This window comes from Neovison vison, chromosome 12 (genome assembly GCF_020171115.1).
Source record: "Neovison vison isolate M4711 chromosome 12, ASM_NN_V1, whole genome shotgun sequence".
NCBI lineage: Eukaryota > Metazoa > Chordata > Mammalia > Carnivora > Mustelidae > Neogale > Neogale vison.
In genome coordinates this window covers 142,388,850-142,533,028 of record NC_058102.1, presented here as the reverse complement: position 1 = coordinate 142,533,028, position 144,179 = coordinate 142,388,850, and positions in this window count along the sequence as shown.

Genomic DNA, 144,179 nt, shown 5'->3' with positions numbered 1-144,179 from the left:
TGCCAATAGCATCAATAACTGCTCCCTAACGCCATTCTGCAGAAACCTATGGTCTATGAAGGAGCAGTTGCCAAGTCTCCAGCCTCTGCTCCCAGCTAGACTCTGTTACCATAAGACCCCTTTACCTGAAAATTCTAGAGCATTCTGGAGTAAACCTGATCTACATAAAAAATGGATTTTAAATCAGCTAATAACGAAGAGTCTTTATTTGCTCTAGAAAAATGATTCATACTAAAGGCTTTCTTTAAAAAGAAAGCCCTTTCAAAGCATGTAAGGATGCAATAAGCGGCATGACTTCTCAGAAGCGTCGCAATGTGAACAGGAAGGGTACATCTGTATTTTATACACTAGTGACAAACGTCCTAAAATAGACCCAAAGCCTACCACGGCCGTCGCATTCCTTCCGCTTCCTGCAGAGAAGTGCTCATCACTTGGTACATTACTTAACACTGAAAATTGTTTTGAGACAGTGGTGTGGAAGACGAGAGGCAAAGAAGGCTTATTGCATTGTGTTGTATTGATTTAATCTTATTCTACAACACACTGAGATTGTTGCTTTTAAAGAAATAGATACATTTACTAAGAGTTTCAAGGGATTTGAGGTATGCTTTGTGAGCAGATCAAATTTTCAAATTCAGACTTTTCCTTCACTTGGATGGAGAAGAAATGGAGCAATTTATAGCACGAATAAAAGGGGAGATAAAGAAGGTAGAAGGCAGCATGCAGATCTTGGAATTGTCATTCCCAGTCTCTGACACAAGAGGGAAGCAGGAATTAACTCAAGATTCTTCCCTATTTGTTATCCAAGTTATCCATCGATAGACAATCTTTATATAGTAAAATGGACAGACATTCAAATGAAATGTTTAAAACTCCCATTATGAAAGATTTCGTTTTTATTTTCCTAGTGGAAAGAGAACCCACAGCATCTTTTTTTGCTGCCGGGGGAGGTTACAGAAAGCAATGCACACAGGACCTGAGAAAGTAGGACTGGAAATCAAACAAATTCAGGGTCAAAGCAGGGCTCAAGTTCATGCCAGCAGGGTGACCTTGGACAACTCCCTTAGCCTCACTGAAACCCAGTTTCTTCATCTGTACAAGTAGAATAATCATATCTTCGCATTTCCCAGAGTTGCTGTAAGAAGTCCATGAGATAATGTGTGCAGGGGGCACAGAGTCCCAAGCAAAATCCCAATAAATGGTAGAAGCTAGGATTTCTTTTCGAAAATTCTTGACATAAGCCTGGAGTGGTTTGCCACTCTTATGAGAAGTAAATACAAGCATTTCTCTAGAAAGTATTTTTTGTATTGTGTGCAGGACTCAGTTGCTACTTTGTGTCATTGTGTGTGCGTGCGTGCGTGTGTGTGTGTGTGTGTGTGTGTGTGTTGGGGTGGACATTTCCTGTGTCTGGGGGAATTAACTTTCAACTCTGACTTTATGATGCCCCTGTCATCTGTTCTCTGGCCTTGCCTTCTTGACTCCTGGTAAACAAAAAGAACTCTTTCATTTTCAGCTATTGGTGTTTACATATTATCTGAGTAGGGAAGTTTGGGGCAAATACCTCTTAAAAATATAAACAGTGATCTGCATCCCAAGGAGGGATTTGGGAAAATCTGGAGTTGGTGACTCGGAGTTACTTGGTGTAAAAGGAAGACAATTGAAATATTAATAGCTTAACTAAGTAGCAAATATATTTCACAATTAAATAAACTGACCAGGGCACCTGGGTGGCTCAGTGGGTTAAAGTCTCTGACTTTGGCTCAGGTCATGATCTTAGGGTGCTGGGATAGAGCCCCACGTGGGGCTCTCTGCTCAGCGGGGAGCCTGCTTCCCTTCCTCTGTCTCTGCCTGCCTCTCTGCCTGCTTGTGATCTCTCTCTGTCAAATAAATAAATAAAAATCTTAAAAAAAAAAAAAGACAAAAAAACACACAAAAAACCAAACTGACCAAACCATAAAGTTTTTTTTTTTAGATTTTATTTATTTATTTATTTGACAGAGAGAGATCACAAGTAGACAGAGAGGCACAAGTAGGCAGAGAGGCAGGCAGAGAGAGAGGGAAGCAGGCTTCCTGCTGAGCAGAGAGCCCGATGTGGGACTCGATTCCAGGACCCTGAGATCATGACCTGAGCCGAAGGCAGAGGCCCAACCCACTGAGCCACCCAGGTGCCCCCAAACCATAAAGTTTTTACTGCAACTTTTAAATATGAAAAACTTCATGCTAAAATAAAAGTTACTCAGGTTTATTACAATTATTCATGATAGTTCTCCCTTTTTAGAAAATTCTGATATATAAATATATAATGTTAACATATGTAATATATATTAATATAGTGATATAATATAATATAATATATATATAAAATCAAAAGTGCAAAGAAATCTCCAGAGGATAGGTTTCAAATATTAAGAATAGGAATTGTTTAAAAGTAAGTATAGTACAGTGTTACTCCCCCCAAAAGTTAACTGTTTAAGGGGAGCAGAATTTGCCCCCTACTGTGTCTCTTTGGTGTGGGGATTATTTTAAACTGGTTATTGTTAAGAAACAGTATACACAGAGGAAGCTCTGAAAACTGAACAGAAGTTACCCTTTTGTAAGAGACATTTACATTTATAAGGGGAAAATCTCCATTTGTAAGAGTGCCTCAGGGGCGGTACCAGCTGCGGAGGGGGAGGGTGGGTAGGTGGGCGTTGAGGGGAATGACTCCTAATCTCCAGAAACTCTTCCCAGTGGAGAAGATGGTAACTGACATCTGCACAGCAGCCTCGCCCTGTTTTCCCCCGGCTTTTCCTGGCCCCCTCCCATAAGTGACTCCCCACCCTCAACATCTCTGAGCTGAAGATGGTGTTGAAGGTGACGGTTTCAGCCATGTCAAGAAGTTACTCAGTTTTCTTGGGTCTCTCCAATGCCTAAAGGAGGTACACACGTTATTAAACTTTTGTTTGTTTTTCTCCTGTTAGTCTGCCTTATATCGATTTAATTATTAGACCAGCCAGTACCAAGAAGAGAAGAGAAAACTTTTCTGCCTCTACACTGTCAGTCATTGTTTTCTTAATCATTAGAAAAGATTCTAGAGAGCGCCTGTACTCTGCAAGTGTTGACTATGTATGCCTGCAAAGTAGTGCTGATTACTTTACATAATTGCAAAGAACTTACACTGAATTTTTTCTATAAGCTACCACATCTCCTTACATTCACCAAGAATTAGTGAGCTTTTACTCAACTGTATTTGTCCTATTCAGTCATAAATCATGTCATTTCTCCCCTTCAAAATGTGGTGGTATCCTTTTTTTTTTTTGTTCTACCAGAGTGAACCAAGCTACTGGTTCCCAATTTTTACCACCTCTTCTAGATAATGTACAACAGTCTCCTGATTCATACACCAAGTTACACTCTCTTTCATTCCCCAAATTTCCTCCATGTTTTGTCAAATTAATTCTGATTGGTTGGAGGTGGTAGGGTTCAGAGCCAATAGCCAAGAAAGAATTCTTCAGATGTCTTTGGAGCAAAATGGTGGTTTTATTAAAGCATGGGGACAGGACCTCTGGGGTTGTGAGGAGTGGGTGATTATTATACTTTCAAGCTGGGAGGGGGTTAGGGACAGCACAAGCCTCCAAGTATTTTGGAAACAAGGTTTCCAGGACCTTGAGGGAGTTAGCTATTGTTAGGCAATGTCATTTATGACTGTCTAGTAAAAACTCTGTCTTGAGACCCTTCAGATGTATATCAGTGGATCCTATGCTTGGCGAGAGATTGCTGATATATCCTGGGGGTAGAGATAAAAGAAGTTTCCAAAGGAATTTTTATATGTTAAAGTAGACTCACAGGATCCTGGGAGCTTGGGCTAAGCTTGGCCTCTTGCCTTAGCAAAGTATTAACATTGAGGAAACTGAATTCCTAGAGGAAGGTCACTCTGCCTCTTTCAAGGGCTTGTCAACGGACTGTAAGTAGTAAGGAATTACTACTTGTTCTTTTGCTTTGTTTCCCACATCAGTTCTTCAGCTCATATTCATTGTATCTTTCCGTTTTTAACATCTTCATAACCTATCTTATTTTAATATGACTGCTCTTAAGCAAAATATAGTGCCTAGCTAGAACATTTATGACCTTTGACTCTAATCTTACAATACTCCTTGAAAGGAATATACCCATTTTAGACATGAAAAAAATGGCCAGGGAGGTTAAATAACAACAGGTGAGTGATATGTTAAAACTAGGATTTACTTCGAAGCCCATTTTATTTCTAGGTATGCTACATACCATGGTAGATTAAATGGAGGTCATGCTTACACCTGTCTTTCAAGACCTTCCAAAGATGCCTCAGTGCTTACTACCAGTTCCACTCTTTCTTCTTTAAGAAAGATCTTTCTTTGTCCTTTCAGACTATTATCTATTGCTCAATAAACGAAACATGCTTATTTCCTGCTTAGATGGGTCAGCTTATAATAAATGATCATTTGATTTTCCTGAAGAATGCTTCCTTGCTTGTCCATGTTCGTTATGGTAGAAGATCTTCATAATTCTCATAAGCCAGCTGTCATACTTTTCAAATTTAAAATGGTACAAACACTTCAAATAAGATGGAGTAGACATACTTCTCCCTATTTCTCCTGCTAAGTACAGCTAAAACTCCTGAACGTTATGTATAAAACAAACATAAAAACACTGTTTAAGGTGGAGAGTAGGCAGACCAGTTCTGGAGCACTCAGGACACCGACATGGTTGTAAACTCTATTTTTCTTTCGCTTCATGTATCCCAGACTGGACCCTGGACAAGCCATCAATTTGGAAGTCTTAGTGTACATAGACAAAACAAGCTCCAGGAAAAATTTGCTCTCTAGTCAAAGGACCATGTAAAGTGCAGCTTACCAAGACAGAAAAGTTTTAGACAACCACCACCATAACTAGGCCGAGCACCGCAGGGAAAACTGTGGTCCAATTTCCATACCTACAAGCAAAAGTTGAGTAAGGAGTTAGTTTTCCATCCTGGCCAGGCTGTTAAGCAGGCCCTCTGTAGTCCCTCCTGGAGTAGAGAGAGAAAACGCCAAGTGAGGAATGGAGACATCCCTAGCAGAGGCCACCCAGAGAGTTTGAACTTCCATCCACAGTGGGAATGATGGACCCACCCCTTCCTCACTGGTGTTATTGCAGGAGGCCTACTGGAGAGTCAGGATTGATGTGGGGTGATGAACCTCCTCCTTCAACATGCACACACACACACACACACACACACACACACACCATGGTGTGGAGGCCATGTAGCAAGAGTTACCCCTATTTCTCCTGCCCAAATGGAGTCATTAGAGGCTTCATGGGGAACCTGAACTCCCACCCTTGCCCTGTAGTTATAAGATGGCCCCTCCCCCACCGCATCAACAAAGGCTGTGATGAGTCTGAATTTCTACTCCTATGCAGCAGTAATGAGGTAGTTCCTTCTTTCACCTGCTGGTACAAGGTCAGAGGAGGTCTGCTAAAAAGGGATTTAAATAAGATCCAGATTCTCATAATATAATATAAATGTCCAGGATATAATTGAAAATCACTTGCCATACCAAGAGCCAAGAAAATCTCAATTCAAATGAGAAAAGACAATCATCAGATACCAACCCCAAAGTGACAAGGGTACTGGAGTTATCTGACAAGGATTTTATCATCGTTATCATAAAAATGCTTCAAAAAGCACTTATGAACACACTGGAAATGAATTAAAAAAATAGAAAGTCTCAGCAACAATACAGAAAGTAAAAGCCAACTGGAAATTTTCAGTCTAAAAAAAATTAACTGAAATTAAAAAAAAAAAACCTCATCAGATGGGTACAACAGTAGAATAGAGAGGACAGAGAAAAAAAATCAGAAAATTGGAAGACAGAACAATCACAATCATTCAATCTGAAAAACAGAGGAAAAAACGACTTAAAAAAAAAAAAAAAAGAACAGAGGAAACCTTATGGCCATATAAAAGATCTAACACTCTTGTCGCCAAAGTCCCAGAAGGAAAGGAGAAAGAGAGTGGGCAGAAAAAGTATATAAAGAATTAATTGCTGAAAAATCTCCAACTTTGGCAAAAGACATAAACCTACAGATTAAAGAAGCATGTGACCCTAGACTGGATAGACCCAAGGAAATCCATATCAAGACATTATAACTGAACTTCTGAGAACTAAAAACAAAGTGAAAATCTTGAAAGCAGTGGGAGAGAAACAATACTTACATGTAGGGAAAAATAATTCAAATAACAGCAAATTTCTCACTGAAACCATGGAGGTCAGAAGGAAGAATGCATAATTAGTGAAGACAGCAATACTGCAGGACAAAAGAGCAGCATACAAAAATCAAGGGTCTTCCTTGTTCAAAAACACAATTTAAAGGACAATTTAAAATTAATCTAAAATGAAATGCTTGGACATAATCTAACAAAATATGTGAAGACTGTGTATACTGAAAATTCCAAAACCCTGAAGACATTAAGGATCTAAACAAATGGAGAGACACATGGAGTTCATGGATTGGAAGGCTCAACGTAGTGTAGAGGTCAAGTCCATGTCATTTAATCCAGTGCAGTCCATGTTGGTTTAATGTAAATCCTATCAAAATCCCAGAAAAATCTTTGTAGATGCAGTCAAGGTGATTCTGAAACTTACATTGAAAGGTAAAGGGACTAGAATAACTAAAACAATTTTGACAAAGAAGAATGAAGCAGGAGGAATCACTCTACTCAAGGTTCAGACTTGTTACATAGCTACAATAAACATGACTGTGTAATAGAGAACAGAACCAGAAGTAAATCCATACAGGTATAAGAGGGTAAAATAACTCAATGGAGAAAAGATAGTCTTTTCAGAATGGTGCTGGAACAATTGAATATTCATGGCAGGGGAGCCTTGACCTAAATCTTACTCCTTATACAAGAATTAAGACAAAATGGATTATAAATTCAAATGTAAAATGCAAAACTAGAGACTTCTAGAGAAAAATCTCTCAGACCTAGGGTCAAGTGAGGAATTTTTAGACACAACACACCAAATACATGATCCACAAAAGAATAAAATTGGAAAATTGGACTTTAACAGAATTAAAATCCTTAGCTCTGGAAATTCTTCTGGCGAGAGATTAAAAAGATGAACCACAGACTGAGAGAAAAGTTTTCCACATTCTCATATCCAACAGAGGTTTCATATCTAGAACTCTTAAAAGTCGACAGTAAAAACAACCCAAGCAATCCAACTGGAAACTGGATAAAAGATGCAAAGTGTCATTTCACTGGAAAGGAAATAAGGATGGCAAATATGAATATGAAAGGAATTCCAACATCATTAGCAATTAGGGGAATGGAAATTAAAGCCATGATGAGACATCACTACAAACCTAATAGAAGAGCTAAAAGAAAAGAAAGAATTCATGACAACAGAAAGAGCTGGGAAGAAGCAGAGAAACGAGATCCATCCTATGTTCATTGTTATAGCCACCTGGGAAATAGTTTGGAAGATAAGTATGTACTTACCAAAACCCCACACTTAAACTCCTGGGCATTGATTCCAGAGAGGAGAAAATTCACATCCATACAAAAACCTGTACACGATTACTCATAGCACCTTTACTTTTAGAAGCCAAAACTAGAAAAAAACTGAATGCCCTTTGATAGGTGAATCACTAAATAAACTGTGGTACATCCATACCAAAGGTACTATTCAACAATAAAAAGAAACTAATTATTGATGCACACAACAGCTTGGCTGGGTCTCAAGGGCACTGTGCCAAATTTAAAAAAAAAAAAAGCAATCTTAAAGGTCACATCCTATGTAATTTCACTTATATACTTATATAACACTCTCAAAATGACGAAAGTGTGAGGATGGAGACCAAATTTGTGGTTTCTGGGGATTAGGGATGGTGAGGATAAGGGGATGTGTCCTACTACAAAGAAGGAAAGTTGTGGTAGGCCGTCTAGGTGGTGGAGTCAGTTGGGCATCTAACCCTTGGTTTCATACAGGTTGTGATCTGGGTGTCATGAGATTCCCAGCTCTTTCTGTTGTCATGAATTCTTTCTTTTCTTTTAGCTCTTCTATTAGGTTTGTAGTGATGTCTCATCACAGGGCTCCTTGCTCAGTATAGAGTCTGCTTGAAGTTCTCTCTCTCCCTCTGCCCTTACGCACCCCCATGCTCATGCATGTGCTCTCTCGTTCTCTCTCAAATAAATAAATAAATCTTTAAAAAAACAGAGGAGCATTGTGGGAATGGAATAGTTTAGTCTCTTGACTGTGGTGGTTACATAAATCTATACATGTGGTAAAATAGCTTAGAATCATACACCCACCTTTGCTCCAATGTCAGTTTCCTTCCATTGATGTTGTACAATAGCTATATAAAATGTCACCATTGAGGGAACCCAGATAGAGTACAGATGACCTTCCCATACTATCTCTGCAACTTCTAAGGAATCTGAAGTTATTTTAAAAAAATTAATGATATAATATCTTTAATTTGGAAAGATGGGGAAGGAAGACCCAAGGAATGGCACCACCTACCAGAAGCTTATTACTCCATCCTAGTCTCTGGGGTGCTGAGACCCATCTGATGCAGTGTCCCACTAAGCCTCATCCTTTGCCCGGGTCTCTCTCCATCCAGAGTAGAACTGGGCTTACCTTCCAGAAGTTCAAATCTGCCTTTGTGCTCATATAGTTAAGAGAAAAAAAAAGGTCATGGTGGAAAGGGAGGGAGACCTTTCTCGGTTACTCTTTTCCTTGGGAAGCAGAGTCATGTCCTCTGCCAAAGTCACGGGACAGTGAGAATCTACACTTCTAACAGGTGGGAAATCAGTCTGGTTCCAGAGGGCAAGTGGAGTGGAATGAAGCTTTGGGGTATTGTCTTCCCTCGGCGACAGTGTCTCTGGGATCTTCTCTGGCACTTGGTCCCAGAGACAGTAGAAACTGGAGCCTCCTGGAATGTTCCAGCAGCAAGGAGTGGCTGTTCTTTGGGGGTGCCTTAAAAGGATCCCCATTGCTTTTTGGGTAAATGGATGAGGAGGGAGGGAAACAGGCCAGGCAAGACAGGTCCGGGTAGACTGGTCTAGCTGTAGACTGGGAAGACTGCTCAGGCCCACCTTAGGCAGGTTTGTATCAGAAAGATCCAGCCTAAAATGTGGGTGACATGTTGTCAACTGAAAGGCTGTCCTGTTAGCATTATAACCCCTGCATAGATGAGAGTTTGGAATCTAGCCAAGTGGGCTGCCCCCAGAGCACTGCTTTGCCCTGAACATGCATGGGATTGCTAGCTAGGGAAACGGAAGCCCGAGCCTGCTGCTATGGACTGGGTTAAAATAGCAGGGAGGGAGGTAAGCCCCATGGGCACTTTGAGGTTCTCTTAGACCCACTAGTTCTTTTTTTTTTTTTTTTTTTAAAGATTTTATTTGTTTATTTGACAGACAGAGATTACAAGTAGACAGAGAGGCAGGCAGAGAGAGAGAGAGAGGGAAGCAGGCTCCCTGCCGAGCAGAGAGCCCGATGTGGGACTCGATCCCAGGACCCTGAGATCATGACCTGAGCCGAAGGCAGCGGCTTAACCCACTGAGCCACCCAGGCGCACTAGTTCTTAAACAGATGAACAGCAAGATGTGGATTCCCCTCCCCTTCTTGCCGCTGTTGGGGTTGGCCCGGGAAACTGTAGGCAGATCCATGGGGAAGTAGCTGGAGGAAGCTAAGCCAGGAGAAGATGAAAGAGACCGACCTTTATGCCATGGTGATTACTCCCACCACAGAGATGGGTTCGCCCAATTTGTTTCCTTGCGGGATAATCGAAGAAGCTCTTATTTTTTACTCGTGAACATACACAGAATTCTATTCCTTTCATTAATGGTCAAAAGGGAAAATGAACAGAAAATCAGTCTTCACAGTTTCCATCAAGGATGTAAAGGGGTTCCCTGGCCTCGGATCTCGCGGGAAGAGTAGGCAATTTAATTTTGCGTGATCGGTGCTTTTCACTCAACGATGAACTCAAGGTACAGGTTGCACAAGGTATGGGATCCAAAGTTAAACTCCCAATGTCACCACCATGGTGTGTGAGAATGAAGTCAAAGATGGGGTGATTTGCACGATGCATTGACCTTTGCAGATTGGCTCATTCATAAGTGCCCTGAGTCCTGTCCTAGTTTTAAGGGCAACAGACATGACCCATGGCCTGTCCATGTGCTTACCCACTGTTTCTCTGTACATAACTTGAGTCCTCTTTGTTAAGGAAAATCCTGACTGCAGTCATGTGAATTATAAGCCACACTTTGCTCATTCACCGCAATATCTATGGGGTTAGGAACTTTCCAGCCAGTTTTGATTTTTTCTCTGGAAATGAGACACAGAAGAATTAATCAATCATTTCCCTGGAGATACCCAAAATGCTGGAAGGAAGACTGTTTTCAGAATCCAGATCTTCAGAGCCCTTAGACACTCTCAGGGGGAGAAACCCAGATTTGGGTGCCCATTTTTGCCTCTTTATAAAATATGGGAGCTCTTGCCTGTCTCAACTCGTTTAAGTCATGACTAATGCAGACACATCAGGACTGGGCAGGAAATACACCACAGGGTGTCAGAGTAGGAGAATTCAAATACCATCAGGTCAGCTTGGTACAAATACCTATAAAACATGGTTCCTGGGACACCCAGAAAGGAGATGATGGAGATGCCATGCCCTGCGGGAATCTCAAATCCTTCTAGCGCCGATCCCTGGACTTCAGGGTATCTTAGACCAAATGTAAATTTCTATGGCTTCAGTCTCTAGAAACCTAACACTTTCCCTTTTTTCTTGTTTGTTTTGTTTTTTTCTTTAGCTCCCCTCCCCCACCCCAGTTTTCAGGCATGTCTATTAACTAGCAGCTAGGACTGGTTTTGCCAGTCCTAGAAATTCTTCCTCTTTAACCCTTTTCTAAACAGTCTCCCTTCCCTGCCCCCACCATTCACTGGACTTTGAACCCCTTGAGTTCCCATCCCTGAAGATATAGAACACACAAAAACATCCATCTATCTAGTGAATGAGAAAGGAATGTTTTGCCAGAGGTAGCCATGTGAAACCAGTGGTGGTTGTCATTATATCCCTACCCTGGGAGGCCATTGGCCTTATTATCTACTAAAACTTACAGTACAATTCAGCCATCAAAAAAAATGAGATCTTGCCATTTGCAACGAAGTGGATGGAACTAGAGGGTGTTATTGTCAGAAAGACAATTATATGATCTCCCTGATATGTGAAATTAAGAAACAAAACAGAGGATCATAAGAAAAGAGAGGAAAAAAATAAAACAAGACGAAATCAGAAAGGGAGACAAACCATAAGAGACTCCTAAGCTCAGGAAATAAACTGAGGGTTGCTGGACAGGAGCGGGTGGTGAAAGGTTGGGGAAATTGGGTGATGGACATTAAGGAGGGGACATTAAGGATGTGATGGGCACTGAGTGTTCTATACCGCTGATGAATTACCGAACTCTACATCTGAAACTAATAATATACTATGTTAATTGGATTTAAATAAAAACTAAGAAAAAATAAAACAGTACATTTTCGTTCTTTTAAAAATAATTTGTTTTCCTTGGGGTGCCTGGGTGGCTCAGTCAGTTAAATGTCTACCTTTAGCTCAGGTCACAATCCTGGGTACTGGGGTCCTGGGATCCAGCCCCTCATTGGGATCCCTGCTCAGTGCGAGTCTGCTTCTCCCTCTCCTTCTGTGCTCTCTCTCTCTTAAGTAAGTAAATAAAAATTTTTTTTTAAGATTTTATTTATTTATTTGACAGAGAGAGAGAGATCACAACTAAGCAGAGCAGCTGGCAGAGAGAGAGGGGGAAGCAGGCTCACCACCGAGCAGAGAGGCTGACTCGGGGCTCGATCCCAGGACCCCGAGATCATGACCTGAGCCAAAAGGCAGAGGCTCAACTCACTGAGCCACCCAGGCACCCCTAAATAAATAAAATCTTTAAAAAATAATAACAAAATAATTTGCTTTCCACTGGACCACTCTCTGCATTTCTACTTCGAGTATGTGCTTCTGTCTAGTCCCCAGTTGGTGGGCAGAGCAAAAGACAACGGATTATCAGAGTCTGAGAAAAAAAATCAAGCCCTCACTGGCTTGGGTTACCACCATCAATTATCTTGGTTCTCACACTGTCATTATTCAGTTTCTCTCTCCCTCATGGGAGTGGTTTTATACAGTCTCAGAACACTTCAAATACATAGAAACATTAGCAGTCAAAATTTCCATCAAAGAGAGAAAACGAAGTTGCTTTTCCTTCACTCAGTTGGACTCAACATTGTCACCCAGTGTAGAAAATATGCTGTCCCTGCAGTTCTTGCTAATTACCTTTTACTGCGGCTGCCTCCTGCTCTAAAGAGGAGACGGGAACTATTCTGGAAACGATAATTGGATAGTAGGTTATTTCCAACTGAGGCCAGAGGTAATCATTAGTTGTAGCAACTAGTGGTTCAATAAAAACTCTGTAACTATGCACTGGGAAGCTATCTCTTTCAGTGAACACAATTATTTTTTATTCAATCCCTGTTCTCTCTCTAAATATCGTGTCAGTAGAAATAAAAGCACATTTCTGGAAGAAAAAAGATCCCCCCCCCACTTTGGTCCCACCTTGCTTCGTTAACATAAGCCCTATGGAGGCAAAGTGGAATTTGAGGTCCAAGGTGACAATGTGGGTCAAATCTCAAATGGCCTCCTGCCTGAGCCCCGCATCATTTAAAGGTTTGTTGCAAAAACAGCAGACATTGGAGAGAACAGATGCATTTACAACTCCCCCCTCTTCTGGGCAGACCCTCGAAACTCACAATTATTGTAGCCTAGATGCCTCCGGGAAAGTTAGGAAGGGTTTCGTGTTGTAGAATGAAACACAGCACAGAATTGGAAGCATGGCAGGACAGGGCGCTGCTGACCTTTGAAGCAGGTTTAAGACACAAACCAAGCAAAAAACTGTAAACATTTAGCAGGAAATGTTACCGATTTTTAGAAGGGAAATAGAATAAAGTCATTAAATGGTCATTTGCTTGGGGACAGTGATGACCTTCAGAACCCAGCTCCATCAACCCAGCTGTCCCTTGGGTTAAGTCCCTACAGGGTGCCTCTATGTGCCCAGACCAGCTCGAGGTCAATTTTACCCTATTGTGGGTATTCTATAGTTTGTTTCTGGCTTTAAAAAGTGACTTTAAAAACAAAAGCGAAACAAGCAGCCTGCCTTTCTTCTTCCTACTCCTTATTCCTGAACAGCGGCCCCCTCCCTTTCTGCTCCTGTCTACCTTTACAATTTCTGGCACATATGTCCTATGCTGGATGCCAGTTGCAGGTCAACAGATGTTGTCATGAAAAATAAGGAGGAAATTAGAAAATCTCACTGCTTTGCAATGCTTATTAGCACAAACCTGCAGCGATATGCTCTATATTTTTTTTTAGCAGAGGGGACCTCATCTTGGGGACTTAATTCTTACCAAGAAATGGGTTGCTCTGTGTAGATCTGTTTAATTAGTTAAGAATTGTGCTTTTGTGACTTAAAAAAAAAAAGAAAAGAGGCTGAGACACTGGGATGTGATTCCTGAGTTGACTGTCAAAACACTAAGAATTTAAAGAGTAGTAAGATCAGAGTCATCTGGAACATAGTCCAGTGTCTTCCGATGTAGAGACCCTTGGGGCAGTATCAGGTATCCCTGAGTCAGGGAGCAGAAGGCAGGTTAGAGACACGACAGTATAACCCCTTAGAATGTACGACCAGTGTTGGAATTCGCTTTAGAACATTCTGGTGAGACGGTTGCTTAGCAACTGCTTATTAAACTTTCCAGGATGGAAGCATGGACAAGGTATACCATGACGTTTGGGAAAATCTCAATATTCAGAAACAAATTAATTTTAGGGAGTTGATTTCTAGCCTTTGACGAATCCACATACTGGGTTCTGGAGTCCCAGAGAGCAAAGCTGACACTGCTTTCGCACGCCCGCCTGTCGGAGGGTGAAGTCTACGGGTGCAGCTCTTGAGAGCGCCCTCTACTTCGAGATCAAGGACCTTCACTCGTTTATCCACAGTCACTCTATCGTCCTGGCCACTAGGCTCTCTCCGGGGGTAAGCCACAGACCGGTAGGGCTCTTCTGAAGGAAGCTCGCGGGGTGTGACCTCATTTGCAAAATGTATCCTTTCCATAGGATAAAAATGTACACCAAATCGCTACATTGCATTGACAACATCCTTCTCACAGACAGTTACCGTTCTGCTAAGAACATTTCCAGGGAAGAAATGGTTTTCCATGAATTCACACATCTTCGTTGGCTGTGGCTGTGCTGCTTTCTGATTCTCATTTTCCTTCGAACCCACTCCTTCCTTGCTAGATGGCTGTTTGGTTTCCTTTGAGGGAGGGACAGGTTTGTGAAGTGGGACTCTGGTGCTTCAATACTCCAGTGATTGAAGACTCGGTATTAAAGAAGAGACAAGACAAAAGGCAGAGATTTTGTGGACAGAAACACATTTTAAAAGCCTGCTGCAAGGCGTTTGAGACAAACAGTAGTAAAACACCACAAGTATTAGGTAAACCAGTAGTAGTCCTTAAAGACACACTGAAGCAGGAAAAATTGAGATTTTTCCAGATAATCCAAACTAGGAACATCCTGTTCTACAGTTTCTTTTTAGATTCAATTTTATGACTATTGCAGACAAAAAATATGTGCATTGGTGAATTACCCTACAAGAAAACATAACTAAATGTTGACAATGATTAAGATATGAGTCAATTTTTTTTTCTAATTATATTTGTATTTTTTTGAACTTTCTCTTTTGAATATTTCTTATTTTTGTAATGAGAAAAATATTTACTTCGGAAAGCGTAATGGCCTTTTTATGGACTTCTCTCCAGCCTAGTATATGTGATAAAGTCTTATGTAATATACACAAGCGTATGGGAAAACCATGGGTACTAACAAAAAGACTTTCAGAGGAAAGATGTTTCTGAAAAATTTTTTAACTCTGCAGTTTTGAAAATATTTCCAGCCTTCCCTTTGCTAAACAGGAAAATTCTTTGAAAACTGACTAATGATCTCAAAAACAGTTCAGACAGATTCATAGGAAAAAATACTTGGATCCTATCATAAAACAGTTTCTTTGTAAATAAAGACCCTGAAACATTTTTGGCTCTAGACGCAAATAATTTCAAAAGCGTTTTAGATTAGTTTGCTCTGTAAAAGGGTGACTCGAGTTTTTAGAAAAAAGCTTGGTCCCAAACCTGATGCGATTGCCCCTCTGACACTGAATTTCCAAAAGCAAGATAGCTGCTGTGAAAGACGCGTGATTTTCAATTTGAAGCTGATGTTCCGGAGAGCAATACCACTCCACTTGCCGGGTCTGCAAAGATAATAGCTTGCTGAGCCAACACTGGCCTCACCCGCAGTCACCAACGCCCCCACCGTGAGCCTCATCGCATCACCGTAACCCTCATCTGTTCTCCTTGAATTGGAACGAAGGGAATAGATTTCTGGGTCTGGGAAAGCATTTGTTACTTTATCTGCATCCTGAGGGGTTTGAACTAAATCCTTTCCAAGACCCCTACCAGATATAAAATTCAGAGCTTCTTACTTTGCAACATGTAATTCTGGAACTGCTCACAGACACATGTGCCCAGGAACTTCCGGCAAAACGCCAGAACGGAAGGTCAGGGTGTGTGAGATCACGCAGTTCTTAATCTTTGGCATTTGTAATGCATATCCTCATCCGAATAACTTCTATTTCTTTAATTTTGTCTTATACGAACAGATTTGTGCCTGCTGATTTCTGAGGCAACTTTATCTTCACTCTTTTTTAAATTAAATTTATTTATTTTCAGCATAACAGTATTCATTATTTTTTCACCACACCCAGTGCTCCATGCAATCCGTGCCCTCTATAATACCCACCACCTGGTACCCCAACCTCCCACCCCCCCGCCACTTCAAACCCCTCAGACTGTTTTTCAGAGTCCATAGTCTCTCATGGTTCACCTCCCCTTCCAATTTACCCCAACGCCCTTCTCCTCTCTAACTCCCCATGTCCTCCATGCTATTTGTTATGCTCCACAAATAAGTGAAACCATATGATAATTGACTCTCTCTGCTTGACTTATTTCACTCAGCATAATCTCCTCCAGTCCCGTCCATGTTGCTACAAAAGTTGGGTATTCATCCTTTCTGATGGAGGCATAATACTCCATAGTGTATATGGACCACATCTTCCTTATCCATTCATCTGTTGAAGGGCATCTTGGTTCTTTCCATAGTTGGGCGACCGTGGCCATTGCTGCTATAAACATTGGGGTACAGATGGCCCTTCTTTTTACGACATCTGTGTCTTTGGGGTAAATACCCAGAAGATATGAACAGAGACTTCTCCAATGAAGACATACAAATGGCTATCAGACACATGAAAAAATGTTCATCATCACTAGCCATCAGGGAGATTCAAATTAAAAACCACATTGAGATACCACCTTACACCAGTTAGAATGGCCAAAATTAACAAGACAGGAAATAGCATGTGTTAGAGAGGATGTGGAGAAAGGGGAAACCTCTTACACTGTTGGTGGGAATGCAGGTTGGTGTAGCCTCTTTGGAGAACAGTGTGGAGATTTCTCAAGAAATTAAAAATAGAACTTCCCTATGACCCTGCAATTGCACTCCTGGGTATCTTCACTCTTTTTTATCCTTGCATTTCTTTCTCTTTGATTTATTTGGAGTTTGTACTTTTTAATCCTATTTCTTTCCTCTTCTCTCTCCTCTTTTTTTTATTTTTTATTTTTTAAAAGATTTTATTTATTAATTTGACAGAGAGAGAGAGATCACAAGTAGGCAGAGAGGCAGGCAGGGGTGGGGGGAAGCAGGATCCCCGCTAAGCAGAGAACCCAATGTGGGGCTCGATCCCAGGACCCTGAGATCATGACCTGAGCCAAAGGCAGAGGCTTTAATCCACTGAGCCACCCAGGCACCCCTTCTCTCTCCTCTAGTTTGCTCTCTGCTAGAGATTTTTTGAAATAAACACCAAGAGAATACTGGCATTCTTGGGTTTAAAAAAAGACCATTAATTTTCACAGCACTAAATGAAAATGTCTTAACTGGCGAATCTGTGCTGTCTCCTGTTAGTGCAATGAACGTGCCATCCTGACTGTCCTGGGTCACCTGGCTGTCTTCCCTCTTACTCTTCAAGGATGTCCCTTGTACCGTCACCTTTCCCTGAAACCTCCTTTCATGCGCAGACCTGGTGTTCTGTACGAGTTCCATGCTACTTAAGACCTGATATTTACACTACAAAACGTTGCTTGGAGAAAAGCTTCCTGGATTCCTAAATTATTTTGTTATTTATATGGTCAAACCAAAATAACGCAAAGGAAAGGAGCAAGGACAGTCCTGCGTTTGGAAAATGGAAGTCACAGTCCCCTCTCTCCCCAGCCCCACACATCTAGAGTCCGGAGGATGACTGGGCCATTGAATGGGTTTGTATAGAGGTTTAGAAATGTGGAAGTGGCTGAGGGTGTGGGAGAATCCAAAACGTCTTCTGAGCGACTTTGGAGAAAAGAACTTGAACTAAAAAGAAAATTGTGCTGAGCTAAATGTTCAATGGCTAGTTCTGTCAGACTAATGGAACAGGCCATCAGAAGACAATAAAAAACAAACAGACAAACAAACAGAAAAAGTCTGGAGAATGACTCACTTGTAATTTTGCAGTTCAATATTAAATACAGAGTAGCAATACATAGACTGATTTATTAGGATAGGGAACGAGAAAGCTTGAAATTCAGAAAAAAGTCATAAATACTTGCCTAGAGTAATCTAGGAATCAGGTCTCCAAACTTCTTTTCTTATAAAAGCCTCATCACCGAAAGGAATTTCTAAACTAGGAATTTTTAGGAATTTTTTTTTTTTTTCAGAAATACCCTTGGTAGAAGTATGGATAGATCGATGAGGAGGGCAACAGTGAAAGCTTGCTAAAAAAATATTTTTCAACTGGGAATTTCTTTTAAAGAACAACGAATCTTGGAACACTGAAAAAAAATTTAAAAAAAGGAAGATGTTAAATAAATAAATATATAAATGTGTATTTTTGCTGCCAAAAAAATAAAATAAAGAATAGGTCTGTACCTTTTCCCCACCTAGAAAATGTCTAATGCCCAGTAATTCAACAGCTACTTTTGGATTCAAGTGATGAATTGGGCATATGCTCCCCGGGCCACCTGTCGGAAGGCTGGTGTCACAAGCACAGCCAGAAAGGAAAATCTTGGCATAACACATTTGAAATGTCTTCCTCCCCATGCCCCCTCCCCAAACCCAGGCTTGCTTCAGAAAGCGGAGGCGGCTTCTGGGGAGAGGCACCCTCTTCAAGGGAGGAGTCGTCCTTCCACTCTAACCACAAGGACAAAGGGTGTTTTCACCGTTAATGGGTATGAATTACACACATTTAGTAGGTGCGGAGACTATTAGAAAATCTCCAAGTCAGTACTGACTCCCAAGGTGATTTGGAAACCCCTGGTGCTTTCAGGCTCCTCACGACGACGCAAATGATAGGAGGTTCTGGCTGTGGACACCTACGGCGTATGTGGTGAGGTGACAAGCCTGGAGGCCACGGTTTTCATTGAGACACCAAACCTTTACTTTATGGGTCTGAAAAGGCTAGCCTTCCCGTCCCATCATCCACTGAGGTGAATTGCTGTTTCAAGGTTGTGACACATGACAGAATGGCTGCTTTTCAATCTTCTCTGGCCTCCCAAGATGTTGGTCAGCTTGTGCCCCTTCCCTGTTCATCTGACACAGAAAGTTTCTAGAATGGGTCGTCTGCCGTCAGGCATTTTATCCTTGTGGACTCATCGTCATTCCTGAACCACCCCTTGCATCTCCTTTCCTTCTCCAAAGGAAGGTGGCATTCTGGGTCCCTGGAGTTTACAGCTCTATGGCGGTCAAGAGGATGAGAGGAAGTGGGGGACAGAAGTGCTTCTGGGGGATCCTCTTGTTCACATTCAATCTTGAATTGAGAGCAGTTGCCTGGGAAACGAAACCTAAAAGAATGTTTATATCATTTTTTATTTATTTTTTTGCATGTATCTACAAATCTTCCAATGGCAGGTTGTGCCTCTGGGTTGAGAGGAAGCCCTTCGGTTCTGAAGGCCCAATGAGGTGAGGCTTATTATCTGCCCAATCCAGCTCAGCATACCAGATACTTTCTGTCACCCTGCTAATCGACTAGAATATGTATATGTGAAAAACAGAAATGGAAAAGGTTAAACTACTCTTCTCTGCTCATCTGAGTTGAGAGGCATTAGGGAGCAGCAGCAGGATGCAGCGATGGAGTCAGAGGACTTGTTCTGGGAACATGACTCTAATCGGTTACTTAGGTTGTGCACTTGGGCTGTGTGTTGCAAATAAACCTCCCAAACTCTGCCACTACAGCTAATTACCTCAGCTTGTGTATCTTAAGACAGTGTATCTTAAGGCTGCTGGTCAGTGTCTTTCAGAAAACATTTATTGAGTTCTGATGTCACCAGGATTGGGGTGGAAAAAAATTTCCTTTATCCTCTTATGTTCTGTGATTGGGGCCTGTGAATTAAACTGACAAAAGACAGAGAAACAGGAGAAAAGGTTTACTTTGTTTGCGCATGGGACCTTCACAGAAAAGAGGGGAAAACTGAAAGAAACTGCCTGGCTTGAGAGTTTATAGGCCATTTTAACAAAGGATGATAAATTGTGGAGAAAAGACTAGACAAAGGAAAAAGGGATTTGGGCCTTTAGGGGCAGTAAATATATGGGGGAAACAATTGAAAGATAAACAGTTATTTAGTAATGTTTGTTATGCAGACTCAAGTTGGTGTGTCCTCTGTGGTGACAAAGACCCATTCTCTTCTTCCTACTACAGGAGAGGGAGACACTTCTACGTAAGGAAATGTTTGCCCTGCTCTCAGGCAGAAAAGGGAAGGGCAGTCTGTTCCTCCTGAATCTGCTGTTTCTAAGTTGCCTTCAGTTCAAAATAATCCTTATACCAAAGTGGCATATTTTGGGGTGGCATGTCCTGAACCCCTTCATTGCCATTTCATTAGCATACTGTTTTTATTTGTTTGCTTGTTTGTTTTTCTGTTCCTCTTATGCATAGGCTACCTTGTTGATTTGTTACTGACTAAACAAAGGCATTAATTACAAAAGCAGACACTTCTGCATTGAAAGCATCAAAGAAAGGTACTAATTTTTCAGACATCTTACCAGTTCAAGTCTATATATGTACTAGGACTTTTTTTTTCCCCGTTCAGAAATACATTCTGTAGAAATGTTGATTGTGCTAGAGATGATCATTGTAAAGAGTGTGCGTGTGTGCTTGTGTCTGCTACCAATTGTATGAACACAAATGTTTGGAGTGAAAGTGACACTTTCCTTCTAAGGGGTCATATTAGGTGTTTTATTCCTCAAACGCATAATCAAGTAACAAGAAAGCCTCAACAAGCCGGTGGGAGGGGAGAGCTGTTATTCTGCTGGTTTTAGTATTATATGAATTATGTAAACAAAAGACATTTATCTTGGGGATGGTCCCAGTAATTAAGTCATTATTAAATAAGTAACAATTTGCACTTTTGTGAGCAGTGCATTTTTTTCATGTTCCCAGTCTTTTTTTTTTTTTTCATTTTTACTTATTTATTTATTTGAAAGAGAGTCTTTTTAGAAAAACATATTATGTATTTGAGAGAGAGAGAGTGAGTGCATGAATAAGAGGGAGGGGTAGAGGGAGAAGGAGAAGCAGACGCCCCTGGAGGAAGAGGCCTGATGTAGAACTGGATCCCAAGACCCAGAGATCATGACCTGAGCCAAAGGCAGGTGCCTAACCCACTGAGCCACCCAGGCGCTCATGTTCCTGGAGTGTTAGGCACAGACTAGGAGTGTTCTCAGTGAGCACACTTTCTTCAGGAGCAGGTAACTTGCTTTCCGATGAACCCCACTTCCTCTGCCTGGTATTTATTTACTTCTTACCTCCCAACGTCCAAATCCAACCCACTGCTTCACACCTATTTCACATGCTGTCTCACGCATAACTTCCTTTGATGACTCTCTACCCTCTTTGAACTGCCGCAGCAGGCAATTTTTTCTCTGTCTCCCTCACAAAACTATCACTGTTTATCATGCTTGTCACTTAGTTGTGTGCCTTACATCTTCTACCAAAGTGTGCGCCCAGAGAACAGTCTCAGAGACTAGCACCGTGCCTTGACCAGGACAGTGCTCAGTAAATTTTTCACAAATAAGTGAAAAGGGGAGACAATATAGCAAGTTGTTGATTATTTTTGGTTGGATTAGCCACTCTGTTGATTATGTTGGAAAACCTTGCATTCACTTATTTTCAATTGGTAGATGCTTGAGGAACGTAATTTAAAATTAATAACAACCTAAGTGGGGGGGCAGGGGGAAGCGCAGTAAACCTTAGGCAACATCAAAACAATAAACCCAAACATTATTAGTGCAACGTGTAATATTAATAGTTTGGGGATTGTTCTCTGCTTTTGGATTCCTTATGGAATACAACTGAATCCAATCTGATGTCTTTCCATAGGCAGGAAGGCATACAAGTTGACTGTAGTTTATGGGTGAGTTGGGGGAAGGGAAAAATCATTCTGGAAATTAAAGAGATAAAACTCTTTTTGAAGGACTGCTTGCATTCAGTGGATAAGATGTTCTGACTTACCAACATCAATAGTATGACCAGGAATTACCTAAAGGGCACCTTTTTGCAGAGAGTTGGAGATGTCTGGGCATCTTGACAAGTAGACTTTTTCAATAACCAAAAGAAAAGAAAAGAAAAGAATTGCAGGGAGCATTTCTGATACACAGGGAAATAAAGCCTCCATATGAATCTGAATGCAAAGGGTAAATTTCCTAATCACGTCGCAGTTGCCAAGGGAAATAAGTCACTCAGATGGTATAACCTGCTTTAAAAGAAAGCTCCACCAAAAAAAAAAAAAAAAAAAAAAAAGAAAGAAAGAAAAAGAAAAAAAAAGAAAAAGAAAAGGGAAAGATCAACAAACCCGTTTTTAGGTAATAAAGAAGCCATCACAGAGATCCAAATGAAATCTAATAAAAATAATAACTGCTAAGCACAATCACAAGAAAGAAAACCGTGTAGAAGACATAACCCACTCCATAAAAAGATGTCTATTCTCTATTTCAATAGAATGACAGTTCACTTTGCACCGACAGTAAAGTTTCATTGCTCTGTCAGTCAAAGAAAGTAACCAAAATATTGACCTTTACCAGTTCCCTACAGATTAGGAAAGCTGTTTCTTGTAATAAAGATTCTGGCCATGAAAAGTTGAATTTGCAGCAAATCTGTGAACTTAAACTTGTCCTCATATTGGAGAACTGAAGAATTAAGGAGGGTATGCCCTTCAACCTAGCATCCTTTTTATTGTGGAACAGATAGGTCAACACAATACTCTCCTCCTATCAGTGAAAAATGATGTGAGTTACAAATTCTACCCCATGTAGGCTTCTGATAACTACAGAACTGACCCTTGAAACACACAGGTGTAAAGTTCATGGGCTCACATATGCAGAGATTTTAGATAAACACGGTACTGTAATACAGATGGATTTTCTGTTATGATTTTCTTAATAACATTTTCCTCTAGCTGACTTTATGGTAAGAATACAGCATATAACACATACAACAAACAACAGATGTGTTAATCAACTGTTTGTGTGATCGGCAAGTTTTCTGGTCAACAGTAAGCTATTATTAGTAGTTAAGATTTTGAAGAGTCAAAGGTTATTCATCATTTTTTTGACCTCATGGGGCATCAGCACCCCTAGTCCCCCACATTGTTCAAGGTTCAACTGTATATTAATATTATTAGTAGTTGCTGTATACATATACAAGATGATCTCTATGGTGGGTTCCATAATTCTACACATGAGTCCTGCTGCGTCCAAGCCTGACATTCTATTTTCAGAGGGCGTTTCCTTGGATCCAGGAAAAGCCCGGCTGAAGGCATCAGTCTGAACTATTTACTAGGAAGCCACTAGCTACATGTGGCTATTTAGCTCAGAAAAGTGGCTAGCCTGAACTGAAATGTGCTATCAGTGTAAAAATACAAGCCACATTTTGAAGACTGCGGCTAAAAAAAAAAAAAAAAAGTAAAATATCTCAATATTTTTAATGTTGATTGCATGCTGAAATGACAAACTTGGAATATATTTGATTACAGAAAATATATTATTCAAATTAGTTTCACCTGTTTCTTTCTACAGAAATGTGGCTTTCATATGTGTGGCTTAATTTACCGTGACTATTTGAATTGAAAATTACATCTGTGCCTTGCATTTGTAGTCACGTTCTATTTCCATTGGACAGGTCTGGTAAAGGGGAAGACCTTCTTTTTCAAAGAAAAGCCTGTGGCCACATACAGGCTCTAGCCCATGATCTTCACCATGCCCAGGGCTAGAACCAGGAGGCTCTGGGAGAGTCTTTTGGCATTTGGGAATGTGCATGAGTTGCTAAGCCAGAGATAAAATAGTAATATCTGGTCTTGAGATATATGCTCCTCCTATTTCTCCTCCTAAATCATGGACTCTTTAAAACAACACAGTATGAAGATATTTCTATAAACAACCCCTGTCCTTCAAAACAGTTCCTTTAGGCTGGGGTCTTTGGGGCTTGGGATCTGGTCTTCCACCCTATGCCACAGATATACTGTCCTAAGGAATGAGGCTTGAATGTTGTGTATTCATTAGAATAAAACTGGTACCCTTGATGTCAAACATTATGAAGTTGTTACTAAATCCAGGGATGACTCACAACCCCAGTAAGGAAACTACTCTAAGGGTCATTAGAGATTCCCTCATTAGCTTTCTTTCATTATATTTTTTCCTATGAATAAACCTCCCTGTGAGAAACCAAATATATTTAGTAGGCAATAATATTATTTAGGGGCTGTCTTAAGCCTGTTGGGGCTCCCATAACAAGTATCAAAGACTGGGTGATTTATGAACAGCAGACATCTATTTCTTACCATGTCCAAGGTCAGGGCGCCAGAGTGCTCTGGTCATGCATGCTGACGCTCCTCTTGTGGGCTGCAAACAGCCAGCTTCTCTCTCTGTCCTCCCACAGTGGAGACAGAATGCAAGCTCCCTGGCCTCTGTTGCAAGGGCACAGATTCCCATCATGCGGCCCCTCTCTCATGACCTCCCAGAGGCCCCACCTCCAAATACCATCACACCGGGGATTAGGTTCCAACCAATGAGCTTTGGAGGGACCCAAACATTCAGTCCATAATAACTGCCTACTTTTAAAGAGCAATTTGTAATCTGTATTTTCGTAAAGATTGTCCTATTTGAATCGTACGAGAAAGTCCTAAGAAGTCTTTAGGATGGATATTATGGGTCCTATTTAATGGATAGGGTCACTCGAGCTTTGATCCATTTCCCCTAATTAGTAAAGGTAAATGTGGAAGTAGGACTTTGGCCTCGGCACCCAGATGCTCAGTTTGGGGGGTGGGTGGGCGGAGCTGCCATATTGCAGTGGTTAAGGATAAGGCCATAGGTTAGAACTGGATCCCAATAGCCCACTTCCCCGCTACCCTGGGAGATGAACCATACTGAACCTCTCTGCACCTCAACCTCCTTATCCATATCTTCTTCCTGAGAAAAATCTGGGGAATAAATAACCCAACACCTGTCTGAGAGATGACAGAAACCGAAGCCCAGGGACATCAAGCGACTGGCCCAGGCCACACAGCTCAGCAGGAGGAGATCCAGGTTTGAAGGGAAGTCCAATTCCAGAACCTGTACTCTTTTATGTATTTCTATTTTCCTAAGTGGGGCTAAGTTTTGCTGTATTCTCCACTTTTGGCAAACATCATGAATTTGCTGATTGAGGTGGACTTCCTGGAGCACAATGAGAAAGTCACCTTCAAATCCAAGTTTGGGCCGATTCTCGTTCTGTCCCGACAGAGAGAGAATCTATAGCCTTCTGATCCCTTTTTTTATAAGCCTTATTGCTACATAATTGACAAATAAAATGGTAAGATATTTAAAGTGTATCATAATGATATATACTGTGAAAGGTTTCCTCCCATCTGGTTAACACATACTTTACTTGTTCTGTTTTTTTCAGGGAGAACATTTTCTACTCTCCTAGCAAATTTCAGCTGTATGATACAGTGTTACCAACTACAGTCACTATGTTAGACATTGGATCCTCACACCTGTTCATCTCACAGATAAAGTATAAGACTGTATGGGAAGTTTGACCAAGCTTCCCCTCTATCCCTTACCCCTCGCCCCCAACTCCCGGCAACCACTTTTCTATTCCATGCTTTTACGAGTTGGATTTTTTTTTTTTAAGATACCACATTATTGGGGCGCCTGGGTGGCTCAGTGGATTAAGCCTCTGCCTTCAGCTCAGGTCATGATCTCAGGGTCCTGGGATCGAGTCCCGCATCGGGCTCTCTGCTCAGCGGGGAGCCTGCTTCCCTCTCTCTCTCTCTCTCTGTCTGCCTCTCTGCCTACTTGTGATCTCTCTCTGTCAAATAAATAAATAAAATCTTTAAAAAAAAAAAAGATACCACATTATCCGTGATATCATGCAGTATTTGTCTGTTTCTGTCTGGCTTATTTCAGTTTACATGATACCCTCAAGATCCATCCATATTGTTGCAAATGGCCAAATTTCCTTCTTTCTCGTGGCTGGCTAATATTCTATTATAAAGATAAAGATCTATAGAGAGATGTATAAATCTATATCTATATTTCTATTTATCACATTGTCCTTATCTCTCCGTCCGCTGACAGACAATTAGATTGTTTCCATGTCTTGGTTACTGTGAATAACGCTGCCACGAACGTGGGATGACAAATCCCTCTTTGAGGTCCGGTTTCCATTTCCTTTGTGTCTATACCTCAAATTGGGATTGCTGGGTCATATGGAAGTTCTATTTTAACTTTCTGAGGAACCCCTCATCCTGTTTTCCAATTCACCTTCCCATCTGATTCGTTTTAGTCTGGAACGAGACAAGAATGTTCCAGTTTCAACAATTAAAACGTCCAGCTCAGCCTACGGACACATCTTCAGAGCTCTTACTCCATTGGGAGCATCTCCTTCCCTTGGTGTTATTCAGACTGGGAAGCCTGAGATGGAGCAGAGTGCAATGTCCTATTTGCTTGGGTAGTCTCCTCCTGCTCCATCCCCACACTCATCCCTGGCCCAATTGGGGAAGGGGAGAGGATGAGGAGTGAAGTGGTTGGTACCATCTCGATCCAGCATCCATGCTCTCTGGCTCGCAGCTGTCCCCAGCCGACTGCCACCAGGATGTTGTGTGGGTGTTGGAGAACCTCGTTCAGCTGGGACTGTGCTCCACTTTTCCCTTGTCTTGGGTGTCTGCCAAGCACCTTTTTCTGGATCTCCTTCCCTAGGCACTCCTCTTGGACAGAATCCCCTGGCTCGTGGCCCCAGCTTCCTGATGTGACCGCCATCCCTGAGGAAGTACAGGGACCGCCTACTGCAGCTCTGCCTCTTTCTGCCCTTCCCTGCCTTGGACACTGCCATCACCTTCATATTCCACAGATGGACGTCAGATGCCCATATTCTCTACACCTCCTGGACTCCAGGAGATCCAGCTGAAGGCGACCTCTTGAAGTCCCTCTCAGTTGTAAGGTGGGGAATAGGTATCCGTCTGAAGAAATACCAACAATTTTCTCGAAGGATTACCTCCACTCTTCTCTTTGATTTCCAGGTTCCCATGTACTCCGGGAGATGCAGGGTAAGCAAACCATCCCAACACCTGCTTCAGACCCCACCTTGCAAGTCTTGTATAGATGGTGTGGATTCAACTTCACTCTGGAACAGAGGAAACTTGACACTTGTTTTCCTGAGCCTCTGGAGACCTGAGGCATGACTGACATGAAATGTCCCTTCTCTCCGGCCTGCCCAGTACCCTGCGTTAAGTACTTGTATCTGTGTGTGGCGCGTTGTACGTGCTCAGCTCATATTTGCTTTTATTGTATGCTGAGATCTGCCACTGTAACTTTGGACAAGTGCCTAAAGGTCAGTCTGCTTCAGTGTGTTAGGGTCCTGGTCAGGCGCTCACAGTGGAAAGCCTGGCCCTCGCCCAGCCCTTTTTAAAAGAGACCTGGGGTGCAGCCCCCTAGGAGTGCACCCAGGTGAAAAGGTAATTTCGGCACACAAAAGAAAAGCAGTGATTGCTGCCAAAAGCACGATGGGGGAGCATCAAAAAAGGATTCTCAGCCCACTCTTGTTGGGAGAGGACAGCATCCCCCTGCCCCGGGGGCAGGAAACCAGAAGAAGAGTCAGGGACCAGCCAGAAGAAGAGTCTTTAGAAATCCCAGCCAGTGGGACGCACGGTCATCTCCCAGCACGTAGGCTGCCGTCTCTGCATCAGATCATTTCCACACTAGATGGAGAGAAGTAATACAGTTTACTTGGCAGCATCTTTGTTTGTTAAACAAGTTGGGACGAAAGCTGGAGCCTAGATTATTTATCCTCATCTGAAATGTATGAAAACAACATTTAGAACATACTTTTTGGCGTAGACAGGGAGGAGTCCTTAATGAAGCATTTACTTGGGTCTGATTTTTATTTGTCTTTACCAGGTTCATTTAATCTGATAGATGGTCTAAGCCTCAGAGTAATGCTACTGGAATCTCGTGAAGATGTGTAATGCCAGGGCGCCTGGGGGGCTCCGTGGGTGAAGCGTCTGCCTTCGGCTCAGGTCATGATCGCAGGGTCCCAAGATCGAGTCCCATGTCAAGCTCTCTGTTCAACGGGACGTCTGCTTCTCCCTTTTCCTCTGCCCCTCCCCTTACTCTCTCTCTCTCGCTCACCCAAACAAATAAAATCTTTAAAAAAGAGATATCTAATCCTGAGATGCTTCTGGGAGTCACCAGAGCTTGTCAGTGTCAGCGAGGGCTGCTGTAACAAGACATCACGGAAAGGGGGCTTAAACTGAGACACTTACTCTCTGACAGTCTGGATACTGGAGTCTAAGATCAAGGTGCTGGCAGAGCAGGGTTAATATCTGTTGAGATTTCTCTGCTTGGCTTGCAGATGCCCACCTTTTAGCCCTATATCACACAGGCTGCCTTTTCTGTGTGAGCACACATTCCTTCAGTCTCGTCCTCGTATAGAGAAACCGGTCCGACTCACACAGGACCCCGCTCTGATGACCTTATTGAATCTTCATTACTTCCTTGAAAGGTCCTGTCTCTAAGAATAGTCACATGGGGGCTTAGCGCTTCCTCATATGAATTTGAGGGGAGCCTGATTCCATTTGTAACAGAGCTGTGCCTAAATGTTCCATTTCTTCTACCGGGCATTTGGGAAGACTGTGTGTCCTGCTTCCTTTGAATTCAGATGTGGCTCAAGGGTGAGAGAGGACAGCACCTGCTTTGTCACTTGCTTTGTCTGATGAAATGGCTGATGAAGTGAAATGCAAATAGGGAAGAGGCTTAGATTCTAATCTAAGGCATGAATTCCCAGATTCCCTTCCCCTCAAAACACCTGTTCTGGAGATGCTTCTGCTTCCAGTGGAGCCTGATGAGCAAAGTGCCCATGCAGACCAGTGTTGTCCACGTATGTGAAAGAGAAATTAAAAAAAAAAAAAAACTATATACACACACACACTTTTACATGCATTTTGCCATTGAGAGTTGGGGTTTGCTTGTTGCTTGTGCATGACCTAGCCTGTCCTGATTTATGCAAAGTTGCGTATTCATTTGTTATGACATTTGGGATGTATAAAACCCAACACATAGCTTTACATCTTCTCTTCCTAGGCTATTTCAGAGAACAGTGGTATAATGGTACTTATTCTGACAACTTATTTTTTGTTCCTCTTCTGAGCATACATCTGATATCTATAATGTATGTCATCTAGCCTGGTAATTCTCTTATACCAGCTTTTCTTCCAAGATACAAGCCAACATTCCCATCAACTCCCTGTCAGCGCCTTCAATTCAACATGCTCAAGAACAGATTTGTTCTACCCCAAACTCTAGGACTTCCTCCGGCTCACCATGTTTATGATCATCATGGCTGCAAACATCAGAGACACTTTGTGTATGCATCAGAGGTAGAGGAAATACGTCTTTGAAATCTTTCCATTTTTCTAAAAGTTGTTATGGAAAATTTCAAGTCTTTCCAGAGGGCGACAGAATTATGCCATGAACTTCTGTGTCCTTGTCATCTAGCAACGCATGATCAGCTCATGGCCAGCCTTGTTTTTCTGTTTCTGTATCTACCCCAATCAGATGAGTTTGAAGCTATAAATGTTTCAGTATGTATTTCTAAAAGATAGGGATTCTGTTAAAAAAAATAGTTACAGCACTTTATCACTGAAAATTAATTAACAGTCTATGATATTTTGAGTCAGTGTTCCACTTCTGCTATTTGTCAACTGTCTCGTAGTTTTGTTGTTGTGGTTGACATCTGTGTGGTTCAGGTTGATATAAAGTCCACATACCTCCATCAGCTTGTCTGTTTCCTTAGTCTGTAAATGCTCTGATTCCCCCTTCTCTCTCCCTTTTTCCTTACAATTCACTTGTTGAAGAGTCCACGGTGGTGGTCTTGTAGGGTTTCCTGCAGTTAGGATTTTGTTGACTGGATTCCCAGGGAAGTTTGTTTAGTGTGTTCTAGAGTCCCCTGCATTTCCTATAAATCCTGATAGTTTGATAGAGACACATGATACACTTTATTTGGCAAAGCTGCTGCATAGGTGATGTATTCTATTTCTATAAGGAAGTCCACCATACATGGTCTCTTTCTGTGGTATTAGCAACTACTGATGATCATTGTTGAGGTCAGTAGTTCTCAATCTTGAGCATGTACCAGAATCTCCTGGTGGGCTTGTTAACCTGAAGATTGCTGAGGTGCCACCTGAGTTTCTGATTCAGTAGGTCTGGGTCAGACTCAATATCCCACATTTTTAATAAGCTTCCAGGTGATACCGCTGGTCCAGTGACCATCTTCTGAAAACCATGGACCTGGAGCTGTTATTTTATTAGTGGTTGAAAGGTAGTGATATTCTAGTCTCTCTCTCCTTAGTTCATTAACTAGAATGCATTTATACAAAAATGTTCCAAATCATTTATTTGGTTACCTTGGGTTAGAGTCTGTGTGAGGAAGGCACTATAAATGTTTGATTCTTTCCCTTTATCTACCAGTTTCCTTACTGATCTTCAAACTGCCTCGTCTTTAGCCATGGGAACCTTGGAGACGTTTTGAGTCTGTGTTCTTCCTTGTCAAATACCTTGTGGTCAGTCCAGCAGTGACACCCTTGTACACCACTGTCTCCACCCGGTGCCCACCCTCTTCCCCCCTGAAGCTCATTTCACATACCTGCAGGTGTCCCATGAACCTGTCCTGTGAAATTCCAGTCACATCTTTACTCAAAAAATTCTCGGTGACTCATCAAATTCAATATAGACCTTCACATTGGCATTGGAGTCCTAGTTTTTCTCACTCCTGCCCTGAAATCGGGAAGTCCCACCTTGGAGCCTTTGCTCATCCTGCCTCTCCGCCTCAGCGTTCCCTACTCTCTCTCAGTACTTCATTCATCCTAAATGCCCCTTGTCTTATGGATCGCTTCCTGATGTCTTCAGTTAGGAAGCTGATCCCTTCTGAGGCATTTGCCTGCATTCTGTACTCCTCTTAAAGTATTTGCTTGGAGGCTTTGTATTGTCACCAGCAGGCTTGTCCATTACTCTCTGCAGTAGCAATGGTCTCTTGATGGTTCTGCTCAACTGCCTACTTCTGTGGCATCCTGTCCTACAACTTTCCTATTTGTAGGATTATGCTGAAAATGAAGTATTAGCCATGAACTCAACTAATAGTTACTGAAAGAGATAAAGATTTATACATATATTTATAGCTATAGAAATACTTATATGTATGTATATCTCATATCTATGAACTCCAAGGCACAAAAAATGCCTATTTTTTTCATCTGAATGTTCAAAGCAACAACATAAGAGAGACAATTCATGGAAAGTCAGTAATCTCCCCATTTCCATTTCAGTAAGCTGGGAGCACAAATAATTCTCTTCTTGCTCTATCTGCAACTTCCTCTTATTTGAAACCCTTAATCTCACTCCAGTCCACAAAGATCTGAACCTCCGTTCGTAAATTCGGGTGATCCAATTTATCTGACAGAGTATACACTGCTCTGTCTGGTTACATATCACTCAAATATGTCTATATTCTGACTGAGCCACCGGGCTAAATTTGGAAAGATGGGGTTTTTGAAAATCAGCTTTCAGGAATAATAGATGAGAAAACTGACCTACCTCTGTTGCAAGCAAATTGGAGAAAGGTTTCCCACACGTCATGGTGCTGTACCCTGAAAAGCCAGAAGGAAAAAATCAGGTGGATAATTTTTATGTCTGTTGCTATGACAACTCACCCAGCCACTTCCGCCAGGATATGGACAATTATGCCAAAGCAGGGATTCTCGGCCTGGAGTCCCCAAGCTACGCTGCCAAGTAAACCTTCCAAATCCCCCTCTGGCAACATGATAAATGAAATCGAGTGTACCAGAATTCACACCCTGTTCTGGGGAAACACCTGTAAGAGAGGCCATAAATGACTCACTAATTAATGCTAGAAACCAGAATAAATTGCCTTGGTGCATTATTATGGCATGAACCATCTGGAGGGACCGTCAGATTCACAAGTCATGCCTAACATCACGAGAGGGGATCTGCTGACACCCACGGAGAAAATGACCATTGTCTCTCATTCTCACAATGCAAGAGTTCTAGGAGGCATCCAGCATTTTACTGTGCCTGCTGAAGAGGGACTTTCATTTCAGGTGTTGAGCAAATGCAATTCTCCATTGTATTCTCAATATTATGATAAGCTGGAAGCCGAAAAATACTTCTGTTCAGGATTCTAATTGTGCCGTTATCTGAATTCTTAAAATGATTATGGAAGGATTTGAGATTACAGGTAGGGTTCTCTTAAGAATCCATTTGGGGTTGAAATTTAATTCCTCTGCTGTCTATTGGTCCTTCATGGGTTAAAAAAAGTCCACCTTCCCAAAATAAGGAAAATCCCATCTGTAGAAGGCCAAAAAAGTCAAATATACAATCTGCAAACAAAGGACTTTCACTTATTCTTTGAGAACAATACCAAGTGTGAAATGGAAAGGCAAATATTTTTCTGGAAATAATTTCCACATGTGTGCATGTGTGTGTTTGTGTGTGTCTAGGGACGGAAGGGCAGAATGGAAACCACCGGGAGGTGTAGGGTACGGGAATTTGGAATTGCTACTTCCTTCTGCCTTTTTTCCTGAGGTGTTAAATTTTAGCACAGTGCTTCTTGTTCCTTAATTAATGATTAAGCAAATTCGATTCATGATTTAACTTAATTAAACAACTAATGAATTTGTGTATACAGGAATCATTAATGCGGCGTGTGAGGCAGGGCCTCTAGGGCATGGTTAACTCGGTTCTTCACAGCTCAGTAAACAGTATCTAGAGCTGTACACATGTCTCTTTGCCTTAGAGGCCACACCCGTGCTGTAGAATCATCTCATCCTTTCCGGGTTAGTGACACACGTAGACACTATATGTGTAGATTGCCCTTTGCGTATGAGGATAATTTCTCTGGCGCATTTGCTAAGAGACACAGATTTGGAAATGTGTTTCCATCAGGGATGATCAGCTTAGTTATTCTTTAAAAGCTACTGAGACCTATTATAGAAATTCTCAGGGGCAACTCATTTTAGGAGGACAAAATGCAATCTTGTTATATTTTTAGAGATTCTCATTTCTTTTTGAAAGCACAATGGCATCTCAGAAATCCAATTGAAAGGCCACTTTGTGAAATAGAACATTTGAAAAAAAAATAGTTTTTGGAGGCCCTTACTTTGGGATGGCAATGGGCCTCTCTTTCCTGGGTTGAGGTACCATTTTGGAAAAAGGAAAGGGAAAGAAGATAACCATCACACCTCAACGCTTCACAACGGTCCTGGGTTGTCGACATGTTAGCTCATTTGGGATGTTTTCATCTTGATTTTCAAGGAGGGAATCAGGGCCTCGAGAGATGAGTTAACTTTCCCAAGGTGACCCAACTCATACGCAGTGGAGCTGGGGAATCTTCGACGTCTGTCTGTGTTTGTGCCATACCATCCATCGAAGAATGTCTAGCACGCACCTAACTGATTGCTTGAGGCTCGAATGTACATGACAACAGTTTGTTTTCTAAAGTAGGCAAACATTTCCCTCAGAATCTCATTGACACTCTTAATTTGCTTAGCAAACCATTTTATCCTGAGTCGTGCCAAGGAAAACTTCAGTGATCCCCTGTCTCAATTATCACTGACTTCAAATTAGGAAGTCCAATTTAATGAGGTTACACTGTAGATGACATAAAAGATATGGAGGCTTTCTACCTGGGTTATTCATATAGAGCAGCCCAGACTTAGAGCAAACCTCTGATGAGGAAAAACCGAGAGCAATTGGCAGCGTTGCCATGGGAAGCAAACCTGGGAGTTGTACAGTTGCCTTTTGAGTTTGTGAAATACATTTAAACAACCGACACTGCTTTAGGTCGCTCTCTGAAGATCTGTATTTTGGAGAGAGAGTTGTTTCAAGTCATTAGTCTTTTCATCCTGTGTAGACAAATTATAGGATCTCCTGGGGATGGCTCTTTCTGCTGACCCCAGCCTTTATCCACAAGCACAGGGGCTCTGTGAGAGTGAATGGATTAAAATTAGCCTATTTCAACAAACTCCTGAGTCCATATTTATTGATCGCTCCTGGACTTTACCTTTCTTCCTTCCTTCCTCTCTTTCTTTCATTTTAAGATTTTATTTATTTATTTGTGTGAGAGAGAGAGCATGAGAGGGGGGAGGGTCAGAGGGAGAAGGAGACTCCCCTCAGAGCAGGGAGCCTGATGTGGGGCTCTATCCAGGACCCTGAGATCATGACCTGAGCTGAAGGCAGACATTGAACCAATGGAGCCACCCAGGTTCCCCAGTCCTGGACTCTTCTGAACTGTGCCTTTTCATGGCACAAGCAATGTGAAACATTAGGCAACAGCTACTGAATTCACAAAACATGGAATCTGAGCAGTCCACATCTTTGTAAGGTTGGTGGGTGGCAGAAGAGGCATGGGTCATGTATGAGAAGTCTCAAAATGCTGAAGTCCTTAGCTCTTGGTAGAATCAGTAGGATGCCATAGAAGAGCCTGGATGATGCTTAAGAGCAGAGACTCCCAGGTGTAAGCTTCCAGAAAGTGATGTCTTGAGTGGATTAAATCTCATCAGGAGAAGACAGGGAAGGTCAGGATAGAGATAGACTTCAGCTGCTGTCTCCTTCTGTCTTCACCTTCCAAACTCCCTCAAGAAGGAAGAGAGGCAAACGTCAAGTGCTCCAAAGTAGTCCAGTTCTGGTTGAGGCTAAGAAAGGGACTTTCAGGAACACTGACTTGCTCTAGTTCTTCAACATGGACAATGGTTTGTTTTGCCTCCAAATGCATCCTCCTCGGAGTTTGCTAGCATTCAACTATTTCTTTCTGAACACCTACAGAGAAATTTCTCTCAGATCTTAGGACCAGAGATATCTGTATCCCTGAGGAACAACTGGCTTGTTTTGAGTTCACGTACACCATGACTCTGGAATCTGATCGTATTTCTCTGTTGCTTTGTCTTCTAAGGAGTTTGGAGCAGGGTTTCTGACTCATCGTGTTGGTGACAGCCCTTGAATCCTCATTCTTTTTCACCCATCTCTGATATACCAGATTTGTCCTTTTTATATCAACTCCTTTTCTCCAGTCCCTGTTCCAAAATTTTCAGGACATGTCAACAGAATGACCAAAGAACATTACAATCTCTTCATCCTTCCGTGTTTGCACACTGCATAATTCTAGGAAATGCCAGTCACATAGACTACAATGTAACCACAGTGTGAATGGTGCCTTCCAGAGTTGTGCAGTGCAGTGTGTAACTTGCACAACCATTCGTAGGCACCCTGGCAGAAGACAATCTCCCCCAGAGGCTCCATGCTGTTCTTAGATGGGATATACTTACATTTCACAGTCTGGGATTCTTCAAGAACAATGGGCCCAAATAATTTGAACCATGATTTAGCAACGCCCACCTATGCTTTTCTTCTTCTGTGATTTCCTTTTGAAACAGTGTAAACAGCTGGAAACAAACCCTAAGTGTTAAATGATACCATTGTATGTATTGTGTGTATTCTGACAGAACCCACAACTTGGATAATTCTGTCTTCATTCATCCAGTTAAATTCTTGGAAGAATGCTTGGCACCCCCTTTGCTATGGCGACTTTATAGGGTCAATTGCCCTATTTCTCCATTCATTATGTTTGTCTTTCATGGAGATGCCTGGGGTCAAATGCAGTTTCTGCTCAGCTTCCCTGAAAGAGATTACTGTGTCAGACAATCCCTTCCGCAATCCCTGAACCCGTCTTCTCCGACCTTTTCCTAAGCACAGGTGGGGGACCCTGACTAGCCTCTTCGTCCATAACAAGAAAGGAGGACAGACCTCTTCGAATTACCTGGAGGGACGCTATCTCCTGCTCCCTGATTAGCAGAATGCGTGTTACGTTCCCAACACCCAAGATGAGTTTGGTCCCAAGATAACTTCCCTCGTGTCATCTTGGAGCTTCTGAAGTTTTCTACATTTAGTAAACCAAAAGACACCCTTATCATTCATGTGCCCAGAAAGCATTTTAAAGTCCACACCAAATCCGTCTGCTTTTAGGATTCTTTCCTGCCCATACTAAACTGATAATCCAAACCCAAACACAAGAGGACACAACACGCAGAGACAAGTGGTAATTTAGCAGTAAATGTTGTTACAATACAGAGACTCAAGGTGAGCAGATTTAAGTATGGGGACTTAAGTGTAGTGTGTGATTTGCCTGCATCGTAGAGAGGGTAGCTATGAAAAATTTCATGTTTAGGCAGGGAATACAATGTTAGCAGTGGTTTCCTTCTCAGTCTGCATAGGTTTGGGATTGAAGGATAAAGGGAAACAGACTCCACTCCAGTAAGGGACCATCTCATTTCAGAACATACAAATGTTAGCAGCATAGTGCAGAGTCTGTTGGGACCGTGAAGGCAGCTTCGGTTAGAGTTCAGGGTCTGGGATGCTGTTTTCTCCCAGTATAACCGAGACCCCTGCTTTAGTAGATGGGCTGAAATGAGGGAAAATACATGACATGATCGTGTGGGACACTTCCAGGCAGAAGGACATTCTTCCGTGATGGGCGCTTTGGGCATCTCGATGATGATACTGGGATAAGGTCCTCCCAGGGATGAGAGAGGACCAGAGAGAACTGTTAATCATCAGCAGATACAGACGCCCGGTGTGAGAACTGTATCTACTTTTTCTTTGTAATTTATTGGAGCATAAATGAATATTGCTCTGTGAGATGCTATTACCTTTTTCCATTTCCACTTCGTTAAGAAACTGGTTCAAAAGAAGAGAAAAGGAAAGGAAAGAAGAGAAAGCTTTCACCAGATATGGCAAAGTCTGATCTCAATTCTGGTCTGGTTTTCTGTTCCTTTTGTATGGACCACCTTCTCCCGACCCTTTGGTGTCTGCCAATGCTATCCTTGGCCTTTCCTGTCTGGACGTGGGCACCATGTGCTAATATCAGACTTTCTACTCCCAGCTGATGCCCGAGGTGAACATCAGATGTAATCTTTATCGATCGTGTTTTCAAGGAGATTTGCCTCCCCCAGTATCCTCTGCAAAACACTACCTGCTGCTAATGACTGCTTCCAGGGAAAGCCTTGCTCTGGGCTGTGCCAAACTCCGACTCGATTCCACCGGTTCAGTCCGTTCTGTGTCCTGAGTCTGCTTTATAAGAACAGTCATGATCAGCCCGTGCGAATTAGTGTGCCGAGGGCTGGCTTGGAATCCCATTTAAGTGTCACAGCAACAGTATGAAACTGTCCTGCTATTACCCCATCGCAGACAGGCCCTGTGAGACAGAGGAAGACACGGACAGACACAAGTCAGAGCTGGGGCTTAGCCCCAAGGGACCGAGGACAGCTCCTGCCTTCTTCTTCATCACATTCTCTCCATCTCTGTACCGCACGCTAGATCTTTCTGTTGGGCAAGTGACTTCCTTTATAAACTTTGAATTGAAAACAGACCCTCCATCGGGAATGAACACGGGGCCCAGGTTCTCCTCTGAGACTTTGGCTGGTGAAGATCCTCCCACCGCTGGCGGCGAGGATGTCAGGAGCCCCCAGCACAGCGCCCGGCACCCCGACAGGACTCTAAATAAGGATCTCTCTTTCTCTTTGTTCGCTTTTGCCAGGGAGGAGAATGTCGAGTTCTGTGGGCTGCGTCTGCGAACACCTTCATTTGCTAGTCCCAAGGCTTTTCACTCATTCTGGGTGTCTGATAAGTAGTAATAGCAGTGAGCAAGACAGCGACACTGACAGTAGCCTTGATGACGACGCTGAGTCACTCCCTCGTAGCGCTCTGAGAGACGAGGCTGTCACGGGAGGTATGCGGCTATCCTAGCTCGGGAGAGCCACCGCCCTGTGTCTCCTGCACAGCCTCGCTCAGCGAGATGACAACGAGACATCTGTTAGTGTGAACCTCTAAACATCCAGGTTGATGCATAACATGAGTGCCTCCGAAGCTCACATCATTCCCGTGTCAGAGGGCAACATCCGGCAGTGAGGTCAGGCAACAGAGGCGGCAGGAAGAATGTGTGTTCCTGGTTGAGCTGGGAGCTCACGTCCCCTCCTCTGGCAAAGCCTCCCTCGTGTTATGAACGTATTCAGAGAAAACGGTGTCTTTCTCTGGCTGTGTTCGGCTCGAAATGAGCAACCCAGCCCGAGAAGACACAGGGGGTACATGTGCATTTTTTAAATTCTCTTTCAAACTCGCCTGAATCTGGAGTTCTTGGGAATTGATTCTGGTGGAGAAAATCTGCATCCATGTCGTGTGATAAAACCACGAAGCTGGAAAAGGTTGTCGATAGTTCTGTGACTCACCCAGCCTGTCTGGGATCCTTCCGTGACCTGCACTTATTTCATTGAAGGGTGAGTAAAGTCAGACGTTGTCGGTGTCAGACATTAGAGCAGGAATAGCAGCGGCTGCACCAGCCAGCCTCCCTTTCCCGGCAGAGCTCGGGGGATTTGTCCAAACCCAGGGAAGCATATATGATAGGTTCTGCCTCTAGCATTTCCAGCACGGCCAGCAGGTTTGCAGAAACAATATGTTTTAAAAACAGCTCAAAATTTCTTACTTAGTCTCAGAAGGTATTTAGACATGATGCTCTTCAATGTGATGGTGTAGTATAAAATTAAAGCCATGGATCTTAAAGTGAATAGAAAAATCCACATGCTGGTAGTGCATTCTCATGGCTATCTTTGGTGGTTAATATTAAGAAACTATACCATAAAGAACCATGCTCAAGTAAGAGCCACATAATAGTCATGATGTTCCCATAGTAATAATTCAGTAGTTCAAGATATTACAGAAAAGATATTTCTTTCCTGAAATATAGCTCTGGAGTTTTCTAACTGCTTTGAAGCCAAGTTCATAAATACCAGATTTTGAAGACGCAGTTTGTTTCCTGAGGACCTAACAAGAGATGCTCACCTATACCCTGATTTCTTCCAGTAGAAGAAAAGGACACAAAAATGCACTACACGCCAAGGGAAAAATTCAACAGTGCTCTAAATGGAGTGCAGCTTAATTAACTTAGGACAGCGAAGCCTACTGTATTTGGAAAAATTAAGTTGTAGCAGACAAAATGTTTATGTTTTTTCTTCTCTTCCTGTGGCACGGTTTCGAGTAGAAGCTTGAGAAGAAATGCTGATGAGCAGGGCAGAAGGAAAGGTGACTAGGTGACTAGGCGTGGGTGTGCCTCCTTTTTCCACAAAGACTCTCTTTGACATTGGATTATGTGAAATGCTTTGGCGTAGCGCCCTTGTTAGACATGCCATCCTCTGTTTATTTTATTTTAGAAAAATGAGCCTTCCATTGACCCACGAGGTCTTAGGAAGAAAAGTAAAAGCACATCCTTGGCTTGAGTTCCGCGAGTAGTAATTCCAGTGGGCATGTGCTGCTGCTTGTTGATATTTTCCTGCGCCTTCAGTCCCTTTATTTTAATGAAGGTTTTTCAAAAATATATTTTTAAAGATTTTGTTTACTTATTGAGAGAGAGAGAGAGAGAGAGAGAGAGGACACAAGCAGGGGGAGTGGCAGGCAGAAGAGAAGCAGACTCCCCACTGAGCTGGAAGCCCGATGTGGGACTCGATCCCAGGACCCTGAGATCATGACCTGAGCTAAAGGCAGAAGCTTAACTGACTGAGCTGCCCAGGCATCCCTGTTTTTTTTTTTTTTAATTAGGGCAAGAACTCTAATTTTTAAAGAAATTTCTAAGGCTCTTCTTTTTCTTTTCTTTTTTTCCTTTTCTTCCCCCTCCCCCTTCTCTCCCTCCCCCCCTTCTCCCCCCAGCCCCTTCCCCCACCCCCTCCTCCCCCTCCTTTTCCTCTTTTTCCTTCTTCTTTGATGGACGAGGCATAGGAGACATGATTAGGAGAATCTGTTGCCTACTTTTGATAACCCTGATTAATTTTTTGAGGGGGTCGTTGTCCTGTGTGTACTTTTCCATTTTCCAACAATGCAAGGAGGGAATGGGATGGTGATGCAGCCTGTGGCTTGGGAGTCAGACAGACAAAGGTCACAGCGTGGCTCAGATCCTCCTAGCTCTGTGACCTTGGGCAGGGAGGCCAATATTCGCACTCATCCCACAAAGCTGCCTGAAAACAGAAGGGTGAAAAGGTCAATGCATTTTTTTAGGGTTGACAGTTTGATAGTAAGCAAAAACAAGATCTGGTCAGTCTTGTCTTTTCCAGTATTTACGCTTTCTATTTAATCGTTCCCTGTTGCATCGGCTAGGACCGGTGGCACAATGCTGACAGCAATCATTCTAGCAAACAGATAACTTATCTTTTCCAATTTCAAAGGGCATATGTATTTCTAATACTTTGCTCTCATTCCTAGCTTGCCGAACATTTCGTCATGGATAGATACTGAATTTTATCTAATGCTTTTCATCATGGCTTGAAAGGATCACGTGAATGTCCTCTTTTAATTCATTATTTTGAGTCAATTGCTCGCATTCCTAGAATAAACCCAACTTGGTCACAAAGAAGAAAGACGTGGTCACTCTCTTAATATACTCTTAAATTTAATCAGTTAATAGTTTATTTAGAGTTTTAACATCTGTGTTCAGATAAAAGGCCCGTTGGGGCACCTGCGTGGCTCAGTTGTTAAATGTCTGCCTTCGGCTCAGGTCATGATCCCAGGGTCCTAGGATTGAGCCCTGCATCGAGCTCCCTGTTTGGCGGGAAGCCTATTTCTCCCTTTCCCACTCACCCCTGCTTGTGTTCTCTCTCCGACTGTGTCTCTCTTTGTCAAATAAAAAATATAACCTTCAAATAAGAGGCCTATTAAGTTTGCCAAAGACAGGTCAGCTAATAGTCCATCAGTGACCATACAAAATGTTAACAGGCCCAAGAAGAAATATCGAAAGGTTAAATGAAAGTCTCATGCTCAGAAGAGGTGGATGCAATGTTCTGCTGTCTAGAATCACCGGGGGAGCTGTGAGCATTCTTTGAATAAATCTTCGTGGTATTTTCTGAGCATGTTGCTGCCCATCAGCTCCAGAGAAGATCCAAAATGATTCAGGGGTGAAGAAATTGTCCTATGAATGAGGCAAATGAAAAGTTTTGTTTCAGGCTGGAAAAGAGAAAAGAGATGAGTCAGAATATCTTTTAAAAAAAGAGAAGGTAATATCCAAAGCATGCTGAAAAAGAAAACCAAAGCTGGTGGCAACACAATTCCAGACTTAAGCTCTATTACAAAGCTGTCATCATCAAGACAGTATGGTACTGGCACAAAAACAGATACCTAGGGATGCCCAGGTGGCTTAGGCAGTTAAGGGTCTGCTTTCAGTTTGGGTCATGATTTCAGGGTTCTGGGATCAAGTCCCGCATGGAACCCTTGCTCAGCAAGGAGTCTGCTTCTCTCTCTGCCTGCCGCTCCCCTTGCTTGTGCTCTCTCTCTCGCTCCCTCTCTGATAGATGAATAAAGTCCTTAAAAAACATACAAAAAAAAGATGCATAGATCAATGGAACAGAATAGAGAACTTGAAAATGGACACTCAACTCTATGGTCAACTAACCTTCATCAAAACAGGAAAGAATATTTAATGGAAAAAAGACAGTCTCTTCAACAAATGGTGTTGGGATAACTGGACAGCCACATGTGGAAGAATGAAACTGGACCACTTCTTTACACTGTGCACAAAAATAGACTCCAAATGGATGAAAGACCTCAATGTGAGATAGGAGTCCATCAAAATCCTTGAGGAGAACACAGGCAGCAACCTCTTCAACCTTGGCCACAGAAACTTCTTGCTAGACACATCTCTAAAGGCAAGGAAACAAAGGCAAAAATGAACTATTGGGATTTGATCAAGATAAAAACTTTTGAACAGTCAACAAACCAAAAGACAATGGACAGAATGCGAGAAGATATTTGCAAATGACATATCAGATAAAGGGCTAGTATCCAAAATCTATAAAGACCTTATCAAACTCAACAGGCAAAGAACAAATAATCCAGTCGAGAAATGGGCAGAAGACAGGAACAGATATTTCTGCAAAGAAGATAACCAAATGGCCAACATACACATGAAAAATTGCTCAACATCACTCAGCATCAGGGAAATACAAATCAAAACCACAATGAGATACCACCTCACACCAGTCAGAACGGCTAAAATTAAAAACACAGAAAACAAATGTTGGTGAGGATGCAGAGAAAGGGGAATCTTCTTACACTGCTGGTGGGAATGCAAGCTGGTGCAACCACTCTGGAAAACAGTATGGAGGTTCCTCAAAAAGTTGAAAATAGAGCTACTCTATGACCCAGCAATTGCACTACTGGGTATTTACCTGAAAGATACAAATGTAGGGATCTGAAGGGGCACGTGCACCTCAATGTTTATAGCAGCAATGTCCACAATAGCCAAACTATGGAAAGAGCCCAGTTGTCCATTGACAGATAAATGGATAAAGAAGATGCAGTCTATATACATAATGGAGTATTATGCAGCCATCAAAAATGAAATCTTGCCATTTGCAATGATGTGATTGGAACTAGCGAGTATTATGCTTAGTGAAATAAGTCAATCAGTGAAAGACAATTATCATATGATCTCACTGATAAGTGGAATTTAGGAAACAAGAGAGAGGATCATAGGGAAAGAAAGGAAAAAATCAAACAAGACAAAACCAGAGAGGGAGAGAAACCATAGGAGTCTCTTAATCTCAGGAAACAAACTGAGGGGTGCTGGAGGAGGGGTAGGTAGGGGGATGGGTGGCTGCGTGATGGACATTGGGGAGGTTGTGGTGTTGTGGTGAGCGCTGTGTATAGTGTAAGACTGATGAGTCACAGACCTGTACCCCTGAAGCAAATAATACATTATATGCTAATAATAAAAAATAAATAAGATAAAATACAAAAATAAAAATAATTTAAAAATTTAAAAAGGCTATAGACAGACATGGACCACACAAACATGAATTTCGATATTGGAGTGCCGTGGGGTGGGGGCGGGTATGCTGGACATGGTTCTGGAAGAACTAGATTAGATCCTGGGTCTTTCACTTACTACAGATCCTTAGGGCTTCTCTGAATGGGTCTGGGGGAAGCTAAATTCCAGAAGTAATAGGTAAAAGTTCTATGTCTGACATTTCCCTGGGAAAGATTCTAGCACTTTCATTAAAAAGCCAAGTATCCCTGATTTACTCATTTTTGGACTTGGGTGTGTGATGTCAGTTCCAGGAGCTTCTGGCTGCCTTTTCTCTAAAGAGGGGATGGTAAGTGCTACTTACTTTGAAGACTAGATGTGGACTCAAATGGTAAAAAGTCAAACCTAAGTGCGTATGTACCGAAGGAAAGGTTTTGAGAATAAGTAAATATGGTGGGAGATAAAATCTTTTGAGCCATTTATCTTAAAAACAGGCTTATGAAAACATTCAACAAATATTTAAATAAATTGGGAAAGCCCATTGCAGAAAGGGAGGATTCTGTCATAAAATTTACACACGTACACACATATTCTTACTCCCAAATCCCACTATTATCACCACAAAAGAAACTGTGCTGGGCTGAATTAACCTTATCCACCAAGCATAGCGTTAAGCTAAAGCAAACATTTCAGCAAGGCTTCCTGATTTGTTAAGAGCAGAATAAACACACGGCCTTCCTTTAATGGAACACATAAAGAGGCTACTGGAATTGTAGCAAGTAGAGCCAGGGGAAGATAAAGGGAGAATTTAAATTGCGGTCCTCCCTGCTCTGGCTTTCACATTCTCCATCATCTTTTCCATTTGATCCACATGGCTTGGTTGCTGGAGGCTCTTTGAACTCAGAACCCCCACATTTTGAAGGGCGAGCTTTGTTTCTGATCTAATTTTGGGGTTTCCTACTGGAGCATCTGAGGGTGTATCCTTCCAGCGTGGGACTTGGGGATATCAAATAAGGTGATCTCTGAGCGCATGACATGTTTTCCAACTGAACTGAGTTGCAAAATTCTGAACAATCAAAGGGATTGTTGGATAGTCTTGCTTTGCAATTGTCCACCCGAAATTCCATTTGATGCAATGGTTTCAATTCAACTCCCCAAATAAATTTTATCATAGATGTATCAATTGGAAGCATTTGGAACTACTGGGGGCCAACGTTTTCTGTGACTGTGTGACTGAACAATGGCCAAGTGGAGACTCTGAAAACTCTAAGTGCAGTGAATATCAAGACTTCAAGGGGAGGAAGTCACTTAGAAGTTAACAAGACAAGTAAAGCATAGAATTACAAAGAAGATGCTGATGAGATATCAAGCCAAAGGAAAACATTTTATTAGAAGGTGGGTGTATATGAACTATAAATACAATTAATATTGCCTTACTTTAAGGAGAAAGACTTAGACATTTTCCAAAAGAGGGAGGTCTGTGATCTTTATGTGTTTGAGTTATGAGGGTGTATGTGTGTGTCTATGTGTGGAGAGAAAGAAGTTATAATATTAATGTCTGTTAAGTGCTTTCTGTGTGGGGCATCTCTGTGGCTCAGTCGGTTAAATGTCTGCCTTCGGTTCAGGTCATAGTCCCGGGGTTCTAGGACCAAGCCCCACATTGGGCTCCTGGTTCAGCGGGGAGCCTGCTTCTCCCTCTCCCTCTGCCCCTCCCCCTGCTTGTGCATGCTCTCTCCCTGTCAAATAGATGAATTTTCAAGATATTTTAAAAAATAAATGCATTTCCATGTGCTCTGCACTAGCCCAAGGGTTTTATATATGCATGAAGTTCAATCATCTTTTATTATTGCTCTCACTTTACAGAAAAGGAAACTGAGCCTAAAAAGAGGGATTTCATTGTCTACACTTTCGACTGTAGGACCAACATTTGAAAAGCAAGGTAGTTTGATTCTTGAAATTTGTTTGTATGCAAATCTCTGGAGTACAAAATCAGAGACCCAAATAAAAAGGTTGATGTAACCCACCAGATGTCAGGGAGTTACTGCAAATGGGAACTTTCAGATCAGAAACCACAGACAACAATGAATCCTGGTCTTTAGTCTTGAAACTGAGCACTTTGTCTTCAGGGAACCAAGCTCCCATGTCCTTTCTTGCTCTTGTTTCCGGATGAGTGGATAAGTCAGCGCAGTCTCCACTGTGGTGAAGTTATAAAAAAATTAGAGAGCCAGATCTGAAGAAAGAATGGCTGGAAAGTCACCTGATCCATGGGAGGGTCCCCACATTCAGAAACATTGATGCCTGTAAGACACAAAGCCATCTGAACGCCAGTGGACATGCTTGTGCAATGTTCAAGTGCAAAAGAACACACCCTTGGACCCCATTTTATTATTTTTTTTTGGACCCCATTTTAAAAGAAGATTTGCATTATACTTAAGAAAATTTTGTTTGGAAAATATGTATGTAAAAATGTGATTTAATTGATAGCTAAGTGAGAATACAGATAAATCTTTTTTTTTCTATTCATATTTTCCTATTCTAAAATTTAAGTAATGCATGTAAGAAAACGGGCAGTTTTAAAAACCCATTAGATAAGCACATACAAAAACTAAGTGTCAGCTACGGGTCAGACACTTCGCTGAGAAATTCAAGATGCAGGGGGTTCACTCCGTTAGGGACCAGACCCTGATGGTCTTATTCCCATCTGTTGACTCACTGTCCTGGACAGACATAGAGTAGGGTCCCATAAATATTTGTTTGATAAATAAATGGAGAAAGACGGATCAACAACTGAGAAATTAATATTTTAATTTTTTCTATATTCTGTAGAGAAAGATACACAGGCAAGAGTGCAGAGTTAGAAGCATGGAAGCGAAAATTCAGTGGTGGGTGCTTGGGGTCAAGCATCGTGAACTGGAGACTCCTTCCAGGAGTTGATGCCTGAACCGGGTCTTAGAATAAAGAGGCCGGCGGGGTAGATGGCCGTGATGCCCAGAGAGTGAGGATGAAACAGGAGGGAGGAAGACTACCATAGACAAAGGAAGCCGCATGAAAACAGCAATGCACTGGCCAGTTCAGAGTCATTAGAAATAGCTGAAGAAGGAGAGAGAGAGAACCCTGCAGAGAAATGAAGCTTCTAGAATGACTTTTCGTGGATGAAAAGACCAAGGATTCCATGCAAAACAAATTAAGACTTTGAAATAAAATGCCATGACAGGGGAGGACATGATAGAATCAATGGGCACAAAAAAAAACCCACAAAAAACAAAAAACAAAAAACAAACCAAAAAAACCCACAAGAAGAAAGCAGTTATGGACCAAATCAGAACGTGTTCCTGCAGAAACTCTAATCACAGGCTATTCCATTCGCATAAAAATGGCATGAATCTTTCTTTTTGGGTGGTGGAAGTTTTGAATGGTTTCAATGGACTTTTGGCTTATCTTTTTTTTCCCCCTAAAATAATTATGCACATCATCATTTTGTCTTCAGTAAGAATATACTTAAGGAGGACATATCAGAAACTCATGAATGGGTTATAGAATTATATAAATATTTAGTAAAATGGTTTTAAAATGTCAGTCTGGGGATTCATGTCTCAATAAATACTGTTAATATTTGTCTAAAGCAGTAAGTACTTTAAAAAGATGAGGGAAAGCAAGAAAAAGAAGGATGGAAGAAAGGAAGGAAGGAAAAAGAAAGAAAGAAAGAAAGAAAGAGAAAAGAAAGAGAGAGAGAAGGGAAAGGAAAGGAAAGGAAAGAAAAGGAAAGAAAAAGGGACGGAGAAGGAAGGAAGGAAGGGAGAAAAGGAAGAATGGAAGGAGGGAGGCAGGGAAGGAAGCAGGAAAGGAGGATGTGAGGGAGAAGAAAGGGGGAAAGGGGGGGTGATAATAAATTCCCCCAAATCTTGCTATGTAGACAGTAGAATGACTTATGTAGCAAGAGCAAGTTCCACTATTCCTTCAAGAACTTTGTCTCAATAAACATTAGTTATGTCTGGGTATTCTATCCATTGTTGCCACTCATTGAGAAATAACCAAAAACTGTGTGTCAAAATGAGTCAGAAGAGGTATAAGGGACTGTCTAATGCCATAACTAAAAAAGAAAGGAACCCGGGGTCATTTGGGTCCTGCCAATAACCTGGAAACGGAGACTATTCCTGAAAACCCCCTTCCAAGATGGGGAACAGTGTTCTTACCTGGAATCAGTGTTCCAACAGCAAACATTTTTTTCCTCGAGGGACTTTACATACAGACTTCCAGAAACTCTGTGCTGTCACCTTCCCTTTTGATTATAGCAAAAATAATAATAAAGTGTTCAGAATTACGGTAATTTCACTCTCCGTACTTCTGCTCCAGTTTCTAACGTCATGTCCTTTTAACCTAAATGACTTTCATCCATCACTGTGCGTTCAGTGAGCGGTACCAGAGTCCCTTCCACAACTTTACACATACAGACTTTCTGACAAATACAGGGCACGTCATTTTCTGGGTGACTAATGGGCGCCGGGCCCACGGCGATGGATGATTTTATGCCGCTGCTCCTTGTTTAATCAAATCAGAGCAGATATGGTTGATTACATGGACAAAAAGCTTCTGAATAAACACGTTTGTTCAGGAGTAACTAAGCATTAGATAATATTATGTAATGTGGAAGGAAGTAACTGCCTGGCTTAATGTTATGGTTTCCATGGCAACCACATCAGTGAAGGGTAAGGGAGTTCAGATATAGTGGTTTCTTTCACGCAGAAATGGAATATCTCCATGTGCGTGATGGGTTTTTTTGGGTGCCTTTAAACAAGTATCGCACTCGGTAGAGAGTGATCTGAGTTATTAATGAGTAAAAATCTGGGGACTGTCATCTTAGAGAGAATGCGGTTGGCGTTGCCTGTCCTGAGTTCTTTAGGGATAGAAGGACGCTCAGACCAGCAGAGGGAGAGAGCCGCGTGCATTTTACATGGGATGGGGCGGGTGGATTCCACACGTAGCTGCCTTCACATGCAGGCTCTATGAGCCATGGGTGTTTCTTCCTTCTTTTCCCAAAACAAAGACAGCGATGGTGATAAGGAAAGGGGAAATCCCGGCCAAATGCTGAACCCTGCAGAGGGTGGTTCCTGTGGAAAGCACAGAAAGATTCATTATGGGTGGGTTGGGGGGAGGCGGAGAGGAGGCTTGGGTTCTGTACTCAGCGGGGCTCTGCAGGCTCTCCTGTCCCTTTGTCAGCCGCAGCAGCGCCGTCCAGCAGGGAGGGGAAGAAGATGCCCAGGGAACATCAGAGCCTGCTCCCGCCTTGTTGTTCCCGGATCATTTGGTTCATTTCCATCCCCCTGGGTCAGATGAGGAAGAACGTTGAATACACCAATTCTTCTGAATTGCACGTTATACCTCCGTAAGACTTGGAGAAATCCAATTATGTTTTATTCTGTGGTTGAAGGGGAAATTCAATTCCACGGTCAGGATGAAGGGCTGAGAGCCGGGAGAGCTGAATTCTGCACTTGTCTCCTTCACCTGCGTGCTTCATGCTGTTCCTCCTAAAGGCTCAGGTGGGGTTCCCTGCCCCCACCTTAACCCCCCAACACCCCCCAGGCTGGCTTTTTAATTACAGGAGCTTCGGAGGTTCCTTCCAACCTGAAGGTGTTCGTTAACCGCGGACCTCAACTTCTTAATTCCTCTTCAATGCTTCTTTGCTCCTCCTTCTGAGAAGGTTAGTAGAGAGAAGACCATGTTTCTGAGGTGTGCTGAGAGGACACAAGAAGGGGTTTCCACTTGGATTTGTTCCATATCTAGTGCCAGTCCTTGTGTCAAGTGTCCCACCTGTACTGTCATTGACAAGCGTGCATGTCCTCCTCTTCCTCTTATTCTAACAGGCAGCCTCGAGGAGGGCTGCTGCCCTGATTCCCCATGATCACACATTTACAAGGCCAGCTTTGCGGAAAAAAGGAAGAGGCAATCTCTATGCCCCTGCCCTAAAATTTGGTGTTCGACACAGGGATCAAGTTCTTTGAGCTGTCCCCCTCCCCCAGGGTTCTAACAAGTTGGATACGTCAAGCAGCAACTCTGTTCCAAATGGGGTGGAAGGTTAGCCCCACTGGGTCTCTAAGAGTCTCTTTGGCTCTGTCATGACATCCCCTTGACACACAAAAACAACAAGATGTGGCATCATTTTTTTTGCCAGTGTAGAAGCCACAGCAGGAAATCTGCCCTCTTTCTTTCATCTTCCTTATGATCATGAAAATAGGATATTGCCCAAGTGCTTGGTGTTACGAAGTACCTCCATTTATCCCTCAAAACAACCTTGCAAGATTGGTATTACCATCTCTTTTGGTCAGGGTTCTCTAGAGGAACAGAACAAATACTGTGTGTGTGTGTATATATGGTCCAAAATCTTATGAGGGAAGCTGGCAAGTTAGAGACACAGGAAAGAGCTGCAGTTTGAGTCCAAAGGTCATCTGCCAGATAGGGCCAGGAAGAGCTGATCTTGTAGATGAAGTTGGAAGGTTGTGTGCTGGAGAATTCCCTCTTGCTTAGAGGAGGTCAGTGTTTCACTCTAGCCAAGCATTCACCTGATTGGATGAGACCCACTCACATTATGGAGGGTAATCTGCTTTACTTAAACTCCATCATAAGTATAACCTCACTCATAACCACCCTCACCAAACACCAAGAATGTTTAACCACATATCTGAGCACCTTCACACAGCCAAGCTGGCACATAAAAGTCACTATCTTGCCACCCATGTTAGGTAAAGGGGAGAACAAAGTAATTAAGTAACTTGCCAAAACTACCTGAGTAGAAGCTGACATAACAGGGCCCCAAACCCAAGACTTTGGCTCCATGTGTTTCTGCACACATCGCCACATGTCAGAGTGACAGCTACTGATGATTCTGACTTAAATCACAGAGCTCCACCCGTGTTCCAGGCTTCCCCGGACAGGTAGATGTGTGGCCAGAGACCTTCTCTACAAACACCTTCCCCCTTTCTCTGAAGGCTTGGGGGTCTTTCTTTATTTTAAAGATTTATTTATTTATTTGAGAAGGGAGGAGAGGCAGAGGGAAAGAATCCCCAAGAAGGCTCCCCACTGAGCACAGAGTCCAACACGGGACTTGATCGCACAACCATGAGATCATGATCTGATCTGAAACCAAGAATCAGATGATCAACCAACAGAACACCCAGGGGCCCTTACTGTAGACTATTAAAGGGCTTTCCAGTGAAATGAAGTCTGTGAACTGAGATACTCTCACGCTGAATGCCGGGAACCTAGTCCTGTGGCCCTCTGCACCATTTTGGCCAGAATGTGGAAAGATGTAATAATCCCTTAGTTGTATTTCCACCACACGTTTGTTCTTACTGCAGCTCTAGTGGTAGATACTATGATGCTCATTTTCCTGTGTGAAAACTCAGGTCCATGTCAAGCTTAGCAATCCACCCACACTTAAAGGGATAGTGAATGAGTCATGATAGTGAATGAGACCATGGTCTGGAGTTTCTTTTCCTGCAGAATGACTCTCCTGGATCCCTGGCTCTCTAATGGCTTATCTGACCCCTGAACTCTAGAACTGAAGCAAAGACAACAACCTCTCCTGCCTCTCCTATCTCCCCCCGCCCAGGGTAAACAGAAAAGTTCTTTCCAGCACATCAGAGGTGAAAACTTAGCACTGGTCTGGTTTTTGAACAGAGTGGTCATTTACCAAGATGTTCTTCTGTGAGAACTTCACCAGAAAGTTCACGGACTTATCTGGCAAGCAAAGGCAGAGGCATTGTACCGATAAGAGTGTTTTAACCATAGTCGACTCCTGGGACTCCTTTGTCAATGGGACTTGCTTGGCTTTCCTGCAGGACCAGCTCCTCTGTATAGACTGAGTTGCTGAGGGAGATAGAGATGAACCAAACAACAACCTCGAAAACTGGCCACGAGGAGACTTGCTCAGTCCACAGACAGCCTACATGCAAAACCCAGCTGGCCTATCTTAGCTGCACGCTGTGATTTGTACCCCATTGGGGGTCTTTCTGGGGTTTCATAAACCACAGTCTATAACTCAATTACTCTCCCCGCCAGTGGTCCCCTTTCCCACCCTCCTCCCCAAAGAATGTAAAATGGCACAAAGATGCGTCATGACAGGATGGTGATTACCACTGGCATGTACTTGAAGGAAGCTAGCTTTTCAGCTAAGTGGGCGAGCCCTCAAGTGGGCGAGTATGTCATCCACATGGTTTGTGAAGGCAAGCCACTGATGTTCGCTGCTACGCGTGAGGTAACGAGACCCAGGTTCGAGTCTAGAAATCAATTAGAATCTTGTCTGATGACATGAGGGGTAGACCTTCAATGCTCTGTCAATAGCTTATTACTGTAAAGGTGAAGAGAGTGTGGTTTCTTTAGATACTATATATATATATGTAAAATATATATACTATATAAATATATAAAAATATTAAAAAAATATATAAATATATATATATATTTCAAATAGAACTTTCTCAAGAGATCAAGTTATATCAAAGATTTTTGTTTATGCATGTTTTTTCCTGGCAGTGTGTCTCGGTCAGTGTGGGCTGCTGTAACAAAATACCACAGACTGGGTGGTTCGAGCAAAGACATCAATTTCCTCACAGTTCTGGAAAAGGGAAGTCCAAGATGGAGGTGCCAGCAGCGTCTGTGTCTGGCTAGAGTTCTGCCCTTGGGTTGAAGAACCGTCACCTTCTCACGATGTCCTCACATGGCCTTTCCTGAATATGTGCATGCAAATGAAGCAAGATAGCAAGTTCTCCTGGGTCTCCTCCTATAAGAACACTTGTCCTATCATGGGAGCCCCACCTTCATGGCCTCATCTAACCCTATTCATCTCCCAAAGACTCCACATTCAAGTGCCATCACAGTGGGAGTTAGGGTTTCAGCATTTGAATTTGAGGGTGGGAGACTACTCAGGGGCTTTGGAGGTATTAAGCCCAATACCTTTAGCATCAGAATCCCTGCAATCATGTACCAGCTCGTAAGATCTCATCTACTTTTGTGTCTTGTTGATTAGCTGGGGCCATTGTTTATTTTCCATGAGTTGGCTTAGCTGACAGAGCTTCACAACCTCTTCTGAGTTTTGTCTTCGATACTTCTAGTTCTTTCTCATCAGTTCTTGGAAAGATGTTGTCAGGAGGCTCTTTCAGGAAGAAGTTGGTGGCTCATCTTTATAAAACTTCTCTTTTACTAAGTCCCCAGAGAAGTTTCTGATGAAAGACACGCAGGGGAATACAATGTCCTGGCCCTGTTAGAAAGGAGGAGAAAGAAGACATAGTTGGGCATCGGAGAGTTGACTTGCTTAAATATTTGAAACAGCAAGCTTTGGAGCAAGATGGACTCAGTTTTGCATTTTGGTGCTGCCATTTCACACCATTAAAATCTAATGACTTTAGGAAAGCTTCATAATGTCTGTGGATCAGATTCTCTTACATATAAAATGGGGATTTGTTTGCCTACCTGGTAAGGCTATGAAGATTTGTCATTTTACATAAAGTACAAAGCACAGTGTAGGTGCCAAATATTTGTTTGTTCTCATGGTCCTTCATCACAACTATAGGAATACTTCCTTTTCTGGGGACTCTAAAAGTTCTTCAAATTTTTATCTACCTTCTTTAGGCACTCCTGTAATATTTGACATACAGTCTCGATGGAGAAGACAATTAGCAAACTCACAACCTCTGATTCTGTTTTATCAACATGGCCAAAGACCAGGGTCAGAAAGCTATGGCTCTTGAGCCCAATCTGGCCCGCTGCTTGTCTTGGTAAATAAAGTTTTATTGGAACGTGGTCACACTCATTCAGTTACACTTTGTCTACTGCTGCTTTTGTGCCCCACAGCAGAGTTAACCACATGTGATCAAGCCTCAGATATTTACTCTTGCTCTTTTATAGAAAAAAAAAAACGTGACCTCTAGTCTAGGGTAATTATTTCCAAATCTGTCTGAAAGTATTGACCGATCTTGACTCCTTGAGTACAAGATTTGTATAATTCACATAGCCTCTTTCATATATGAATATCCCTAATAAAAGAAGAAGTTCTAGCTTCTACATACTTTGAACCATACATAAGTGTAGGGAGAAACCTTGTCACTATTCTGCCAAACTTTGGAGAAATTCTCTCTCTCTCTCTTTTTTTTTTTTTTTTTTGGTTGCAGAATAAACATTAGGCACTTAGTGTCCTGGCCCAATGGTCTTAGATCACTAGGAACAAACTGCTACATTCAGTTTATTGATCTAATGCAATGAGGAGGAGGCATTCTGGAGAATGTCCCACCAAGCAAATAAGATAAAAGGGGGCAGTGATCGAGTTCAGATGAAATTTGAATGAAGCAATGTTTTGATAGGCTCCAATCAAAGTAGCATAATGTACAGGTCAATATCAGGTCTGGACTGAAACGTGTTTCCGTGGAAACAATAAAGCTAAGATATATATGGAATGCTATGCCTTTATCTGAAGTTCTCCTGCACCTGGCTTGTGGATCATGGCCGCTTCTCCGTGTCAAAAAGCGATGAGGTCCTCTGGGTAAAAGGGGGGAGGTTTCACTCGTACTGATACAGTTTCAAACAGCAAAGGCTCTTCCAGCCTCTGATTTTAGAGAACAAAGTTTCTCCGCGACTGAAAAAGCAGTAGTCACTCAAAGAAGGAGCTGTTATGACTTGTTAGAGTTGCAGTATGTCCTTGGGAGAAATATCATTTCCTAGTAACTTTGCAGCTGGCTCTGTGATTCCAGCCTGAGGAGGGGTCGGGTGGGTTTTCACGTTCTCGGTGGGGACTAATTTTTACTTTTTCATCAGGAAGGTGATGATGGCAGGCGTGGAGGTTGCAGAGTCCAGAAAGGACAGCAAGATGGAGTGGTACAAAGACAGTGGAGGGGTAAATTTGAGACTGATTACAGACCTGAAGGGAGCTTTCCCACAGCCCAGTACAAACGCCCGATAAAACACACCAGTGGATGGGGGCTGGGGGGCTGTGAGGAGTCTCAATCATAAAGGAGTAATCACACTTTAATGACCCTCATACGATTAGTTATAGTCTCGCATAGAATTTCACGACACACTTCTTCTAACATTTAACCAGAAAAATGGAATGGAAGTACCACTAGCCAACGGTCAAACGTGTTATGAATTTTCTTCCTTAGACACTCACAGAATGAGGTCACTGTTCTTCTTCATAGTGAAAACCGTCGACAGAAACCACTGTTGGGGGTGAAAATGACCTCTCTTGTGGTTTTAGAAAAGAGATTAAAACCCAAGAATGGCCCAATTTCCTGGACGAGCGAGGTTTATTTCCCAACATGTTTGTAAGGGACAAGAGGTCCTAAGTACTGCATCCTAAATGGCTCAGAGAATGAACCTTGGGGCTCTAGGAATGGAAACAGAGCAGAACCCAGACATGCTGCCTCCATGACCCCCTTATCCCTCTGCATCCCCCCACCCCAGGGAACCGTGGGAGGCGTTCTGGGGAGGGGCAGCATCTCCGTCCCCCAAACTCCCAGGTGCAGTGATAACTGGGGTGTTCCCTGTCTCCTGTGGGCTCAGAGGGTAGGATCAGTGGAGAAAAAGAAACTCACCAAAAATACTCAAAATGCTTTCCCCTTTTAGGTCAGAGACTTCCTGTCACCTTCACAGATCTTTCTTAGCAAAAGTTTTCATTTCTCTGAAGCCCTCAAAGCTATACGTGCTCACCTTTATGCAAACTCTGTCTTTTTGTCTTATTCTTCCTCTCTCTTCCACAGATCATTACTAGTAAAAATTATCTTGAGTTTCGAATATTCTGTTTAGCCTCTGCTCTCTTTCCTTGCTCCTGCCTGGTTGTCAACCCCTTTTACCCCAAGAAATCTCTGAATCCCCAGGGGCAGCACCTCAAGAGCCTGAGGATTATTATAGAAATGAACTCCACCTCCGTGTGTCTTTCAATGGGTTGGGGGAGTAGGGAGACATCAGGGACAGCCCGGATTCTAGCGGAAGGGACCAAGTTTCTCGCTAACAGCAGCTCAAGGTCATCAGACATTCGATCAAGACCCTGGTCATGTACCATGGGAGATCAGCTAGGGAAGGTGAGCTTTCTCTCTAAACGGACTCAGCAGGGTTCATGCTAAAACTGGGCTCTGCAGGTAAGGCGAGGGGCAGGTAGGTCTATTTGGGAAAAGAGCTTAGGGGAGTCCGACTAACGTTTGCTTAGGGAGAGAGTCTCTGTCAGGTAAGGACCTGTCCCGTTCCAGAAGATAGAGGCGCACAGGGTTTGCAGAGAGATGGACCAAGGGGGTCCTGAGTTGTGTGGGAACATGGGAGGTCAGCCGTGAGCTGCGGCAAAGTGGAGGAAATGAAAATATGTTTTCCATGCACCAAGTCATCTTGTGCAACAGCGAAATCGGCGCCAGTGCCCGGAGCCGGGGGTAGCCTGTGCGACGGAGTTCACTCTGATTAGAATCAGCTGGGAGCAGAGAGTGAGCCCCTGAGTTCCTCCAATGAGGAAGAGGTGGCCTTGGGACACACAGTCCTCTATGCTCAGCTTCACGGATGAGCTAAAATAATTGTTTATAGTATAAGACAAATACGAGGAGGAGGGAAAATCCCAGCGGATGGAAACTAACTAGCACCAAACCAGGGAAGAATAACGAAATCCAGGACCCACAGCATCCTGGGTTTCTTCGGGACAAATACTGCCAGACACACTGAATAGCTTGCTTCTTGAAAGGAAAATGCATGCACACGCACCCGGGCGCGCACGCACACACACACACACACATCACCCCAGTGAATAGCTAAGAGCAACACAGCAGATGTTACTTATTCCGACTTTACTAAAGCACTTGATAAAAATGTCTCATGAAATTTTACTTGCAAAACAAGCTCAAATTGGCTGGAATAGGAGAATTCCAATGTAGATTGAAAACTGGCTCTAAAACCGTAGGCCAGAGGTAGTGGAACAGATACACTAATGGCAGCGGATCCAGCCGCTGGAAGGGGTTTAGAAGACTGTCCCAGGGGGTTCTGCAAGGACTGAGTTTATTAAAAATCTTTATCAATGAGTTGGAAGAATCAGTCAACAGGATGTACCTGGGCTTTGCCAGGAATGCTAAATTAGCAAGTGTTAGAAACGGTTCTGGAGATCGGGCCCCAGACAGGCGGATAAACAGAGAGGTTACAAGTGGATAGAAGGGGGAGGAACGAAGGAACAAGACTGAGATCCGCCTGGGGAAATTCTCAACGCGCTGCTCTGTACAAGAGGAGGTTCTGGAATTACGTGGAGACCGCAGAGGTATTAATATTAGAGAAAGGCCCAGGAGGATAACAAGACCACAGATTAGGCATAACGTGGCAAAGCTGTTCAGTGGCCCACAGGGAGGCCCCAGGTTTGTGAGGCCTGGAGTTTACAGTTTGGTGAATCCCCTCACCAAAAGACCAAAAAAAAAGTCATTAATGTAAAATTAGGTACACAGGAGCGCCTCAGTGGCTCAGATGGTTGAGCATCTGCCCTCAGCTCCCGTCACGATTGTGGGGTCCTGGGATCGAATCCCACATCAAGTTCCCTGCTCAGCCGGGAGTCTGCTTCTCCCTCTCCCTCTTCCCCAACCCCCCTTGTGCTCTCAGTCTCTCAAATCAGTAAATAAAACCTTTTAAAAGATAATAAAATTAGGTACAGGACTTTGAAAGTGACCGGAGCCCATGAGGCCCCAAAGTTCAAGCTCCCTGAGCTTCACGGTGAATAGGCCTGGTCCACACGCAGCTGGAGTCCCAGGGCTTTGGCGGGGAGGGCGAAGGGAGGGCAAAACTGACCTGGGCTCAGGGCATGGTAGGTGGAGACCGGACAGAGGAGAGGAGGGGGTGCTTTTGAGGAACTGGACGTTGTTCACAGTCCAGGTGGGAAAAGGCAAAATAGCAGGTGGCAGCAGAAAGCAAGGGACTGGGACAGCTCGGCTGAGGAGTGTTTACTTGATCCCAGCGCCAGCGGGACGGCTGGGAAGGCGCTCAGTGGGAGAATACCGTCACATGGACAGAGTGTTGCCGAGATGTCCAGGCGGCCAGATCCGAGGGAGGGGAGAGAGGCTCAGAGTGGCCGACTTCGACGTTCCAGGGACGCAGATGAGAGCTGAGAGGCGCCAGGGGCCAGCAGGAGAGACGGAGACAGAGCGGATTCACTGGGGAAACATTTCAAAGCAAGAGAAGATGGGATTCCATGTTCCATTAAATATAGGGTCAGCAACCAGAAGGAGTTCTTTAAAATGTCTATAGTTCTTGCATTTGGAACCAGGTGCCTTCGCTTAAAAGCTTACGGCCAACCTCAGCCCACAAACTCGGAGGCGTCTGTCGGGTGCTGTTTGGGAAAAGTCAAGAGCCTCAGGCACATGAAGCCACCCACATTTAGCTAAACAGCGAAGGCATTGTCACTTTTTTTCACCCTCAAAGATGTTTATTGCCCCGCTGTCTGCCGTTGGAAGGAATTAGGGCAGTGCATGGAGAAAGGAGACTAGGATCGTGCGACAGAAAGCTGCGGCTTTAATAAGCGGAAGGCATGCCTGCAACGGACGAGTTAGAATGTCGCCCATAACAGTCGTAAAGTAAGATAGCAAGTTGCAGAAAGTGGTGAAAAATATGATGCAACTTTTTTTTACAATAAGTGCTGGATGAGCATAGAAAGGTTCATGTGAAACCAGTAACCAGGGTGATAGGATTAGGAGGCAAAAGAGAAGGAGGAGGTGCCCTCTCTGTTTCTCACTTGATGAGTTAAAGGATGTTCTCTTTGGTGAAGACAGTTACAGACACACACATGCACATGAATATACATTAAATGGCCCTAGGAAGACTTGGGAAAATGGAAATGCCCTCCTTGGGAGAGGGTATTTTTTTTTTTTTTTTTTCAAGACAGCCCGGTGGTTTCTCCTAGGATTTCCAGGTGTCTCTCTATACAGCAGCAATCCAAAGAGCGGGCAACCCAGCATTAATAATTTAATGCTGGGTTGCCCGCTCTTTGGATTGCTGCTGTATAGAGAGACACCTGGAAATCCTAGGAGAAACCACCGGGCTGTCTTGAAGTGGTGAGCTGAGGCAGGCCGAGCCCCGGCGAGGTTCAGCTGGGTTTTCAGACGAACCCAGCAATCTGGGTGATCAGCTCTCTGGTGCACTTTTGCAAACTATTCAGAACGCTGTTGTGCGTCCAAACTATGAGCTCAGAAGTGCCCCGGGCTCGCAAGCGGCGAGCGTGGAGACACCAAGCAAGCAGAAATATTTAGTGAGGACCTTATCTGGGCTGATGAGCGGCGGCTTACTCAGAAATTCCACGTATTCCACTGAAATCACCCTTGGATGGTTCGCGACATTCAAATCTGCCAACTTACCTCTGACGTCACAGCTGGACACTCTCCTGGGCTGCGGTTACGATTTTGCTTCCACTGGAACTGGAAACACCCGAAGAAGGGCTTTGCTTTGCAACATCCTGATAATTTTATTCTGTTTGGATTTTCCATCTCCTGTAAAGAAAATAAATGGTTTTCTTGCGACTTACGTTTGGGGCAGTGAAACTATAATCAGTTTCTATTTCAAGTTGCTTCTGCTCATCATTTCAGTCTGGTCAGAGGTGCTGGATTCTGACAGTTGCTTTTCTTTGTGTATTGATCTTGGTCCATAGCAACTGGCCGATAAATGTAAAAATCTTGTGTTTATCATCTGCCAGATTTTTGTTGTGATGTTTAATTTTTTTTTTTCCTTTACAAGCTGTTCAAGTGTGCTTGCAATAGAAACCAGATGGTTTTTCTATCGCCTTGATGTTTCCTTCATGTGAATGATTGTCCAGAGATTTCTAAGGCTGTGCTGGGGCAGTGTAGTTTCTACAGTTATTCTGGTTAGCATCATTGCATTTATGCCTTTGCCAGCACAAAAGAATATCCGATCTATCAAAGTCTGGAAACCACTTAAAATAAATGGCCCTGTGTGTTTTGAAATTATGTGAGGAAACCCCAGTTTTCGAGAAACCATTAATAAATAATTACCCTTTTGTTAATGCATCCTGCCAATTCCTGGTAAGAAAGTGTTGATGGATGGCATAATAGGTCTATACGGTCTGTAGCGTAGAGTTTGTTCCAACGTGCCGGTCTTCTAGTCCCCACAGATGTAAGCTTCCAGAGGGTGTCTCCACACCACATGAATTACTCGGTGCAGAGTTAAAATAATGTGGAGGCAAAGCTATTTCCTCGCAAGCTGTAGCCTGGAGCGTAGCCTGGAGACGCTCAGTAAGTGTTCACCGGTTGGGATTTCTAACTGGTGGTTTGGCACCTCCCACTTGATACAGGTGGATGGGATGCCACAGTGAACGGAACACAGAGAGGAGTTTCTTGGGGAGTCTGACTGTGTGGGTGGCCCGAGATACCCAGGGGCTCTGGACAAAGAAAATGTTCAGTAGTCAGATGCAAAAAATAAGTAACCAAAGCCAAGATCTTAGGACTCAGCTCCATACTGAAGATGTGTCAAGGTCTCTCTGCCAAAGGCCACCAGGAACACGTCTGTGGATTTATCACTCACTTATCACGCAGTGGATTTATCACTCTTTTTTTTTTAAAAGATTTTATTTATTTATTTGGCAGACAGATCACAAGTAGGCAGAGAGGCAGGCAGAGAGAGGGGGTAGGGGAAGCAGGCTCCCTGCTGAGCAGAGAGCCCGATGCGGGACTCGATCCCAGGACCCTGAGATCATGACCTGAGCCGAAGGCAGAGGCTTTAACCCACTGAGCCACCAGGCGCCCCTGGAATTATCACTCTTGCAGTGAGAGGCAACGTGCAGCATGGGGAACCTGGGGTGTGTTTGTGTAAGAGGTTGTGGGAAAGAAACTGTTATAGGATCTGAGCTTTGGTTGGGCGATTTGGGGGAGGATCTAAGGAAACAGAGGTTTGCTCTAAGTAACTGCGTATTGTCAAAAGGCAGGAACGATCCTGGAAGAGGGTGTCTCAGTTAATCTCAACCAGAGGGAGGGCACATGAGAACCAGGATAAAGCAAGACTTGGCAAAGATGTAGGAGTCACTTATTTCCAAGGTTGGAGGGTTTTGGCATTTTGGGTGACCTGGCCTGGGTGAATGCTCTGAGACTATTTATGTCCCACGGGAGGACACATGGCTCAGCTGCAAGGGTCGGGCCAGATTGTGATAACATTGAGGATGCCATGGAAGTTCCCATTCATTCTGTACACCAGGGAAGCTTCTTTTCTTTCTCAGATGTCATTGACATAGTCAAGAAAAGGGATCGAGACCTCTGGTTTCCCATTTCACTGCTTTGCTTGCTTCATTGCTGTCTGGTTAACCTGGAGAGCCCCCAACTCAGACATTTTTGCTGGTGAGGTGGGCGAACCTCATGCCAGGACAGGTAGTTCCGTACACTGAAAAGTCATCCATCTAGGATGGTCCCTCCATAACAGACAAAAATATCACTTTTCTGAACGGGTTTACATGAGCTAGAAATAGGAGGATTTAAAGACTGAGGCAAGGGCATGCATGTATGTTGAACATCCCATTCAGAATAATTCATGGAGACAGGAAGTCTGTTTCCAACACAGCCACACGCACACACACTTATCTCTTACGATGTTGGATGACAAATAAGGTCTTACAGCGTTACAGCACACACATTTGAGCTCCAAAGTCAAGGGACACTTAAAGAAATGTTGGATGGCAATATATTTGGTTAAAATGCTTGAAGTACTTTAAATGCAAACCCAGGGGGCGCCTGGGTGGCTCAGTGGGTTAAGCCTCTGCCTTCAGCTCAGGTCATGATCTCAGGGTCCTGGGATCCAGCCCCACATCGGGCTCTCTGCTCAGCGGGGAGCCTGCTTCCCCCACCCCTGGCCCCTGGCCTGCCTCTCTGCCTACTTGTGGTCTCTGTCTGTCAAATAAATAAATGAAACCTTAAAAAAATAAATAAATGCGAACCCGGGTGGGGGAAGCAAACTTCCTCTACAGCAGCTCTGGAATCTGTGTTCTTATTTCTGTTTTGGAGGGAGTTGGGGAGGTCTTTTGGATGAAGATGCTCATCGTTAGCTCCTCCTTCCAGATGAAAGTTATCCCATTCGACCTCCATAGCATGGATAATTCCCGAACGGTATCGAAGGCCTTGACCTCCTATAGAGTTGTAAATTCTAAAGTGGCAGGAAATATTGACTTCATCATGTTGAGCACGTGGCATTTATTATTTACTAGGAAAATGAGGCTTTGAGAATTTAAATTAATTGGAAAGGTCCCCTAGTTAGTGGGCAACAGCTGGGATTTAGGACGAGAATCTTCTGATGTTCTTGCCAAAGCAATGTTCTTAACCAGAAGCTCTTTTCATCTCCCAACATGAAATGATATACATTAGAATGAATTTCTTGAATCCCAGATGGCCAACTTTACTAGGATAGTTCTAGGGAGACAGTGTGGAGGTCAAGAGCATGGAGGCCGTAGGTTGTGTACCTGCCTTAATTCTCCATCCTTCCTTATCTATAATCTGCCTAACAGGCTTCACCATTCCTCCCATGAAAGAAGTGACATGTATTTTCCGCCCTTGGGTCTGGGTTTGGCCATGTGTCCTTCTTTGCCCAATAGAATGGGAAGCCAGTGCTGGGCGTGCCAGTTCCAAGGCTAGACCAAGGGCTTGTGCATTTCTGTATGTGGTTTGCACATCATCTGATCAGCTGTCATAATCAGAAGAAGGTGCTCTGGCCGGTTCACGTGTCCCAGAGAAAAGACAAGGGTCACATGGACCAGACTCACCTCTAATGGCACTCATCCTCGCTCAGCTGACCTCCTGCCAACCTGCACATTCCCGAGAACAAGTTATTGCTTTAAACCATTATGTTTCAGGGTGTTTTGCTCTTCTGTATCTTTGTGGCAAATACAAGATACATTTGAATTCTACGATATGGGCTCAAAGCAACTTCTGCCATGAGTTTTGGCCGTTACTTAAACTTTCTAAGCCACAGTGTTTGCCATAAAAGATAGGAAAATAGAAATTCCAGTGCACAAAATGTTTTTGCATTTCTGTGCGCTGAATGCTTGAGATAATGCAGGTAAAATGTCTAGTGTTGTGCCTGGTATGAGCTACACTGTGTTCCCCATCATTGGGGTGGCCCTCTGCCTACTCAAGCCCCGCAGGCAGGAGGCCCTCTGTACTGGGTGCCAACACCCCGGCCGGCAGATCTGTGTCCACTTATTGGTTCTGGGATGTTCAGGTTTTACAATGTAAACGGCAGTGGCGGCGGCAGTGGGGAACTACAGGGATGTACCCGTTGAGCGGAATCAGCTTCTTGAGCACGGAGCATTCTCAGCCTGAAAGAGTGGTGTGTATGTGCGCACGCGCGTGTGTGTGCACCTGCGTGTGTGCCCATGGGTGTTTATTCTCACTGGAAAGGGAGCAGCGGTGGGGAAAGGTTCTGCTTCTCCAAGAATGTCCTCGCTTTATTATTATTCCCATCACTGCATGAAGTTGGATGCTCCATTTCTTGGAGTTCGTGAAGTTTCAAAGAGAAGAAGTTGTTCGCTAAACGGTGGCGTGTCACCCATTCTTTTGGTCGGGAAGCACGCCCTTCCTAAGCTTCTCAAGGCTTGCAGAAGGGCGGTTACCAGACCCTCCACCACTCCACGTCTGTCCCCTCCTGGCTGGTGTCCGTGCGACCTCCATGCAATCGAAGAACTGAGTGCCGGGTGTCCTCCGGGGCTGGTCTGCATTTTGTGATCCCTTTGGGCCACTCCTTTAAGGAGCCTCAGACGGGGACTCACAGGCAGCCTCTTTCCAGCCTTCCAGCCGCTGGGATGCAAACCACACAAAGGCAGGAGGAGGGAGCCATTGGCATTTACTGAGGCTTATAAAACTGTCAGCAAATCAGGCCCTTCGGCTTGGACTCCGGGCTGCTGTGTTTCACAATGCTGAAGTCAGCATCTTGATTCAGCTGCCCAAATAATCTTGTGGAGTCCTCCAGGGGGAGGGGGAAGGCGGGGGTGGGGTGGGGGAGATCTCTCAGGACCAGGGTAGAAAACCCGGGGAGAAGGGACGGACCAACAGGCTCTAAGCAACCGGAGGGATCGGGTCGTTTTATTTTGTTTTAAAATTTTCTGGGAGATTTCTAAATCCCATGTTGATTAGGTCACATATGTAATCAGTCCTTAGCAATTGGGGAAATGACTGAAGTATTTAGAAATCGGATGGACTTTGAGGCACTTTCTCTTTCTCTCTCTTTCCCTCCCTTCCTCCTTCCTTTCCTCACTGTTAATATTATTTCTGATTATTCTTTTTCTTTCCGTTTTTCATTTCCTCTAATCAGATCAGACACTTGACTTTGAAATCTAACAATCCCTTTGTATCTTTGGTCCGTCTTAAGAAATCCATCTCTATTGCTTTAACCTCAGCTGCTGGCAGACTAGTTGCCTGAAATAGGGTATGGGGGCCTCAGATCTACTCCACCTCCTCCGATCTCAGCGATAGTGAGAGTCGCCCAGGGGCTAACCCCTGCCTCCTCACCGTGCCCATTCTCAACCCAGCCAGACGAATGGCCGGAAGGCTCCCTCATACACAAAGGCAGTGGTCTCAGCTAGGTGCATGCCCTCCATCGGGGTGACGCTGAGGCCAGCCATGGGACGCTCTCCCAAGGAAACCCACAGGTAGGACTTGGTAGAGCATCAGATCAGGGCTCACCGGCCCCAAGTGCCTGCCTGCTGATGGGGCGCCCTGTCGGGCCTGCGTGGAGAGTTTTAACTCAGGTGTGGGGCCTGCGAGCCAACCGGGTCCCCTTGAACGGCACAGCTTTACAAACGCAATGTGGAACGTGCAAGAAGATTCTGTAGGAACACTGACATTTTGTCTCTGGGATTAATTCAAACCCCTGCTCTGCCGTGAATTGTTTTTCCAGGTTGGGTCCTGCCATGATTTCCTTTGGCTCCTCTTGGTCCGGTTTTGGCTTTGGACCGAATCACATCCCCTCTCAAACTCATATGCTGAAGACTTTACCCCTCGTGATGGTATTTGGAGATGGGCCTCTGGGAGACAATGCAGGTTAGATAAAGTCCCAGTGGTGGCGCCCTCGTGATGGCGTCAGAGAGAGAGAGAGATTTCCTCTCAGCCACGTGAGGCCACAGAGAGCAGGCGGGCATCCACTCATTAGAAAACGGACGGTCGGCACGAATAGAATCTGCCAGCACCTACCACGATCCTGGACTTCAGGCCTCCAGAATGTCGAGAAAGAAATGTCTGCGGTTTAAGGCATGGGTCTCTCATATTTTGCAACAACAGCCTGAACTAGGACAGTTTCCATTGTTTACTTAGCGTTCTGTTAACAGTAACCTTACCCCATGGACGACCTGACTTCTCCTGTTTCCTACCTATTCTTTCTAGGAGAATGTACATATAAAGCAGGACACCTGTGCCAGACAAGGGGATGTAGCGGCTAGGAGTCGGGAATAAGACAGACACCGTGAAGCAATAACAGAAAAACAATATATGATTTGTGCATAAACATTACTTAGAAATTCTTGAAAGCCACATAAAGACAAATAAAAAAAATCCAAAACAAAACAAAAAAACAAATACAAAAAACCCCAGTATAAACAGAGAACGGTAACTCGGGCTGTAATCAGAGAAGGTATTCTTAAATATACTCATGCTATAGGCTCAGAAAAATTGAGCCTCTTACAGTTGGAAAATGTAATAATTCTAGAGCTTTTATAAATTCAGTTCTGATCTCCCTGTTGTTTAGCAACGAGGAATATAAATAATCAAATGGATGTTTAAAAACTTTCCTATTATGAATTTCCATTTCCAAGGATAGTACCTTTTTGACTCAGGAGAATAAGGAACTACCCTAAATACACAACACCCAACAACATTTAAAAAGACCTGAATTCTTAATCCCCTCTGAAATTATGTGGCACGATTTAGTGAAGTTCATACCATACCACATTTTCAAAGAAATACATTCTGCATGTGGGAAATAGTCAAGCATCTAAGCTTGCATTCTGCCTTGAACTTTGAAAGATCAGGCTGGAAATTATATTAATGTTAGCTCCCAGCTGGGAGTAACTGGTGAGCGGTTTTCTAATTATTTAACAGAACTGGACAAAACACATTATTCTTGCTTTGCTTCGTGTTGTGCCAAAAAAGCCCCAGAGAACGTTGCCATAGGAAATTGGCTGTGGCCGTGGTTCTGCTGATGGCTTAAAACAAAGCAAAACAAAAAATCTTCCAAAACTTGGTATATTTTAAAGGTCCATGCCTTGAAATCGATTACTTCATTAATTGAACTCACTTTAGAGACCTGACGAGTAGTGAAAGTCTTCACATCTGGCATATTTCTGCAGAGGAACACCAAATAGTTTTGTTTTCCTTCTACCAGAATCGCAGGCTCTACAGCATTTCTAAATCACCGATTCTGTGTCAAACCGAGATTGCAAATCTTACGATTGATCCCCTTCCCCATGCCATTTTTCTATAATCATAAATCTTACATTTTGGGTAACATCTGGGCACAGAGATTGAATCAATGATGTATGTTAATGGCAACTAGAGAGACGGAAACGGTATTTTAGATACTAATCCTCCTTTCCTGTGAGCTCTCTCCGTAGCATTCTGCTTCAGGTACAGCTAGGCTTTAAAATGGTAATTCCCCTGGAAGTCACCCGAACTACAGATACATTATGAGACAAGTCAGAAAAAAAAATTTTTTTTTGCCTTTGCCTATGTATAGTTGGCTTGACTTTCGTAAGCAACAAGCTAATGTGTGCCACACTGGTTTCTGGGCTCTCCTGCTTTTAACCCCCGAACAGTTGGATTTTATTGAGCCTGGGAAGTAAGATTAGGCATTGTCTCCATACGGAATTCTGATGACCGGATTTCAGGGAGCAGCTCCAAAGCCTACTGTTATTATCTGCATTGGAACTCGTTTTGGGGCCGGACATGTTCTGCATGTGAATATCAGAAAGAAAGAAAAAATTCGGAAACTTCTTCCGCACTTTTGTAGTCTAAATATTGTTTTCACCGCCTGCATCTTGCATCGAGTTTTTAAGTCTCCTCCTTCAGAAGGTACAGAAGGCCAGCCAGTCAGCTGCGTTCCCGAACATAAATCTTGTGCTTGCGTCGGAAACTGGAGACATTCCGACGGTTCCCTGACAGCCAAGTGTATTGAACGCCGTTCATTTCAGCGAGGCAGACCGTGAGCTTGATGGAGCTGACATTTTCTGAGCTCCCCACGGGGCACCTGGGATGTTATATATTTTCATATGTTTTGCTTAATATGACTTTCCCGGCAACAAAGTAGGTGTCGTTGTATCTATTTTAAAGACAAAGACACTGAAGTCGAAGGTAGCACAAGATGCAAGCCCAGGGCTTCAGCCGGGAGACCAGTGCCCTTTCCAAGACATGTTCCTGGGTGACTCTGGTGTCACGGGTCACTCCCCTGGGCATCCGCACAGCCTTCCTCCAGCCTCTCCAGTCCAGACTCTTACTTGAACACACACGGCACACAGGCCCTCTATGAGAGCCTCAGCTTCTCCCGAAGGCATCTCCTCTGGGCTTTCCATTAGGCACCCCTCGAAATCCTTGCTTTGTATTTGATACACTTGTTGCATGGTGAGCTAACGGACCAGACTCTTCTCTGCCCACTTCCTCCATCTCCCCTCCCTTGTTTCTGGGCGCTTCTGTAGGCCTCCTTTCCTTGACTGTATCTCTTCTTACCCGTAGGCTTGTTCCGTGAAAAAACAAACAGGAGAACAGGAAATGATATTTCTCGGTACCCATACACGCTTGGCGTGAGCTTCCGTCTTCCTACGGCCGATTGCTCTCCCCAATGGCTGGTGTTAAGAAGAATTTTGGTCATGAATTTTCCAGTTGGTTAGATTCTGGATGAATGGCAGTTTGTGCTAAAATTCGGATTTCAGAGAGGGAGCTGGGGCACCAATGGGGTAAGTGTCCTCCCCGAGTTTGAATAAATCATCAGTATTGGCAGATAAAACTAGAAGGCGGGCTTCTCATGATCCAACGCTGGGGGAGAAAGGGCTTTGGGTTTTTTGGTACCCACACAGGTGGGGGAGGCAGGCAGGAGGAAGCGGGCAGGACCCAGGGCGGTTCCAAGTCTGGAGCGGGTATGAGAGATGGACGATGCTTGCAGGAAGCTTCCTTGCCACTGAGCCAGAAGGATGGCTCCTGCTCCTTTGTAGAAATCTCAGCAGACTTCTAAGGTGGCATGCGGTGGAAGGAACGGGGAGAACACGGTGTGGAGGAGGGGCGAAGCCTAGAGGGCTGGGTTGGGCTTCAGGGCACTGAGAAATGCCCATTCGGTGGTTGGAGACTCTGTTCCAGCTTCTGTCCCTTAGCTCACTGACACCTAAGCACTAGACCTCAAACGCAAGTGCAGGAACAGGGTTTGCCAATTCAACGAGTGCCTCCAGAGAACTCACCAGGTGCCCTCCCAGAGCTGATAGTCCACAAGGACACAGACATTGTTCCAGACAGAAATGATTGCCTTCAGGAGTGTAGGGCAGTACAGCGCAGAGGTGCCCAAGTTAAGGTTCTTCTTCTTCTTTTATTTTTTTTCTAAGTTAAGATTCTTGCCCAGCTCCCTCCCTCTCTGATACATCCTGAGGCAGTTTCCTTCTCTCTTGTTGGTACCTTTTGTTTGTTTGTTTGTTTAGATTCCACAGATAAGTGAAGTCAGATGGTATTTGTCTTCTCCTGACATCCCTTAGCGTAATGCCTTCTAGGTCCATCCACGTTGATTGCAAAAGATCTTGATTTTTCTTTCTTTCTTTCTTTCTTTCTTTCTTTCTTTCTTTCTTTTTTTAGTGTGGTAAAATATACATAACATAGAATTTAACATTTTAACCATTTTTAAATGCGCAGCTCAGTGACATTAAGTACAAACACACTGCTGTATGACCATCACCACCATCATGCCCAGAACACTGCCTCTTCCCAAGCTGAAACTCTGTCCCCATTCAACAACAGCTCCCCATCCCCCCCGCTACCGCTGCCCTCCACCCCCCCCCAGCCCCTCGCGTCCATCATTCTGCTTGCTGTGCTATGATTTTAGATGCTCTGGGTATCTCGTACGACTGGAATCACACCGTACTTGTCTTTCTGAGACTGGCTTATTTCACTTAGCATGAGATCTTCAAGGTTCATCTCTGTGGTAAATCGCATATTCCCATTTTTGGAAGACAAAACAGAGGCTCGGAACTAAAGAATCGTGTACTCAAGATTATACTGTTAACGCCAGAAGTGAAATCAGTCCACATTCGGTGCCAAAGCTCAGTATCTCACCGAAGCTCTACGCTTCCTTACTCAGCGGGCTCCACTCCAGACCCTCCATGGTGCCCATTCTCCGGGACCCTGGACAGTCCCATGAGGCGTTAAACCTAGCTCACTTCACAAAAATGTTTTCGAGTGTTAATGATTTCAGTGCCGAATTTTGCACATTTCGAGAGAGACTGCCCTGTCATTTATAGTGGCCAGACAGAAGCGTCCTTGCTTCCTCTCTCATTTCTCCAGCCACTCAGCAAGTGTTGCTTCTGTACAAACGATGCAGGAGAGGGTAAGAGGTGACCTCCAGCCTTAAGTAGCTCCCAGTCCACTGGAAACCCCAAATTTCTTGATGACAGTGCCAGTGGTGGTTTTTTGGGCAGATGATTCTTGGTGGTGAGGGCTGTCCTGTGCCTTAAAGAATGTTCAGCAAATCCCAGGCCCTAATCCACATCTCCAGCGGGTCATGAGAATCAAAAATGACCCCAAACATCACCAGATACATCATGGGAGGCAAAATTTCCCCCAGCTGAGAACCAGTGAGTGGAGGATACTAATCGGTGAGACAACCATACTGCTCCGTGGGCTATGTACAAGCAGACATGTATGCCCTGGGGGGCCAAAGAAGCTATGTTTGAGTTAGCTTGGCAGGTTAGCAAAGGATTCTGGAAGGAGCCTCTGAAAAGTCACTATTTTAAGTAGCTGGGTCTTACCAGACAAATGGGAAACACACTATAAAACAGATTCAATAACATGTCATGCAAGTTTGTACTTTCCCCTTATGCTAAGTTTCAACATATACTCACCTTCCATTTCGTGTTAGCTTCTGTGATCCAGAACCAACTCTCTGATACCAGCTGGGCGTCCTGCAAGTCAGTTCAATAGTGACTCTAACCATGCAGAACGAGTGCAGGGTCCCTAAGGGCTCAGTCCCACAAAACTGTCCCCACTTCAGACGCCACCAACGAGTGTTGGGTACCTGCATGCCCACGAGACCCTTCTCCGATTCAATAATTTGCTAGAACAATACATAGAACTCACGGAAAATGCTAGACTTATGCTCTTATTATGAAAGATGAAACTTTGGAACAGCCAAAGGGAAGAAAGGCAAGGGTGAGGGCCGTGTTTCTGTGTTGGGGACATGCAGGGGCCCCTGTTCCCAAGAAGTCAGGGTACGAGAGCCTTCTGGTTCGTGGGTATGTTTACCAACGAGACAGCTCTCTCAGTGTTACCATCTGGAGTTTTCACCGAGGTTTGGTTACCCAGGCACGACTGATGAAATCAATCATTACCCATTAGTGACTGAACCCAACTTCTACCCTTCTGCGCTTCCTGGAGATCAGGGTGTACAGCTCAGAGTGCCGGTTCTCTAATCCCATGCTTGGTGTTTCGGGCATGACAAACGCGCCCTGGAAACTATCTAGGAACCCACCATGAGTGTCCTTGTCGGCAGAAACAGACACAGTCTGGTCAGAAGGGGCTTGTTATGAATAAGAAAAGAAACTCCCATCAGGAAAACATGAGACTGTTTCAACCTCTAAGCAGGATCCAGGGACAGAGACCAAATATATGTATTAACAAAATTTATATCGACACACTAAACATATTTATAAGACTATATGTTGTACATCTTAATATTTACATATAATTTACATAGTTATTATATATCATCCATAAAATATTACACAGTATTATATTTATTATAATGATGTTTACTTAAATTATAGTTATATATTATATTGTTCTATATAATATTATATTTTATCATATATTGTATATAAATATATGATATATTTTTATTATAATATCTTACATTTTATCATATATATATATTATTGCACCGCAACCCCTGACTGAGAAAAATCCCATGTTCTTCTTGCAATCGGGATTCTAACAAAGCGGTGGCAACGGAAGCCATAGGGAATAGGTTTTCCGTGAAGCTACCGTGACCTAATTTATCTACTACGGATACCCGGTTCTGAACTCTCTCTGCCCTGGCTGGAGGGTTTCAATTACTCATGGCCTTGGGCTTTTGAGGAATCATCTCTCTTAATTGGGTGTAGATCCTCTGTCCCCTGAAAGGTCACTCTCTGGTGACAGACAGTAAGAACCGCCCTGTGAATTGATAGGAGTATTTCTTTGTCCTCGAGATTCAAACAGTAATTGCATTAACGGCTTTTAGATTTGCTTGAAGAAAGTCACAGTGGGAATGTCAAATGGGATATGCTATGATTTTTTTTTTTCTGTGTGAATCCAGTGAAATGGGATGATGAACGGATTACAGAAATTAAATCAGTCACTAAAATAGGTGGGAAGCTGTCAAGGAGGAGGGCGTGGAGTGCTCATGAGGCCAACCACTTGGTAGCTTTATGACCCGGGGAATATTCCTTAAACGCCCTTTGCTTCCTTTCTTTACCTATAAAATGTCCACAGGATTAATTGGAATAATGGACACCAACTACTCGAAGCCATAGGTATAGCACATAATCAGTTTTCAATACATTTTCACGGTTCTGGCTGTCACTGTGGGGCGTCATTCAGGCCCCCCCTATGTGGGCGGGGCAGCTGGTCCCCGTCCAGAGGCAGATGGAGATGCAAACCGAGGCATTCTGCTGGACAAGTGCTGACGTGGACCCACGCCTTCTGCTAGCCAGGATGGATTAGCTAGGAAAGAGCAGGAAAAGAAAAGAAGGTATCCCCTGGTCCAGCATTAAGAAAACATCTTGGATGGGAACCAGAGCAAAACTCTACAGCCTCAGCAAGGACAAGGACACACTCTTGCTGGTTCCTGGCAGGGGTCTTCAGTCGTGGCCAGGAGCTTGCTTCTGCGCATGAATAGAAATATAGAGACCTCTCTGCGTTCCAGAAAATTTCCCTGTAGATAGGCACTCACTTTCCCTCAGTTCTTGGACACTTAAAACAATGTTGCTTAGTGTAACTTACTGCTTTCAATCCAGGGGTTACAGTAATAAAATGATTTTAATTTCATGGAAGTTAGGTGATTTTAAGGAAGACTTTTCTTCTTGCTTGATGTTAGAAGAAGGAAATGTCTTGCTAACGACGGTGGGCGGCTGCTCTGCAAAGGGCTGGCTTCACCCGCTCATTCTACTGAATGCGGGAAAGGCTGACTTTGTCGTCCTCATAGACAGCCCGCCTGGCTCCCATCCCCGGGCTTCCCGCACAACCCCGCAGGGTCAGGCGAATCAGCGACACCGCTGGCAACAATATCATTCTCTCCACTCCACCTCTCTCAAAACTCCAAACACGAGACCTGTGTGTGTGCGCGTGCGTGCGTGCAAATGTGTTCGCATTTGTGCTGTCGGAGGAGGGAAAAATGGATTCTTTGGATGTGCATAGTCCCTCTTTCGTAGAATTGTCTCAACCAATATAAAGGAGTATTAACACAGAACAAACATGACAATCTCTGGACACCATAGCATTTCTTCAGCTGACACCGTTTGCCCTGACTTGCTGTTGCTTTTGTCACCGCCGTCCTATGAGGAAGGAAGAGCTTCATTTCCTGGCCAGCACAGGTGTCCAAGCAAGCCCCATAAAAGAGGAGCAGACAGGAGAGGCTGTTATTCAATGTCCCCTAAACTCACCAACTCCTCCCTTTTCAGCCCGCTCCACTTCCTGGAAACACTGCAGGGGGATGTACGCAGGTGTGGGGCAGAGGCTGAGCCCCCTGCCTTGGGCTGCATATCCTTCTGGCTTCTCTAGATTGGACCCCAAGTGCTCGGAGCCTTGTGATGAGGTACAGCTGGGTCCCTGGTGACATTTAAGTCCTGCCTTCCCAGTAATCCTCCTCATTCTGAAAACTCAACCCCTGTCCATTTGCTTGTCAAGAGGCTCTTAGAAACCCTCTTGCATCTCCTACCCAGAATTTAAAAGCCCCCGGCGTCCGCATGGATGCCTGGAGCGTTCAGCTCCTGGGCCCGGCCCGTTTCCTTGGGTGGCCCTGGGCACAGGGGCTCATGTGTATTCGGTGTCCTAGAGAACGCACCCGGCTGAGAGCGGGCAGACCCGGGGTTCTGGTCCTCATTTGGCCACTCGCCAGCTGCAGAAGTCTGAGAAAACGCCATGACCTCTGTGGGTCTCAGTTTTTCAACCTCTAAAATACAGGGTTTGGAGAGAACGTCAAAGGCCATTTTCAGCCTCCACACTCTGTCTTCTGTCCTTTTGGAGTTCAACAAGGTGTAAGGACAGTCGTGGGAAACCTAAGTGCCTTAAGAGCCATGGAGACACCACACGTGGCCACAGCTGGGGTCTCTAAGTGTCCTAGGACGACAACAGTACATGACCCCCCAGGAGGGGGGTTCAGGGTGCCAAAGCAGGGTGTCCCTGGGGCTTTGGTCCTAGGACCGGGTGGTCAGACAGATGGGAGAACAATAAACTGGTACAATCCCAGTTCTGCCTAAAAACGAAGGTACAGGTGAGGAGGGGAGCGTCAGGACACCCCCCTGTGCACCTCCCCCAGACACAGCTTCACATGCTCTGGCTCCCAGACAGGCGTCCGCTATGTTCGATTTTGAAAATCAGAGTTTGGGGGGGTGGGGTGAACCTGGGTGGCTCAGTCGGTTAAACGTCCGACTCTTGCTTTCGGCTCAGGTCTGGATCTCCCGGTCCTGGGACGGAGCCCCACGGTCATGGGACAGAGTCCCGCGTCGGGCTCTGAGCTCAGTGTGCAGTCGGCTTCAGGTTCGCTCTCCCTCTCCCTCTCATTCTCTTTATCTCTTTCTCAAACACGTCAATAAGCTCTTTAAAAAAAATCAGAGGGAGAGGATAATTAAGGAGTTAGCTAATAAGTGTTCCCCAGTAATTTGTGATCCTGCACTTGAGACAAGAGGCGTATATCCTGTTAGACTGAGGGTGACAGGTCAGCACTTCTCAGTTTAATTAATCTGTGAGAAAACCATTTTCAATGTATATATATATTCAGGATATATATACATATATATATGGATGGGAGACTGTATGTTTCTGCATTTATATTCATGAATAGCCTTCTCTCCTTCTTCCCCCCTCCCCCCCTCTCTTCCTTCCTTCCATTCTCTTTCTTTCTACTGAAAATAAAATCATTCCACAATAGCTCACCAATATCTCCATCAGCAGCTTCTTGGAAATCGCCTGGCCAGACCTGGGTCTTTTTCACGTCTGTGAACGATGGAAGCGTTGGAAGCGGTGAGTCCCAGCACTGAGGTGGCTGCCCCCCTCGGGCAGGAGCTTCTGCCCCTGCTGGGGCTTAGGTTCCAGCTACTGGTGGACGGGACAGCTGATGGGCGTCTCCGTTTTGGGGAGACTGGCTGCCTGTTTTGACTCTCATTATCGTGCATGCTCCGTACCTTAAAAGTGACACCATGTGAAGGGTGGGGAGAAGAGACTTCTCTGTGGAAGGAAACTAATGATATTCCCTAAATCTTTTCCCACAGTATTAGGTCTCTGTAGTTCAGAAAAGTTTGCCACTCACATGGGAGCTGACCACCTAATCCTAAAGCTGGGCGTGGGGGAGAAGGGCAGGTTTTCTGTAAGTAACGCAGAAGAGTTGCCATCGTCGAATGGAAGTTATCCCCTGTGTCTCCTTTCTGCATTTTGGGCACCTCAGTGGTTCGGGGTTCTCCAGAGAAACAGAACAAATAGGAGATTTGCACATGCAGAAGGGATGTGTTACGAGGAATTGACCCAGACAATTATAGAGACCGACCAGTCCCAAGATCTGCAGTCATTGAGTTGGGGGTTGAGGGTATAAACTTTAGTCCAGGGGATGGTAGGCTTGAGACTCAAGAAGAGCTGGTGTTTCAGTTTGAGTCCAAAAACAGGGAAAACAAACAAACAAACAAAAACTGATATTCCAGCCCAAATCTTGTCATGCAGGGAGAGAGAGAATTCTTTCTTACTCCACCTTCAATGCGTGTGTGTATGTGTGTGTATATATGTATATATATATATTAGTCAGACCTTCAACTGGTTAGATGTGGCCCACCCACACAAGGGATGGCAATCTGCTTTACTCAAAGTCCATCAACTTAAATGATAATCTCATCCAGAAACACCCTCACAGACATACCCAGAATAATGTTTGACCATTTGTCTGGGTCTTCAGGGACCTGTCAAGTTGACACATGTAATTTCATCAGCCTGGTCCTGTGTTTAAGTCAAGAAGCTGCAGGCTGAGAACACACTTTCTCTCCTCACCTTCAACTGGGGTCACCTCATCCCCCAAGGGTCCACCGACCACCTACTCGCTGGGTGGCAAATGCCCTTTAAAATCTCACTCCCTGGGATGCCTGGGTGATTCAGTCGGTGGAGGGTCTGCCTTCCACTCAGATCGATCTCAAGGTCCTGGGATCGAGTCCCGCATTGGGCTCCTTGCTCAGCGGGGACCCTCCTCCCTCCGCTTACCTCTCCCTCTGCCTGCTGCTCCCCTCTGCTTGTGCTCTCTCTCTGACAAATAAATACACAAATCTTTAAAATCTCACTCCCTCCCAGAAGTATTGCCTCCGAAAGATTGATTCTTCTGGTTTCTTCCCTCAGCTTTGTTAAGGTATAACTGACAAATATAAATCGTATACGTTTAAGGTGCACCGTTCGATGATGTGATAAGTGTATATCCTGCGAAACAATCATCACAACCAAACGAATTAACATATCCATCCGCTCACCTGGTTAACATAGTGTGTGTGTGTGTGTGTGTGTGTGTGTGTGTATACACTGGGGCAACCTCAGAAGTTTTAATGGATTCTAGGGTTTATTCAAGTCATTTATCTTTTCATTTATATATTCCGTTGCCTCTCTCATTTATTTTATCCACTGAATAAAGTTCACTGTGGCACGATGACGCACCTGTGGGACATCTATCACGTTAAGAACCCCCCCCCCCCAGTTCTCCCTCTCTGAAGCACACCACGGTACCAAGCACGCTGGCGGGTGTGCGGCCGCTATTCATCTGTGCCGAAAACGCCTTACCTAATTGGTAATAAAGACCAAACATGGCCATTTCTTTTAAACCGTCTTTCCTTCTTCCTATTGCTCTGAATTTTAAAAGCACACGTAAAGAACAGGCGGCATTCCGAGGAGAACAACGTTAATGGGATTTCTTCTTCCAAGGAGGCTCCTGGGTTGAGTGTCTTCAAACTGTGCCAGGGAGCGAGCAGTCAGCAAGGCGTCACATCTCCCGACGGCTGCCATGACACACGTCTGCGTCTGATGTCTAAGCCTCGTGGAGATGATGACCCGGTGTTATTTTTATATTATTAGACACAATTATGAGAAGCCGTAAAAAGGGGAAAAAAATACACACTTCTGTATTCAAATGGAAATAAGTGCCTCATTAGTAATAAAAGCTCCAGGTTATGTTACTGTGCAACCTTTTGTTCAAACACGATGTCTGAAATTTGCATAAGTAGTCAGCTGTGTATATCTCAGGGCTATTGAAATTATATGACTCCCCAATCTAGGCAGTCTCATAAACAGTGTTTTTCTCTTTCCTGGCGCCCTTGTTTTCACAGAAACACAGCTGTACGGCACTGATGGAGAGGTTGGAGAGGCAGGCAAGCAGACAAAGGAGGCACGCTTTCCTTCTGGGAGGCTCCTGGATGCTGGGAGCCCCACTGGGGGGCCGCTCGAAAGGAGCCGAGGTGAGGCGCCCCACGACCCGCATTCCCACTCCAGTGGCAGCAGGGTTCCGTGGCCCGGAGATCCCGAGACTTTGCTGTCCAGCCTCGAGGTCCACTTGGAAGCTGACCTCCCGTTCTCCAGCGCAGCTTTGGCAATGATCGAACCTCCCAGTTAAACTGGTGGGGTTGGGTGGAGGTGGGGACAATGGGACTTACAAGTCATTTTCTGGGGAGTTAACTGCAAATCAACCAGAAACACATGGAACGCATTTTCCTTGACGTCCACATGTGGAACCAGAAATTCAGTGAGAGAGAAGAGTCGGGGGTGGGGAGGGCATTGCAAGTGGGGGAACAAGGGAAGAGCACGATCTATGGAACTCATAAAATGCAAAATGTTCTAGAAGGAGGTGTCTGGTTTTGCCACTAGCTTGCAAAGCCTCTGGGATTCCCCTCCCTCCTGAAGCCCGACTTTGAATGAACAAGCTTCACCTCCAGCCAGTTTAACTTCACAGCCTCTCGTTTTAAAAAAGTGGGTGAAAAAGGGCACAGGGTGGGGACAAGTTTAAAGCTTTGGGATGGCCAAGGCACCGCCCTCTGCACAATTAAAAAAATTAATTCTGATGCAGAAAGGAGACATTCATCCTTGTTCCGTCTTGTCACTAACTGACACGAGCTTAGGTCCCTTTCCCGCCCTCAGCTTGGGTCTCCTCAACAATACACTGATAGGTGTGGAGTCTTTGGTCTCTGCCGGCTCTGGAGAGGAAGAATCTGCGTGAATCTACCCAGCAACAGGCACAGGATCCCTGGTTCCCTACGCCTCCAGCCCCTGAGGCCTCCTCTTCTATGACTGCACCAAGCGATGTCAAGAGTCCCTCTTCTTGACGGGACACACATGACTTAGGGAAATCCCCAAACCCTTCTCCTTCTTTTTTTTTTTTAAAGATTTTATTTATTTATTTGAGAGACAGAGAGCATAAGTAGGGGAGAGGGGCAGAGGGAGAAGCAGACTTTCCCCTGAGCAGGGCGCCTGATGCTGGACTAGATCCCAGGACCCTGAGATCATGACCTGAACAAAAGGTCAATGTTTAATGGACTGAGGCACCCAGGTGGCCCAATCCCCAAACCCTTCTACTGAAAATTTTAAAAATGCACAGTTAATACACCTTGAAGAACACATGGCTTCAGAACAATGACTTGGGTTTAAATTTTAAACCCAGAACAATGATCTGGGCTTAGAAGAACTGTCAAGTTTTCACAAGGAAGAACAAATTATATGTAATAAGGGCATCCTAACTTGGCTAAAGGCTGTCCTGCAAAAGAATGACTACTCTCCTACACATGTCCTGGTCCAGGACCAGGGGAGATATTTCTAATTCAAGGTCTTGGCATTTCCTGGTTACATGACCTTGACAATGTCATAGGACCATTCTCTGCCCAATCGCCTCATTAGATTATAATAAAAGCTCACATTTGTGGGGGCTCTTTGTGTTACTTTACATTGACTTCTTATTAATTTCATCCTTATAACAACCCTAGAAATAGACATTATGATATCTGTGCGCTAGATGGGAAGCAAAGGCTCAGGGCTCTGACGTTGCTAGCCCAAAGCCACGTAGCAGATCAGTAGCTGAGCTAGAATGTATATTCCACTCTCTTCAGCTCCAAAGTTCCTGTTCTCAGTCATCGCGCCATGTTATACTGCATCCCTCATCATCTTGGACATCGAACGGACCCAGAAGCATCTGGGATGGGCAAGGGCAAACTTCCACATGTCTGCCCTCAGGTGCTCTAGAAGGAAGTGGAAAGCTTCCATTCCAGGTACTGACTCCAGCCCCCATGCTCCATGTTTCATCCCACACCCTGAACCTTTTTTGAGACACTGGGGAACCGCTGACCTCTCAGGATCTCACTGCTGAGTTGTAAATGGAGAAGGTTTACCCAGCTTACCTGGAGACAGGCTGAGAGATGTAATCTCCTGTCCCTATCGCTCATCAGAGCAACGTGGCAGGGAGTGTGCCCCCACCCCCGTACCTCTGTGCTGCTTTCTTCCCAAGAACACACCTCCATGTCAACAATCCTGCTTTCGTTCCAGCTCTCGGTTTCTCTTGACCCCAATTTTCTTAGTTTCAGGAAAAAAGGCTCAGGGAGTGTGGCAGAAAAGAAAATGAAGATAACATAAGTAGTTGCTAACATTTACTGGGTACATAGAAAGTATCAGAAACTGTGCCAATTGCTGTGTAAAAAAACCCCAAACCAACACCAAAGCAAACAGCCAAAAACAAAATAAATCCAACCATCAATGAGCCTTGTCCAATGATACAGGTACAGAGTGAAATCAGCTCCCTTTCTTTCAAATCCCCACCCCTTCAGCTTCGCAAGTCCAAATTCTGACTCATCACATACTGTGGCGCTGGGCTATGGGGCCTGAGCGGTTACATCCTCGTGTTCCAAAATTACATTGTTTCTTTCCCCTCTTCCTTTGAAACGCCCACTCTACAGGTGCCAGGATCTCAATGGATTTGACCCACAAGAAAACAGCGGAGTCAAATAATTCATACTAGATTGTTAATGGCTTACCACAGCTAACTGGGCTACCTTTCTAGAAATAGTCACTTAAGAAAGAGGACATTCACTGATTCACAGGGGTTAATGTATGAATGAAGGGTATTCAGAACACGACAGCAGAGGGTGCCTGGGTGGCTCAGTGGGTTAAGTCTCTGCCTTCGGCTCAGGTCATGATCCCAGGGTCCTGGGTTCGAGCCCCACATCGGGCTCTCTGCTTGGCAGGGAGTCTGCTTCCTCTCTTTCTGCCTGCCTCTCTGCCTACTTGTGATCTCTGTCTGTCAAATAAATAAATAAAATCCTTAAAAAAAAAAACCACCACCTGGAGAAACAAAAAACAAAGAACACGATGGCAGGCGGGTTTTAGAGGAAGGTTTTCTAGACGTGTCATGAATGATTACAATGGCAGTGTTGGCACCCGTTCTTCAGACCATTGAAGATATTGAAAACACAAAAAGATCTGGAAGTTTCAGTCCCTTGCTGAATGGTAAACGTGCCTGAAAGACAAGGCACAAGGTGGAGGGGTCAGATGGTCTGGCATTAAACTGTGGAGGCATCATGGAAAGGAGCTGATGGTGTTGGTGCTCTCAGCCCATCCAAGGCACTGGGACCAACTTCAGCTCCCTGGTCCCCCATCACTGACATCAGGGAGTCAGGTGATCCATGTCACCCCTTCTAGGTCAGGTGCTCTCGGCGGACACTCTCCCTTCCAACCTCTGAGTGGAAGTGCGCCAGCTGAATATCCACAGGTATTGCCTTTCAGCTTTCATCTCAGCTTGCCTGGAGATGGATGATGAGGATGAGGGAAGAATTCCTAAATCTGTTTACACAGAGTCTCTCCAGCTCATTTGGACAGCCTAAGAAGCACACGTTCCCTCGAGCATGGAAATTAAGACAATTAGCTAGGGCCTCACGTCGCTGTAGAAACAGGCATCAGGAGTTTTTAAGTAAATTAGAAAGACAGCAAGCAGGGTGAAGAGAGAGACGGGGCTCTGTCTTGCTCACGCGCGTGCGCACACACACACACACACACCCACTACCCACTACAACCAAAATAAGAAGGACGGGGTAGGAATGACTGTACTTATTTATTCATTTTTCTAAGACTTCATTTTTACAGGTGTTTTAGGTTCACAGCAGAATTTGGAGGAAAGCACGAGGATTTCCCATACCCCTGCCCTACCCATTTAGTCTCCTCCAGGATCCACATTCTCATCAATGGGATTTTTTTTTTTTTTTTAACCAAGGATGAACATACATCAACACCTCCTCATCCCCCAAGTCTAGAGTTCACATCAGGTGCCTTTCCTGGTTGTTGTACACTCAGTGGGTTTGGACTAATGCATCCTGACGGACGGACACTATTATACTTCTGGCAGAGTAATTTCACTGCCCAAAAAATCCCCGTGCCCTCCCTCACCTCTAAACCCTGGAACTATGGATCTGTTTACTCTCTCCACTGTTCTACCTTCTCCAGAGTGCCATATAGTTGGAATCATACAGTAAATAGCCTTTCAGACTGGCCTCTTTCACTTAGTAAAATCCATGTCTTTTCATGGCTCACTTCTCTTCAGCAACGAAGGCTATTTCACCGTCTGGATGGATATTTCACTGTCTGGATGGACTACTGTTTATTTACTGTTCACCTAGTGAAGGACACTTGGTTGCTTCCATGTTTTGGCAACTGTCTTTCAGTTGAGAGTTTGCTTTTCTATTTCCCTACTTCCATCAAACCTATAATTTATGAAAATGTAGAGAAAGCATGGTGTGTGTTTTTGACAAATGCTGGTTGTTGCTGTAAACAAAACCTTGACCTCTCTTCAAGATTATTTCCATTGTAGCACATGGGGTTTTGGGGACTTTTGGGGGGAGGGGGGATAGGCATGAAGAAGTGAGGAGGTGGAGAAGGTGAGTGACAACGCCAGACTAGAATATTCCACATCCCACATCCTCTTTCCCAATCCATCTGTTGAATTTGAGCCAAGCCTACCTTGCTCTCAGGCTCTCTGGGCAAGACATCTTCCTTTGTGATGGGAAGAAACATGGAACAGGTTGTAGGCAAGACCTAAAATTCCTGAAAGATGCCAGCCACGCTCGTTCAGTGCAAGTTATGGTCTGTGCCATTTAAAATCTCCCAAAAGGTGCCAAGTCATCAACACTTTGTAACCTAAAGCCAACATGAAAGCGTGATCTTATAAACACAACTTTCCCATTAGGGCGGCCCAATGAGCTAAGGGAATGTCTATGAAAAAACTTTTAACACACAGAATTCCAGGCATCTCTTCAAAGAAAATTATCTAACCTTCCCTGCTAATGTGTTGGCCACAGCTGAGCATGTTATGGCATCTGCATTGGACAGCAACAGGTTTTCAGGTTTTTTCTTTTTTCTTTTCTTTTCCAATGCAAAGTATCTCAATCCTTAACTCCCTAATTGGGAGTTTGCAAGGTTTGCATCGGGGCAGGAAGTCCACGATGACACCTTCAGAGTGAAGGGGAACCGGGCATCTCTCGTTGTAGCAGGGGTGTTCGCCTCTGTGAAGCATGACGTCATTATTCACATGAGCCTCAGGTGCACTTCCCAGCGGTGGAGATCTAGGGCTTTGGGCTGGGTGTGTGCGTGGCGGTGCTGGCCCAAGTGTTCACTGGGTGGACAACTTCTAAGGCTCAGTTCCCTCATCAGCAGGATGAAGATAAAACAAAACCCAAGTCACGGTGTTCTGAGGATTGGGCAAGGTGGTGGTCATTGGTACTTTGCAGAGTTAAATGACCTTTCTGACTGTCGTGACATTGATTCTCTCTCAATCTGGGCAATATTGAATGTCTGATGATGAAACCATTCAGAGACAATATCTTGTCAGCTCCCTTTCGGGAGTAAAAATCAGCCTTGGCATGAGAGCATTTGCTTCTCTGCATTGATGGTCTATAGGACCCCAAGTTTGGTTAGCCTGTCAAGGAGTTCCCTTTCTGTGGGCATGAAATCTGTCAGTGCCCCAGGTCAGGTGACGAGGGGCGGTGCCTACCATCCCTTCCCTTCCTGGAGGGTCCATAAATGTCAGCCCCTCTCTCTACCAAGGAGAATCGGCCAAGTGACCTCTTCTCCTAGTTTTCTAAGACAGTGAGCATGGCAGAAACCTTGGAACTCAATTTGTAAAAGTCTGCTCATAATGAACAACCGAGCCCATGTGCGACATGGCCTCCACGATGCAAACGGGATAATGGGTTTGCATTTGACTCTCAGAAAACTTTCTCAGTCCTCTTCAGGCTGAGCCATTCCAGTGACAAGAGCAAATGATGGATTTTAGCCTTGGCCATTACTGAGAGTAATGTTGTTCCCAGGGCGTACCTCATCTATCATCTCGTTATGTCTTCCACTTAAATGGGAAAAATTATTTCCTATTTAAAGGAACACCATGTCCAGGAGAAAGAGCATTTGAGTTGGGGTAGGGTCCAGGAAATGTGTCTCTGGCCCTGATAATGGCAGCGTCTCCAGCAACAACTTTTGCAATGGGTCATGTTGCCAATAGGGACTTCACGTCTTAGAATGGTTAATACCCTTGAACCTCATAAATTCACTTCTAGGAATTTGTCTCATGGAAATTATCACAGCATCCCTACACATCCCTGTACTAATTTGTGGCAAGAATGTTTCCCACTGAGGAAAAAAAAAAAGGAAGCACAACCCACTAAAAAGGATAAATTAATTATGATTCAACCATTTTGATGGATTACTAGGTAGCCATTAAGCGAAAAAGACAGGTTGCAAACCAGGGCATAATGAATGATCCCAGGTCTCTAATAAGAAATGGTAGTTATGTGTTTCAACAGGCAAATGTCAATGCTTCTTTGGGTGGTAAAACCATGTAAAATTTTAATTTCTTTTAAGAAATTAAAATTTTAAATTTCTTTCATGTTGCTGAAACACTTCATTCCAAGGATATACTAATTTGCAATCCAAAAGGAAATAAGTGGTGTTGTAAAAAAAGAAGGAGAAAACTCGGTAGACTTGGGGCTTCTATCCTGACTGTGTATGATCTTGGACAAGACTCTTGATACCCTCGTCCTCCCTCAGTTGTCTCATCCATAAAATGGGAACGAAAACACACATGGACCCTTCCATCACCATAAGATTGTTAGGTTCAAAGGAGAAAGTAAAGGCAAAGGGGTTTTATAAACATGAAAGTATCTTATAACTGTGTACATATAAAATAATACACGTGTATATACATATATACCTTTTAAAAATCATGCCTTTATTATGAGATAAAAGAGCACTGGGGTAGCACAGTGGCAGAACTAGGATTCATGAATCAGAACCATGTCCTCTAAACTAAGGCACTTTCCTTAGAAGATCCTGGTAATTGGTAATGATACAGGAGTATCCTATCTTTAGGATGCCCCTTCTCAATTTACATTGTCAATTCCTTTTGGTGACCGAGACAGAAACAAAATCCTCTGTCTTTTTTTTTTTTTTAATGTATTTTTTCCCCAATTTATTTATTTTCAGAAAAACAGTATTCATTATTTTTTCACCACACCCAGTGCTCCATGCAAGCTGTGCCCTCTATAATACCCACCACCTAGTACCCCAACCTCCCACCCCCCCGCCACTTCAAACCCCTCAGACTGTTTTTCAGAGTCCATAGTCTCTCATGGTTCACCTCCCCTTCCAATTTACCCAAATTCCCTACTCCTCTCTAACGCCCCTTGTCCTCCATGCTATTGGTTATGCTCCACAAATGAGTGAAACCATATGATAATTGACTCTCTCTGCTTGACTGATTTCACTCAGCATAACCTCTTCCAGTCCCGTCCATGTTGCTACAAAAGTTGGGTATTCATCCTTTCTGATGGAGGCATAATACTCCATAGTGTATACGGACCACATCTTCCTTATCCGTTCGTCCGTTGAAGGGCATCTTGGTTCTTTCCATAGTTTGGCGACTGTGGCCATTGCTGCTATAAACATTGGGGTACAGATGGCCCTTCTTTTCACGACATCTGTGTCTTTGGGGTAAATACCCAGGAGTGCAATTGCAGGGTCGTAGGGAAGCTCTATTTTTAATTTCTTGAGGAATCTCCACACTGTTCTCCAAAGAGGCTGCACCAACTTGCATTCCCACCAACAGTGGAAGAGGGTTCCCCTTTCTCCAATCCTCTGTCTTTTAAGTCAGGTGGGTTTTTACTCTTTGAAACACCAATCTGACTAAGCATTTTTCTCTCCTGCAAAGAAATGTGCATTTAAAAAAATAATGTTGCAGCTTTTGTTTTCTATGGGACATTCACCCCATAAGACGAATGAAACATTTAGAACCGCCACAAGTTTTCTTTTTTGGAGTTGCCTGTGTTTAGGGGGTAATTTGGATACAGTCTCACAGCATAAGGGAGCATAAATTATAACCAAAATGGGACCATTGGAGACAATGAAGGGAACGGCTATTATTTAAAAAAAACAAAAAAACAAAAAAACCTGGGAGAGAGAGACATTTGGGGAATGGAAATTAGTGCAGGTTTTGAAATATTTTCAAGCCCGTTTACTACCATCTGTTAGAAGTCTGTGTTGCTAGGGATTTATTGTTTCTTATCTATGAAATCCTCTGGCTATGGAAAACAAATTTGGTAAAAGATGATTAAACTTCCTTTTAAATGGCAAGGAAGCAAGACAGACCAAGGTACGGCAGGCTTGGAATCAGCATTGTGGGCATGGCGTTTGAGATTTGTTTTTTGTTTTGTTTTGTTTTTAAATGCAATGCCTCTTGAAGCTCATTTTTGTCCAAAAGCCTACACTACCACTGAGCTCCGTCGCCTAGGAGGGGCACCTAGCAGATGATACAGCTGTTCATGAAGAGGAGACAACAGGAGGTGAGTTCTGGGGTGAAGTCATTTGCATAGGGCATCCTGCAAGGTCAGCTGGTTTTTGAATATTCCCTGAGATTCCTGAAAATGAAACCACTTAGTATTTGCATCCATTACTCAGATTGTGAAGTTAAAAAAAAAAAAAACTGGCAAACAGAACGAATCAGATTGCATTGTGAAAATAGAAATCAACAGTAAACCGGTTTGCAGCAAACCAATGTTTTGCTTGCGTGTTGGAGATTAATGAGTGAATTTATCAAACAACTTGTATTAGCATACATGCCTCCGTATTCCCAAAGGGCCCGTTAAATTGAGTTAGAAATGCTCGTATACAACTCCAAGTCCTGTCCACTCGTAATTCACTTGCTCTCAAACCTCCAAAGGGTCCCTAGCTCACCCAGAATAAGATCGTGTCATCCAGGACTCTGTATGAGCTCACTGTACTCTAGACATACTTGGCTGCTTTACTGTTTCTTATAGATGCCAAGCTGGTTCCCACTTCAGAGCCTCTTTCCTGACTATTTCCTCTGGCTGGAAAGCTCTTTCAACAGATGGCCAGTCCTCTCAATTCATTTAGGTCTCCTTCTAAGAAAATGTTCCTGACCACCTGTTAAATAAGAGCCTTGTATTTCCTTGAAAGTACCACTTGACTTTGTATTTATTTATTTACTGCCTGCTTCATCCTCTAAAATTTAAATTTCATGATGGCACAGTTTTGTTCACCATCGTATTCCCATCCAAAGCCAAGACATGAGTAGCGTGAAGACGGATTATTTGTTGTTCCAAAAAATATTCATTTCCTGCTATATTACTCTGCCGTATTAATATTTGCTTGGCTATACAGCTTGGTTTGACCTCAGGGTGTAGGAGGTATATTTCCATGCCCCCTTGACTTTGGTTTTTGACCACGGAACTTGCTTTGGTTGATGGAATGTTAGTGGACACAAACAGATGGAGGCTTCAACCAGCCTTGCCTTCCTGCCATGAGAAGACCATGACTCAGATGGTGGCCAGCAATGAAGAGACAGGAAACCACCTGGACCCAGCTTACATCCTAAAGTCCACCTCAACCAAATTCACCTGAAACCAGTCGACCCCAGAACGTATGAGCAGGAAGTGAACATATCACTAAGACTTTACTGTTTTTACACATCAAAAGCCATCTGATAGAAGAGGTCCAAAACATTTATTGAACAAATTAATGGTTAAGATTTTAGTGCTTCAACCAACTTCTATCTTATGAATGCATAATGAGATATTTTGTACCTTAAAACTATATATGAAGTTAAACAAAAATCCAAGATGGGAGATATGATTTGATTGTAGACTTCTGTTCACAGGAAAAGGAGACAGAAGAAGTTTTGTTACGCTGGGGTGAATGTTTGGCAACACAGACTCTCTTTTTGATGAAGTTTATTTGGTTTAAGGAAAAGGAATAACACAGAGTGCTCTAATTCTGGTTCTTCAATGTCAGCAATTAAAATAAATATCCAACAGTTTCCATGTTTTCTTTCAAGCAGTTTGTTTGTGTGTGTGTGTGTGTGTGTGTGTACCTGTGTGTTTGTATCTGTGTTTTCAGGTAAAGAAAGCCACAGAAGGCAGTGGGTAGTGGGTTAGAGGGAAGGAAGAAATCTTCACATTGAAAAAAAAATCACTTTTGAAAGCCATGTTGTATACCTAAATGGGATTACACTCCCCTCAGTTCTGATGATAGATATTTCTATACTGATATATTTTAAACACAAGTGAGCACTTCATTTATAAATACATTTTTCATTTTAAGTAGATGCAAAAATACATTTTCAAAACACTCAAACAATACATACTGCCTGTTTTTCAATCAAGAATGGTTTCTGAAATCAGAAAGAACACCATCTTTGCATTTTTAATGAATTCTCAGAAAAAGTACTATTACAACTTCCCTAAGAACAACTGGTAGGTATTATTATTATTATTATTATTATTATTATTTTGGTACACGTCATCTAATTCAGTATTTTTTTGTGGACCTTACAAAAAAAGAACATCCAGAAACAAGGAAGCACTGCTGTTTTACAGAATTTTGAATTAAACATTGGTCCATTATCCAAATGTCTGCTGTTTGCTAACAGTAAAATTCCTGAGGGAACTCAGATGTTAGTAAAATTTGGGTCTGTAGGTTTTCCAGCTAATGACCCTTTGGAAGCTCTTACAGTCTGCTGGGTTTTGCCAATTGTGAAATATGGCCAGACAGAATATGAAACCACCACTATTGCATCAGTGGAAACAAGATTCAGAGAATGATCCAGAGAATGAGGTTCTGAGTGTGCCAGTTTCTGAAAACCCATAAATCTTGGAACATCCCTAGCATGTGTTCCATTTCTGATGGAAAAATTAATGTGTATTTGCCAACTCTGCCTTCTGCTCTCCTGAACATTCTTTGTTAGAAATATATCATCGATGGAGGAAAAAAGAAAATCCAAACTCCTTTGATGGCACTCATGAACATTTCTGCAAAGGGAACATCATTTTGCCACTACAATAATCAGATAAATGTGTTTTGTTCAGTTCAGAACGATTTAAGAATTTTTGACCTAATTACAGAATTTTCATTTTAAATATGAAACATATGGGTCTGTATTCAGCTATGACATAGCATCCTCAAGCGTGTAAAAAGGAACATCCTGACAGATGTTCACCGTGGATCGGATATAGAAGAACTATCAGGTGTGATTTGAGCAATGGTAGCAGCTAGAATTGGACTTTATTGCCAAAGAAGGGAAGAGAGAAGTTAACTTTCGCATTGCCTCTCCTAGATCACTGCATTTCTCAAATGCATTTCCCTCCGAAGATGTATTTTTCCTGCCAAGGCTGACCTTAGGAGTAGCTGGAACAGGTTGCTTTCAGGCCCCTCTGCATGTTTCTGGGATGCTGGGAAAGCCTGAGTGCCAATAAAACAAGCCAGCAAGCTCTCCTAACTTCAAGGCTAATGACTAAAATCCTCCCATACTTTTTTTAAGGGCTTTGGGTTTTGTGCCATAAAAATAAGTGCTCAAAAAGCGATCCTTTAATGACTTCTCTGACTTTTCAAACTTAGTAAACCGAGGAAGCTTAGTGATTAAATCATGCCTATATGAAAAGATAGAGTTCTAGGAATGTTTACTGAAGTCTCGAGGTCATAGCAAAACAAACAAGCAAACAAAAAATACCAAAAACCTAAGAAGCACCTAAATGTCTCGTCAGAATGCATCAGTTAAATAAAGCAGGCTACTTCCCATAATGGCGTGCTATGTGGCCACTGGAAACACTGTTAGGGAAGGATTTTTATATAACAAGGAAATATTCACGATGTGCGGAGTGAAAAAGGCAGCCTATAAAATACTGTAAAGTACAATTTCATTATTTTGTTTGCTGTCACAAACAGGCACAAAAGATCCATACTGATAGGTTGATGGTGGTTATCTCTAGGGGACAGAGCTATAAATAATTCTAGTGATCTTCTTTTTACATATATTTTCTACAGATGAAATGAATATATAAATCATCACTTACCTTGCCCATGGCGAGCACTCAATAAATGCTAGCCCTTATTATTATTATTAAAACAATAATAAGTTAATATGTTGTTTATAAACAAATTGGATTTTTATGGCATTGATTTTTATAAGAGAAAAGTGTTAAACATTTCATTGACATTTTTGAGATCAGGGTTATTGGTGTGCAACAGTGGGAGACATTGTCTGAGCATCGGCGGGTAAATATGGAGATTTCCCACTCATGGAAGAGGGTGCAGGACCGTGCAGGAAGGTGGACAGTAGGCTGAGGACCCAGAAAGCAGACTTTGCTCGCTTCCGTCATGAGACTGCTTGGGGCTACCACTCTTTGGCATTTGTGAACACAGGTAAAGGAATCTGCTCTCTCAAAACAGAAATTCGGACAGTCTGAGGTCCCTTCCCCCATTGCCTCTAACTCCCTTCAGAATTAAGCTTGTAGAGATGACTCAGAAGCACTGAAAAGAAACGAAGATTCTTCACTTCACGACTTCCTTAAGATATTTTTTCATCCCTCTGTGTCTTAACCATATACTATTTTTTAAAAAGTTTTATTTATTTATTTGGCAAAAAGAGAGAGAGAGAGAGAGAGCATATAAGCAGGGGGAGCAGCAGAGGGAGAGGGACAAGCCGGCTCCCTACTGAGCAGGGATCCCGATATGCAACTTGATCCCAGGATCCTGGGATCATGACCTGAGCCGAAGGCAGAGGCCTTAACCCACTGAGCCACCCAGGCGTCCCTTAACCATATATTATTATCTCCCTCAGATAATTAGGAGAGTTTTTTTTAAAGTTGTCTTTTTTTTTTAATTGAAGAAAAAATACATAATTACTTGTATGTTGGTTCTAAACATAACCTTCAGGCACTTTGAGAAAGCAAAAAAAATAAAGATCTTGAAAAAATAATACTTATTTATCATGCAAGACAGTTTAATCTTCAATTTTTTCTTTTTTTTAGTTTTTTTTTTTTTTATTTTGAGAGAGAGAGTGAGAGAGCACCATTGGGTGATGCAGAGGGAGAGAGGGACTCCTAAGCAGACTTCCCATGGAGCAGGGAAACTGATGCAGTGCTCCATCCCAGGACCCTGAGATCATGACCCGAGGGACAGGCAGATGCTTAACCGACTGAGCCACCCAGGTGCCCCCAGTTTTGTTCTTTTTTTTCATCCACATTCTCTTTCTGCCTTTTGAAATGAGAGTTAATTTAACTGACGTTAATAAGAATTTAAGCTCAGTTTATGAAATGTATGTAATTTTTATGTTTGAATTATCAAATACTCTTAGAAAACAAACCTGTATTTCAAAATAAACTCAAAACTTTTAGAACAAAGCCAAAGCTTTTATTCCAGACCCTAATCCAGAAAACACTGCCCCATTTGAAATAGTGAAGATCATCATTTCAAAAATCAGTTAATTGTAGGTCAAAACTGACCATGGCTTGTCAGCCTCGAAAGAACAGAATTTGTGTTTTGGGTGAATGTGTTTTTGTCTCAATTTTTTCTTTGGGAAGTAATATTTCAAAGAAGAGAGGAATACAAATTTGTAGGAGAGTTTGGAACATTATGACAAAATAGGGTAAGAAAATGGAAACTTGGGGAAAGTTTAAGCATGCCGTGTGGTTAACTGTGCAGTGGCTTCAGAGAGAAATTCACTTTGCATTGTTTGAAGTCTGCAACTCTTGTGCAAAAAACCGGCTTGCTCATAAAATGTTCATGTGTATTATGTTTAGAGATTGAAAGAGAACCTTCAGGAAAATATTCTGTTTAGTAATGTGCAGAAGGAAAAGCATCCTTGGAGGAAAACATGATGTGATGAATTTCCTGTCCCCTCATCGTGTGACCCCTGCAAGGTCTTCACTGCCATTTTCTCAAAAACTCTTTTCAAAGTTCTATATGTACAGTTGGGCGGAGTAAGGGTTTATTGTGATGACATCATCCCAGAGGACAGTGGCCTCAATCTTTCCCTGTTTTATTCACTGATAAAGAAGTAGTACATGAGCGAGAAAAGAGAGTTCTTCCAAACACACACACACACACACACACACACACACACACTACAAAAACAACGAAGCCAGTGTTTTAAGGATGGCTGCGAATTCTTTGACATTCTTTTCATCGAGAATCTGCTCTGGCCACAGTGATCCATGTGTAAACGGCAGATTGTGGCAGAAATCACGTTCTGTAGCTTCCAAGGTCAGCTCTGAAAAGGTTGTGCACTTTCAACCTCGTGGGCCAGAACGTTTGTTCTTAGAACCCTGAGCCACTGCGTAAGAAGCCCAACCACCCCAGAAGCCACCACGTTGCCAGCAAGTCCAAGCCACACGGACCCATTGTGCCAACGGTCTCACTGGAGCCCCGTCTTGAAGGCAGCCCAGCTCAGGTGGCCAGACATGGGGGCGAACACACCTCCCTCCCCTCCCATAGCCCCAGATGATGATTTCAACTCCAGACAGTGACGGAATCCCAGCGTCAGAGACTTCCCAGCTGAGGCCCGAGAGCACAAGCGGAAAGGATCCCTTCCTGCTGCACCATTTTTAAATCCCTGTCCGACAGAATCTGTGAGCACAGTAAAATAGGGTTGTCCGTTGCTAAACATTTTTTTTCATTTGTATGCGCGGGTAGGGAACTGGCACTTCACACAACTTGGATTTATGAGGAAATCAAATCAATATTTGGGGAGAGGACATGTTGTAAATATGTGACTCTGATTTTGTTTCTGAGGTAGAACCACTTGGAGTTTATAGTCTCTGTTTTAATAAAATGTAAAGTTATTAAGTACCTTTAGCATTTAGTGTAACGGAATTGTGTGGGATCTTTATTCCAAGTCTTTACTTGGAATACTTTGAACGGGATGACGTAATTGCTTCCAGGGACACTCCTGTCAGGGAATGGCGGGCTGTTTCCCTTGGACGTGAACCCCACTTCTGGCCATCTCTGGTTTCATTTCACTGAAAAAATCTCCTCCACGTGCTCTGGCCTGACGCGGTGACGTATACTCATTTCGTCACCGTGGCAACTATCTGGGGGGCTCGACTCGCCAGGGTTTTGTCCCAGCTACAGACGGGCTCGTCGTCCAGGGCTGGTGGGTTTTGCTTCATAGCCAGTGTGGGTGACAGATTTCAATGGAAATAAGTCTGTTTAATTTTTAGCACTACAAAATAGAAAACAAATTGTGGGGGGAAAAACAGTTTAGGTTTCTACAGCTTTAATCCTGCTAATTCTCTTTTACTGCATGAACAGTTCAAAGAAGTAGGATGACCTATCTATTTTTTACCTCATTATCTCTGAAAAGAAAATGTCGCTCTGTTTGTAAGCACTCTCTAAGTCCCTTGTTTGGTTCTTGTGTTCCTTTGCGATTTAAAAAAAGTCAAAAAGATCTCTAGCTGTCTTTATAAACATAGACCCCAAATCATCAAGCTACCTGATTTTGAGGAAAGTTCTGTGAATGGTCATCATCTAACGTTGATAAATAGAACTTTAATTTTAAATGTAAAAAATGTTTCTAATTTTCCATAATCTTTAGAAAATATATATTAGTTCTGCATTTTGATTATCTTGTGACTATGGTGCCAGTTATAAATTATGAAATAGTTCATATTACATAGTCATAAGACTTACATAGTTCATATTACAGAGTCATAAGACTCTGTAAGTGTCAAATTTTGGTTGGTGTCAGAAGTCAGAGTAGTTCTCCCAGAATAATCTCGAAGGGAAGGGGGGGGCAGAATTCATACAAAACAGCGATCTCTGGAACACTGGTTTCCCCCACAGTTGTGGGGTAAATAGTATACCCCCCACGCAGTTCGCACGGTGAAGTCCTCACCCCCGGTACTCAGAAGGTGACCTTATCTAAAAACAGGGTCATTGCGGATGGAATTAGACAAGATGAAGTTGCGTTTGGAGCAGGGCGTGTCCCTGATCCAACACGACAGCTGCGTAATAAGAGGACATTTGGACATTATGACAGAGACATACACACAGGGACACAGCACGTGAAGACACACCTGCTGCACCTACAGGACAAGGGACCCCAAAGGCTTCCAACAAGCTGGCAGGAGCAGGAGAGAGGTGTGACAGGGTCTCCGTCACAGGCTTGGGGACAACTCCTGCCAACGTCTTCATTTTGGACGTGCCACACCCGTAACCAGGGCACAGTTCACTACGTGTTGTTCAAGCCGGTCACTGTGTGGCCCTTTGTCATGGCAGGTGTAGAAAATTAGTACCCTCATCATCGGCTGCGTTTGGATTCAACATGGACAGTTTTTAACCACTCTTTAATTCTTTGACTTGGTAGTTTCCGGGACGGAAGATGTTCGCACAGTGGCTTTGCAACCTGTGTAGACCAAGTCCGAATCCCTCCGGTCCTCTCGCCCCCGTCCACATGTGCACGTACTGAAGACGCGTGGGACAGTTTCAGACGTCCGCCCACAGAGCTCCAATGCCATCGCCATCCTTCGCCACGGACAAACTCCCCGGGCCCTTGTCTCTTCCCCACGTCTACGGGCTGCATGTTCGTGCACGTTTCAGAATTTGGGTTCGCGTGTCAGCCCGGTACTGTTCTCACATTCCATCATTTTTCACGTGAACCAACAGGGAGCGCAGAAGCCTGGCCAGCCTTGAAAACCCTGGAAGTGAATCCTGGGCACCTTTAGGACAGGCAGGCCTGGTCAGACATCCATGCTTGGGCCCTGGGAATCTTCAGGACACACAGAGCCTTCCCAGGGTCTCGTGACCGCACTGAAGACCACCTCCATTCAAAGAGTTATCTCCGTCCATCCCCCGGATGACGTTCCCCACGTAGGAACGTGGAGGAATTATCTGTTCAAAGAGTTCGCACTGCGCTGTGATGCCTGGGAGACCCAGGACTCCAAGAAGCAGGCACTTTCTTCGGCTCAAACGATCGACCAAAGAGAGAAAGTGGGGGGGCGCCTGGGTGGCTCAGTGGGTTAAAGCCTCTGCCTTCGGCTCAGGTCATGATCTCAGGGTCCTGGGATCGAGCCCCACATCGGGCTCTCTGCTCAGCGGGGACCCTGCTTCTCCCCCTCTCTCTCTGCCTGCCTTCTGCCTACTTGTGATCTCGGTCTATCAAATAAATAAATAAAAATCTTTAAAAAAAAAAAAAAAGAGAGAGAAAGTGGGAGGGAGCTGGCCCCGAGCCACACAGCTCTCCAAGAGGAAAGAGCGGACGAGTAATTTTACATTTTATTTCTGAACCGTGGCTAACCCTGCGCGCAGATACCGAGTGGATGAGCTGATGTGTCGTCACACAAATGAGGGAGAAGCGGGTTTTCCATCCAGGCCTTGACAGAGGAAGGAGCACGTTTACAGACCTAGCGCTCTTCATCCTCTTGCCCAGAAACGCTGCGACAGACAGATAAGCAGGAAGCTGGGCTGCAGTGAAGAAAGAGAACAAGACAGCTCGCTGGCGAGAAAGATGAACAGGAAGCAGGTGAGAGAAAAGGGACAAAGAGACAAACCAGATAAACAGAGCACTGACCAACCACTCACTGGCTTCTTCCTCCCACGTTCTTCTGCCTCTTCAACCAGCTATCAGATGAGGCCGTGGCGCCCAGCCCAGGAAGGTACTGAAATGACCTCCATGGTCATTCTGTGCCTTTCCACCAAGGAAGGTGGGGTAAGTGATGCTGGCTGGTGTCCAGTGCTATGGGCCACGGCAGATGTTGAGAAGTCTCTGGATGTGTGGGTTGGAGCTGCAGCCTGGGAAATGAGATGGAGATGTTCTGTCCTGGGCGCTGGGCTCTGGACCATGGGCGCAATGGCTGAGCCCCTCTGCTGACTGGCCACCAGGTCTTTGGTGACAATACCCATTTTTCAAGTGTCGTTAAAAGAGATGGTATCTAAAATGGTTTAGTACAACACCCAGCATGACGGTGGCTCTGAGGAGGGTGGTCAGACAACATCAGCATCACCGGGGCCGTTGCTCACTCCCTCCCTCATTCATTCATTCATTCACTCACTCATTCATTCATTCACTTACGTAACCCTCCCGTGTCCCCTGAGTGCCCCGTTCTGACCAGGAGGTGTAGCAGTGAACAGAACCAACATGTTTCTGTCATCATGAAGCTCAGATTATAAGAGGGGCAAATCTTCAAGTACCTCTATAGGTTTGAAAAGGGCTCCAGAGAAGAAAATTGGGAAAGAAATGGCCTCAGAACCCGAGTTAAGGATATGCGATCTCTGCATCAAATTCCAGAGAAGTTTGTCTCCTTTGCATGCTTTCACCATCAGTTTCTGCCTGGTTTTCTTCAATGAGGATAGACTTTTCCGTGGGGTAAAGTGTTGCGGACAGGATTCCCACTGAGGCTTCTGGTTCACCCTTCCTTTCATCCTTTGTGTACAGAAAGTGTCTAACCCATGCCACCGCTTCCCTGCAGAACGTTCTCCGGTGGTTAATGATTTGCCTGCATAACCCTCTTTCCATGGCCCCATCTGCCTGGCTTGGCCGTTGAGGGCAGGGTCTCTGGAAGTGACCTGAATTCCACAGAGATTGTCTGCCTCCTACCAGATGTCCTGGTAATAACACTCTTCCCTCCCTCCTTTGGCTGTTGAGCACCACAGGAGCTGAGACCACTCATGAGAGGGAAGGCAAGCAAGGGAATACCTGTCCAACAGGTAGCCACGACTGGAGAGCTCATCGCTCTCCGTGGAACTTACGGGACAAGTCATAAAATTGTTCAAGTCCTCTCGGGTTGGATTAGGAGAAGCAAGTCTGCAACTAACCCCACAGGTCGTGCTTCCAACCACTTTTCCTCTCCCCCTTTCTTTGTTGAGAGATGGCACAGAATCATTGCACTGTCTTCAGGTGAGGGGGACTTTTGAGCCCCGACGGACTGTCCTCAGAAGGAAGCTGTTCTGCTGAGCCGCTGTCAGCTTCTGCCAGCATCTTTTGAAATTCAGCATCAAGAGAGAACATCAAAACACCTAGATTCTTGCAGAAAGGCTCATGTGAGCAGCTTGAGAGAGAACAGGCAGCAGGAACTGTAGTCCCTTTAACAGTAGCGGAGACCCATCTAAGAATGGCACTCGGCCACACCTGGAGCCCACCCACTAGGCGGGCAGCGGCTCGCTGACGTCGTGTCTGCCTGCCTCCCCCCAATCATTAAAAGCATCTAGTGGTTTTAATCAGTATTCCAACCTCACAAACAAGGAGAAAAGCTTGAGATCCTCCATGCAGGTGCCAAATACTGTGGTTGCTCAAAAAGTACAAGTTCAATGTCAATTGTATTTACTATTATTTAATAAAAATCATTTTTGCATTTCCCTCCCCCCTACCAGGCTGTAACATCCAGGGGTCTGTGTTTTTCTCCATCATTGAAGGAAGGAGATGGATTGTGCAGAAGGTGACAGAGAACCACAGCTTTGGCTCCACTGCAGCGGGGGACCGCGAAGAGGGGGGGGACCACCTACTGGCCGGTGAGAACTACTGCCCGCACGTATGACCACACTCACTTCTCTGCTGGAAAACACGTACCCAGGAAGTCCCCCCCATCTCCTGAACCTACAATTCAAAATCGATGTAAGTGCCTCCTTTGTCTGGGGCTATCAAGGAATAAAGTGTTACTTATTATGGAATTTTCCCAATTATGGAAGCCTACCCATGTAAACAACAAAACTTCTAGATTGTGCTCATTTTAGTAACCCTCCCCCCCATTTAAACAGTTATGCTGGAACTCACTTAACTCTTTTATTTATTTTTATTTTTTCTGATTTTATTGAAACATAATTGACATATAAGAATGTATTAGTTTGAGGTGGATAGCACCATGATTTGAAATGCATGTATGTTGTAATATGATTACATAAGTTTATTAACACTGTTTAAAGTCGCCCTGTTAGTTGGTGCTTTCTGTTTTGCAGAATAGTTTTACGAACATCAGTGGTTGGTGACTCCCTTCTACACCTCCTATTAGGGTCTTCTAGAAAAATAAAGTGTATAATATATATCTAACATACATATTATATATAACATCCTATTGATTTTATCTATCTATGTATCTATCTATCTACCGTCCAATATCAGGTTGGTATGGCTGTGAGTCAAGCCTGTTTCTTAAGGCGGGCCCCACGCTGGATTATTGTAACCACCATGATTTCACTTTGCTAAGAGAGGAATGCAAGTGACAGGCCTGGGCTGAGAAAGGATAAATATAGAGAGATAGAGAAGATACAGAGAGAACGTATAAAATGTATCAGGCTGGCTGCCCCAGTGCTGAATTGTTTCCAGCGGTTGTCTACTGCTTCTCTGACTCTGCCTTTTATCTCTGTAATAGATGGTTCTTGGAGGCTTACCGGTTCTCCCTGCACCTGCCTTAAGGCAGACTGAAAAGTGCAAAAAACAAATATGGTTCTAAAGCATTGATGAACATTCAGATTTGGTTGACATTTTCTTAGGAAAACCGAGCAGAAAGTTAGATCATACCCCCTAAGGCATCACTAGCTAAAATCCCTTTTAAACGTTTCTGTTCGCTCCTTGGATTTCATTTCTGAGAATGGCTCCTCTCTCAGGGATGACCATCAAGCACTAACCTCTCTCAGACGCCCTTGGTTGCCCTGAACCCTTCACCTCTGGTCTATCACCCCCTCAGCAAAGTCAAAGCAGGGCAGATGCCAGAAGCTAGCACAGAGTCAGCCCTTAGGAAACAGTGGCTTAGTAAACAGATGAATGAATGACGAATGAATGAAACATATCTCCTTAAATCATAGCCACGTAAGCTGGCCAGCAAGGATCAGAGCCGTACCTTATCATCTCTGCGCGCTCAACACTTAACACCCTGTATGTCCCAAAAATGTTTGTTGAGTGAATACACGAAGAACAGTTGAACGCTGACTAAACCTGGCAGGTTGGCATCCTGGCAGAGGGCGTCTCCCGAGTTACTGGACTCTGAGTGGGTCATTATCCTTCATGTTGGGGCACAACGGTGAGAATTCAGTGTGTTGGATAAAAAGAGAGTTTTACATCATGTTTAACTGGATTGAGGCTTGCACGAAGCCATTGGCTTTCAGGATAGTCTGTTCAATCTCATCCCTGATGGATGATTCAGCCGCTTATCTCCAACAAGACAAGTTCATACTCGAATCTCAAAGTTGTCCTGCTTTGAAGTCTCTTATTTTGAAAGACTTCCTAAGATATATGGGAGTCCATGGATGGGAAAGGGGGACAGAAAGCATTTCACGGCCATTTTTAGTTTGCCGATACTGTTCATAAGCTCTGAACCTCACTGCTGAGAAATCAGAAATGCTGTGAGTAGGAGCTTCCACAATTTTGAGATAATGATGGACAAAGCTATCATCTTTGTTCAATAGTTTTAGTTTCATAACCTAGAGTAAAGCTCAGAAGTAGTGAAATCGGGCTTCAATGCCTAAGGGAAGGCGAAACCTAGTACTGCCCATCACTGCCCAATAAAAACAAAACGACGAAGAAAAAATCAGTATTGCTGTGCTTTTATTTCTTTGCTGACTCTTCCAGAATCTGTCGTAACTTAATTTCTTCTGAAATGCACGCGTACAGCAGGACTGTCTCCAAGCTCCGGGCACGGTCCCAAGCCACAGCTGCCATGGCCCTCCCCAGAGAAGCCTAAAGGAACAGGGTGTTTCGTGTTTGGGTCCTTCTCTCACCCCAGGGGAAGCACCAGGGAAGGCATGACCACAGTTTGCTGAAGATCCCCACCAGCGATCGCCACCTTCGTAAGGCATCCACTGCTCATTGAGAAAGGTGAGGCAGAGCCCGACGTCAAGTTAACCCAAGTGCTGGTACCTTTCCCGGGCTTGTCTCTTAACAAGCAGAGGTGATCCTAGGAAAACAAGAGGAGAGACACGTTAGCCTCGATGCCAGATTTTAACTTGTATTCATCCCTTGACCATGTAAATCACTTCCTAGGATAAGAAATTGAAAAAATATTCATTGTTTAGAGCCATTTCTGCCCTTAATTCCATGGTGGCAAATCTTTTCTCTTTAGAGGACCTTATCGTCAGAGGAAACCCAGGTCATCCCAGGCAAGTCAGGGTGTCTCTGCCATTCCGGTTTATAAGTTGGTGCAGGGAATAAGCAGGGAGCATTGGTTGGCGTTGCCAGTTTGCTCAGGCGTATCGTACTTGTGGAGGGTAATAAATTAACTGTTCTTTAAGTGAGTAGTGAAGAGCTGAGTTTAAATTAGAAGACACTTTATTGGAAACGGGGGTGCCACAGCAGGTTTTGGCCCTCGGTTAAGCAGCAGATAGAGGCCCTGCTCAAATCCTGAAGGTGGTCCTCAAAAGAAGGGAGCCGCTGACCGGCGTGGTCTTTACTAGTGAGCACTCCAGGTGCAGGAGTTCCAGCCCCCTGAGTCTTGAAGGCCTCTGAGAGAGCCGAGGGAGTAGGGAGAACAGAACTACCTTGTCTATTGTCTCCAGGAGGCAAGAATAACCAAGAGTATGTAAGGAAAACTCACTGATTCTTTTCCCTCTAAACTCAGAATCCTTCTGTGCTCCAATGTGTGTGTTTTTCCACGAGCGATTCCCTATGTCTTGGTGGACACTCACTGTGTGTCCTACTATTCATTTGAATTCCTGACACTATCCACATGGGATTAGCTAACAGACCCCACGGGTTAAGGGCTCAGGCCCTCCAGACTGCACCCCACCCCCTTTCAGACACCGATGCAAGTCCAGGTTGCCACCTCTGGCTTTTACTCTACTGGCTGGAAAAAGTTTTCCATGGCCCCCTTCCTCAGATTTGATAATTTGCTGCAATGGCTCACAGAACTCAGGAAAACAGTTTTCATCCTAGGTTATGGGTTTATTAAAGAAGGGTAAGACTCAGGAAGAGGTAGATAGAAGAGATGAACAGGGCAAAGCATGGGTTAGGGGTGAAGCTTCCATGCCCTCTCCAGTGTGCCACCATTCCGGCACGGCCGTGTCGTCACCAACGTGGAAGCTCTGCATCCTTTCATTTAAGAATTTTATGGAGGCTTCCTTACATATGCCTGATTGATTAAATCATTGACCATTGGTGCACAAGTTAATCTCCAGTCCCTCCCTCCTTCCTGGAGGTAGTGGGGTGGAGCAGAAATTGCCAACCCTCTAATCATATGGCCGGATCCTCTGGCAACCAGCTCCCTGATTCTTGGGGCTTTCCAAAATTCTCCCCCTAGAAGAAATGCTGGTGTGGTCAAAGGGGTTTGTTGTAAAAAACAAAAGTTGCTTCTACCATCTTTACTGCTGATCTCAGTTAGGAAATCCCAAGGGTTTTAAGAGCTCTCTGCCAAGAATGAAGCCCAAGACCAAATATATGTTTCTTGTTATATTAATTGCTATAAAGAAGTAAACATATCTTTTCTTTTTATTTTCTTTAATTTTGAGGTAAGTCAGTATCAGTTCAAAAAATGAACTGTGGGAGTACAAGTGAAATCTTGAAGTTCTATATCTGGTCTCTTGGGACTTGACACATCTCACTGAGGGCTCGCTCTTCTGGCTCGTACATCCGGGAAGTGGGAGTCATTCTCCAGGATCCTTGAAGACCTGAGGTTCTGAAAGTCCCTGGTCAGTCACACTATGAGCCACAGAATGGAGGCGTGGGGGAGGGAGGGATACAGGCTGACTCTTGAGTGATCTGGTGGGATCTGACAATTGTGGAACATTATTTTAGGGTCATGTAGAAAGATATACACTTTTTGTATATGCGTTTTGGCTTTTCCTCCTGGAAGAAAAGTTTCTAAGATATAACCATCTAACAAGGAAGTGATTATAATTGACATCTCAGACATTCCAAGAATATTTTGAAGAAGAGAGTTTTTTTTGCTCTTTTGGTGTACCTTGCCACTCTCCCTAAAGTAAGACGCATGTTACCCTACTGCTAAGGCAAATTGGTGAAAAACCCATTCTTCCTCTCCCCAGGGAAAGAGAGAAGTCAAATGTAATAATAGGGGTGACCCAAATGTAGGGGAGTTGTACCAGCTCTGGCCCTCACTGACCACTCAGTTCTTTTTATAGAAAGAAAAAAAAGAGAAAGCCCACAGCAATGCCGTGTACCAACCTTCCAGGGACCCAGAATGGCCAACAGAGTTTTTGTTGTTTATATGAATCTCATGGCTAATTCTTGGAGCATGATGTGGAGAATTCTGAGGCACACAGTAGTGCTCAGTAAGGATTTGCTGATTGTTGAACAGACGTCTGTGTTGGGTACAGGAGAATGCAGAGGGACCACAAGTGCCACAGGGTTGCCTAGTTGCTGCAAGGGAATTGTAGGGAAGACATTGTAAAGAGGGGGAAGCTAGGAATGAGGGCTAAGATTGATGTATATGGTATCATAGTTACCTGTTTCTGAAGAGGAAGGATGTGACCTGTCTTGGGTAAGCCAAACTTTCTGGTCCTTCTTGTTCTCAAAACAGAGATGGGTGTTCATGCTGATGCATTATTCTCCCCAGATGAAGTCTCCCCAGACCTCAGACTTCAGGACACCCGAGAAGTCTGCTAAAGAATGCCCTGAGCAGAACACAGATTTATTCAAGGGACATGTAAGAGGAGTCCCCAAAAGAGAGAGACGTTGGTAATGGAGGGAAAGGGCTTAGCTTCCTCATGAAAGCAGGTAACTTTGACTGGACCGTGAGATAAACTTTTAAATCTTTCATTGGTTGGAGCATACAATTACACAAAGGAAACCTAACAGTTCAGGAAAAGAACTTCCACAGACATTTCCTATAGTCAGTGTGGTTTTATTCATAAAAGTGAGGCAGGGAATTCGCCCCAAGGGCCATCTGTAGAAAAAGGAATAAACAAACCAATACTATGTGCCTCCACCAGTACACTAACTCCTTAACACTAAAAAGAAATGAGTTATCGACGCAGGCAACATCGGGGTGTATCTCAGAGACACCGTGCTCCATGATGGAAACCAGACACATCAGAGTGTGTTTACGTGAAGCTCGGGAACGGGCAAAATTCATCCACGAGGAATCACAGTAATAGTTGCTGCTGACTGAGGACGGCTGTTGACTGGAAAGGGCCATGAAGGCACTTTCTCGGGTTGTTGCTGTCTGTATTGATGGGGGAACTGGGCACACAGGGGTCATATTTGTCAAAACTCATACAAATGTATACTGAAGTGCTGGGCTTTTTACAGTATGTAATTATGCCAGGAAAAAGTTCTTCATCTACATCCCTAAAACTGTGTCACCTAGTCCTAGTCTTTCTAGTATTTCACTTGGAATATACATATAGATTTCTTCCTGATGGTGCTGAACGTTGATAATTCCATCCTGGGGGGGGCACCTGGGTGGCTCAGTGGGTTAGGCCGCTGCCTTCGGCTCAGGTCATGATCTCAGGATCCTGGGATCGAGTCCCGCATCGGGCTCTCTGCTCAGCAGGGAGCCTGCTTCCTCCTCTCTCTCTCTCTGTCTGCCTCTCTGCCTACTTGTGATCTCTCTCTGTCAAATAAATAAATAAAATCTTAAAAAAAAAAAAAAAGATAATTCCATCCTGTAACGTGGGCCTTCGAGAGCCGGAGACGGGTGCGTACTGGTCAAGGTCTCTGAATTGAAAAGAGCCCCTGTGACCCGTCGTGTTTTCACACAGGATGGTGGAAGAATAACGGAGAGAAATAGTCACGTTCATGTGACCCTACAGAGCCCTTGGATAAACAGGGCAAGACAAGTACGAAAAATGGGGTCAAGAATCCAACAGGTTTATTTATTTTTTTCAACAAGTGGTGACCACTCCTGATAAGAATTATTTCAACTCTATCCTTTTTCCTCCGGCAATAAAGTGCATTAGCTCTACTCCTAAGGAAACGAAATCAGTCCTGGGACATGAGGACAATTGGCTAACGTTCATTTCCTTGTTACTCTGAGCCAAGTGCTAGCCAGATAGTAATCATTTAATCCTGGCAACGCTATGAGACAGACAACATCACTAATCTTTTTTTCAGAGAACAGAAAGGTTAAATAACTTGCCTAAGTTCACACAGCTGGCCGGAGGAAAGGCTGGATCAAGGCATTCATTGGGATGAGGACTAGTCGATGCCCAGGGAGTAGGCAGGGAAGGGGAAAGAAAAGAAGTAAAGACTTTGCAGGGGCAGGGAGCAAATTCAAAGGGACGTTGGGTACTATCAAGTGACCCTCATTTACAGGTAATAAAGTTGAGGCCAGGAAAGGCTACGTGATTACCCAAAGTCACTCATCTAATTAGGGGCAAAGCTGGGACAAGAAGCCAGATTTTTAAAATCCCAGCTCAGGGTTTTCTACTACATCCAAAAAAAAAAAAAAAAAAAAATTAATTGAATTTTTTTCACATCATGTCCAATTTTGAAATCTCTCCCCTGGGGGGTTGTTGGTTAGATATTCATAGTATTATAAAATTCAAGTATTAGAAACGGCCCAGAGAGGTCCTACGGCCCTTGGCTCCAAAAGCAAGCAGCATTGCTCTAAACCATCTCACCCTGATGAGAATCTTTCCTGGTTTTTAAAGGCTTCCAGATGTATCTCAACTGGATTTCTTCATTTATTTACCAGAGCAAAAGAGCAGAATTTGGAAAATAGCCTGATATGCATAAGCCATTAATGGCTTCCCAGGAGATAGAAGAGCCCAAACCCTGAACGTCTAAAGCATTTTAATTCAGGATGCAGTGCGGTGAAGCCCTAGGGATTATTTTCATCAGAGTCGACTCTATGAATATGAATTATTTTTCATGCCAGCCTTTTTTAACAGAGGAGGAAGTCTTACACAAGATTTAGCATGGGAACCAGCGGCAGAATTTAGGGAAATTCAAAAAAAGGCCCTGGAAAATTTCCACCTTACTCCCCCAAAACTTCAAGAAGCATTTCAGAGCTTCCCCTCCATCTTCTTCCCTTTCCTTTCCAACCTCATAAAAAAAAAAAAAAAAAAAAAACAAAAAAAAAAACAGTGGGTTGAGCCGCTGCCTTCGGCTCGGGTCATGATCTCAGGGTCCTGGGATCGAGGCCCGCATCGGGCTCTCTGTTCTGCAGGATGCCTGCTTCCTCCTCTCTCTCTCTGCCTGCCTCTCTGCCTGCTTGTGATCTCGCTCTGTCAAATAAATAAATAAAATATTTAAAAAAAAAAAAAAAAGCTCAGTCCACAATCTGTTGTCCTTCGAGAGTCCCTCCAAATGAAGTCCCAGATGAGTGATCACTCTGGAGTCCCATCAGGTCGCATTCCACAGCTGTGCTGGCCACGATGAAAAGACGCTTGTCGTCGCTGAGACATCCAAGAGTCCAGCCGGTGAGGGAGCAATTGCCTTGCATCGCCCAGAAACCACCGTTGGGATGGGTTCCGACCCTCGCAGAAACACGGCCCATGTCATTGCAGAGTTGAAACATCCTAAGACGAAACACTTCCCTCCCATGGAGAGACTCAGCGTGTGATTAAAAAGCCTCGACAAATAAAAAAGCAGAGGGTCCTGACGCTTCTGGAGCGCTATACGGCTGTAGGCACGTTGCTCTTTAAAGCCAGACACCAGACCCGCTCTGAATAGGAATGTTCCAGTCCCCTGGGTTTGATTCATCAAGGAGCCGTCTTCCCCTGCTTGGCGAGAATTCGACGCTAGGAATGACACGCGAGGAATTCTGAGAGAGAAACCTCGCCTGCCTATCAGGTCGGGAAAATTACTTCGAGCAGTAACGTAGGGAGAGCTCGCCCTCACATCCACTTCGGATCGGTCTCTGCTCCGGGTTCCGGGTGAGGGGCTCGCTGGACCGGCCGGTGGTCCCTGAGCGTGGCTCAAGCAGACGGGGTCTGAGGGTCAGGGCAAGGGCAGGGTCAAGAGGGTTACCAAGCACGGGGCTCAGGTAAACTCGAGTGTCTCAGTCTGCTCTCTCCCTTCAGTTCTACCCAAGTAAACAGTTCTTTACGGTTTATTTCTGCATTCCTTCTGTTCTGGGAATACCCTTCTGGCTGTTCTTCGGGCAGAGACTACAGAAGACCTCTAGAACTTGCTTCATTTCTGATACTCCAGCCTCAGATGGGTCTCAGGTCCGTCTAGAGAACCAACTCTTATTTGTATGAACCTGCAGCAAAAGAAAATGAAATCCTACAGTCCTATCATTTGCAGGAGTGTCAAGACACAGCAAATACTTAAGAATAAATCTATTAAAAATTTATGAGATTCAGGGGCACCTGAGTGGCTCAGGCAGTCAAGCGTCTGCCTTTGACTCGGGTCACGATCTCAGGGTCCTGGGATCCAGCCACGCATCGGGCTCCTTGCTCGGCCCTGACTCTGCTTCTCCCTCTTCGTCTCCCTCTGGGATCTCTCTGACTCTCGCTCTCTCGTGAATAAATAAAATATTTTTTAAAAAATATGTGAGTCTCATACGCTGAAATTACAAAGCATTTTTTTCTAAGAGCAATTAAAGACCTTGGTAAATGGCAGGACATGAGACATTCATGAGTTGGAAGGTGCGCATTATAAAAGGGCAACTCTTCCTAAATTCATCTGTAGTCTTTGCTGTGCCAGGAGATTGCATGTGTGTCTGTTTGTAAATTGATTAGCTGAATCTAAAATGTATATGCAAATGCAAAGGCCAACAGTTGCCAGGGAAATCCTGAGCGGAAGATAAGGAGGTCAGGGAATGATACTTCCTAGACATTTGAGCTAAGCTTCTGGGGAAGGAGGTGATAAGTGGAAATTGTTAGAGGCTGGGACCCCATCTCCTGTGGTAGGATAATCTTGAGGCCTAGCACAATGGTTGTCTGATGCACAGCCAGCACGCAATAAGTATGTGAAGTGTACGTATATATGAATGGACAGATGGACGGAGAGTGGACGGGTGGGTGCTGGAGACGAGTGTTTCAGGTTAATATGACAGGAGAAGCCAAGTAAACGCGAAAGTATATCACGGTGAGTAGTCCACTTAGTCTTGATCTTTTTAAAAATATATTTAATTAATTTATTTATTTGAAACAGAGCACAAACAGGGGGAGCAGCAAAGTGTGAGGGAGAAGGAGGCCCTCCCCTGGGCAGGGAGCCGAATGCAGGACTCGATCCCAGGACCCTGGGATCATGACCTGAGCTGAAGGCAGATGCTTAACCGACCGAGCCACCCGGATGCCCCAAATTGGTCTTAATCTTGTGTGCAGCATATCAGGAATGGAGGCTGAAGACAGGCTTCACTGTGTCTGAATGTTAGGCTTACAGGGTTTGGACCTTCATCTTTACGCATCTAACAGTTCAGAAGAAGGTCTAGTAGTTGAAAGTTTGGAAGATGAATCTGAGTGGTGACAGGGGGACAGGGGAAGCCTGCCACCCCTGCCTTGAGGTACATCCTCTTTGCTCTCTATGTTGAGCTCTTGTAATAAAAGGAGAACGCTCTGCTCAGGTTACTATTCGTATATTTAATATAGAAGCATCCTGAATACTTAAACGGGTAGGCACTCAATTAAAAACTCTAACTGCTCTCAGTCAGAGCCTTGAGTACCCCAAAAGCAAAGAATGGCACTATTAAGAATGTAATGGCACTTCCTTTGTGACTGTTGTTCCAAAAACCATTATGAAAACAACCAGTCCTTCTCCTCTGGAGAGCCCTGTGTCCTGCCCTAGTGATTTTTCTTTTAGGAGCAGAGGTCAATGCACGCCACTGGTCTATCCACGTCAGATGGGGTTCCGCTGTCCTTCCTGAAACTCAAAGTTAGAGCGTTCTACATACACAAAAGTTTATGTACACATCAAAGAGAGCGGTCCGTGATGATTGTGGTGGTTTCCTGCTAGCATCTGTGAAGCACCCCGTCTCCCATTAAATAATCCTCTGATGAAGAAGTTATACTCATGTGTCTGGGCCGGAAGGAGGTCCCATGATGCCTGGTTGTGGCAGAAGCTGGGACGTAAGGTGTGTTGATGCCCCAGGTAAAAATAGGGCTTTGCTACTGAGGAAGAATATCGGTGGATATTGGAGAGACACCCTGCAGTCCTTGCTTCAGGACCCATCCTTCCATTCTAAAAAAGAGCACCTTATTAAAAAATGGGAACTTCCAGAATTTCCTCTCTGAGAATTTGTGTGGCTGTTAGCTTTAGAGTTCTCCGAGGGAGGCTTGCCCAGGGAACGGGAGGCTCTTGTTTCTGGAACTGGTTGAAAACCTGCTGGCATTATCTGGAAAAGAAGGAAACAATGATTCTGCAGAACAGGAAGACTCGGCCGGGTGCAAGTGGGGGGGAATGGGAGCAGAGCAGCCATCCTACAGCTGGCGGAAGGGGCAGTGTGACAGGTGCACGGGAAGACAGGGATGGGGCAGCTCACTACCGCTCAGGGGAGAGAAATCCAAATGCAGTTTGAACTGAGGGATTAAACACCTCTCTTCCCCAACATCAAACCTCATTAAGCCTTGAAACAGCTCTCTCGCTATCTGGGCAGCTGGCTTCTCTTTGGTTTCGCTTCATGGTTATGACTGACATGCAGTGAAAACATAGACTTTGTCTTGGGACGGTGGGCTTGCGCGTTTCCAGGACAACCACCACCCCCCAAACCAAAAAATCAAAAATTGTATCAAGGAAGAATTTGCTCGAATATTAGAACACATATTAAAGCTTGATTATTTCAAGGAGTGTCGTCCTGATTTAAGCCAGCAGCTCAATGGTACAGAATAGACGGAATGAAACAGAATTTAATGTTTGAATGGAGTGAGGTTATGAGATGGGAGACTCAGGTGTCGTTCTCTTAAAGAAGCGCCCTGGAACCCTCAAAGTTGAGTTCTCCTATTACCCTCTATTGACCTTATTCTTCAATTTCACAGCCCAAATTACAGTTCACAAATATGTATTTATTTACTTAATATTTATCTCCCCTGCCAAGCTATAAGCTCCTGAAAGACAGATTTTTTTTTAAGTTTTAATTTTTGTTACTATGCGATCAGAGCCCAGCACAGTGCTTTGCACCTAGTAGGTCTTCAATAAACATTTTTAAATAACTGAGAACTGAATTAAGAATTTATTTACCAAGCATGCCCAATAAAATTAGAGGTTCGAAAAAACTTAGATTTCTCAACTTCCATCACACAAGACACACACCAAAATAAATTTTAGATGCATTAAATATACAGTAGAAATGATGGAATGAATAGTTTTAAATGAAGCTGTAGTTAATAAAAATACATGGGCAAGATTATGGAAAATCAGAGCCGATAGAAACAATGCCAAAGACAAATGAATATAGTTAATTCTCCAAAACACATAGCGTGGGCAGATAAAGTCACTTCAGAATGAAAATTCAAGTGAGGGAAATATTTCTAACAAATATGATAGGGAAAGCTAGTGTCTTTAAAATGTGAAAATTCAAAAAAATAAAAAATAAAAAAATGAAATGTGAAAATTCTTTTCAAACCAATAGACAAAGAACTAACATTCCTCAACATAAAATGAACAAAGTGCATGAAAATACAGTTCATAAACAAGACCAATGACTCAAACTTATAAAATAGTAGCCCAGTTAAATCTGCTTTAAAAAATCAAATCAGAAAATATCTAAATAACTGTAATACCCAGCACTATTGAACTTGTGGCTTGGAAGAATAATTAGCAGAGCTTTTCTAGAAAGAAATTAAAAGCCCACGTAAAGAGTCTTCATAATATTTTTACCGTTTGACTCAGAATTATGACATTTCAAGATCTTTACTAAGTATAGGATATTTTTACCGATCATGAAATTGAAGAGTGCAAGGATAACCACAAACCCCAACACCTCTTTGATTTTTCTATGACTAAATATCTATCTCAAGTTCCTATACCTCCTGAAGTCGGAAAATACAATCCAATTTCTGTTAAGACCTGTCACTTCTGCTTTTCAGGCATTTTGGACTTAAACTCATTGGCCCTAGAACCACTCCTGCTCCATTCCCCTGGCAACACATTTCACATCTGGGAAGGGATGGGGAAGGTAAGATGCACCTGACTTTGGGAGAAGGTTGCCTGGACATGGTCCTGGATCTTCAAGGCCATCCCCTGCTACTTTACCATTGATCTCAATTAGCATCTTCCACTTTGACTTGAGCTGAAAGCTTCCGAGCAGCCGGGCCTCTGGGTCTTCCTCTCCCTCCGCGCTGGCATCCGCTGAGCTGGTAGAGCAGCATCTCCCGCTCCACAGACAGGCTACGCTTCTGCTCTGGCATCTGGCTTTCCCACGTGATGTCGTCCTGCACACCTGTGGCCCAGACCGTCTCAGCAGCTCTGTGTCTCCTTGAGGCGGGGAGAGGTGTGGACGGACGCTTGCCCTTCTGGAATGCCAGGACTCCATGAGGCTGTGCTCAGGCCAGTCTGTGTAGGAAGCACTAAGTCTAGCTCAGGTTCCATGGAGCACTTGGCTTCTCTCCATTACCATTCTCAGTTGTGGGGGGTGGGTAGGGCCCGCCCGCGGCATACACACAGACACACCCCATGGAGGAAGTCCCTTTCTCCAAGACACATCACCAGAACCTGCCTATATCGCTTCCGAGCCATATGCCTCCCTCAGTACAAGCCGTTTACCTCGCTCTGCGGGGGACGTCGGCCGGTCTTTATCACCAGGAGCCCTTACCCATCTTTGTGTTATGGGTCCCCGTGTAGTGGTCTGATGAATCCTATGTCCCCTTTTTCAGAAAGTGTTTTAAATGCACAAAATAAAATACATAGGGTTACAGTGGGCAAAAATTATATTGAAATGTTGTTCTATACACAAACACTAGGCTAAGAACCCCTATTCCAGTATTTTATGTATGGTATGAGAGCTATGCCTCGATTCTTTCAAGCTTTGACTCTATGAACGAAAAACCAACAACAAAAAGGTTTCTGTCTCAAAAAGGCTGCTCTTGAAAACCAAAACTATAGACATTCAAAACAAAGGTCTCTGCCATGACTTTGAAAACTTAAAAACTGAGACTCTGACTCCGTTTCCTTTTTATGGTTCTGGTCTTCCTCTGTGGAAATGCCTGCTGTGCACATAGAAGAAAGAGACACTGGATACCTTGAAGGACAAGACGTCTTTGTTACTCTTTCACTCCTACTCCAGGAAAACGGCAGCGTGCAGGAAACTCAAGTAGCAGAATGTTCATTGCATCATTATTTTAAGTTGATAAAAAATTAGAAAAAACACAGTAAAACAGAGAATGTCCACCTATGATAGAATCTTCTATAAATCTATATGAAAGAATGTCATGAATTTTCTTCTGGCAGAGGAAATATTGATGCTATAGAGTTAAATGGGGAAAATAGAGTACACGATTACAGATGTGGCATGATTACAGATGTGGCATGATCTAGACAGGGACACACAGAGAGAAATCACATAGGAACAATGCTAAAAAATAGATTACACCAAAGGTTTACAGGGATTTTCTTGGAATGATGGAAATATAAATCTTCCTTCCTTATGCTTTTCTGAATTTTCCAATTTCATGTTACTTTTTTCTTCAAAATAAATCTATTTTTCTTTTTTTTTTTAGCACTGTGAAGTATTTATTTCAATCTTTTTCTACATACAGTTACGGGGTTTTTATTTATTATTCATTTTTTATTGAGGTCTGACAATAATATTATGTTAGTTTCAGGTGTACAACATGATTTCCTATTTGTATGTCCTGTGAAATGATCACCGCACTAAATCTAGTTAACATTCTTTACCACACGTAGTCACAAAATTTCTTTCCTTGTGATGAGAAGATGTTTTTTCTTTTTACAAACAGTAGTAAAACAAGCTATTTGACGTGACACTCTTAGTATATTTTTGTATTTTTCTATGGCTTTTCCTATAAGAGCACTCTCATATACTACTAAGGATTCTATGAAAACATAATTTTAATGGCTCCATTTTTCTGATTATCATGTGATTCTCGCATTTGAAAAAGATATTTTTAAATAAAGAAAACTTGCTGGAAAATGGAGTTATTTTAACCTTTAAACACTCCCAAGGGTGTTTGTAGCAAGCAGCTATTATTATGGAAAATAACCCACAAAAGTTGCTGCAGATTACGATATTAAGAAAAAAAATAGCAAAATTTCCACCCCTAATTCGCTTACCCGTGGAGTCGAACTCTGCTGTCGCATGTCCTGGGGCTCCGAATGAAACATCCGGACATCCCACGGAAGGGCCCCCCACAGTGTTATCCCCCAGCAGCTTGTTTAATGCTTCTGAGCATTGCAAACCACAAAAACCATATTCTGCTCTTTTTTCCCCCAACTCCAAATGTATATACACCACAGTTATTATTACACCACCATTTCATACCAATAACTTGGAAAATTCATATGAGCATCAAATTTATCAGAGGCCATTTCCAATATAGGATCTGGTTGTGTTCAACCCAGTCAGCCTGGATCGTGGTGTAGGAATACAGGAGTAACAGGACTGCTAGTTGGAATCGAAAAACATTTTCTTAGGAGTCAGGGATTCATGCTGGTGAAAGGTTTTTCAAAACCCTAATTTGGAGAAGCAGACTGGGGTGCCACATCTTTCCTTCTGCTTGAATAGAAAAACCATTTTTGATTTTTAAAAAATTATTCGAAGTTCGAGTGGGTACATTTCATCTCAAGAAGCCAGTGTCAGCTTAGAGAAAAGTGAATAGTGTTTACAGTTAAAACTGCCATTCTCCCCACTTACATTCACCTAAGTACTGTCCAAGAGGTTCATAAAAACAGCCCCTCTGGAAAACAATATGGAGGTTTCTGAAGAAACTAAAAATACCATACAGTTCAGCAATCACACTAGGTGTCTACTGCAAAGATACAAGTGTAGTCACACAAAGGGGCACTGGCCCCCCAATATTTATAGCAGCGATGTCCACAATAATCAAACCATGGAAAGAGCCGAGATGTCCTTCAACAGATGAATTGAAAAAGAAGAGGTGGTCCCTATATACAATGGAATATTACTGAGCCACCAGAAAGGATGGATACTCACCATTGACAGGGACATGGATGGAATTGGAGGACACTATGCTAAACGAGACAAGTCAATCAGAGAAAGACATTATCATAAGGTTTCACTCGTATGAGGAATGGAAGAAACAATGCAAAGGACCACAGGGAAAGGGAGGGAGAAACAGAATGGGAGGAAACCAGAGAGGGAGACAAATCATGAGAGATTCTTAATCATAGGAAAGAACCTGAGGGTTGCTGGAGGGGAGGGAGGGGGTGAGATGGGGTAACTGGGTGATGGGCATTAAGGAGGGCACGTGATGTGATGGGCACCGGGTGGCATATGCAACTGATGAGTTACTGACCTCTACCCTCTTAAACTAACAATGTTCTATATACTGGCTGATTGAATCTAAATTTTAAAAAGAGAGAGAGAGAGAGAGAACAAGTTCTCACACATGGGTTCCCAAACCTTTAGGAAGCATGCGGGACAAAGTTTCTGCCCTTTTGCTGAGACACAGGCAGGGGAGATGTTCTGGGCGTATGAACGACCATGATTTCAGAGCTCTCCTCATGTGACTTGTGTGGTTTTATTAAATACGATGGTTTTATTAAATACGACTTGTGGGGTGCGAAGAGAAGGGGTGTCTAATCTCTTGCTGTTTTTCTGGTTTGTGTTCATTTCTACTTGTTTCCTTCATTTAGTACTTCCACAGCCTGTCTGATAGCTGGGGGCTGGCTCTTCATTTTCCTTTCTCATGCTGGCTGTGGCCACTCTACATAAGGATTAAGCTTCTCTTCTCCTCTTTTGTGAATAGAAATCATTCTCTGCCACAAAGAACAGGACAATTGTCTTGTGCAAGTTTTGTGTTTCTTAAATGAAATAACTGTATCGATCATCCCTTTCTGTTTTCTCTATCTCCGATGCTTTGGCGTCTGGAGCCTCGCTGACTCTGGGTGAGGGACTGTTTTCCGAGGGCTGGCTAATTCCTAGATACAGCTATCTGCTCAGCTGGGTCTACATTTTTCCAGTGCAAGCCAGCCAGTCCAAAGGCCATGCCCTGACCACCTGCTCCACCAGGCTCCCACACTCAGGGTCACTCATCTCCCTGCTCTAATCACCCCAGAGCCGGGAGTCAGACAACTAGGCACAGTCCCTACCTATGCCCAGGACCTGCTGAAATGTATTCAAACTAGACAATCCTCAGCCTGTTTACCTTGCTTCGCTCATTTCTTGCTGCAGAAGCTCTTGCATGGAGGGCTCTTGCCTACATTTTCCCCTCACTCCGTCTGCCTCCTGATTGATGCTGGTATGGCCCCATGAGGTCCTCCGTTGGCTGGCATGCCTCTGTTGGAGGGAACTATATACAACACACTGTCTTTTCCATGGCAATCATCCCCTGGGCTGTTGGCCTCATCATACCTGAATAATAATAAAACCTACATTTTACAACATTGCCTATGTAAAGTGTATGGGGTAGGTCCCAGTAAGTAGCAGGTGCCAAATGATGGTGCTTGTTGTGTTTTTACTCCTAGGGTGTGTGTAGGAGTGTTGGTGATGTTTTCCTTCTCCTCTCAAATTCCATCTCTTACAAGCTCTATGACTCTGGCTTTTGTGACCATGGTCACCCTAAAAAGTAGGAAGGACACAGCCTACTTCTGAAAACATTGACTCTGCCATCTGATGATGTGCCAAAAGCCATTGTCATACTATAAAGTCTCCTTTGAGAGTTCAAAACCCTGGGAAGGGCCATATAGCTGAGTTATCTGAATAATAAACTAAGACCTAATACAATTTGTTTGGCATCTAATTAAATTGACTGCGGACTATGTGTTTGTATCCCCTCAAAATTCATATGGTGAAACCCTAATCCCCAATGAGATGGTATTATCAGACCTTTGAGAGATGATTAGATTTAGATGAGGGTATTAGCTTGGGGTTCCCATGATGGGATTCAAGTCCTTAAAAGAAGAGGAGGACACTGCCTTCTCTCCACCATGTGAAGACACCATGAGAAGATAATATCGATAAACCAGAAGGAGATGCTCACCATGACCCCAACTGTTCTTACACCCTGGTCTTAGACTCTTAGCCTCCAGAACTATGAGAAATAATTCTCCAAGTCACATAGCCTGTTGTATTCTGTTACAGCAGTCCAAACTGACGAAGAGCATATTTCAGGAAAAGGGGCTGACAGAGAAGAGCCTTTGTGTGAAAGGAAGGTCAGTAGATGAGAAATGGCATCTAGAAAGTAGCTGGAACTCTGTTAAGACCATACTTCATTGGCTTAGGAGGTTTTCCCAGTCACTCAAACCAGTTAATGAGTCCCATCAGCACTGAGAACCATGGGCCAGTCAAGTCTTCCAATAAACATTTGGCCCCTGAGCTGTTTCAGGAAATTGGAACAAGGTAGATAGGGCTCCTCCCTTGAAGGGTCAAGAAGGGCAGAGTAAGGGGACTGGGAGTGTGTGTGTGTGTGTGTGTGTGTGTGTGTGTGTGTTGTGTGTTATGGTGTGTGCAGTATGCAGGGGTGGGGATTTGTGGGGGTGGGAGATTTGAGGAGGAGAGAGGGGAGACTGCCACATTTACAAAGACAGAGCAACCCCTTTGAGAAGTTGAGATCTTTACTGAAGGAGGGTGGACAGCAAACCTAGAGCAGGGAATTAGTAACACTCAATCTCCTGGTTGCCAGTCCAGGCATGGAAACTTCTCTACACCCAATGTGAGGCTCTAACTCACAGCCCTGAGATGAAGCGTCGCTCTACTGGCTGAGCCAGCCAGTGCTCAGGTGTGGTATCTTTTCTCTGCACCCAAACCTCTCCAGCCTGTTTAGTCATCATTGATCATGTGACCAATCATGACAAGTTTATTCCATAAGGCTCCCAAGATGAAATAATTTAGATGCAGGAAATTTCAGAGATACGTACAAAGCATCTAGTCTGAAGGTTTGCAGACATGTTTTTGAAGCTACAGAATCACATGTTTAAAGGTAAAAAGCCTCCAGGAAACCTTAAACAAATAAAGCAAAGAAAGGTCCACCATGGGCAAAGCTCGGAGTCTCACCACAGGCCCCCCATCTCCAAGGCAAATCCTGAAGGCCTTCCTCAGAGCACATTTGAAAGGCATGGATGTAGTCTAAGCACGTCTGTCTATGAGAAAATTGATATCCAAACAGGTCAGATGCCTTTTCCAAGGTCACAAAGAGCATAAATCAGACTTCTCTACACTTCCTCTCTGCACATTAAGATATACATAAATCTTGGAGGTAGAACCAACAATCTTCCTTGTAAGCAACTCATACTCGGTTTCAAAAGTCCTGAAATTTTGCACTGCTTAGAGCCTTATGATGTGCATCTTTTTAAATTTTTGGTCATGTACACAAATAAAGAATTTCCCTTTCAGTGTCAGGATTATTTTTTCTTCTCAAAGACTGACCAGTAATGCCCAGGACAGAATTAGGGACATGCAAAGTCATCTTACTGGTATAAAGCTCTGATGTTGTAGTTTTGCTCTACATGGCATGAGAATCTTAAATCAGGGGATGTTCTTTGGAAAATTCCTTTAAGATTTATAAGTGGTTTCAGCCCACAGAAAGTGGAGGAGATGGATATTTAATCAATAGAGCCATACAAATTGAGTAATTTAGGTACAAAGTGGATGAGAAGAGAAGTGTACTGAAAGAGGCTTAATTATCCGGTTTAGCAGGCTAGGCTGATTAAATCAACCAAATCATGGTCTATTCTCTCTTTACACAAGAGTACAAAGAAAGAGACCTAGGTTCTTTCCACTTTGGAAAATCTGTCTGTTCCCAATGGGACCCCTGGAACAAGGACAACCTGATGTGTGTGGCTTTTTTATCGACCATGATGGAAATTGATTTATTAATTAATTGATTTATTAATTAATTAGAGAAGTTAATCACCACTCTGGCTTCAAGTACAATTTAAATGCTATATGTTTCAAGTCTTTATATACAGCCCTGCTCCTTCCTCCCTCAGACTCTGAAATTTTTAGCATTCCATTGCATTTCTCTTACGTAGATGTCCACCTACCATCACTTCAAACTCAACCAGTCTGAAACCGAACACTGTTTCTGATGTCTTGATTCCTCTTTATGGGACTAACGTTTTTCCAGTCACTCAACTAAGAAACCTGGGGTCACCTTTGATTACTTACCACCCCAACTCCTATATTTACTGATTTCCTATGTTCTATAAAAAGGCGTCACATTCATCTTCTCTTTTCCGTGATCAGGGTCAACACATCAGTTTGGGTTGTAACCTCTTACCTGGACCAAAAGTATAGTAGGGTGGAGGAGAGGTGAGTTGCATGGACAGAGGCAGTTATATTTTTTCTGTCTAGGTGTAAAGGTTAAAATTCCATAGAGAAATGTACCTAAACAATGTCCTCTTTGTCTTTTTACTCTTCACACAAATTTTAGTTAAGTTTCACTGAATTGTGGCTACCATCTGAGCTATTTCCTGTTCTACCAGGTCTTCTCTCTGCGTTCAGTTTCTTTGCAATGCACTTACACAGGGCTTCCAGACTTTTCTTCTTTAATGAAGAGCTCTGATGCTTCAAACATCTTCTCAGAAGTAGAGAGCCATCCCAGCCATCAGGGCTCTTCCAAAGATGACCCCTATCTACTCTTATAAGTTGCAAAATGTATGAGGCATGTGTCACATTTGCTAAGACCATGGTCAGAGGCCTCCTTCCTTTTTGCTTGTGATGTCCAAGCCAAATCAGCCCTGTTTTCTGTATCTTTCTTTCCCTGTCATTCCCATTACTGCTTCCATCCCAGTAACTTGAGAACCTTCTGCTTCCCTATAGACTAGAGCTTCCCGATACTCTTTTTGCCTTGTCCATCACCACCCTGGCAACCCACATACACATTCCTCCCAGATGCTCTTTCTTTCTCCAAACACAGCTTGATGATATAGTGCCTTGCTTGGAGATGAAGGTTCCACATTACCTAGTTCAGGACAAATCTCTTTTCCATTTTTTTTATCCCACTAATTCCTTCTATGTACTCTGTACTCAACTCAGGTTCCACAATGGATACCTCGCTTTCTGTTTCCACAGCTCCAGATTTCTCCCTCTCACCCTCCTTTACGGAAATACTGAACTCAATCTTATGAAAACATCCTTTCTGCATCTCTGCAAACACAGCACCTTCAGAACTCCTGAAGCCCCTTTTCCTTCTTCATTGCTCCCTTAGTCATTGAAAACCTCAGTTCTGGCACATGAGTTGGTTTCCAGAGAGAATCTCCAAGTTATCCCTTCTAGAAAACAGTTCTTTGCTATCAGGGGCGATATATTAAATATTACAGCACTTACCACAGTGTATTTTCTAAGCTAGTCATGATCTCTTCTGATCTTCTGTTCTTTGTATACTTGTCAGAAATATTTCTACTAAATATTCTTCTTACCCTCTGGTGTGGATTGACCAGATGACTCCAGATGACTCCATCTGGAAGTTTACTTGGCGTCTCTGACTACACTTACTCATTGAGATTTTTTTTTCCCTCTAAACAGGCTGCTTTTTATGATTAATTACCTCACACACTTTGTCATCCATCAATGCTGCTTTCTTATGAAAGCACGGAATTAAGTGAATTCTAATAGGATCTATGGTGTCAATAACAGCCAACCCACCCCCCCCAAAAACACAAAAAACTACTACCACTCATTTTAGATTCTGAGAAGCTTCCAGGGCTCTAGATTAGAGATAGGATTGTTTGTCAAATCACAAGTCTATCTCTTTTGGAGAAAATTCATAAAAGAAACTGTATAGAGGACTCTAGTTTGGGCTCAAGAGAAGTGCATATTTGAGACACACACCTATTAATAGAAATTCGCTGACTTATCCCATGATTCCTAATTGATTCAGCCTCCGACGAACTTGGATTCGTGGTCTCCCTAAAAAGTATATGAAGTCCAATCTATCTAGAGTCATCCGTATTGTCCGACATCATATACTTTTTAAAACCTCATGAGTTGGCCTTACTTCAAGGGCATTAGCTGAGAGCGTGAGTGAGGGCACGGGGTAGATAGTGCCAGAGCCTACGGATGGCAGGTTCTCGTGGAAAATATGTCTGAATTCCAGGCCAGTGTCTCATCTTCCCCAGATTTCTTCAATTTCATAAAAAAAAAGGGGGGGGGATGGTGTTAACAAGTCATCAGTGAACACGATTTCAAACAAACATATTTCTTAGGGAAGAAGAAAATTGTAAGATTGTGAGTATACATCGTACAGTGAACAGGTGTGGGAGAAAATTTTGATGGTTCTGTGGTTAGTGGGAGGAGGGAGCCAATGTCAACAGCAGTAGCTTCCGAGAGAGGCTAGAGAGACAAGCCACTTGAAAGGGAGAATTGTCAGTTCTATGCCTCAATATTAGAATCCCAACCTGAAAATCTTTCCACTGAAATCAATCTGAAATGTGACCAATTAGGGAGTGTGGAACTTAGCCTTTGCTTTATTTTCCTTTTTTTTTTTTTTTTTTAAAGATTATTTATTTATTTATTTGAGAGAGAGAGAGACAGTGAGAGAGAGCACGAGCGAGGAGAAGGTCAGAGAGCGAAGCAGACTCCCCATGGAGCTGGGAGCCCGATGCGGGACTCGATCCCGGGACTCCAGGATCACGCCCTGAGCCGAAGGCAGTCGTCCAACCAACTGAGCCACCCAGGCGTCCCAACTTTATTTTCCTTTTGATATACAATCATCATTGCCTACAGCAGGTATGAATTTTATTAACTTAATTTGCCATTAGTTCAAGAAGTCAGACATTTCCTCAAAATAAATTCATTTTAAAAGCTGGAAGAAAATTTCAAGCCTTAAAAATGCAAACATGTCATAGTTTGGCTGCATTCAGCAAATTCCTAGAATCCATCACCCGAGAACAGAGTAATTCTATTACTAAGGAGGGAACTGAGAGCTTGCAAATTGAAACAAGGATAAAAAATAAAATGTAACAGACTTTACGTGGTGGCTTACACCATCGATAGAAGACTTTTACTTGTATGACTATGATAATTTAGTGAGTTAAATATATAAATATAAATAATATTTACATGTAATGAAATACCATTTTCTCTTGATGTGTCATTCCGACGTGTAAGCTCCTGCAGGGATGAATGCAGTTTGTTAGATGATGCATAAAGTCAATCTGATGACGTCCTAATACTAACAATTGACACATGATAACACTTTTCAGCTTACAAGATGCTTTGCATACCTTACCTGGTTTTATGTGCCGCATGCACGCACACATACCCCTAAGTGGTGTAGATAACCGTCAGTCTCATTTCATAGAGAAGGAAATCACAGTCCCAAGTTGTAGAAACCGGGAGAGGCAACTGGAGAAGCGAGGGCTGCTCTGGGTACCACACTTTTCTTGCTACCCTGAAGGAGACCAGAAAACACAACACTCCCCTGTAAGATGTTGCCTTCTCTATCTTCCCATCCTTGGTATCGATTGAGTATAGCGGTTAAGAATTTGGACCCTGGAGTCAGAAAAGCATGGTCTTCACTTTTGGCTGCCATTTCTTAGCTGGTTGAACTTGGGCAAACGACAGAACCTCTCTCGGTGTCCTGTACCTGGGACGCATCTGGGAAGAAGATTATCAGACAGGTCAAGGGGGCTGGTGCATCTAAAGCCTGTAGCAGAGGGTTAGACACCCAATGACTAGGAGTTCTCCATCCTTTTGAAATGAGGAGACAAGTGAGAGTCAGAGAAGCAACAGTGGGGACCTGGGTGGTTCTGGCAAATCAAGTGGAACTTTCCATAGAGTTAATCTGTCAGCGTCCAGACCACTGTGTGCTGAAGGCACGTGTAGATTCCCACAAGAGCGACAGGAGAGTGGGAAGCACCAAGGGCAGCTCTTCTCCTGAGCTCTGCTTCGCTTGGGCTTTGAGAAAACAGCAGGTGTCATTGAGGAAACAGAGAAGATAAACAGGTTGACTAAAGAAGTGCAAAACTGAGCACTGAAAACAAAACAACAGAGAGAGTCAAGGGCCCATGCAGAAGTCGCTGGACTAAGGACCCCACAAAGGGGGTGACCCCACAAGCCCAAAGAGAGTTTCACACACACGCCTCTGCGGTGTGACCATGTTTCCAGCAGATGCCCTACATGTCCAGCTTAGATTTCAGTAAATTCTCTCACCACGTCCAGAGGTGGAAAGACAGGACCCCCGCCACCATATGGACAAGGAAAACTGCTCCCATCTCTCCCACCCGTGCTGCCATGGGTCCACATAATAGGTAATGTAGTCTGTGCCAAATTCCCCTAATTTTATAGGTAGCATTATCTTACGAGAGTGTATATGATGGTCTTACTACCACTATTTAAAAAGGCCCTTCATGCAAACAAACAGGATTGCATTTAAGGGGTGATTAAAACGGAATGGGGTGTGTGTTGCTTGCCTGAGTGTAATCTAACTACGCTATTCATTCAGAGAGGATCTAATTACCAGCTCTATAATTACACTACTCAAGAAAATTGTTTTAGTGATGGTTTTATTAAACTAACTTGAGACAATTTTTGCGCCAACATGAGCAGAACAAATGGAATTTAATTTCAAAACAGGGGCAAAGGAAGGTTACCCCAGAGAAGAGACCCTGTGAGCTGCCCCACGCCTGTGCAGAGCCCAGTGAAGCTCAGGATGCAACGGGCACACCTGCCCGCAGGACAGACTCAGGTAGCCATCAAGCAACATTTATTGACTCAGGTTTTCAAGAAAAGAACTTGCAAGGAAAGCTTCTTGGGCTCAAATTTCCTATTTAAGTGGTTCCACAGTGATTCATTCTTGCTTATTCTATCAAAAAAAACCAAAAACCAAAAACAAAAAACCAACAACTCAAACTGTGGTCCCCAGACCAGCAGCATTGGTATGGCCTCGGAGCTCGTTGGAAATTCAGAATCTCACACTTGCTGGGAATCTGCATTTTGCACAAGTTCTCCAGGTGAGCATACACACAGTGACGGCGAGGAAGACCTGTATCAGTGGCCAGCTTGTGGTTGCAAGGTGAAATTTTAATCCCCTTGTGGTTTTAAATGCAACATATGCTCACTAAAGAAAAAAACAAAGCACATGCATAATAATGTAAGGAAGAAAAATGTACCTGCACTCTCGCCGCTCTGAAAGTAAAAATGTTCGTTTCTCTTCCAGGGTGTCGTTACACATATTTTTTTTTCTTTTTACATTGTTAAGCTCAACCTATACATATATATTTATTATATATATATAATAAAATATATTTTTGAGCGTATCTGGGAGCGTCTTTCCAGATTAGATTTTTTAATTTTTTACGTTCTTAAACTAATGTTATAGATATTTTCTATATTCTAAGTCTTCAATTTATGGTTCCTTTTGCTATTGCAATTTTAAGTAATTTTTTGATGAGAGTGTTTGTATTTAAGCTTTTTTATGATTTCACAAGTCATAAGGGAGAATTCCCAAGATATGAATATACTTAAGGTTCTTCTTGGGAATCCTCTCTCCTATGAACAGAAGATACCTATGTGCTAAATTACCACCGTTAGGGAAAGCCTTGCCATTGACTTCATCTTGTAAATAACCACAAGTCAACTCCTTCCTCTCTCCTAATCATGATAGTCCTTAAAATAAGGTACATTTTTAAAGAAGCATTTGAAATCTTAATTTCCTGGAGTCTTTTTTCGGAGGGGTGGGGGAAGAGGGTACGGATGGCTTAATTACTGCGGATCCTGACTAAGTCCTTTTTACCGAAGACAATCGATGGAAATTCAGATTTCCATCTGAATCGAGGTTTGAACCACGATATTTTCTAGCACGTTCAGCCTTGCAGAACAGAAGATACCTATGTGCTAAATTACCACCGTTAGGGAAAGCCTTGCCATTGACTTCATCTTGTAAATAACCACAAGTCAACTCCTTCCAGGGTGAGTCTCAGGGCTGCTGTGGGGAAGGGCAATCAGCCTCGGAGCCAGACTATGCTGCTTTAAGCTCTGCTTCTGTATGAAGTTTGCACGACATCACATAAGTTTTTACTTACCCTGTTTGGGCAATAATCACTTCATTTATAAAATTGTGCTAATAATGCCTCCTTCACTGAGCTAATGATGACATCATGAAAAAGATATTAAAGCCCCTAATGCAGAGCATAGGGTCTGCCGTAGGAATCAGTTTGATGAATGGTAGACGGTATTCCTTTCTTAGTTACTGGTGAGCGGAACCCATATCAGATGTTTGTATGCTAGAAGACATGGCACACACATTTGCTTTTGCAGGAACCAGAATCATCTGTGAAAACCCTCTCTTTAATGTCCCTTAGAGAAATTCAGCTTGGTCTCATTTTGTTCAATTAATACAAAACACTTCCATCAGAAGAATGTGGGTAACTTAGTCTTGAACACTGCCCATCAATCGATGGAATTCTAGCCAGATTAGAATGTCCGGGGGGACGAGCAGAGGGAACAGGGACCGTCTTACGTGGACAGGTGGCCTCAGCAAGTGAGAGCAATCGGCATTCTCAGGCACCGGGTTCTTCCTTACCTCCTGATGCATTACGTCTTCTCGAACTTCTCATAGCTGTGCGTTCCTGACTTACAGGCATGCCTAAACTTTCAGAAGGTTATAGCTCACCTTTATAATTCACCATGAATTGAAGTCCAGGTGATTTTCATGTACACATACTTGCAAATAATAGGAGAAATTCACAACCTGTATGACACAAATCCTTATGGACCTATATCCATTGAAGTGCCAATAGTAAATGTATCTGGATAGTGGGAGGGTGTGTAATTGATAATTATTATAAAATGTGTATTTTCCATTTTTCTAAGACAAGTATGTGTTACTTGTGTAATGTAAACATCATAAAGAATGTGTAAGGGTTAATTTTATGTGTCCACTTGCCTGGCCTCAAGGATGGCCGTTTGACTGGTAAGACATTATTTTTTAGGGTATCTGGGAGGGTCTTAGATGGCATCCCCAAAGTGGGGAGTGCATTATCCCATCCACTGAGAGCCCAGATAGAACAAAAGGATAGAGAAAGGGCACATTCCCTTTCCCTCTCTGCTTGCGCTGAGGCACCCACCTTCTGCCCTTGAACTGAACATCAGGACTCCTGGCTCTCGTGCTTTCAGACACAGGTGAGGACTCACACCAGCAACGTTTGGACTCCGACTCATCTATGCCAGCTCTCCTGGTTCTCTAGCTTGCTGACGGGCCCCCAAATCACGTGAACCCATTTCTGGAATAAATCTCTTACATCTCTCTATAAATCCTATTGGAGAACCCTGACTAATACACAAAACAAGGGAGTTAACTTAAATTTAGAAAATAATCCTTTAAAATAGAAATGCAAAGAGAAGCTCTATTAAGTCGCTAATGAGTCTTTCCATTGATTTTTGATCTCTAGCTAATAAGCTGGTTACTGAATTGACAGCGAAGAAATTTTCACTCCGCTGAAAGCTCTTTGTCCTGTTCATCTTTGCCTAGTCCCCACGTCAAAGGTTGGGGCAACAGCAGTCTCCCCCACTAATTCCGAGAGGTACGTGAAAAGCATCTAAGCCATAAAGGAGACATTCTTAATAAATTATATCTCACATATGTATAGAATCGGATGCAAACAACTTCACCCAGCAACAGTGGGTTTTCCACTGACAAGTCAGTTTCGAAGGACACAGCGCCTGTGCACTAACAACACTTTTCTTCTTCTGCATCTCATCTCTCCACGCCTTCCATGACACGTTAAGACAGACCCCAGCGTCCTTGCCCAGGTACCAGGCTTCTTTAGGAAAGACTAAGCCAGCTCACAGGAATCCCACCTCTGGCGCTTAAACGACATTTATTTCATTTAGTGTGACATTTGCTGGAGGTGGAGAGCACAAAACCAAAACGAAACAGACCCCTGTCGGGGGAGGGATCTGAGCTGCCAGGTGTGGGAGGCGTCATTTCACAACAGGCCCGAATGAAAGAGCGAGCCTTTCATCACTCACCGGGAGAGTATAAGCAAGAGGCGAAACCAAGAAGAGGCACCTGCTCCCCGGTTCTCCAGCTCTCCCCATCCACCCCCCGCCATGGAATGGCTGCCAGGGAAGGGTCAAGTGCAGGCATGGGGATCACCCCACTGAAGAGAAACCCTGAACAGAAGGCTCTGGCAGTTTTGTGGACCCTGAGGCTGGGGGAGAGTTTGGGGGAGGAGCAGGATCACAGAGGTGCCCAAGACCTTGACAAAGACCCCAGAGAGACCCTAGAAATGGGGACAGCTGGGCCAGAGATACAAGTCTGCCTGAGAGCAGGGCCAGCAGAGGGACCTAGGTCCCTTCCTGCCAACTCCCCCTGGAGACTGAGACACTCGGGCCGTGCACCCCGCTGGTGTGAGAGGAGAAAGCGGCTTTCCCCAGTGACGCCTGCTTGGGAAAGCCTGTGTCCTTGTCTACGGCTGGGCTTGAGGAAGGATCTGGCCTAGGGTCTGGCCGGGCTCTGGGCTCCTCAACCTCATTAACCAGCTGTACGACTTGGGGCAAGTCCGTTAATTCCACTGTACCTCAGTTCCCTCATCCTGTAAATTGTGACTAATCGACATTAACGTCCTAAGTCATCACAACCATTAAGTAAGTTAATGCCTGTTACGATCGTTCACGGATGGGCATGCAACGCGCACGACAAAGCGGGGCCTTCAGCAGTGGTCACCCGTGTGGTGTCAGAGTAACTAGTGCCGTTTTCCCCTCCGTGGTTCCCTCATCTCTCTCTAGTTCCAATGAGTAAATAGAGGTTTGGGACCTGCTTGTGAATTTTAGTTTGTTTCGTTTCTGTCTGTTGGGTCTCTTCTCACCTTTGCCTACCTCCTGGGCTCTGGAATCCTGCTAACCTGTTTACCGGAGTTCGTCCACGCGTGCCACAAATGTTCACAGAGTCCATTGTGTGCTGTGGTCCTGAATATGCTGGTCCTTTGGAGGAGCCACACGCACTCACTGATGTGCTGAACGAGCGTGGAATTGATGCCTCTGTGTTTCTCTGTGTTTATCTGAGACCAAACACCAGGGCCAAGTTAGGTTCTCAGGTGAAATCCTGAATTTTTTTTCCTTCTCCTTTTCAGAGGAATACAAAGCATTTTAAAAATATAAATGGGATATTCTAAGTCTGGCAAAAGCCCTCTCTCAAGCTGCCTCTGTGGATATCAGGGTAAGTAAATGCTTTCAAACTTACTTGTATTTGAATGTTAGGTTTTTCTCTCTCGTGCTAGCTTCTTTTTTTTTTTCTTTTGAGCTGAGGCTTGTTTTGTTTCAAGTGATCACTGCCTACCAATTGCAGGGAGTTCCCTGTAATAATAACTTTTTTTTTAAGTTTAAGAAAATATTAAAAAAAATTTAAAAATTTAAAAATTAAATTAAATTAAAAATAATTTTTAAAAATATATTTTTAACATTTTATTTATTTATTTATTTGTCAGAGAGACAGAGGGAGAGAGCACAAGCAGGGAGAGCAGCAGGCAGAGGGAGAAGCAGGATCCTACTGAGCAATGAGCCCAATGCAGGACTCGATTCCAGGACCCTAGGCAGATCCGGGCATCTCAATGAGCTTGCAACTTCGGTGAGCCCAGGGTCCACAAGCCCACACCAGCCTCAGTTGCACTGAGGCACCAAAAAACAAACAAACAAACAAAACCCCACAGTTTAAAAGTGCCAAGTAATTGTGGGAATACTCTCTCCCCTCCCACCTCCAGGAGCATGGTCTGGCTCACAGCAAGCTGGTGACCTCTGGGAGCCAGCAGGTCACACCAGCACCTCCCATCAAGTGCCTGTGGTTCTGGGGTACAGAAAACAAGCTGTGGTTTTGTGTTGTTTCTTTCTTTCTTTTTAAAAAAAATTTATATTTTATTTTCTTTTACTTTTTAAAATGTGTCTTGTTTTGTTTTTCTCTTTGGTTTGCTCTTTTCTTTCTTGTTCTCTTCTTTTTTTCTTCCACTTTTCTCTTTTATAATATTTTTTCTCCTTTATTATTATTTTTTTCTTCATTCTTTCTTTAAGAAGCTGTGGTTTAAAAGAAAAACTAGCATATCCAGGCAGAGCTCCAAGCGACCAGCAAAAGTCACCAAGCATACCCTGTCTGAATAGGGTCCTCCATATACAATATCACTCCTTCAAGTTGAGAAGTTCTTTGTTAACCCAAAGAACAAACACAGAAGGTCAAGTAAAATGGGGAGACAGAGGAATATGCTCCAAAAGAAAGAACAAGAAGAAACCTCAGTAAAATAATTAAATTAAAAATGGAAAAGTAATATGCCTGAAGAAGAATTAAAATAATGATAAAGATACTCATTGGTTGGAGGAAAGAGTGAAAGAACTCAAAGAGACCTTCAATAAAGAGAAAGAAAATATTAAAAGGAACCAATCAGAGCTGAGGAATACAATACTGAAATAAAAAACACAAGAGAGGGAATCAAGAGTAGATTAGATGATGCAGAAGAAAAGAACAGGGATCTGGAAGACAGAGTAATGTAAAGCACATATGCCAAACAAGCAAAAAAAGAAAAGAATTTTTAAAAACGAGGACAGATTAAGAGATCTCTTTGACAATATCAAGCAAACAAATTTTACAGTATAGGGGTCCCAGAAGAAAAAGAGAGAAAGGTGTAGAAAACTTATTTGAGGAAATAATAACTGAAAACTTCCCTAAGCTAGGGAGCAAAATAGACTGCCAAGTTCAAGAATCACAGAGAGTTCCAAACAAGATGAACTCAAGGCAGTCCACAACATGGCATGTATTTAAAATGTCAAAAGTTAAAAATAGAGAATCCTAAAAGCAGCAAGACAGAAACAAAAATTTACCTACAAGGGAAAACCTGTAAGACTTCTAGAAGATTTCTCTGGACAAAATTTGCACACCAGAAGAAAGTGGCATGATATAGTCAAAGAGTTGAAACAAAAAGATTTACAAAAAAAATATTCTACTGGTAAGATCATCATTCAGATCTTCAAAAGATATAGGGTTTCCCAGACAAACAAAAGATAAAGGAATTTATCACTACCAAACCACTCTCATAAGAAATGTTATGAGTTTTTTTTTAAGTGGAAAAGAAATGGCTATAATTAGACATAAGAAAAATATGAATAAAAGGGTATCTACTATGATAACATAGGTGTAAAATGTGGAGAAGAGAGTGAAAAAGAAAGACAAAAAAAGAAGAAAAATTCTTTTTCTCAGAATGTGTTTGAACTTAAATAACAACCAAATTAATAGAGACTCTTTACCTAAGAGATTATATATGAGCCTCATGGGAACCACAAACCCAAAACTTATGACAGATAATACAAAAAATAAAAAGAAAGCCAAAAAAAAAAAAACCAGTATAGATACACATTGATCACAAAGAAAAAGAACAACAAGAAGAAAGAAACAAAGAACTACAAAAACAACCAGAAAACAAATTTTGAAAATGGAAATAAGTATCTATCAGTAATTATTATAAATGTAAATGGCCTAAATATTTCAATCAAAAGACTCAGAGGGGCAGAATGGATTAAAAAACAAGACCTGGGTCACCTGGGTGGCTCAGTGGGTTAAAGCCTCTGCCTTTGGCTTGGGTCATGATCCTAGGGTCCTGGGATCGAGCCCCACATTGGGCTCTCTGCTCAGTGGGGAGCCTACTTCTTTCTCTCTCTGTCTCTGCCTACTTGTCTGTCAAATAAATAAATAAAATCTTTAAAAAAATAAAATAAAATAGAAAACAAGACCCAATTATATGCTGCTTACAAGAGATTCACCTCAGACCTAAAGACACATACACACTGAAAAGAAAAGGATGGGAAAATGTTCACCGTGTAAATGGGAGCAAAAAACAGTCTGGGTAGCAATTCTTATGTCAGAAAAAATAGAGTGTAACAGGAGACAAGGAAGGGCATTACGTAATGATAAAGGGATCAACCCTACAAAGATATAACAATTGTAAATGTCTATGCATGCAACACTGGAGCACCTAAATGCATAAAGCAAAAACTAACGAACATAAAGAGGGAAATTGATGGCAATACGTATAATAAGAGTAAGGGACTTTAACATTTCTCTTATGTCAGTGAATAGATCATTCAGACAGAAAACCAAAAAGGAAATAATGTCTTTGAATGACACATTGCACCAGATGAACATAACAGATATATACAGAACATAACATCCAAAACCAACAGAATGCACATTCTTTTCAAGTGCACACGGAACACTGTTCTCCAGAACAGATCACACATTAGGCCATAAAGCAAGGCTCAATAAACTTAAGAGCGAAATAATATCATGCATCTTTCCCAACCACAGCAGTAAGAAAATTGAAATTAATCACAAGAAAACAAAAATACCATATGATCCAAAAATTCCCCTATTGGGTGTTTACCCAAGGAAAATGAAAATACTATCTAGTAGACATATAGGCACCTCTAGTTTATTGCAGCATGATTTACAATACATGCACTGGAATATTACACAGCTATAAAAAAGGATGAGATCTTCCCATTCATGACAATGATGGATGTAGAGGGTATTATGTTAAGGCAGATTGAGGAAAAAAAAATACCAGTGATTCTATTCACACCTGGAATCTTGAAGGGGAAAAAAAAAAGGAAGAATAAACAAAAAGCAGATTTAGAGATATAAACACAGAGAACAAACTCATGGTTGCTGAAGGGGGTGGGGGATTAGGCAGAATGAGTGAAGGACAGCTTGATAGAGGCCTCCAGTTATGGAACAAGTAAGTTATGGGAATAAAAAGCAGAGCCTAAGGAATAGAGCCAATCATACTGTAATAGTGATGTAATGGGACACAACCAAATGTAACTAAGTTGTACCCCTGCAACCAATGTAACATTGTGTGTCAACTGTCCTCAAAAAAACAACAACAAAAGAATTTAGAGATGGTGAACACAGAGCATTTAAGCACATGCAAAGTCCTTCTGGGCCCTTGGCCAGCAAGATACTCTGTCCTTCTTTCCTATTCTTGAGTTCCAGCTATGTTGGTCTCTAGGTCACGCATAGGATGTCCTCTACCTGCTCTGCCTACCTGCTTTGGAGGACCAATGAAAAGAGGTAAACATGGACTACAAACCCTTTAATAGAGGGTTTTGTATTCTAGGGTGAAGCACCATAGAAGATCCCATATCTCACAGGGGTCACTGGAAGCTTATTGAGGAAGGTGGTGACAGAGATTTGGGTCTAAGAGAGTAATGGTTTGGAGGCAAGACTAACCACAATCTGAGAAGCCAACTAAATGACACTGCAGGTGATCCAGGAGAATATCGTCAGGGTAGGTGACCCCAAGTTAACAAGTAGCTCCAATGTGTGATAGCTCAACACAGTAGTTTATCTTTCAACATCTTGCAACTGGTTGGGACAGATCCACGTCACTCAGAACAGGAGGGAGGGTCTGGGCTCCGTCACATATGCAAGAAGCCAGGTGAAGGGCAGCTAAATAGTTTTGCAATGTGAGGCAGTAAAGAACGACAACAGACTTGGGTATTTTGAGAGGGGAAACCTGAGCTCTCAAATCAGGTTCGGGTATGCATAGGACCAAATCCCTTCCCAAGCCAGCCTAACGCCTTCACTGACCATTTTCGCTCTTAGGTCAAGGCCAAGAGAAGACTGGTCAGCTTAAGTTACAGACAAAATCTAATTTTGGTGTTACAGGCTTGGGAAAAAATCCCAAAACCAGAAGAGGGGTTTATAAAGTGTCTGGTCAACACCTTTATTTAATGGATGAGAAAAACGAGGGCCCGAGAAAAAATCTTGTCCATGGTCACTCCTGGTGCCCAGAGCTCTTCCCCTGACTTTGTCCTGCTTTGTAAAACACATACCTAATGATATATCATGTTGAGAATAATCCAAACAATAAAATCATGATAGCTTATTAATAATTTAAAATGGGAATACTTTTCATCTTTAAAGATGAGGCTCTAATGGCACTATTTCAAACATCGTTGACCGGCCAAGAGGGGAGGTATCGGTGGCAGTTGGTGGAGGGTTTGGAAGAACCTTGCCATTTCCTCAAAATCACATCACATAGCCATTGCTTTCTGGCCTTTACCTTGTTATGATGCCCATTAAAAATTAGAATATCTGTCAAGCACAAGGGCATAAACAAGTGAGACTTTTCATTGTGGAGACACCTGTTTGGGGCTCAGACCACCCCAGTGCCCCCTGGATGCTCCATACGGACCCTCCTCCCCCATCCACATCACCAGCTGAGAAGATCCAAGGCAGACCACCTCCCAGTTCACCTGCCCATCAGGCCAGCTGTTTGCCTAGCCCACCAAGATGGACAACAGAAGCCCCTCTTGCTCAGTAACTCCCAGAGGTATGTGGTCCTTTGCTGTTTAGCTGGAATGAAATGCTGAGTCAATTGAAGATGGAAAATTGCCCCATTGAAGCCGTAGCCTGCCTGCTGGAGGACCCTATGGGTTTGCTTGCAGAGACCATGGGTGTTTGTTTCTGGGTTGACCCTCTTCTTCTTCCATTTGAAACACGATTGCTGAAACACAGAAATTCTAGGCTAATGAGGTCAGCTCCTGGTTGATAGTACAGAATCATTTCTACCACCTTTCTTCCACTTTTCTCCCTAGTTCAATTTTAAATGACACAGGGGATGGTGAAATGAATGTGTCATCCCTGAGCTCCATATCCACCCACACAACCACGCGGAAGAGTCAGTCCGACCCGCCTGCCTGGACAGCAGACAGACAAATGTAAATGCGAAGGGAACAGATTCTTAGAAAAATGACAGTGAGTGCTCACATGGTACTAAAAAATAAGTAGAGATAATTGGCCTGCCAATGAAGAGAATAATGGTGGTCATTAACTTATCTTAGTCCTGAAGATTCACCAGGAAGGAACAGACAGTCTCGAAGACTCCATCAGGAAGTACTTATGGTATTTGTGTTTTATGTTACTAATGTATTTTGATTTTAGTAATGTATTAAGAGTTTTTCAGGACAGATAAGGTTTCTGAGTGAAACCACTATCCTTGGTGTTTATTGTGTCCAAAATCTTCAGGGGCACAGATGAGGATTTTTTTCTCACAGCGAAAAAGAGTTACAGGGAAGTAATATCCCCGTGTTTTGAGCATTGTTCCTGTCCCCTACTATTAGCTCACTAAATTGTTTAGTGATTCAATGGGCATCTCTATTGCTGGACAATGGGTTCCTTGTGGACAGTGAGGGTGATGTTTTATTCACCTCTGTGTCCTTAGAAACCTGCATAGTACCTGTCTATAAGATCACTCAAATATTGGTTGAATAAATTAACCAAAGAATAAAAAAACACTCCAAGAATCGCATTTAAAACTATACCATATTTTGGGGCACCTGGGTGGCTCAGTGGGTTAAGCTGCTGCCTTTGGCTCGGGTCATGGTCTCGGGGTCCTGGGATCGAGTCCCACATCGGGCTCTCTGCTCAGCGGGGAGCCTGCTTCCCTCTCTCTCTCTGCCTGACTTGCCTCTCTGCCTACTTGTGATCTCTCTCTGTCAAATAAATAAATAAAATCTTTAAAACAAAACAAAACAAACAAAAAAAAAACTATACCATATTTTTGTGATTGCAAAATAGTTACTAGAGAAAAAAATTTAAAGGCTTTATTTAAGTCATGGAACCTTCCGGATAGGTGGGATCACATCAAACCCCCCTCCTTAAGCAAAATTACATTTGCAAGAAATGGCTTTCTCATTTTAAATGGTTAAATACCATCAAACATAAGCATAAAATAAGTTAAATTTGTAAATTTGTAAAAGCGAGAGCATACATAGACACAAGTCATTTTTGTATCAGTCAAAATTAAAATAAGGTTTCTGTCTTGAAGGTCGTTTTTAATCAGATCTAGAAAGAGGGCCCACTTAAGGATACTTAGTTCACTTGCTAGTGTCACTCAGGTAGCATAGTATCGATTTTAAAACCCTGAGTTAGAGCCAAGAAGTCAGTTTTCAGTATTTCTAACTTGTTCTGTGACCTTCTATTACTGCAGCATAATTCAATAACACTTTATAGACATTTATGAAAAGCAAATTGTCCAATACTATCCACATCACTGAGCTCAGTGGGCCGTTTAGTCTTTTGGCTTCTTAGCTTTTGGTCTGTGCAAAGGGCATAATAACATCTGCCCAGCTCAGCCCACAAGAACGTTTGGAAGTGATACTGAAACATGTCGGAAATGAAATCACTAGTATCTGCATGTAGAGTACCAGCACTATTATTAAATCATCTTCTTGCAAACTGACAGCTCTGAACCCAACTGAATCAACCAATTTCTTGGGTGGGTGTTGGGTGGAGCCTTCTGGTACCTGCTCCTGCTGTGATTTTGTTTCCTCTCGGGAGTGCTTCTGATTTTTCATAATAATGACAGTGACTCAGATGGGTTGACAATTCTCCAATTAGAAAGCCCATTTTTCCCACCCACTAGATTATTCTGGTCCGATGAATTCACTCTAGACACGTAGCACCACATGACAAGAGAACTGGAAAAGATCTCATCTATCTGGTCCAAAATTGCAATGCGTTGGCAGACCGTGAAATCTATTTAATGGATCACGACCAACATTTAGAAACCATAGACTGGTTTTGGAAACTCTCAGAGCTCATTCCATACAGGAGGACTAAGCGTTTTGTTTCAGATATGTGTGTGTGTCGCAACGGGAAATATGTCTCTGAGTATGTATCAGACGTTTGCACAAAACACCGATAGTTCCATTTTTCTATCTGACAAATGAAAACAGTGATGGCTAAAATAAAGAAAGTGTTAAGTCATCTATTTAGAGACATCCAGAATAGAAATTTATTCCAGCATCCAACCTTCCAGTTTAGTTCTTTTTCCATTTTGAAGACCTGGCATGATCCAATAAAGAACAGTGAAAGACACAGGATCCAATCTGGTACTTAAAAGCTTGGTGCAAATTTCTTATTCTGGATGCTTCATCCTTCTCATCTCTAAAATAGAGTTAATAACATCTGTCACTTACTTACTAGGTGATTGAGAGAGTTATATAACACAGATGAAAAAAATTGCAAAAAAACCTTCCAAAATAAAAAAATCTACAAATCAACTATGTCCATATACATCTATATGGATATATATATCACATATCATATATATGATATATAATCATATATATTGATATATATAAAACATATATTTAATACATATATATAGTATATAATATAATTGTTTTCTTCCATTCTTTCCCCTGGACAGAGTGCTTTCATCCCAGGTTCTCCTCTTGTTCTACCCCTTAATTTGTTTTTTGACTGAGTCTTTACCTCTTTCATCATGCTCAGTCTTTGGACATCACCCAGCTAAAACATCTTTGGTTTGTATTTGCTAACAGGTCATAATTTTTAAAGAATTTCTCCTTAGATTGCCTTCCTTGAAAATGCTTAAAAAATGCATGGGATATTTTTTGATCAATCTTCTATTTGGACACTTTCTTATCTTACCCAGTTGGTTTTCAGAGTAATTACTTTTGACTGGATTGCCATCAACTATTTCCAATCAGATTGATAATTCAAGAATTATCATTTACTGATGGCATCTACACTAAAATCCATGATAGCCACAGACTGCATCCGTGCATCTGGTCAAGCAACTTCTCTCCTAGCTCCCGTTAGCTCCTTCGGATCCGTATGAAATTGATCTGGACTCATGCCTCTGGGTCAGCCTCTTATCATTCATCTGGCCTTCTGCAAGATGTCACCTGCCAGATGTTGTGTTGGTTCCTCAAGTCTAGCAGGCTAAAGAAGATAGTCCATCCCATTCCATTAAGGAAACAAAAAACAAAAAAACCAGTAGCTCCCCCAGTCTTGCCAGTGCAGACCTGCGGAGTCTTCTCTGTGCTCAGCTATCTCATTGCAGTACTGTCCCACTGCTAGTGTCTTTCCAAGTCTGCAATGTGTTGAGGTCGTATAAGAGACTGACAGCCTGGGCAGCATGTGACTGGAAGCAGAAGCTCAAAGACAACGTTCACTTTGGATTAGGCCTTCAGATAGAGCCAAGAGGAAAGTTCTCGAGCAACTGAGATACTTGCTATCAGTGGAAATATAACAAGTGGAAAGGGGTTTTTTTACTAGACATCAAGGTATTGTGTAAAATGAATGTATCCCTTGGTGGTGATGGGGAGGGGCTGGTAGGACCCCCTTGTGCAAGCTTTAGAAGATGGGGGGGTGAGTCCAGCTAACAGGAGGTCTGTGTGTCCTGCATATCAGCACTGCAAGTTTGGGGTGCAAGCCAAATTATTTCAACCATGGAGAAATCTGTTACCAAGACCACGAGCGGGCCTCCTCTCCAACCTTCCTCCAGAGAGTGCTCCCTCTCACTCCCAAATAAATCTTGATAAAATACTTTATGAATATGACTTAAAAGAAATGCCAAATTCTCAGCTGTTAGAGTGCCTGTAGATATAATTCTCACCCTGATTACTGAGAATTAGTAGGAAAAAATAATTAAAAATGTCACTTTAGACCTGAAACTTTAAATTGGCTCTTGTTAAATGCACTTTATCTCAGTTTGTCTCTACCTGTCCACTTGTGTAAAAAACATTCATACATGTTCAGGAGAATCAATCACACATGCATTTAGTTCATAACCTCATCTTCTCACCCAAAATGGAGGTGACTCCCTCTGCCTGTTTAACACAAGGACTTAAATTTATCTTAAAGATGGAATGGGGTGAATACTCAGATATCTACGTAAAATTTTCCTTTTGGTCCTTCTTTTAATCTAGTGTAGGCGGTCTCAGCTAGTTGGTTGTTCTGACTTAAGTATCCAATCCCTGCTTACAGTGGAGATGGAATATACTGGGGTTCATTTGTTTACCTCTCCATTTATTCAACTAATATTTGCTGATTGCTTAATGCGTCAGAAATTCTGCAAGGTCTTGGGGAAGTAAACACATAAGTTATTCCTCCTACTCCCCATTGCTTCAGTCTAGTAAAGGGACCTAGAATTGCCTCTAAAACCATGGACCCAGTTTGTAACTGTCTGCTGGCTTTACATTGAGCATGGTTCATAGGGATGACCATGGGAGCCAAGGGTCATGGGGCAGAAGTTGCCCAGGGAACACGTGATGTCTCATAGACAAGTAGAGTTTCCAGTTCCACCCCCTCAAGCCCTCCCAGACCCATCTACACATCACAGTGCCTGCTCCTCCTTAAAGAAGAGCTTTGCAAAAAAAAAAAAAAAAAGAAGAAGAGCTTTGCACAACCTTGTGGGAAAGCAATTGCTTGTAAATGTTGTGTGCTTGTGATCTAATTTTATTCTGTTTTTCTGCCTTCACCTCCCTCCAAACTCTTGCTCTATGACTTCTGGTCTTGACCTCACCTTTGACTGGGCTGAGCATGGTGTTCCCATGGTCCTACATGGCACCCCTTGTCCTAGCCACAGCTGCCACCACGGGATCTCTGTGTAGCTCATTCATCCAATTTTTTGGTTAGCTGTTTCCTTTCTGCTTTTGGCGGCTTATCTTGAGGAACCAGCAACGTGAATGTATTTAGGTATCTGTGATCATTATTTATTTATTTATTTATTTATTTCCTCAATTCGAACTTCTGGAACAAACGCCGAAGTTCCCAGGCCTGGGACAGAGGATGGAACGTAGTAGGTACTCGTAAATATTAGTTTAATGTTTGAAGACATAATCTTGGATCTCTAACGGCTTGGATTGCCTCAGTATGAAAAACTCCATTTCTTTAATTTCTTTATTCGTTCTTTGGTTCTTATGCCACGGGCGGTCCCTCCCCCACCACCCCACCCCACCCCACCCCACCCCACCCCACCATTGCTTCACAATGCTCAGTAAGCCAAGAGTCCCCTTCAGGAGAAGGCACTGCTGCTCTGTTTCATGGGGCCCACCACCACCCTTACTTAGCCCTCAGCCCCCACATCTGCCCCTGCCCCATGCCGTCCTGCTGGGACAGCCCCTGCTGTGGCATCCTCTGTGCGCATCAAGGCTGCTCCAGCCAGACCTGAAGGGTTACTTCCTGAGAAAAGCTCATTCTCTTTACTTTTGTGTTGCCCAAAGCATTTTATCTAGACTTACCTCTTTGATTTCCATCTAGACCCCGATGACTCCCTAATCTATCTTCCAGGACTAAATCTCTGTTTGCCAGACACATAAATACGGCGGGTGACTTGCAGACGTTTGCAAGCAGAAATCTGACAGGAGTCCTACTCACCTGCATGTGCACGTTGAACTTGATGCCACTCCCAAGACCACATCCTACTTCGGCTCCCCGCTTCCCTCTGGTCTCTCCCCTTTGAGAGCATTTCCCCCTCCCAGGCTTCAGGGCCAGCGACTAGAACTTTCCAGACCCTGGTGCATCCTCCAACCTCTGTCTCTGTTTCATGTCCAGCCTCTCCCACGGATCCCTGGGTTTTTCCCATTTGTATTGTTTCCTTATCCTTATCCACACGGGTTCTCCGTGAGTTCTGATCTCTTGTCCAGCTTTCCTCAGTAACTTTCTGTTTGTTGGCGTCTCATCTCAAGAGCCCCCTCTAGTCTTCCAAATCTCACCACATCACCCTTTTACTGAAATCCTGGTCTCCTGAGACCAATGGTCACACGCCTCCAGTGTGTTCTGTGCTGGTCCTACCTTCTGACTATTCCTCTGAAATCTATGTCAAATGTAGCGGTTGTTTTTTTTTTTTTATTTTTTTTTTTATTTTGTTTTGTTTTGTATGTTTTGGAGCTGATATCACCTCCATCATGACTTGAGATGTGCTGGAGATGCACAGTGATGACTTGCAGTCAAGCTGCCTAGAACATTCTGCAGCCATCTGGCTAACTGCCTGCTTGTAAATCACTTTGTTCGTATTTTTCTCATTTGTGATGCGGGATCAATTCCAATTAGGAGTTTAATAATGAGCTATGTAATGATTTAAACAAGTTTATAAGATTAACACTGAACTGATGATTTTAAGCAAGTCTAAATATACAAATCCCTCCATCCCAAATTATGAATCTACGTTGCTAACTAAAGAGAGTATTGTGAGAGACACCAAGGAGGGCAGCTTTGGGAGAGGCCAGAGGGTCCGAAGACCTCGTTCTTTCCTGACCCTGACAAGGGGTATTTCAATAAGTCACCTCAGCTCAGGCATCAAAATGTGTAAAACAGGTCGCTGAACCTACATTTGCTGAGTTCTTCAGAATTAACTAGCTTCAGTCAACTTTCCTTAAAACCTTGTTATTTCAGGAAACAAAGGAACGTAACCAAAAAGTCAATTGTTTTTGGGGGGAATGTATTACTATGTTATTTTTCCCCGCAGAACCTAACTTACCTCCCTAATTATGGTTTTTTTTGAGTTCTTGTAAACCTAGCTAACATTTTATGAATAGACACTGATGACAAAACTGGAAATCCAGAAGTTATGCTCAACCCCAGAAGATGATCAGCCTTAAATAAGAAATGTACACCGGCAGAGGATAATTGACTAGAGGTGCTACGCAATGATAATGAGTTCTTTAAAAATCGAAATGAGACCAGAAGTGTATTCACATTGTGGAAGGAGCTTCAAGTTCCTAGAATAGCGAGCTGTTGCCCCAAGTCCTGCTTTCTGGAAGGGAACCCGTTTGTCGCCGGCTAAGATACATAATCTATATTTCCTACCATTACTTCTGCCTTGCAGGCTGACGAAGGCCAGAGCCAATCAATCACAGGCCTGGAGTTAATCCAATAGTCTTGCCTTCAGCTGCTGGAAATCAGGCCCCACATCTGGGAAGACAGTGCTGGCTATAATAAATGAGATCACAAATTTGACCATTTTATTCGAGGCCTTCTAATGTTCAGAGATGAAGAGGGAGGTTAAGAAGGAATTGAATGCAAACATCCCATCCTCCAGACCGATGGCAATATCCGATAACACCCTCCGCTTTCTTGCTGAGATCATTGCCTGGGACCCAGAGCCCAGCTTTAATTGGCAATAACTGGTAGTAATTCTAGAGAAGACTCGGAGGCAGGAAAATAAATGAGGTGGACGGTATTTGACTTGAGGCCCCACACGTCAATTCCTTTCCAGCCATCGACAGGTTCTAAGAACCAGGCTCAAAAACAGCATTTGTTTCTCCTAGTGATAGCGGGCAGTGCTGTGTCAGCCAGTGCACCCTGCGTCAGTCCGGCTCTTTGTGTAAACAGGAAGTGAGGAGATGTACAACTTGGGAGCGATTCACCAGCCCAAAAGTTACTCCTTCCTTTATCCCTCGAGTGGAGAAGCCTGGGGGAATGAGAATATTCCGAGATGATACCCTATTTCTCTTTTGTTTCTGCTCATCTTAAAGTTACAAAACATTTAGTCTTTGACATTTTCTGGAGAATAAAGAGTCTGCATATGAAGGGACACAGAGATGCGCATGTTGTATCCCTGGGTCATTAGCATCCTGATGTCATCATGCAAATGACCTAAACTTTGCAAATGAAAACCCTCACCAATGGAAAAGGTAATAATCATTATCATTAATGGAAACTTCCCGTGTATAAAACATCACATCTGTGTCTTATCGTCCTCTAAAATTGCAAACTTTAAAAAAAAAATCTATGTTTTATAGATAAAGGAAATAGAAAGTCACGAAGATTAAATCAACTGCTTTAAGTCATTCAGCCAGTCAGTGATAAACTGGTAGCTGACCCAGGCCAGTTGGATCCCAGATTATTTGTTTTACCCAGGGTTTTTGTTTTTTTGTGTGTGTTTTTTTTTTGGTTTGTTTTTAAGATTTTATTTATTTGTTTGTGTATTTAATTATTTATTTATTTGACAGAGAGAGAGAGAGAGAGAGTAAGCAGGGAAAGGGGCAGAGGGAGAGGGAGGAGCAGACTCTGAACTGAGCAGGGAGCCTAACATGGGACTTGATCCCAGGACCCTGTGATCATGACCTGAGCCAAAGGCAGATGCTTAATTCACTGAGCTGGCCAGGCACCTCTTACTAAAAGCCCAGGCTTTTAGTAAGATAATATACTTACAGTTTCCTTCTTTTGAGGTAATCCATGGCCACCCAAAGCCCAATCCCTGGCTCAAGGCAATAGCAATTAAAAGTCAAATATTCTCTATCTCTGGGGCAAGGATCAACTCCACTGGTTACCCAAGACCCATCCAGGGGTCTAGGGAACTTGGATGTTCTTAACTAGGATGACAAAGCCAAGACCAGGTCTGCCTGTTGGGGGCGCCAGAGTTCGGAGGATTGTTAGGTTCCTGAACATGTTGGGGCAACTACGAAGCAGTGGGCTGATAAAAATGCCGAGAGAATCCAGGCTTGGGAAATTGATATTTGGCTTCAGTTTTCACCTCAAACAAGGTTGGAGACTTGGAACAAGGTCAGTGCAGTCCAGGAATGTGAAGGAAAAGGATCAGGGAGAATCAGTTCATGTGAGAAACAAAGTGATATGAAGTCCCAGACAGGTTGGCAGCCCCCAAAGAGAGACCAGCCTCATGGTCCAAGTGCAGCTGGGGTGTCATAGTGCAGATATCATTACATACCTGAGACGCTTTTTAAGTTGGTAGCTTCTGTACACCCATTTTGGTAACTATTTTGCAATCACAGAATGGATTAATGCAAAGGCCCCAGCAGGAAAGTAACCATATCTTCCACCTTAGTTATTATCCAAGAGTAGGGGGGGTGGTGACTCATCCAGTCCTATCTTATTCTATTCTATTCTATTCTATTCTATTCTATTCTATTCTTATAAGGGAAATGACTCTTTCCAATTAAAGGGAACCCCTCCATTAGCATTTCTAGGTAAACCCTCCATTAGCATCCCTCTCCTGGTAAGGAGAGGTTACCAAGGAATCTAGTGGAAACCATCTGAACCAACCCCTTCCCCACTCAGCCTCCCTTCAGTAGGAAATGGAGCAAGGAGCCCACTTCTAGAGATTTCCTAGCTCAACCTGTGTGATTTACAGATGTGGAGATAAGATACAAGAAAGATGTTTGTGCCATTAATTCATAGAGATGGTAGGACGGGATCACCAGAAAGTCTTTGACTACCTGTCAAGTTCTTTATTACTGGGATGAGGAAACATGAGGTTCTAGGGAAGACAACATGGGAGGAAGAACACCAGTGAAGAAGGTTTTCAGTAATTCTCTAGAAAGCATAAAAAGGAAAAGGATTGAAACTGACTCTTGTGTTTACAGATACAGCAAATATAGGTTAAAAAAACCAGCAACAACAACAAGAGAATTTTGGAATTTAACCCAAGTAGGTAGATACAGTCATATTAGTTCAAGCAAAAAAGTTGGTGACACCAATATATGAGTAAGATAGAGCAACATCATAGACAACTCGCTCTCAAAAAAATGTAATATAAAATGCAGAGAAGAACAACTATAAATCAAGGAGATGTATCACTTGGGGAAAAATTCACCAGTCTGAAGTCATCCATAGTGTGGGGAACATTTGGTTGAGGCTAACCAGAGAGAAACAGCACTGGTAGTTTAAGCATTGAGGTTATGGGTAATACCTTCCTAGTACACAGACCCTGCATCACACACCCACCAGAGAAATAAGAGCCGGTCATAAGAAGGAATTCCGACTGTCTGGGTTTGCTAGACTTTTCATTCTGCTGGGAGCAGAACATCTAATAAATGTAGGGCTTGTCTTATTGACAATTTAATTTCTCTGAAAATTGAGTTAGCAATGAGGTAAAATTCAAGTCTTGAACGAATAGAGAGGTTATCAAAATTTATTTTATTGGTACTGTTTCTTAAAGTATGAGCCATGGGACACTAAGAGTTCACAAGGTGTAAACTATTTTCCTAGTAATAGGAGACATTATCTGGTGTTTTCACCACTTTGATATTTACACTGATGGTGCAGAAGCGATGGTGGGTGTAACTCTTGGCCCTTGCACTAATCAAACAGTGGCATCAAATGATCTGGTAGTCCTCTTATACTTTACCAACAAATACCCAAGCCAGTACACACATAAATAAATAAACAGAAGTCTACAATATTGCGTAAGAACGTCCTGATGGGAGTGTCTGGGTGGCTCAGTCAGTTAAATATCTGACTCCTGCTTTCAGCTCAGGTCATGATCTCAGGGTCTTGAGATCAAAACCCGCACTGGGCTCCATACCGGGTGTGGATCTTGCTTGAGATTCTCTCTCTTCCTTTCCATCTGCCCCATTTCCCCCGTGCTCTCTCCCTCCCCCCACCTTATCTCTCTCTTAAAAAAACAACAAAAAATGTCCTGATGAAGCAGAAAGATTTACTTCATTAAATCTTGATCCTTGAGTACATATCTTTTCGGTATTTTGCCTGACAAATGGGAAGTAAAGCATTCTATTGCATATTAATCTGTAGCACATCAGTTCTTTTAAATGTAGTTTTTAAAATATGGTAGGTAAAGCCCAACAGATTTAGTATTATTTTTGAGAAGTGAATTGATAAATATTTCAAACCTTTTATGATAAATGTCAATAATAACTCACATTAACAGAAGTTTTTTGGGGAATCTCCTTAACTTCTATGGGCATAAAGGGTTCTTGAGAGCAAAATGCCTGATAACCTCTGTTTTATGGAGCCCCTCCCCTACAATCCCCAGCATAAGCTATTCCCCTAAACATGCCTTATTTTTCCCCATCATGCTCAGTCCTTCCCATTATATTTCGATTTTTCTGTTATGATTATCTCCCTCAAGTAGAACCCTAAGTCATAGGAAAGGGGCTATGTGAATTTTGTTCACTCTTCTATCCTTGGGGCCTAAAATATCCTAGCAGTAGTAAGAACCCCACAAATATTTGTTAAATGAATGAGTTCAGTGAATGATTAATAATATCTGAATAAAAGAGTAAAGACTTAGATGTGAGGCATGGTAGCTGTCTTCAGATTTATCTTCAGATATTTTCGGGATCTCTTCCCATTGGGACAGAGCCAACTCTAGGTGAACTGGTAATAAGGGTGGCAGTTTCTAAAATACTATAAATAATTAATAATTTTAGGTGCTTGTAAATGGGACAGCTTTCCTTGCCTGACATTGAACATGCTTTTCTCTAAAGCATCAAGAACGCCTATTGGCTAACTGTAGGGGAAAAAAATCCTAAAATGGGGATTTCTAAATTGACCTGGCTTGGAAGGATGGAAGGTTCTTAGAGATCTTCTAAAGTCATTTTCATCAGAAAGATGAGGAGTCCAAAAATTAACTACGTTCTTCTATTTTTATACTCTGGCATACTTCTGCATTTTTATGTGCTTCTTTTTATGACAAATTAATTCCTGAAATTTAGAACATTAACACTTTATTTCAATAGCTTTATGAATTAAAAATCTCCCCCCATAAACATCCATGTGTCACACTGCTCAAGGGAAAAGAATGACGGCCAAGACACGATTGATGGCATCATGTTAACTCTCAGTCCCTAAGTGCAGTTAGCGGTAATTTTCTTCATTTTACATGAAGTAAATACTTCATTAGGCCCCTTGCTGCCAGTGCAGAAGAAAAGACTTGAGCTTACGCCCTGTAAGATAAATTAACCTCATTGGGCCTGTTGTCATCAACAACTTCTCCTGAGTCAGGTGAAATGTCTTGATTAATCAAGATGTAACTGAGTTTCTAACAATTGTTAAAACTTCCTGAGCATATCTTGGAGATACACACACAAAATCATGGATCATGAACTGTCACTAACAAAACAACCAGCCCATTCAGAAAAACATTAAGGGACTCCAAGAACATGACATAATCTAATCAGTCGACTGAATTATTCTCATTTAACCCTTTGAGTTATGTAGGCAGAACATTTAGAGAAGTAGCAGTTTGCTATAGAGATCCTAGCCAAGCTGGGCTAAGCCATCAGATTAAAAAGAGTAACTTTATATATAGAAGTCAACTGTATTTCTATATGCTAACAAAGGACAACTGCTACTTGAGAGTTTAAAGACATTACTATCTGAAACAGCATAAAAAACTTAGGGTTAAGCCTAACAAAATAGATGTAAGATTTGTGTGCTGAAAAATATGAAACATTAATGAGAAAAATCAAAGAAGACCTAAATAAACGTAGGGAGATCTGTCATGTTTATGGGTGGAAGGCCTGAATGTTGTTAATATGTCCATCCCCAATGTATGAATTCATGCAATCCCAGTCATATTCTTAGATGTCACCTTTTTGGGGTAGTAATAGATGAGCTGATTCTAAAATTTATAAAGAAAAGCAAAAGATTGAGAATAGCCAAAACAAGTTTGAAAATACAACAAAATCTTGTTCTATTTCCAAAACTGGAAGACTCAGTCCATCTAATTTCGAGATTTACAGAGCTACAGAATCCAAGCAGTGTGGGTATTTGTGAAAGGAGAGACATAATCAATGAATCTGAACAGAGGTTCCAGAAGTAGACCTACGCATACACAGCCAAATGATTTCTGACAATAGTAGCATTCAACGGAGAAAGGATAGACCTTTCAAGAAATGACCCTGGAACACTTGCTCCTCTACCTGCAACAAGAAATGAAACTGAAATGTACCTTATACTGCATATGAAACTGAACTTGAAATGGATCACCTAAATGTAGAACCTAAAATGATGAAACTTCCAGAAGAAAACGTAGGAGAAACATCTTCATGATCTTGACAAAGATACCATAGGACACAAAAAGAAAAATCCATAAAAAGGACAAGAGCTAAGTTGGTCTTCAACAAATAAAATAAGTTTTTCTCTTTGAAACACACAGTTATAAAAATAAAAAATATAAGGCATAGACTGGGAGAAAATCTTTGCAAAAAATATCTGATAAAAGGCTTATGTTCGAGGGTGCCTGGGTGGCTCCCCGATGGCTAAACATCTGCCTTCGGCTCAGGTCATGATTGCAGGGTCCTGGGATGGAGTCCCACATCGAGCTTCCTGCTCAGTGGGGAGTTTGATTCTCCTTCTAACCCTCCCCACCGCTGATGCACACACTCTCTCAAATAAATAAATAAAATCTTTTTAGAAAAGGCTTGCGTTCAGAATATTATTATAAGGAACTCTTAAAATGCAAGAATAGAGCAAACAACCCAATAAAAATAGGCAAACGTTTAAATAAGCACTTCACCAAAGAATATACATGGATGGCAAAAAAGATGCTCAACATCATGAATCTCTTAGGGAAATGCAAATATCAATCATCACAAAATACAATTATGTATTTATTACAATAGCTAAAATTTTAAAAACCTGATAATACCAAGTGCTAATGAGAATGTAGAGAAACTGGAATGTTTTTTACACCATTGGCCAGAATGCAAAATGGTGCTTCCACTTGGGAAAACATTCTGGCAGTTTCCTGTAAAATTAATCATAGGACCTAGAAATCCCACTTCTAAATATTTACCCAAGATAAATGAAACCTGTGTCCACACAAAGACCTGTGTATGAAAATTTACAGCAGATATATTGATAACAGCCCCCAAACAGGAAATGATCCAGTGTCCATCAACAGACAGATGGATAAACAAATTATGGTCCACCTACAATAAGAAATGCAATTAGCATTAAAAAGAACCAGCTCTAATACATGCAACATTATGGACAGATCTTAAATTCATAGTGCTAAGGGAAAGAGGTCAAACCAAAAAAAGGCTACATGCTCTATGATTCCATTTCTATGATCTTCTGAAGTGACAAAACTGAAGGAATCAGAAATCATATCAGTAGTTAACCAAGAGCTAGGGCTAGAGGATGGGGTTAAATGGGGACAAGAGGAACATTTTAGAATGTTGGAAGTATCCTGTATCTTGATTGTGGTGGTGATTACACAACTCTCCATTTTTACCAAACTCATAGACTTGTACAATTAAAAGGCTAAATTTACTGTCTATAAGTTATTCCTTTAAAAATGTAACTTTAAGTTACATGGTGGGGAAAGAATTAGAATAAGGGGCTCTCTCCCAATTCAGGCTATGGACATAGTGGCTAAGTGAACGGGAGACAGGATGGGAGAAATGTGCCCAGATATGAACAAGTCTTCCTGCAGAAAAGACAAGAAGATGCCCTATCAGTGCATGACAAATGTCAGTGACTCAGACACCCAGAACCCCATGGAAACATGAAATCTGGATTATTGACACTCTACTATTTTGAGGTTAAAAGGTAAGTGTTCTCCTTATTCTTACCTTAATGTCATGCTATCTCCGGACAGTAAGTATCATTTCTAGAAAACCAACAGATAGGGAAGATAGTCAACAGAAGTGTAATATATAATGGTTACTACATCTAAGGAGAAACTAGAACAAAAGGCTTCATCAAAAATGGAGTAAGTAAAAATTTTTCTGAAGACCTGAATATGTTGCTAGCAAAGGCCTACATTCTCACAAAAATTAATAAAGATATAAGTAAGTATTGTGCCCATCCAGATGGGTTCTGGGGGAAAACTTAGATAGAACTAGGGTAAAAAGTAAGGAAAATAAAAAGTTTTCTTTTCTTTTTTAAATGTTTAACAAAGATACAAAAACATGCCTGGTGATGAAGTTCTTGACCAATGACACCAAAATGGCGGAACTGAGCAAAGCAACACACACAGAGTTTTCGGTAAAACACTGTAACCCAAGGATTTCAGGGGCTGGCAAAGGGTTTTTCATGAATAAAGACTTTCAGCAGAAAGACTTTCAAACATACAAGTGCTCAGAAGACATGACACACAGGCTGTCTTGGTGAAACAAATAATTGAAGGTGTGATTCAACCAACCAAGAGATGAGGTAAAATTAAGAGCGTAAGAATAGGAAAGATGAATCAGGAAAGAACCAGCTGCCGTCAATTGTGTCAGTTAAACCAGAGATAACAAATGTTGTGAGTATGTAGAAATCATCCTGTTGTAAAATCCAAGATCTAGCGAACACTAGAAACTAAGAGGTCAATGGAACTTATTGCCTCAACTAGAATATAATTTGGAGAAGATTGCCATAGGTCCACAAGATGGCAGAAGAGCAGAAGCCCAACATGAACCCCCTTCCAGAAAGACTAACTACAAACAAGATTCCTTTGTGAAAACCTAGAACCAGGGATGAGGCTG